This window comes from Melanotaenia boesemani, chromosome 1 (assembly GCF_017639745.1).
Source record: "Melanotaenia boesemani isolate fMelBoe1 chromosome 1, fMelBoe1.pri, whole genome shotgun sequence".
Taxonomy (NCBI): Eukaryota; Metazoa; Chordata; class Actinopteri; order Atheriniformes; family Melanotaeniidae; genus Melanotaenia; species Melanotaenia boesemani.
Genome location: NC_055682.1, coordinates 23,340,326 through 23,484,504, shown reverse-complemented (window position 1 = coordinate 23,484,504; position 144,179 = coordinate 23,340,326). Strand labels below are relative to the sequence as shown.

Genomic DNA, 144,179 nt, shown 5'->3' with positions numbered 1-144,179 from the left:
ATGGAAGTAGAATGCAACTGCTACTGCATTTATTTATTTATTTATTTTTTTAGCTATCCAAAGGGGTTTTACTGATATCAAGCTTCTTCCTGATCAATAAGTAGAACCGTAAGCAAGTGCCATTCATCACCTCCAAACCTTCACTCCTTTTGAGCGATAGATCTTCCATGCAGCCTGTATCTAAAATTACTCATAAAGACTGATTAGGACTAAATCAGAACCTCCCTCTCCCGAAACCTCTACATATCATCAAAAAATACCTTTCTGTAGTCAAGTTGCCCTATGATCGACGAGCATTTCCAACCGCAAGGCCAGGGTATTGTGTGTGCCATGAAGCTTATTTTATAGGGTCCATGATAGATGTTGTTTAGAGCGATTTAAGCGGCCCTTATGCTGGTGTCAGCATCTGACCCCTCCGCAGTGATAAAGCTATCAGAAGGAGAGAGAAGAAGCAGAAGTGAAATACGGAGGGAGGGACATGCGTGCCAGATAAACTCCTGCATACTGGGCACCCATCCAGCTCTGGGTGGGGAATGCCTTCAGTCTTATCTGCAGAAGACGTAGGGGTAACAGAAGCAGTGGTTTCACTGTTATTGCCCGTTAAGTCCACTAACGATCCAACTTCGAAAAGTTTTGTTAAATAAATTGTATTTTAGAATAGCCAGATAAAACATGGGAAGGAGAACATTAAAGGTCTCCTTCAGTCTTATTTCATGTGCTGATATCATTAAATGAATTTAATCTAGTTGCTGCTTTCACCAGTTTACACAGTAAATGAATAATTAAGTTTAAATTAGCAACAGAAAATACATGTGTATGCTAATAATGATAATTTTTTTTTTAATCTATGTTTATTTTGCAGCAGCCTTCCTGACAAGGAAAGGAAAGTGCTGGCACAAAAAGCAGTCTTCTTTATAATGGTTTCTCTTTTAGGAAGGCATTACAAACCCAATGGGACAATAACCCCACCTCGCTTCTCTCCACCAACCTTTATAATATAGATGCTGCCCCAAATGAGTAGTTGGGGCTGTCATGTGAAATTGAGACCTACTGGTTGTAATCAGGAAATGCGACAGGCCTGTCCCCTCTAAGAGCAGGTCACCTCTACTCCCCCGCCCTTTTCCTGTTCTGGTCTGTTTAGCCTTCATGAGCCCCATGTTTTATTCCCCATTTCTGTCTGCTCACATTGGCCTTGTCATTTTTCACCCTGCTGACTGATTACTGGTTACACTGTTGAGCCGATCTCCACTTATAGCTCCTTGTCCTCTCTGGCTTTATGATATTATTACATCTTTATCACCATCATCAATACTCGTGGCCCCATAGTGGGATGTTTCAACACCCAGTTCAGAACAGACACAAAGACCATAAACATAGCCCACAAATCTACAATATACACTACAGCATTTACAGTGCAGAGACCTTAAAAAAACATAACTTTAAGTTTATAATAAATTCTCTGTTATCAACACCTTATTTTATGAATCTGTTTTAGCTTGTTTATATCCATTTTATTTTATTTTTTATTTTATTTATTTAGCCAAGAAAGCCTCACTGAGATACAAGATCTCTCCTTCCAGGGAGTCCTGGTCAAGATAGCAGCATAAAGCAAAGTTTCTAATAAAAAGTTTCTCATAAAAGACAATTTCAAATGTTAGTACTAGCATCATTTGAGGAGTAACAAAATGGTTTAAAAATTGACATTGGTATCATTTATCACAATTATGTCTGTAACAATATATTATCCAACAGCAGAAGATACTGTGGTAGGCCTGTGGCCTGTACTATGAAACAGATTCAGCATTTCAGGGGTTTCTTTAGATGGTCTGGCTTGACTACTAGTAACTGTAAAGAAGTGATACAAGCACATTAATGATCAACTTGGTAAGTCAAGCCGGTTTTTCCAGCTGGGGATATTTACACATGCATGTGTAACATGTAGAGTTAGTATTATCTGACTGATAACAGTCATATATTTCTAACAGGCTTAAAGCAACATGACCTCTCCAGAAAAAAAAAACAGGCAGTAAGTCTGACAAAGTGGAAGAAAATGACTAAGAAATATGCAAATGCTTAAATTTACAGGCTAAATCATTATATAAATAGACGTTTTTATTTGAGCACAAGTTTTGTAGATCTGATCATTTATGATTGAGAAGGTGCTGCAGGTGTAGGCCATGTAGATATGTGGAAGTCTGTTTTATTGTGTCAGGTGTAACTTAATGCTATTTGCACCAAATATGAGGAAATATAAAAACAGTTTAAAGCAGAAAGTGGAATTACCTTCATTTTCTGTCATCCAGGTGATAATAGAGGGGATAGCTATAAAAAGATGCATCTACGGACATCATGTGCAGATATCAGGTGATGCAATTTGACAAGTTTATTATGAACACTCAGGCATTTGAAGTGAAAATGGTAGGAAATCTTTTATAGAGCAGTGATTTCATTAAATAAAAATGTAGATGCAATCACTGATCCTATAAATAAAAAGAAGATTCAGAGTCATCAGTCTCTGCTTTTTGTTAGATAATCATACCTTATGCTGAGACAACCCTCATACTCAGCTGAACAGCATCGTCAGACTTTGAATTTCATGAGAGTTGAGGAAAGACTCCCCTTCTATCCATGCATTGATTACTTTTTGTTTTTTGTTATTTAGTTTTGTTTTGTTTTTTGGAACTGATTGTTCCATGAGGTACTGGTTTCACAAGTGTCATGTGTCATGGACAGATTTCAATAAAATTTTCGGGAAATGTCATAAATGTCAGAAAGGAACAAGTGATTCCATTTTCAGGATGATCCGGATCACCGTCTGGATTCAGGAATTTGTTAAGGATTATTTTCTTTTGGTAGATAGGGATCATTTTGCCATTGAAACTTCTAACTCTTCAGATAATGCCCAGAATCACTGGCAAAAAAAAAAATTAAATTAAATTAAAAAAAATTACTTTTGGGGTTTTCTCTCAGGTGAGTGACCCTTAGGCTTGGCAGTGTTCTGTTCTCTCTGAGTGTATACTTATGTATGATGTGTAATAATAAACTGTATTATCATAATCATCATCCTCACTACTAACTGTAAAACCTTTTTTTTAGCTGATTGGTTACATGAAAATCTTGAAAGCTTGAATTGGAAAGTTGAAGGGAAAGTTCATCATAGAAGACATCATTTCTAGGGTTAAAAAAAGAAGATGGAAGTGGAACTATGAGAAATTAGGTTATGGTAGGATTTCTTCCAGCTTTAATTTCCACATTAATATCTTACAGTTACTATATATATATATACATATATATATATATATATATATATACATTCAGTGGACATAAATATAAAAACAGGGGGGGACAAAGGGGGACAGGGGGACAAAATTTATGCCATGTTTTTATAGAAAAATGTTTAAAGAAAATTAGTAATACCTACTGTATCTATGTTTCACAGCAATTTTCCTCTAATTTAACTGTAACTACTGCATGTGCACATATGAATGCATTAGTGTTGGTTATTTAAAGAAAGTCACACTACCTGCTTGTTGTGAATGTAAATAACCATCCTGTGCATCTATGTTTGAATGTCCAGGAGCACATGCAGCAACTTGACTGAAATGGCAAATTTTAACATAAGAGAAGCGCAATCTTATCTCACAGCAGACTGCTTTAGGGTCAGAAGAGCACTGCACTGGTAGCAATTACTATTGACATCACGCTAATTGTGGCTGAATAATTAATCCTCAGTGTACTGGAGTGCAGGGACCTGAAAAGGTGAGCAGGAAGTAGAGGAGCTGAACTTCTTATAGAATGGTGACTAATTGAAAATGGCATTCATTTTTAGACAAATTTTATTTATTTATTTATTTGTTTATTTATTTATTTATTTCCATCAGGGATTAATAATTTGTTGTTGTTTTTTTCAATTCCATTTGTCAGCTCATTGGCGTTAAGACTTGACTGAATTAAGTTAATGTTTACAAAGGTACACTAGCCATAAGTATGATGTAAAGCAGGGGTGCCCAAGTCCAGTCCTCGAGAGCTACTATCCTGAAACTTTTAGATGCAACCCTTCTCCAATACGCCTGAAACAAATGGCTTAAGTCCCTCATCCACATGACATTCAGCTCTGCAGACGCCTGGTAACGAGCCATTCATTTGATTCAGGTGTATTGGGAAGGGTTGCATCTAAAAGTTGCAGGATAGTGGATCTTGAGGACTGGACTTGGGCACTCCTGCTGTAAAGAAAACAATATTATAATATTAATAAGGACAGTTACTGTATGATTTCAAATAACTCCAATTGTAGTGAACATTAAAACTGCTAAAATATTTTGATATGATATGCAACATGTAGATCATTTCCTGAAAGCAGTATCTATACATACATATATATATATATATATATATATATATATATATATATATATATATATATGCTAATTGCTCTTCACTGGCTTCCAGTTGCAGCACGCATCAAATTCAAAGCTCTGCTTCTGGCTTACAAAACAATAACCCAAACGGCTCCGTGCTACCTTCACTCCTTAATCCAGAGCTACACTCCCTCTCGAAACTTACGCTCTACCAGCGAAAGACGCCTAGTGCTCCCACCACAACGTGGCGCAAAATCAGTAGCTAGACTCTTCTCCTCTGTTGTTCCCCGGTGGTGGAACGATCTACCAAACTCCGTCCGATCCGCAGAGTCCGTATCCACTTTTAAGACCAAGCTAAAGACTCAGTTGTTTAAGGAGCATTTCCACATTTAGCTTAACTAAATGAGTCAGAAAGATTTGTCCAGCTTTTTGGCTCAACCAAGTACTGAAGAAGCTGTGTGCACTTATGCCCAAGATGATATTGTGTGATGAAATCATGCACTTATGCCCAAGTTGATATTATGTGATGAAATCATGCACTTATGACCTACTTGATATTGTGTGATGAAATCGTGATCCTGTATTTAAATAAAATAACTAAAAAAAAAAAAAAAAAAAAAAAATTATATATGCACTGCACTAGCACTACATGACAGCACCTGGGTCCAACTGGACTCAAAAGCGGTCTGACTATCACTTAATTATGACGTCCCATCTTGTTTGAATTCATGCTTGTGTTGTTCTTCCTCTCAAATGTAAGTCGCTTTGGATAAAAGCGTCTGCTAAATGACTGTAGAATAGAATAGAATAGAATAGAATATATATATATATATATATATATATATATATATATTTAAGTACTTCATATGCACAGATAGGAATCTGTACAAGTGAGTGAGCAAAGTGAAAATTTGCAATGAGATTTGTAGCCCTTGTCTGCCCTCTGTTGGATACCAACGTGTAATGTGTCTCTTTAAGGGCAGACAGCAAACTGTATTGTTTATATTTTCATTTCAGTTACTATATATATATGTGTATATATATATACACATATATATATAAAATCTTGCTGTAGTAACTGAAATGAAAATATAAACAATGCTGTTTATATTATTTTATTTATTTTTTTATTTTTTTTATTTTTTTTTTTTTTGTATACACTCGAGGTCACTAGCCATGTTTTTTTCAGGAAAAAGAGGCTTTCATCCGAAAAAATTAGCATGCCTACTGTGTCTCAAATGTATCTAGGATTCTAGGCTTTTTGTAATTTCACTAGACATTTCAGTCTTACTTCAGGGCGAACTTGCTTGTTTCCCACTTATAGATAATCTTTCTTACTATAAAATGATGGACTCTAAGTTGTTTGGAAATGGCCTCTTGACCTTTTCTAGAATCATGATTTCCTGGATTGACTAGCTGCTTCTCTAATACTATTGTTGATACCTGTCTTCCTCTGCATTGTGTTGACACACCTGAATATTCCAGACAACCTCTGCTGTAATCACGCCTGCTAATGATCAATTAATCAAGTGTATTTAACAAGCAGCACTTGTATACTACATGTCCTCTTAATTCCTATGGCAGTATAAACTGTGTGCTTAGTTTTTCACACACGTATTCTGTGTTTTGACTTAGATTTTTATAAAAAAAAAAATAATGACAGTGTAAAATTTCATGTGTTAAGGTTATACATACACAGGTTATGTTTGAAACTTTTTTATCGTTTTTCTTTTTAAATATCCTGATAAAACCTTACAACTGAAAGACGGTATACTTTTTCAGCTGACTTTAACCTGAACTGACACATCTGACCTCTCTATTATTGATGGTGCTTTCCTACGTCTTAGAACTTTCATTATAAATGTGATTAAGATTTCATTATGAGTAATCAAACAATAGCCAAATGGCTGATTGTTTTACATTTCAGATTATTTAAAGAAATATTTTTTTTTAAACTTGAGTTTATCGACACCATTTCTTGAGTGTTGCTTTAATGCTCTTTAAGGTAGTAAAACGATGTTGCCATCTAGTGGTAGCAAAGACAATACCCACAGTTTCTTATGAAAAACAAACATCTGTTTCATTTTGGAGGAGCTGATTTTTGAGGATTTATGTTACAAACAGGTGTGTAAATTGGCTTGCAGCTAATGCTTTGCACAAAAGAGGATAACCGCAGTTTAAATGCTTTGGTGATATTTCCAGTTTTGGTTTATTTTTTTAACTTGCCAAGTAGTAATACATTGAACTGTTACCATATTTGAACACAAATAAAATGGTAAAAAAAACTAAACAGAAAAGGAAATGCTGCTCCTGAACATCTACTGATGTCAAAGACAATTTAAAACTACTTATCTCCTGATAATATTACATATTTACGTTGCTTGTGACACATTTAGACTGAGATCTGAAAACATTACAGCCATGTTTTAGTCAAATTGAGTACTGTTATGAAATCCACAGATAAGCATGGAGAGGTAATCATGGTTGGAAATAAACAAATGCAGTTAATTTTGTGAAATGATGGGTCCCATTTAACCAACCTATTTACCACAGTGGCAGGTAAACAAAGGGCACCTTTAACAAACAATTTATCCTTCCATGAAGAAATCTATCCAGTCATCAGACTACCTATACCTACCTTAATAGCATTATTCTCTTTCAGCTAAAAGAAATTGTTAAAATAATTAATTCTTCACTGCCCTTATCACCTGCAAGAAGAGAGGGCATTCAGGTCTGAAAATATGTGCTATTTTTAGCACGTTCCTTATCCCGACTTAGCTAGATTTCATCCTGTTGTCTGGTGCTAGAAATGTATTTTAGTTGCCATCAGAGGCAGCAGTTAGGTTGACCACAATGTCGAAAGCACCTTTTTTTAAATTTGACTTGATAATTCTTATTTAATAATCTTTATGTCTGCTCTTTGCAGGCCAATGATTGCTGTTTCTGCTTTTCTGGCTTTCACACATTTTTTATGTAACTTTAAATCAAATCAAATTGTAAATTTGCTGTGAATACAATCAAAATGCAGGCAAAATGAAAGGGTGTTTCTCCAAGGTCAGCACGATTAAAAGTTAAAAAGACTTAAGTTAAATTTCGTCCCAGTTAAGGTGACGTGATAAAAGTTACTCTGAGTCCATTCTCCTCATTCTGGTTGTCTGGAGCATCCCAGCCACCACTGACAAACTCAACTCCACCACCAATTTCTTATGTCTGAGGGTCCTGTTCTGTTTTATGACATTACTCTTTTATGATGTATTATCTAGGTCTAAATGACTACATTTTTTAATACTCACTCTCATACACAATAACAGTTGTCATTTCTAAATCTTTTTACCTTGTTTAATTACTTTGTATATATTATAGTTTAGATGGAAACCATGCAAACAAGAAGCAAGCCATGGCACTTATGAAAAACATAGCTGAAGTTGTGAAAACCTCCTTCAGAGCAGAGGCAGGAGCAACCAGTTTTCTGCCCCTCATGTCAGACAAGTTCAGGCAAGACAAAAGAGGAAATCTTATGTATCATTCTGTGTAAAAGAGGCAGGGTGGATGTTTTCTTTGTCGTAGCACAAGTGTTGGAGAAGGCAGGTGAAGGAATCTTGACCGTTGCAATGACTGACTTGATGACATTTATTCTTCTCTGTTAGGTGTGTTTTTTGGAGCAAATATTAATAAAATGGGAAGATTGTAGAAGAGAAACATACAGATAAACCAAGAAAGATGTCAAACTATCAGAACAGAAAACCCAAAGCAATATTCCTTGGAAATAGAAAATACACAACAGAACAAATGGAAAATGGGCAGAGAACAGTCAACATATGTGACTAAACTGTAGGAAATCAGCTGAAGAAAATGGGATTTACATCCAGAAAAAAAGTATAAATGTCCACTGGAAAAATAAAGGTGACGAAGAACTGCTTTCCACAGACACTGATGATATGACTGATCTGGTGATGTACCTATTTTTCAAAATGATAATGTATGTTGCCACGGAGTACCAACCAATGGCATGGCCAACCAACAAACAAATTTTCTTGACAAGGCTTAATCAAAGCTTTGTTAACTGCCATACAAGAAAGTTGGGAAAGGACTATGTATATGTATATATGTAGAAGGGGGGTGCTCCACAAAGCCTTGAAGCCATCAGATCTTAAATTACTTAAAAAAAAACATGGTACACAGAGAGATAATCTATAAAAGCTGCAATCCTATCAAGGTAAACACTGTGCCACAGGTCTGAGCCTAAACTGAGGCGCCCAGATGGTGCAGCACAGTTACTTCTCATCTGATGGTTGTCTTTTTGCCACAAACCCGCCTACCCACAACATTTTAGCATGAAAATTTTGTTCAGTTAGAAATCAGTATGAATCTTCTGAATAATTTTGTCACATACTTGTATTATCAATCGGCTCTGTTGTCCTGCAAATACAAGCACATTACCTTTCAATTCTGAATGAAGTTGTTTAGCAGCTGCTTGTGTCAAGTTTTTGTCTAACAATATTTTATATCAAAAAATCAAAACAATGATAAGAAGGTTCATCTGTCCCATCTCTCCCTCCATCCATTCATCCATTCATCCGTTTTCTTTACTTACTCCTACAGACCTCTTTTAAGTGACCCTTTTCATCTCTGTTTCATATGTTTCCAAGTCCAGAAAGGATATCTAATTCTTGTTCTGCATTAAGTGTTCCAAACAGTATTTTCTGGTTCTTTCTACTTCTCCTCTTTACCATTGGGGCATTCGGACAGAGAAGTTCTAAGAAAGCAGTTCTAAGAACTCTTCGCCTCAAATTTCGTTCTGTGAACTGCCCTTCCCCAGGGGAACTGTTTCATTTTGCATCCATCTGCAACAGTGATGTGTTACTTTAGCGCCACACAACAACAAAACAAAACCCACAAAAAATAAAGAGAGAATAAAACAACACCACCAAAACAGCTAATATGGAGAGCAAAGAGGCCGCCGTGTTCATGCTCTGCATGACGGGATTATTATTGGGGCAGTGTGGCTCAGTGGGTAGAGTGGTTGTCTGTCAGCCTGAGGGTTGCCGGTTCGATGCTCGGCCTGTGGAGCTCATGTCGAGGTGTCCCTGAGCAAGACACCGAACCCCGAATTGCTCCTGATGGGTCGTGGTTAGTGCCTTGCATGGCATTATCAGTGTGTAAATGTGTGTGTAAATAGGTGAATGTGATGTATAATATCATTCCAGGTACAGTTAAGCGCTATATACATACAGACCATTTACCATTTAATGATGGATGATCAAATCAGGCGTCAAAAGTCGAGGCTGGAAGAGCATACAGAGGCCATACTTCGTTTCATGGAGGAAGAAAGGCGACGACGTGTAAGTTTAACTTATTGAACATGCAGCGATTGTATGCGTGTCATATGAGTAAACATCTGAGACAGTATTCTAACGTCTGTGTTGAGCATATTACAAAGAGTGAATATTTCAGACGATAGGTTTATTGTAACTCGTGTTCTGTTTGCATTTCAGATGCTGCTGCGGCTCATTGCACAACACTCCTCATCGTCCGGCTAGGTCCGGAGCAAAGCTGGTGACTCATGGAAAAAGGTTGTTCTCAGTTTTACCGATGAGCAGTGGATAGAGAATTTCCACATGTCCAGAGAGACATTTCAATACATCTGCAGTGGAGAGAATGGACACAACCTATTGTCCAGCTGTACAGCTTGAAAAAAAGAGTTGCTGTTGCCCTATGGAAACAAACTCAGAGTACAGGAGCATAGCACATCCATTTGGAATTGATATTTCAACTGCCTTTGACTGTTTGAAGAAGTTCAGCTCCTCTGTGGAAGAAATATTGTTGCCTGAAGTCATTAGGATGCCATATGCAGAAAAAGTAAAACACAGCCCTTATTTCCAGCCAGATATTCCTATACAACCACCTGCTGCAGATACTGAAGGAGTTGGAGTATGTGCAGCCTTGATGCTTTACCTCATGCCTTCCAACAAATCACAACCCACCTTTTCATAATAGCCATCATGTTTTGGGAGTTCGATAGACTGAACAACTTATTGCATTTTCTATGGAACATGTTCTCTTTAAATGTGTATGCTCATGTATACATATATGTTCAGAGTGTATTTTTTTTTTTTGCAAAATAAAGATCTTTCAGCTTTGTGTGCATTAAGGAATTTGTTAGTAGCAAAGGTTAAGGAGTAATCCCTCACTGAAGGGGTTATTTGTGACTGACTTATGGTTATGAAGAATTATGAGGAGATACAGTCACACTAAATTAGCAAGTATATGAGGGTTAAAATGTAGAAAAGGGGTGTTTACAGGTGTGTACTTTTATAAGAGTCCAAAAGTATTTGATGCTGGACCTTCGTTAAACATGATACACTTCATGCTGTGGTGGTATAAGTTGATAAACTGTAATGTAAAACAGACCCGAGGATAAAGGCCTAAAATGCAGGGAGCAAAGTCTGATTTTTTTAATATTTTAAAGCTAACATTGGTTAATAACTACTTAATATGTTTAATAGCTAATATTTAATCGATGCGGTCAAACCACACCTAACTAACAAAAACTGAATACTTCTGACTCTTCACAAAGTCATTTACTTTTTATAGTGCATGCAGCAGTGCAAGAATAACTATTTACGTGTGCATGACATATATGATTATGCATTATCACTTTAGCTTTTCCTACCATCCTGTCCATTACACCCATGAAACCCTCTGTCACACATCTCTGCTGGCTTCTGCCAGCTCCGTCCTTATAACCGCTCGCTCTTCTGCCTCCCTTTGTGCCTGTTCCTGAAAGAACTGCAGCATGCTATTGAAGCGTGCATCACTTTTGCTCAGCATCTGACGCAAGCATGTCCTGCACAGTAGCCAGAAAAATGTCTGCCCTTTTTCCTCTTTCCTGGAAAATAACATAGGGAGGGTAGAGACAGATACTTAACACAACTATAATAAAATACTTTGAATTCTAATATGCAATAGGATGTTGTTTTTTTTTTTTTTACCAGGTCTAGGTCGGCAGAGGGTGCTGGCACCTGGCTGGTGCTGGCTGATGGTGGTTGATGCTGGCTCTGGTGTAGTTGCTGAATAGATAAACATTTTAGAATAAAAAACAAGTTATAAAAATGAAGAATAGCTTACCGTTCATATAGTTCAGTGCTTTTTTTGTCCCCATTCAAACAAGACATCAGTAGGATGCTACATGATATGTTTGTGCTTGGCTCCTGCCATTATATCAACAGCATAGATTACACATTTGCATATGCAATAGGGATGTTCTGTACCTGGTGTAGGGTGACAGAGGGTGCTGGCAGGAAGAGATGCCAGGCTGTTGCTGACTGATGCCACAGCTGGTTCTGGTGTAGTACTGAAGGGATAACACAAGTTATAAACATGAAGGATGGTTAATAAAGCTAATTTTTCATTATAATGTATAGAGTAAAATTCTAGTTCCTATCTGTCTGAAGGCACAAAGAAATGGCCTGGTTCCTGAAAAGGTTACAGGAACTTCAAAAAGTTCCTGCAGTGGGAAAGCATCTCATGATTTTACAGAGAAAAAATGTCCATTTCACGCATTCTTTAAAGGAATCCTGCTGCCATATATGGTCAATTGGAGGAGTTTCTAAATGCAAATGAGCTTGAACGTGCAAACGCATGATTATTTAGAACAGGTGGGATTTATCAAAAGAGAATACTTGTGGTGGGGGCCGAGGAAATTTCCTACCCGAAAATGATACAAGCTTAAATAAAGATAACACCACCTGGGGATTTAGAGCCCCAGGCCTCTATGACCAACAAAGTTCTTTCAGTCAGGGTAAGCAGAGTTAAAGCCGCGCTAAAAGTCAACTTTTAAAACAGTTTATTTTTTAAAAGCATTTAAAAACTTTCCTGTCACAGTCCTTAAAATGTTCCCTAGAAATGTCCTTGCAAGAGTCTACTGCCAGTGGTCTGCGCGGGTCCTTAACCGGCATACTTCGTCCTCAGCCGCACTCGTCCTGCAGATTTTACTTGTTCAGCTGCTGCACCACACTTAAGTAAAATTATTAATGGGTCATTAAAAGGCACGTGCAGAACTTGACAACAAGCTGTCATTTGGCTCAGGTGTGTTGTTGCAGGGAAACGTCTAAAACCAGCAGGACAGTTGGTGATCCTGCACGAAATGTAACATATTGGCCCTCCTCTACATTGAGGACAAATGCTATGAACTGCTGTATTAGCATTTAAAATTTCTCTGTGGGCCCAGATGGACTTTGGTTCACATTAAAAACTCTTGGATCATGTTAGGAACACATTTACTAATCTGAATAAATTTCGATGTTCACATACAAGGTTTCTGAATTCAGTAAAGCAATGAAATTGTCCAGAGGACAGGGACAGAGCATTTGTCAGTTTAAACTAAAGATCAGTACTGTTGCAAAATGCTGGTACATGAAGGATGAGCACAGATTTTAAATTCCTTCCTCATCACTGACCTTTTCAAAAAATTATTTTAAGTGATCAGACGAAGATGCTGTCGTGATCATTGAGGCAGAGGTGGTGCTGCTGCCTTCACTGGATTTTGCCTCCATGTTTCACAATTTGATGACGCATGTGCGGTGCAACTCTGTGGTGGTTGGTGTTGCCAAATTTGGTGTTTTTCATTTCTATATTAAGGCCAGTTCATGATGTGTTTTAGCTGGGATTTTGCCTAGAAGGCTCCATGGAAATCTGGCACTCTCTTGAACAAATTTCATCTGTGACAGAACGCCATTCACAAATGGCAGATTGAGCGTGTTTACAATAGCATTCATCAGGCAGAAATACAGTACGTTTAGTTCACGTTCACTCAAAATATGAACCAGTTCATGAACGATCACTCAGTTAGCTTGTTCAGGCACAACACTGCATGACAGATTACTCATTAGAGCTAAACTTGACTTGCGACTTGACTTGGACTTGAACCATAAAACTTGATACTTGACTTCGATTTGTAAAAAATTACTTGTGAACATCTCTGGTACACAGTGAGCAAAGTAAACTTAAATAAACTTAACAGTAAGTTGCCATGATACAGGGATCCTCAGTCTTGGTCCTTCAGGGTCGGTGTCCTGCAGATTTTCAAAGTCTTCCTGCTGCAACATGATGAAAAGTCTTAACAGGAAGTTTTGCACAGAAAACAACACTAGTCGTGTTTTCTGCACCTCATTTTGCCAGCTACAACCCTTTTGGTTTGTTTGGACATTTTCAATGGGTCCATGTGCAAATTAAATAAATCAAATGAATAAATTAAATATATTAAATAAATTGTCATTAAATAAATAATAACTGAAAAATTTACATTTTATCAATTTATTTTATATTTATTTTATTGGATATTTATTAATTTCAGTATTTATTTATTTAGTTATAAATAAAACAGCTCTCCACAGGGGCGCAGCAGCACATCTCTCACTACCTCAGGCCGTAGCATCACATGTGGAGCTGAACAGCAACGGTGCAATGTATGATGTGTGTGGAAAGACATAGAGTTATTGCAGCAACACCACAAACATCCTTAAATATCTAACTGTCAAACATAACACAGTATATAATTAAATTATAATGATGAAAAGGAGATGAGAGGGACAGGTGCTGCAAGGACGAGACACGAGTCCTTTGATGCTGCAGGCAGGCACTAACCACTGTTTAGAGGGAGAAAATGTGGAGCTGTGCACCACTGATGCTAAATTTTGGGAAAGTGATTTTCATCTGTCAACTAGGTTCAGGTTTTTGTGTTGATGTTCAAACAGCAGGAGTTCCCCTTGTTCTAAAGACGGTTGCATCATGTTGTATGTACAGTATGAAATGTGGTTATGAAATAGTAAAATGCTGCAATAAATATCTGTATGATTTCAGCTTGGAATGATATGTGCCCCTGAGTAAAACAAACCATTGAGAGCAGTCATGAGGAGCTTGCAGAGAAGTTCCACATATACTTTCCAACTTTAAGAGGCATCTCTTCAACATCAGGCAACAGTATGCCTACTACCGACTTCTACTATCAACTGCACAGCTGCATGGCCAATGCTGAATGCCTTATCCACACTGACTTCTCTTGAGAACATTTCTTGTAAATACAGCACAGATACAGCACCTCCTCAGTCTGTGACAGGACGTGATTAATGTCACATGCAAATTCAGGAAAAGATATAGGACAGACTGTCTGACTACAGAATGAAAGAACCATAAATAAGAAGAACAACAGCTCAAATAAGAAAAGAGACCAACCACATTCACATTCATTCATCACACTTATTAGCTCAGAGTTTAGTGAAATCTAAATGTGATGTTATTTTTAAACAATGTTGAATATTACATACCTAAGTATATGTTTCCTTCCTCTTGTTTGTTTTAATTAATTAAAGTCACTTTCATTTTAATTAAATGTGTCATTCATTCAACCCTGCTAGTTGATACATTTTCATACATTTTTTATATTATACGAATAATATAGATAAATAATATAACATATTGTTATTGTTGCATACAGAAAAAATATTTGTTGAGCTGTGTGCAAAGTTAAGAGGACAAGTAGAAAATATATGGGAGCGTAATCAAATTTATAGTAACGGATATTTTCATGATTTATGAAGACCGCTAGTACATTAAGTTCCCATACTTGTTAGTCAAATAATTATTGAGAATCAAATAAAATATACTTACAATAAATCATTTTACACTAGAGACAGGTGATTGTCAAGGCACTGAAAAAAATCAGTTTGAATATGTTTTAGAATTTTACAGGAATCAAACTGTCACATTACAGGTTGAATTTCAAACAACCCACATGAGAGCACCTGAAGAAGAGAGACCTGGGTTAAACAAGAAACTTGATAGTCACTGACGTGATGTCTGTTGTCTCTGATTGGGGTTTTAGGTTTAGTAAAGCTGCCTGCAAAGAAAACTTGAGCTCACCTCATTATCCATTTCTCAGCATTGTGTGGACTATATATATATATATATATATATATATATATAATTATATTGTTTTATCTTATTTATTTGGTATTATAGAATTTATGTAATCTTGCTAGACCTGACCGGAGGGGACAGAAAAATAGGAAAGTAGATAAAAGGAAGAGGAGACAAAGATACAGTAAATAGAAGCATTATTATTACAATAATAATGTTGCTCTGGCAGCCATTTCATCAGTTTGCTTCTCTTTCTTGAGGAAGTTTACTAATCCAGATTCAGTCATACATTACTTATATAAACTCACATGCATAATTCAGTAAAATGTCATACTTCATAAGTGCACAAAAGAATTTATACACATCAGTCAATAGACTGGTTTCCTTATAGACTATATAATGATAAAAGCCATTTACATAAATAATATATCATCTTTTGATTATATCCATTTCTAACTCATTTCAATCGAAATTAAACATTTGTAAGTGAAGCCAAACTCCTTCCACACCATCCATAGTTTCCACAAATTATTATTTTTATGATTCGTCGTATCATCATCACTATGATTAGCCTTCTGCTTCTTGTAATTATTGTTATTATTACCAATCAAGCTAATGCCACACCAGAGAAATGTATTTATGTACTTAAATAATACTGTTATTCATTGGTATTCTTGTTTATACCTTTTGTTTTGTTGTTTGTTTTTTTTTCTTATTCTTGTCATTCATACTGGTAAGTTTCATGGAGTTACATTCACACTATCACAACGTACACACATCACTGTTATTTGTATTCATGCTGTTTGTCTAGGTGTTCTGTCTTTTTTTTTTTTTTTTTTTTTCTTCAAAATTTGGTACAGTCTTTATATGGAACTTTTTTATTATTATTTATTTAATTACTTTTTTGTTCTTTTCATTTTTTAGATTTTTTGACAAATGATTTTTGTCTTTGTTGTTTCTCGTCTTGTCCTGTCAATTGTCATTTTTGTCCTGAGTTCTCTGTTTCTCTTTATTCACACTTATGTTTGCATTATTATTGACAACTGATGACTGTGAGCAGGGAAAGGAAGTAAAGCAGACAGAATACACAAGGGGAAATGATTCTACAAAAGAAAACAGGAAACGGGACAGAATTTAAAAAATGACAAAATATTCAAAAACAGACCGCAGAATAAAAACCGAAACCCACCTAAACCCACAGATAATAACAAAATTCATGCAGTTTTCTATGCCCACAGCCTTCAACCAAAGAAGTTATAATAAGTAATATATTCATGTCCGAACGGCTCTGCATTGCATACTCAGGCTAAATCACAGTACATCAATGCATTTTTATCATTTATTCTAATTATGTGATTCCTGAGTAAACCAAAGGACGTCATCATTGTTCAAAGTCCAGGTGTCTTACATTTAGAATCAATGAAGAAAACATCTTTTACATTTAGATCAATAAAGAAGTGGGATATGTACTATTGTGTCTATTTCTGTCTATGCTGGAGAGTTAATGTGTTCTCATCAATGAGCTCCTCAATTATCTACATTATAGCCTGTCCTTGAAAGATAACTGTATCATTAAAACAGTATAACAACACATGTACAATTTATTTCCATGCATCCATTTTCTATACCTGCTTAATCCAGGCGCTCTGATCTCTCATGTTGCTGGAAATGCAAAGCAAATCAACAAAATGTTGTGTATACTTTTTCGTACGATATTCTACTAACGTGATGAGAATATGTTGTTTTGTGCCCTGCTTTCTTTATTAAAATATGTAAGTAAGTGTTAAAACTTCATGTTTTTTCACATATTTTTGTGAGCTCAGGCTGAAAAATTAATATCCCCTTCAGCAATAATAAACATTTTACAAATCAAAACTTCTAGCAAATCAAAAACATTGGTTGATAAATGTCAATGTAAAAATTAGCTGTAGTCATATTGCATTTAATATGTATTAATTAATACACAGGTTAAAGCCTTAATACAGTCCTTAACCCATGAAATGATAAAAAATAAAGCCTTGGTAATGCACATTACTGAGACTTAGTTATAAATACATGCCTTTTCAACAATTCCCACTTGTTACCTTGTTTCACAATGTTACCATGCATCAACATGAATACCAGAGGCCTTATTTGTTGGTTGCACTTTACTCCCAGTTTTGTTTTCATACTACAGGTTGTTGTTAAAATGTGTTCCTTAAGATCCTCCCAACATCTGTAGAGTAGCTCATATTTGCTTTAAACTCAAACTGTCCTGACCACATTTTTTATGTGGGTCTGTTTACCCCTGTACATTCACCTCCATAAGGCTCCATAGCAGCAGGTGAGCATAAACAAGTTACAATAAGGACTGACTATTTTAAATTAAATACTGTATATTATTTCAGTTTAAATATAATTTTGTTTTTCAGTAGTATTGCTATGCATGAAGATTTATTTTAAAAATAACAATAAAATAAAATAGAATATATCTTTTTCAAGGACATCTGGCCAAGGAATAGAATAGAGCATAGGGATTATTAATTTGAGACTCAGTCCCTTCTGCAGATTATTTAATGTCCAGGGTGCACAGATGGAAAATCAACATTTTTTTCTAATTTTCTTTAAGGGGTATGCTAAAAAGCAACCACCTTGGAAGAGCATTGCTCATAACTGCTAGGGCTGAAACAAAGGGGATTCATGCTGACTTGTTTGTATAAACTTGTTTCTACTTCATAAGAAACCCAGGCTGTATGTTTATGTCGCACTGAGTTATAAATGATTTTGAACCAATTTTACTTATAATAAATGAGAAATATGTATGTATGACTTCTTTTCAGGACAGTGTGGACATATATACGGTGGACTGACCTTTTTTATAACTTAAAGACACTAAAATACAGTATAGCCATTCTTCTTTGTCGCAAGAGACAGCAACAGTATTCATCATGTTAATATCTTTGTATTTTAATGACCCAAATCTTGAAATGTCTGTACAAATATGCCAGGGGACTATTTGCTCACTGAGATACAGATTTGGAGTTTTACAGTCAAACAAAAACATTATAACATGGTTAAATAACAATTTATTGAAACTGTTGTAAAAACAATAGATTTAGTAAATAACAGTATAAGAAAGCATTATTTATAAAACATTTAATGTCCATATTTAATTGAAAAAATGCACAGACAACATATTATATTTTGAAATTGACATCATTGTTTTGAACATTTCTCTGCATGGCCTTGTTTTTCAGATGCTCAGGCTGCACTTCATTAACAGGAGGCAGCATTCTGTGGTGGAAATTACTGCACAGCCTTGGAAACAGTTCTGAAAACCATTGTCATTGAATACAATTCATTCCAGCATCCACAAACAATAATTACAATCTTGACCATGCATTGCAAAAAAGACAAGATGCAAATATGCCTCTGCTTTCTCTGTAGTAAAGTTCATTTAAGATGGAATGAGGTGAAGTGAGGAAGGCCCAGCTGCAGGACAACATGACAGATCACTTCCTGCATCTGTTCTGAAATCCAGCTTCGTTCCGGACATGGGCTGAATGCAAGGAGGAAGCCTGAATAAGAGCGTATCTGATATACTGGGAAGTAGGCCAAGGGTAAAAATGAGGGAACAGATCATATATTAAATTGGATAACCTCATTTGAATGTTTGATTAAAAGGTTACAAAATAATTAATTAGTGCAAAACAGGGAGTATCTTCTGTAAGAATGATGGAAACTGAACATAGATGTGGCAGAATTAACTTAGGTGATGAACGAAACAAAGGCAGGAAAGTAAAAATGAGCCTAAGTGTGAAAAGACAAAACGTTACAAACTAAAACAGGAAGCAAAAGAGAAACTATGTAAACAGCAGAGGGCAGATTTCATTTGTCTAATTTGTGCCTCATCTGCTTTCACAGCCATTCTCCAGCCTGTGACATGAAAATTGATCTAATAATAACATTTTCAAGGATGTCTCAGTACCTTTGAGGAGAAACGAGTGAGGAAAAAAGAGATTTGTTGAATAAGCTAGTTAGGTAAGCAAAGACACTTTAGTACTGGTATCCTCAATCCTGGTCCTCAAGGGCTGGTGTCCTACAGGTTTTCTAAGTTTACCTGATGCTGCACACCTAATCAGAATGAGACTCTTGCAGAGCTTCATTTAATTACCCACTGATTTAAGTCAGGTGTGTTGCAGCAGTCTGCTAATTGTAAATAATTTGAGTTAAATGTGTTGCAGCAAGGACACGTCTAAAACCTGCAGGACAGGGATGTGTGATGCTGCAAGAGTTGGTATTGATACAATACCAAGTAAATAATAGGCTAGTTCCTTCTATACCAATCCCAGTATTTTTTAATTGGGCTGTCAAAATTAACATGTTAACGCAAAGAGATTAAATTGTGGAATTAATGCATTATTATTATTATTATCATTATTATTATTATTATTATTATTATTATTATTATTATTATTATTATTATTATTATTATTATTATTATTATACCATAAAAGTCCAAATTTGGCATTATCTTAGCAGAAGCTGGTTTTGGGCATAAAGGTGCCTTGTCAAAGTGGTGAACCGAATCCACCAAAAACACTTTATTCTCCTTATTTATGAAGATTCCAATAGTTTTGAAGTCTTACATTGAAGTATTGATGTTTTCACATCAGTCATGTTGATACTGATACCAACATATACATTACTGACATTTGAATTAATCTCTCCACCCCTACTGAAGGACATTGACCCTCTAGGACCAGGATTGAGGATCCCTGCATTAGTAGGACCATTTTGCATCTGTGGTATTTAAGGGACATGACAGCTTAATCTTACATTAAAAATCAAATTTCACCTAATTTATGTGTTATCATAAACACCATTTATGCTACTTGAACAAAAATAAAAATCAGTGGTTAGATACAATGATTCAGTTTACTTTATATAATGTAAGTCGCTTTGGATAAAAGCGTCTGCTAAATGACTGTAGAATAGAATAGAATAGAATAGAATAGAGATTTTGTTGTAGAAAATCATGGGTTTTTGCCCCGTTAACTGGGGGCAAAAAAGAGAGGAAAAATCCACCTGGTGTCAATGCACTATTTAGGCTGAGCAGTATTTAGAGGTTTTGGAGCAAAAGATTTGAAAACTTTTTTTTTTACTATGTAGGTTTGCTTTTTTAAGCAAGACAAAATCAAACCACATTCTGCACCTTGGCTCCATAGTACAATATTAAACCTTAAACAAATCACAGAGCTGTTGCTATCTATAACTCTTGATTTGATTTATTTACCCTTTGGTATTTGACAAATTCACTTCATAATATAAAACATCGACAGCGTCTTTCTCAGCACTATTCTTTTATTCATCAGCCTGGATCTCGTGCTTTTCAGTGAATTGTCGTCTTCCACACGTGAGATTTTACTATCAGAGTAACGATGTAGGGCACCATCTAGTGGACAATGTCAATTTAATACAGCATGTTACATCTCTATTCTTAAAAAGAAAAGGCCATGGTTCCACATTCCACAAATGGGTAGCCCAACATGACTGGGGATGACCCTGAAATACATCAGATGACAGAATACAGTGCACCCATGTAATTTAAATAATACAGGAACATCTGAACCTTATGGATTAGTTCTTTGGATAAGTGTAATGGAAACTTAAGCTCAGCAAATAGCCGGAATAACAAGTATATAAAAAGAAAATAGCATGTGTAATACTACAGCCAATATAAATAGTGCAAATATAAATCACAGATATTTTACGAATATTTCCTTTTTTTTTTTTTTTTTTTTTTTTTTAGGGCAGCTATCCGCCCACATCCTTCACAATAGTTACTTGTCTCAGCTTGTAAACCTGACCTGAGTTGTGTGGCCAGGTGGTGTAATTTTCAGGTCCAGAGGCTTCACAGGTTGGGGCTGGGGAGCTGGGGTGTTGCTGAAGGTGGTTTCTGGTTGTTGGAAGATGTCTTCCTCTGCAGCATCGCCTCTGCTCTCTCTGAGGTGTCGGTGGTTACTTCTGACCTGTGCTGGTGGTGATGTGGTAGCTCCTGTCTGTGTTTGCAGAGCAGGTCACTGTTGCTGGAGCACTCCTGCTGGCAGAACTGGAAAGGCGCAATTTGTGGCTGCAGATGTTTGGTTGTTGCAGGGAGGATGGTTCAGAGTCTCTGGCTCATGATAAGCTGTGCGAGGGATTTCAGGAGTGTTTTGGCTCAGCAAGGGCGGCGTGGCTCAGCAAGGTAGAGCGGTCGTCTTGTAACCTGAGGGTTGCCGGTTCGATCCTCGGCAAAGTCGAGTTCATGTCGAGGTGTCCTTGGGCAAGACACCGAACCCCTAATTGCTCCTGATGGGTCGTGGTTGAGCGCCTTGCATGGCAGCTTCTGCCATCAGTATGTATGTGTGTGTGAATGGGTGAATGTGATGTATAATGTAAAGCGCTTTGGGTATCACCCCAGGTACAGTAAAGCGCTATATAAATACGGACCATTTACCATTTTAATATTCTTGTAGACTCAGGTAGGGGACCTTGTGTTCAGCTTTGGTTTTGTCCGTTATGGTCTTGGCTGTCTGGATATTCTTTTCTGTGAGGCCGTTTCTCTGCAAGTAGTGGGGACTCATAGTAGTATAGATGAAGCCCCATGTCTGTGCAAAACGTTGAAATGTCCCTGAGCTGTTGTACAGACCATTGTTGCTGATCACTGTCTCAGCGATGCCATGCCTGGCCATGGTGGACTTGAGTTTTGAGATTACAGCTACTGTATTACAGCTGTACAGTCTTTCCAACTTAAAGAATCTGCTGTAGTAATCTACAATGATGATGTAGCATCTGGAGTTTCAGGTGATTAGGTCGATGCCTATCACCTGCCACGGTCTTTCTGGTATGGCATGTGACAGCAGGAGCTCTCTAGGGTTTGTGCTGTGTCTCTCCTGACATGTGTTGCAGGCTTCCACAGCTGTCTCGATCTGCTTACCCAAAACAGAAGGTCTCTAGCTCTGTTCTTACTTTTTTCAACACCCATGTGACTGGAGTCCATGTTCCATATCATGTTCTTTTAGAGCTAGCAGGGAACAATGATTTTCTCCTCTTTGAACATGATGCCGCTGATATCTGAGATCTCATCTCTATGATTCCAGAACTCTTGGATAATAGGCAAGCATTGAGACCTCGTGTGGGGCTAGCCATCTAGTGTAGCTTTTCTCAGGGCCATGAATTGAGGATCCTGGCTCGTTGTGACTGTAATCTCTGCCAGTCTCTGGTCGCTAACAGGCACATTGCTAATGATTTTATCCCTTCGCATAGAGCTTTGTTGTGGTATTCTATAGACTTGCGTGATAGCCTATCAGCCACTGGGAGATCTTTCTCGGGCTGCTGGATGATTCTGATATTGTACCTCTGTAGCTGTAGTATCATCCTCTGCCACCATGGTGGTGCTGCTGCAGTGGTTTTCTGAGAATAGTTTCTAATAACTTGTGGTCTGATTCCACAATCACTCATCGGCTATACATGTAGTCATGGAAACTCTTAAAACTAAAGAGTACAGCATACAGCTACTTCTGTATTTGAGCAAAGTTCTTTTTGGTGCTGGTGAGTGACACATAAGCATCTGGCTTCTTGTCATGTGGCACAATTGCACTAAGACCACTTTTAGAAGCATCTGCTTGGAGCCGCAGCTCTTTCTTTGGGTTGAAGTAAGAAAGAACCGGGCCTGGCTGCTGGCTTATCAGTTCTTTCATCTGCTGGTATGATCTGTTGGGGTTAGCATTCCACACAAACTCACTGTCATGTTTTAGTAATTCTCACAGTGGTGTCCTGATATCTAACAGGTAGGGAGCAAATCTTTCTAAGTAGTTGATCATTCCTGACACGACTTCTAACTCGGCCTTGTTCTGTGGTGGTTGCATCTCTTGGACTGCCTTCACTTTGTTTGGGTCTGGTTTTAACCCTTCATATGACTGTATGTGACCAAAATAACTGGCCGCTGTCATTCAGATGCACATTTATCAGGTTTTAGCCTCAGTCCTGCTTGGTTTTCCCAAGTCGATGATGACTGCCACATTGCTGAGGCCTATGTACGTCTCGTCCACACATTGCTGGAACTCACCCTGGGATGATTTTGCCGAATAGCAGTCTGAGGAATTGCTACTTGCCAAACACTGTGTTGAAAGTTGTTACCATTGATGACTTATGGCTCAGATTAATAGTCCAATAGCCTGACCTGGTATCTTGCTCCAGCAAGCTTTGTGGTGACATCCTCTAAAGTGTGTAGCTGGTAGTGGGGTCTTTTTATGGCCTTGTTGAGAGGTTTGGGGGTCTAAACACACTCTCAGTCTGCCTGTCTTTGACTTCTCTACAGTGACGAGTGCATTCACCCAATTTGTCAGTTCTGTAACTTCACAAATGATGTTGTTCTTATCCATGCTGTTGAGCTCATTTTTGAGTCAGTTTTGCACAGCAATAGGGATTATGCATGGTGAGCAGACTGTAAGTGCTTTGTCTGAGTTAACAATTCTCCCATGCCCTGAAACACATCATCTACAGAAACAATCTCTATTTTGCCCTTTTCCTCAGTCATAGTCATCACAGTCTTTACTAGGTTTAGGTCACGGTAAGTCTTTATTGCTACAACTAGTGGGCACTGGTGTCAATAATGTGATAATCTAACATTAATGTGCTGTTTTTGTGTTTGTATTTTAAATGTAATTTTTCCATCAACACTGAGCGCATGTCCTATAGTCTGTGAGCTTGTGTGTTGCTGAAAGAAAGAAGAACAAAAGATAACATAAGACCTGGTGTCATGGTTCACAGTTTCATTTCATGTGTTTGATTTTTGGTTTGTTCATGGTTTATGTTCTCGGTTTCTTGTTTAGGGTCATGTTTAGTTCTGTGTTTTCTGGTTTCTGTTCATTAGTTCACCTGGGTTAGTGCATTCACCTCACCTGTACCTTGTTCATCCTTCAGTGTATTTAAGCCACTGGTTTCAGCTCCTCCCTTGCCAGTTCATTGCTTCCTGTTTGCTCTTGCTTTTTGTTAAGCCAGGTACACAAGTAAAGATTTTTGGGCTGTTTTTGTTCCGATTTTGCCTATTCCCGATCTCGGACGGCAAACGGCCAATCATCATGAGATTTCCCTGTACAATTATCATTTGGTCTTAGGTGTGTTACGAGCAGATTTGTCCCAATAGCCGACTGTGTGGATGGTGACGTGAGCCGGAATGTAGCCAATTATGACCTCCACCGTGGCGGAGGTAATAAACAACCCAAACCCAAAGGAACTTTTCATCTTTATACATGGATTCGGCATATCCATTCTAACCAATGGGGCCATAAGTAACAAAACTGATAAAAGTGTACAGTCCTAACCAGCCAATAGAACAGCAGGTAAGCTAAATAAATAAATAAATAATTAAAGATTAAAAGAAATGCAATTAATGAAATAAAAGCAGAAGTAATATGCTAAAATAAAATAGATAAAATGCAAGAAATAAAGTTAAAGACAATATTAAAACATGATTCCAGCTTAAAAGAACCAGATGTAGATTTTTGACTTCTAAATAAAAACTATTGAAATGCAGCAGAGAACAGGTATGTCTTCAACCTTGATTTAAATAAACTGAGTGTTTCAGCTGATCTGAGGCTTTCTAGGAGTTTGTTCCAGACATGTGGAGCATAGAAGCTGAATGCAGCTTCTCCATGTCTGGTTCTGACTCTGGGAACAGATAAGAAACTGGAACCAGATGACCTGAGGGTTCTGGCAGGTTCATACTGGGTCAAGAGGTTACTGATGTATTTTGGTCCTAAACCATTCAGAGCTTTATAGACCAGCAGCAGAACTTTAAAATCTATTCTCTGACGAACAGGCAGCCAATGTAAAGACCTCAGAGCTGGACTGATTTGATCCACTTTCTTGGTCTTGGTGAGGACTCGAGCAGCTGAGTTCTGAATCAGCTGCAGGTGTCTAATTGATTTTTAGGTAGACCTGTAAAAATACTGTTACAATAATCAATCCGACTAAAGATAAATGCATGGACTAGTTTTTCCAGGTTCTGCTGCGACATCAGATCTTTTACCCATGATATATTCTTAAGGTGATAGTAGGCTGATTTTGTAATTCCCTTAATGTGTTTTTCAAAGTTTAGGTCTGAATCCATCAGTACACCCAGATTTCTGGCTTGGTTGGTGTTTTTTAGGTGTATAGACTGAAGTTCTGTGGTGACCTTTAATCGTTTCTCTTTCGCGCCAAAGACAATCACCTCAGTTTTGTTTTTGTTTAACTGAAGAAAGTTCAGACACACCCAGTCATTAATCTCCTCAATGCATTTCCTGGTGACATTGTAATATATATTTGTGTGCCATCTGCGTAGCTATGGTAACTAATTTTATTTTTCCTCATGACCTGTGCCAGTGGGAGCATGTAGATGTTAAAGAGAAGAGGCCCCAGGATGGAACCCTGGGGAACTCCACATGTAATTTTTGTCTGCTCAGATGTAAAGTTACCTATTGACACAAAGTATATTCTATTCTCTAAATAGGATTTAAACCAGTGTAGTGCAACGCCAGAGAGGCCCATCCAGTTCTCCAGTCGTTTAAGCAATATAATGTGGTCGAAGGTATCAAATGCAGCACCGAGGTCCAGTAAGACTAAGACTGACATTTTTCCGTCATCTGTATTCAAACATATGTCATTAATGACTTTGGTCAGAGCAGTCTCAGTGCTGTGGTGCTGTCTAAAACCTGACTGGAAGACATCATAGCAGTTGTTTTGTGTTAAGAAGTCGTTTAGCTGATGAAAAACGGGTTTTTCAATTATCTTACTTAGAAAAGGAAGATTTGAGATTGGCCTGTAGTTGCTCATTTGTGTCTTGTCTAGGTTGTCCCTTTTTAGCAGGGGTTTGATTACAGCTGTTTTTAAAAGTTCTGGGAAGACAAAATTAAAGATAAGTTCATAATCTGGCTCCAGAGACTTTGAGACCTTTTTGAAGAAACCCGTGGGCAGGATGTCCAAGCAGCAAGAGGAGAAGTTCAGCTGACATAAGATGTCGCCCAGATCTTTGCTTTTAATGGGATTAAACTGTGTCATGGTGCTTAAACTGGTTTTCAATGGACACAGTATGTCTGTTGAACCTGCTGTTGATAAACCAACTACTTGTCTGATATTTTGGATTTTTCCATGAAAAATTTGGCAAACTCATTGCAGGCCTTGATGGAATAAAGTTCAGGTGCTATTAACACAGGAGGGTTTGTTAACCTGTCGACAATAGCAAATAAGACCCGAGCATTATGATAGTTTTTGCTAATAATGTCAAAGAAATAGGACTTTTTTGCATTCTTTAGTTGTAGATTATAAGAGTGAAGTTTCTCTTTATACATGTCATGTTTTTCTCCATCTGCGCTCGGCTTTCCGACACTCTTTTTCCATGCTTTACCAGTGTGGAATTTCACCTTGGAGACTTTTTCTTTCTAGAGACAACTTTCACCTTAATAGGAGCAATGACATCCATAATACTTAACATTTTAGCATTAAAACTAGTGACAAGCTCATTGGCTGAACCGCCTGACAGGGCAGGTGTTGAAGAGAAGACCTGGTTAAACATCCCAGTGGTGTTTTTAGTTATACAGCGTTTTGTGATCATCTCTATTGAGACATTTGTGTGAACAGGAACTGTACACTCAAAGAAAACACAGTAGTGACCAAACAGGCCCACATCACATACAGTAACCTTGGAAACATCCAAACCCTTCGAAATCACCAAGTCTAGAGTGTGTCCTTGAATGTGTGTGGGCTCTGTTATATGCTTAGTCAGCCCAAAGTTCTCCAGACCGTCACCCAGATCTTTAGTCGCTTTGTCCTGAGGATTGTCTACATGGATGTTAAAATCACCAACAATAATTTAGCAGTTCGCTAAACTCAGTAGTAAACTAACACCCCCCCCCCCCCCCCCCCCCCCAACCACCACCACCCCCTCTCCTGTTCAGTCTGACCTCAATGATAAAACTAAAGTTAGGAGGGGTTGACTCTATCAGAGCGGCTGCGTTGTTACCTTGGTTTAACCAAGTTTCTGTTAAAAACATAAAATCAAGGTTGTGCTCAGTTATAAAATCATTAATTAAAAATGTTTTCCCTGCTAATGACCTAACATTTAATAATGCTTAATGGGTTTGGAATTGTTTACCCTATGTTTGGGGGCACGCTGTGGCTCACAGGGTATGGTAACTCTACTTAGAAACCTTTCAGGAAGCAGCTCTCTGTGTTCTGACCGAGCTACTTTTCTCCTTCTGTTGCCAAACAGTGCAGATATTTTCTAACCTTCTAATAAACAGGGGTCCAGCTGGAACTGGGAAACATCATGACTGCCGTTATCTACGCAGCCTCCACACATCATACATTCGAAACATGAAGCTGGCATGGTGGTACAGGAGGGGCTGGGTGCCCCCCCTTTAGCCACCCCGGTGGGGGGTTTATGGAGGACAGAAACATACTGTGGCATGGGGTTAGTTTGGTCGCAATAGTGACCAGCTCTTTCATTTGGGAGGTAAGTCCAGGAGAGGTGGGGAGGATGGGGAGAGGGAGGGTGACTTGGATGGAGTATGATGAGATGAAGGGGGTGGGTCTTCGTTGAGAGCTTTGGGGGTTTTCTTCGGGAGGGGGCTGAGGGGGTTTTTGCTTAAGGTTTCCTCTAGGCGCTGTCTTATCATGTTGTTTTGGTCTCTCTTGTCTGTTGTCCTTGGCCAAGGGAACAGAGTGTCTGTTCAGAAAATAAAACAGGTTGGAGGCGAATAGCTTCACTCCTGATCTGTTCAGGCAGAATCCATCCATCTTTAAAAAAAGTGCCTGCGGTCCCAGAAGAAGCTGAAGTTGTCTATGAAATGAACTGGAAATGTGTGGTACATACAGCCAACACCCATGCATTCAGACTAAACAACCTACTGAATCTCTCCACTCCTCCTCTGATAAGTTGCCACTGATGAATATCTGGGCATCCAGACAGCTGATCTTATTTAGCAGTTCAGTAAAATCCTGCTTCAGCACCTCAGATTGTTGTTTCACAACATCATTCGACCCTACATTCAGGATGAGGTTTTTCACAGTTGGGTGTGCAGCCACAATTTGCGTAATTTTGCCTCTCACATCTGATATCCTTGGGAAAGCACAGTACTTTTGTACGTTTTCCACTCACATTTCTCACGTCTTTCACACCGAAGTCACCAACAATCAGAGTCTGAGGCCCAGCCATTGGCTTTTCTTGTCGCCTTTGACTTTCTGACTTGTTCTTTAGTCTTACCCTGATGCGTAGGGAGATTTAATTTTGGTCATCAGATGTAGATCCAGAATCCTGCAGCAGTGGAGCAAACCTGTTCTGTAGTTGCATGTCCGGTTGTTGTGGAGAGGATTTATTAGCTTTCCTTCTGATAACTGGCCACGACTGTGTCTTGCTAATGAGAGGGGTTGAGGATGTGCTTGGTCTGGATGGCAGAGCAGGCCAGCCAGTCGCATCTCTAATCTCAGCAAACTGGGCTCTGCCTGTTACTCGTCCTCCCATTTCCCTGTGAGATGATTTACTCTTTGGCTTTGCACCAAGAGCATTCCCGGGAGGACTATCAGTGAAAGAGTTATTACCTTGTACATTGTCCTCCTTTTTCTTTCCAGCTAAGTTTGTGCTAATTAGCTGTGTGTTAGCACAATCTTGTCTGCTGTTTTTTTTTATTAAAGGCAAGGTTGTTTCATTTCCACACAATCCATTCACTTCCATATTCACCTCGAGCTGTTGAATCTTTGTTTCCAGCATGTTGATCCTCTGTAGAAGTGTGTGATAGTCATCTGTAGAGAAGGACGGCATCTTGCAGCTAGTTAGCTTTAGCTCCTGAGTAACTGTAGATAAGGCTTCTGGTATTTGTAGGCCACGCTGATGTGACACTGACAAGATTGTAAGAGTCTTTAAAAAAAATAGCAGTATCCAACCAAATCTACCACAAAATACAATCCCAGTGATTAATGAGTATCCAGGAGCTGTTGTTCATGAGTTTCTTGAGTAGAAAAATAAGAATATTGGCAGAAAAATGCAGGCAGAGGGGAGAGCGAAGCAGCAAGGGTCAGTAGGGGACAGAAGCATGCAGCATTGTTAAATGAGAAGGAAGTTAACTGATGTCATGAACAGGTGACAACGAATAACTTAATCCAAACCTCAGAGCCGGTAAAGAGGTAATCACTACTTTACCTCTAATGATATCCAGTCTGTGATCCAGAAGAGTAACAGGGTTCCACATGTCATGCCAGAGTTTTGCCACTGGAGTCTTTTTGTTTCTTGAAGTTAAGTTTTTGTTATTAAAGCCTTTTACCTGCACCAGACTGCCACCCACCCCTTCAAGCCTGCACTTGGGTCCTCACATCCATGGCTTTCTGACACCTGGGGGGTGTTCCACCAACATAGCAAAAGAAAGCTAGGCTGAAAGTCTCACTTGAAGTAACACCATCTCCGAATTAAGGCTCAAGTCGTTCCACTAACACATTTCAGACACATTCATTTGAGGCTAATTCAAGCGAGGCTTACATAGGCTTGCTTTGTGGGAGGTCCTGAGGAACGTAGGAAGCCCTGATGAGTAGATGGTGGAAAAGAGAAGCTGGTGGAAAGAGAGAAAGCTGAGAGCTGTCATTTTCTCTGCAGCTGAACAAAGAATGCTGATGGAGATCAGTGACGTATGGTGAAGTTCATGGCTGGTGAAGCACTGACTCCTTTGGAGTCAGATTTACAATTGTAAGAATGGAAAAGAGCATCTTGTTTCATTATTCTTCGAACAGCATGCAACCATGTCCCCTTAAGGCAGTGGTTCCCAAACTTTTTTTGCTGGGCCCCCCTTTGGTTTACAAGAAAATTTCCATGCCCCCCAGTATACTCACACACACACATACACATACACCCTCCAAACAGACACTCACATATTTAATTTTTAAACTCCATTGCAGTTTATTTCACACATCAACCTTTTTTGAACAAAAACAGGAATGCGTTAAATGACAGGTTGCAATAATACACCAAAATACAACCTCTTTTAACAACAAAACAACAAACCACCTTTAAAATGTAATCGTTTAAAGTCTAAAAGTTTTTTTTTTTTCTTACCTGTAACAGTATTGTTTGCTGTCAGTGTAATTTCAAGCACCATAACAGTGCAGTTATGTTAAGTGTAACTGGTTTCTGTTATTTTTTTAATATTCAACATTCTTATCAATACATTTGTCAAAATGCCTCTCTTTGCTAAATGGGTATCAAGATATGAAACCTCCTTGAAAAATAAAAAATAAAAATAAAGATTTGTTGTGCAAAAATGACAACTTCAATCCTCCCATTATCTCAGTGACTGGTGTGAGCCTGCTTGTTGCTGCAGATCTTCTCAAATCTGGGTTGCAGTTGTGAGATGGCCACTCTGAGTTCATTTTCAATGTCCAGCTTTGATCTGTATTTTGTCTTGATTGAGGCCACAGCAGAAAGGCCTATCTCACATAGGTAGGATGTGGCAAAAGGCAGAAGTATGGCCAGGGCTCTCCTACCCACCAGTGGGTAATCTTTCTCCACTCCAATCCAAAATGCAGACAGAGTCTTCGACCTAAACTGCAGCCTCATTGTTGAATCAGGGGTGACTTCGATTAACAGTTCCTCCTCTGATGTGCTGAAGTCGGTAGGTGGTGGTGCACTGAAGGGGTCACAGATCCAGTCATATTCTTTGGAATCCTGCACCAAAAAATATTTCTGGAAATGTTTCTGAAGGGCAGAGATGTGTGTTTTCATGCATAAAATCACTGTATTCTGCAGCTTGTCTTCAATGAACGACTTCAGGTTCTTAAATGAGTCCACGTTTCCATCTTTTGCTCGCTGCTGCCACATCTCAAGTTTTCTGATGAATGATGTAACTTTATCTGCCAGATGTGGAAGGTGTGTGTTTGTGCCCTGCATCTGCAAATTTAGTTAATTTAGTTTCAGAAACATGTCACTGAGGTATGCAAGTTTCATGAGGAAGTTATTACAGTAAAACTTGCGGGCAAGATCACTTCCCTCTTCATTCAAAAAGATGTGGATCTCATCTTGCAGTTCAAAGACCCTGGAGAGCACCTTCCCACGTGACAGCCACCGGGACTCGCTGTGAAACAGAACAGCGGTGTGGTCAGTGCCCATTTCCTCGCACAGTGCTGAAAAAATCCGGGCTTTGACAGGTCGTGTTTTTATGTAGTTGACTGTGGCAATGACATCAGTCATTACATCATTCAGCTCGGGACTCAGCTGTTTAGATGCCAGTGCTTTCGCAGTGTATCATGCAGTACGTCCACTGCACATTGGGGGAGACGCGCTTGATAAGCGCTTGCAGCCCTCCTCGTTTCCCAGCCATTGCTTGCGCCCCGTCTGTGCAGATCCCCACACAGTCCTCCCATTTCAGACTGACATCTTTCAAATAAGAGTCAATGATTTTAAACATTTCTTCTGCAGTGGCTCTGCCAGGAATTTGTTTACAGAAAAGTAATTCCTCCCTCATCTCATCTCCATCTATGAATCTAATATAAGTTACCAGTAAGCAATCCTTGTTACTGTCGGTAGCTTCATCCATCTGCATAGAAAAGCGGCTGTCAAGCACTTTATCATTAAGCTGCTGCTCTATGTCTTTTGACATGTCATAAATGCACCTGCCGATTGTATTATTGGACAGAGGAATTGCTTGTAGTTTGCTGGCTGCTGTGTCATCAGTCATGGTCGAAACCATGTCCATAGCACAAGGAAGTATTAATTCCTCCGCAATAATGTGTGGTTTTTTACACTGTGCCACTCGGTAGGCAACTTTGTAGGAGGCTAGTTGAGCATTTGCTGGCAAGGATGCAGCTTTAGTAAAAAGACACTGTTGAGCATGGCAGTTTATGAGTTTTTGTCTAAAAAAGTCAACTGACTTTTCTTTGTGCTCTGGATGTTGTGTCTCCAAGTGGCGTCTTAGCTTGTTAGGCTTCAAACTGTCACAACTAGCACTTTAAGACAGACAACACACTGCGGTCTCTCCTCATTACCAACAGTTGTGCAGGTGAAGCCAAAGGCGAGATATGCTTTGTCATATTTTCTAGTCTTTGGCTTGGAAGTAGGTTGATTTGGAAGCATATTTGGCGATGTTTCATCTTCTGTTTTGCGTTTACGCGGAAGCCCCTTCAAAAACCTGTCCATTATGCTAGCAGTACCAAAGCATTCAATTTTTCATTCATTCATACAGCGCCCCCCTTGCAATGGCTCCGTGCCCCCCACTTTGGGAACCACTGCCTTAAGGTGAGGCAGAGTACTGCCTGCCTCACCTGCTGACTTTTCTCGGCACTTTATTTTACAATCAGCAGGAATAATTCTCTCATACATACATTAAAGACATTACACAGACCGTAGAGAGTCATGGTGTATTACAAATATTTCTCTAAAGTTCATATTGGCAATGTATTGAGGAACAGAAATGGGCGCGTCATGCAACCCAGTTTGTATTGGATCACGCAGTCAGGCGTGAGGCACAGCTCGCCACTGCCTCACCCTAGATTTCTGCCCTGTGTTTTTTTTCTAGAAATACTGTTTTGACTTATCTTGACTTATCAAGATAAGCCCGGCTTTCCCTTAATCCAGCTTTGTGGAATACCCCTCTGCAGACTGAATTAGTCACAAGTCCCTCAATCAAAACATTTATATGATCTTCAATACAAACCAGAGCAGCATACTGTAATGTATTGTTTTTACCTAAACCTAAAACCCCATTTATTTATGTCCCTATGCAGATGCATAAACGGAGTAATCGCAAATCTTCACTTGGATCGGAGGTTTTGAAAAGTATAGTTTTTAATGACGTAAATTTTCTGCATTTTTTTGCAGGAGCACTGCTGAGCACAATAGCTGACATGCAACCATGAAAAGAAACAAACCAGAGAAGAAGAAGATTAACAGGGAGGGGGGTAAACTACTTTATACTGGTGCATTACCACTGCCAAACGATGTCTGAAACTGGCATCGGCTTGCAGGAGGGAACTCTGAACTTACTAGTGCAGGAACTGACTTAACAATCATGACAACGTAAATCAAGCATCCAAGTATGACGCCACTGATGTATGAAAACATTTTAAACGGATTTCACTATTAAGGGAACATAAATGGGCCTTAAGACAAGGTTCATGTATAGACTGATGGTTTTGATAACTTGGGGAAGAAACTATTCAGGAGTTTTAGATCTGAGTGTCCGGTATCTAGTAAAGCTAAAAAATGTAGAAACATAAATGAAAAGTCACGAATGAACTGCAGGGAAAAAAAAATCCCATTTTCATTTTGGGGGTGATGAATGGGAAGCCTTTTGCATGACATGTAAAGCAGGGAGCCGGAAGCTCACATCAGTTCTGCCCAAAGACAGGTTTCTCTTTTTCTTTTTTTGTGTTTTTGTGTGTTTATATATATATATGTATTGCATTATTGCCTTATAAAAGGACAAACACCAACCAGAAAAACACACATTTAGCCCTGCACTTTATTTATTCATTGGCCAAAATTAATTAATTAATAAAAGTTGTTTTGGGTAGACAATATAAATTCAGTAAAAATGTCAAAAGATCAGTGCAAAGTTGGCCTCTTTATCATACTAAATTATAGTTGTCTTAAAGACAACTATAATTTATAGGCCAGTTTCATGGACAGGATATGCTTGTTATAACTGATTTAATTCAAAGTCACATGCAGAGACTTGGATTAAATAATTCCTAGTTTTAGATAGATTGGTGAATGACCAATTTCCACCTAAATGCTTTTTTTCTTTTGCTCAGTAGCAGTTGCATGGTTTTTGCTTTTAATAATTGGCTGGTTTGACAAACTTTGCGTGATCAACATCTTTTTATTGTTTTAATTGTTCGGATCCACATTAGTGTAGGATGTTGGAGCTCAGCTGAAGTCATGATTGGATAAAAGACTGAACATTCTTCATCTTCTTTTCACTGTTGAACGGACATTTGCACATTGTTCAATTTATTGTAGCTCAAGGCTGTCTCATCCTTCTGTTTTTGTTTGGTCAGCTTAACCTTAGTTTGAATGTTGCTGCCACCTTATGTTCAGGAGTAGCTATAGAGTAAACAAACTTATATGAACTTATATTACTACTCTAATAAATTTTACTCTGTTTATCTAAATTAAAACAAATACATTTATTACTATATATATATATCCTTAAAGATATAACATTGGGTGGTTTTTACTCCATTTCAGACCTGTAAGTTATCAAATGAAAACTCTTTTGTGTTTGAAAACTAATTACAATACAACAGTCTTTAAAAGCCTCATAAATAAGACCACTGAAAAGTCATCGTCTAATCACAGTAAGATACACTGACCTTAATTATCGTGTTATAATTTTTTTATAAACCTCAGGAAAGACATCTAGATATATTACATTATATTACGTAGTTTTAACTGACATGGTCATGGCAGTCAAAATAAAGAGAATGTACAACATAATCAAACTGTCATTTGTTTTAGCGCTGAGCATATAATCAAATCAGCTTTCAAACATAAGTGTATCACAGAATGCTTTACGTAGAGCATAAAACAAAACAAAGTAATACCTAAATAAACTTCTAAATATAAATATTTGGCCACATTCATAAATCTCTCTCTAAGTTTATTCTTAAATTGTACTTTAGAAGTTTTACAAAAACTGTTTGTCAGATTGACAAACATGTTCATAGACCACAAAATTGTTTGTATCTTTCTTCTTAGCAGGGCCGGTTCTAGGAATGCATACATGAGGGGGCAGGCATAAATTTGAAGGGGGCATTATGAGTACATACTTCAGCATTTTCTTGTTGTTGTTTTTTAAGTGTTTCTTTAACGGAACTGTGCTGTTAGTGGAGTCCAACTTCAAAGAAATGGATTGCACTTTGTCAGGCCTCTACTCTAAGACCTGTCCAGCTTGGGTGTCCCACCTGAAACCAAAGCTCCTGCTGGTATAGCTCTTAGAGTCACTGAGGCACGCAAACCCCCTGACCACAATAAGGTGGCAATCCCTCAGGGGGGGAACAGAAAATATCAATAACAAAATGAAGTAAGAAAAAAGAAAAGAATGATCCATTATCAAAGCTTTAACAACCAACAAAATAACAATTGCCCTATTGGACAGCCATTAGATGTCTAAGCATTTTGAATAAATTTGAAACTAATAACAATAAACTCAACTATCTGTGTGTTTGTTTCTGTCTGTATATAGACCATAATGATTAAAGAATCATAACTATCAAGCACAACAATAACAGAGCAAAAAATTAAACCCCCTACCAAAATAAGGCAGTGAACCTTCAGGGGGAAATAATGATAATAATAAATGAAAATGAGTAAAAACTAAATGATCCTTCATCAAAATTTTAAGAACCAACAAGGCATACATGAAGCTCTGAGCTGAACTGCTGAAAGCAGCGGGAATGTAGAGTGAAACTTTCTGTTATTTTTTTCTTCAAACTAGCATGCTGAACTAAAGGCTGGGCGGAGCTTGAGGGGTCTCATATGCGCAGCTCGTTTTCCCTCAGTCTAGTACCGAGGAGGCAGTCACATCTATGGCCCGTGCGTGATTGATCACTGCTCCTACTAACAGGCGTAGACACGTTTAAATAGAACAGAAACAAACCCCAGTTGACAGAATAGATGCAATAAATACGTCTGTTATTATAAGTATTTATTCAGTATCGCTACAACACATTTAACAGAGCTTTACTCTATAAGTTTTACCGCTGGAGCTCAGCAGCCGCTCTCTCTACGAGGGGGAGAAATATGACACCGCAAGATCAGGCTGTATGTCAACTCATTTGCATACTAAACACTGATTGGTTGTTTTCTGTGGTGGTGGGAAGGACTTGTTGAAGACAGTACAATGGATCCTGTGAAGCTCCGACACACAGCGTTCAGTACAGAGGGGAGAGAGCGTTTGGAGAGATTTGCCCATTTCGGCGCATTTGATTGAGGGGGCAGAATGTTTGTTTGAGGGGGCACTGCCCCCTCTTGCCCCTGCGTAAAGCCGGCCTTGCTTCTTAGATTGATGAATGCCACTCTCTCATAAGTTGAAAGGATAGACTGGCAGGTCCTACTTTGCATAAATAAACACCCAAAAATAAATTACCATAAAAGGTCAAGACTTAAGGCCGTGTGCAGACAAACACAGATAGAGGTGAGAGAAATTAGAAAAAAAAACAGAATACCACAAGAAAGGACGAAAACAGAAAAAATAAAGATGTGCACTAAACCTGATTAACCTTATTTTTAAATTGATATACATGGTTATAATCACACAGTGAGATTCAAATCATATAAACACAGCTTTATGTACAAACAAGTTTATTTAAACACAACATTTATTTATGTGTTTGCAGCACATAAACATTAAAAATTATGTGCTTTTAATATCTTTTAATATCTTTATTGTAATTTCACTAAATTAACGACAGTAAGGATCCTTTCATAAATGGTTCTTATGATTTCTTACTCAAAATAATGAATAGATATTTGCACATCCTACAAAATCATGAGCTCATTAGTGCAATGATAAATCAATAGAGGCACTCTGTCATGTTTTGTGCAGGACTTTTCTGGTTCTAAAGCAACAACAAAAAAGACAGGAAATTTTATTAAAATATCTCCATCATAATTTAACTATGGAACGTTATGAAAATGTTGCTCTCTAATAATGTTATAAACTTGTTTTTTACTTCATCAGGTCAAGATCACACCCAAAATTGAATCACTTGTTCCTTATTCCATTGCTGAGATTTCCTGAAAATTTTAATTAAAATCCATCCATAACTTTGAATTATGTTGGTACAAGAGAGAGACAAAAAAAATGTAGCTGAATACATGACCTCCACCTCCACCAAATAATAACCAAATCAAAAAGACATACCACAAACGTATAACAACAACAAACAGATACAAAAAAAAAAAAAAATCTCTTAGCGTATAACCCCACTGGACAACTCAGTGACTGTCAGCATGCAGAGGATGAGGAGGATGGAGTGATCAGTGATGAGGAGTGGTGAGTGAGATCATGCAAATGCGACCACTTCTCTACGGAGACTAGAGGCAGACCAGAGCAGCCCAAAGAGCCAGGCGATCAGCAGGAACCCCAGAACATGAAACCAAGCTACCCCACCCCGAAGATGACCCTAGCCATACCCGGAGGGTGGCAGAGGAGAGCCCCAGCCAGAAGCCATGCGGTCTTGGGGCACAGACCCCAGTGGGCCAAGACCGGCAGCTGCTGGCCCTGTCTGAGGGCCTGCGCCATGCCTAGGAGAACCCCAGCAACTGCCCCTACCAATCCCCCAAACCCCACTCAGTCCCCTTTCAAACCCCTACACCCCGCCTGCCCCCGGGCCAAAACCTGGGTCCCAGGGTTTGAACCAGACACCAGGGCATGCACCAACCGACGCTGTGGCAGCACATCCGGGCAGGTCCAGACCCCCGGCACATAAGGACCCCACCGCCTCGAAGGGGGCCAGAGCCCAGGCACCAGAGCCCAGAACCCCCACCCAGCCCGCCCGAGAATAGCCCGGCCACCCGGTCGAGGGCCAACACCCACCAACCCAAGCGCCACCAGTGGCCTCATCCCCCACCACGAGGCAACCCCAACAGCTGGCCCCCACAGCCCCCAACAGGGCCGGACCCAGGGCCACCCCCACCGCAGAGCAGCCTGGTCCTGCACCACAGGAAACCACCAAGAACCCGCCACCACTAGCCACTCCCCGCCATTTTCCAACCCCCAAAGCAACAAGGTCACAGTCTTCCACCTACACTAAGTGACGGAGCTAATCACAGGGGACCAGAGTGAAATTTAGCTAACTGGTTCTTTGAGGAGGCAGACATTGTCTCACAACTGATGTGGTCTACTAAGAGATTCCTAAACTGCTGAAAACACAGATTATTTTTGGTTTTCCAGTTCACAAGGATAGTTTCCTTTGCGATGCATAATGCAGTGCGTATCATGTGTGCAGAGTTAATTGCCATATTAATGTTGCCCAAGTCACCTGGTAGACACGGTGTGGGGTTTGCAGGAATATTATATTTAAACCATGTTGACATGTCTTCACAAACCTGGAGCTAGAATCTATGAACAGGTGTGCAGGACCACAAGGCATGGAAATAGTTGTCAATTGTGTTATCAGTGCAGCGTAAGCAGATGTTTGATTGTGACAGACCAACAGACCTGAACATCCATTGTCCTTTATAATGAGTTCTATGCAGAATTTTGAAATGTATTAGCTGCATATTTGAATGCTTAGTCATTTTGTTTAAACATATTTGTGACCATTCATTTTGATAGAACTTTTGGAATTTATGATAACCAAACTTGTCGGGAAAATGTTCCTCTCCCACACAAACCCTGACTCAGGCGTATGCACATAATCTAGAAAATCGGGAAACGGCGACACCAGCGGTACAGAATAAAATCAAGGAAATGATGTGAACTATGAGACATTTGTGCACAATCCACTATTACCTTTCACACCACATGTTATATATTAAAGCTGTTTGCAGAAATGAATAAATAGGCACATTTGATATTATTTCTCCTAAGAGCGCATACTTGGGGGGGAGGAAAAAAAAACAAAACAAAACAGGATTTTTCAGGAAAAAGGGAGATGATATAAATAAGAACCTCAACCACTAAAATATGTCATTGTGAAATAAAACTTTCATCATGTTATAAAAATATATCCAGCTAAATAAGGTGGACAGTCAGTCTTTGGTCAGGCATGGCTGGAAGTCTAGAAGTGATGCAACGCTAATGAAACACACAAGAGGTGGATTTCCTGTTATTTAATTATTCTTACACAATGCTTTTTTTATTGTTGTCCTAACTTCTGTCCAGACGGTTTTTATTTCCCACAACTCCTTGGCCACCTCGTTAATAGCAGTGTTTGTGTCCTTCTCCACCGCCCACCCAGCTGGAGCACCCAGCAACTAGGAAGAAATATTATTTAACACTAAATAAACTGCTACCAATCTCAGATGTATCTATACATATTTATTTTATAAAATAAAACAAATGACTAAATTACCGGCATCAGTGCTGCCATTTAGCAGAGGCTTTTCTCCAAAGCAATTCGCTATTGTGGGATTTGAATTTTGAACTCCCACACGGCAGATGGATGAGCTGGTGACTGAGATATCCACCCGCATGTTCCGATACCTCTGGCGTGTCTTGCTTCGACACTGCAATGAAAGCATTTGCCACCTGCTGCTACTATTCTGCCTTTCTGACACTAGCATTGCCCACACCGTGCCCTCCAATTTAACGTTTTTATGTTTTTCAATGTGGTCCATCAGAATCTCTGCCTCACACCCTGAAAAAATCTGCTTCTTCCCCTCCTCCCGAGCCATCATGGAAATGATGTGATGAATATTCATTACAGGGAAACAGGGATGTGAATGCACACGCTTTGATAAATCTGAAAGTTTAAGTGCGCCGCCTTTCCTTTTTGCGCCTCAGATACCACCTGTAGTTTGTTTTGTTATGTGCAGTTTGATAAATGAGACCTCAGATCATATATGAAAGAAACCAGGGTAATATTAATAGTAAATTATATATAAACTTTTTCAAAGAGGTAAGTTTTAACATTTTCTTAAAAATAGAGAGGGTGTCTGCATTTCAGACCCAAGGTAGCAGCTGGTTCCAAGAAAAGTTCTGTTCTTATGAATCCTTGGTATCACTAGCAGGCCAGCATTCTGAAAGTGAAGAGTTTCATTGGGATTTTATTGAACGAGTTAATTTAAATAAAATAGTGCCAGAGCATTAAAGACACACTACAGATCTTTGACATATTTTCTCAGTAAAGCGCCCCCTGTCGATGGCTAACTCAGCATCCATCTTGCATCCAACTTCTACTGTGAACTCTCTCCATCCAGCAAAAGCCTGATCTTGACTGTCTTTCTTTCTCTTTCTCTCTTTCTTTTTTTCTCTGATAATGTCCTCCTGCATTTTTTTGCTGAACCTCAGTTTGCATTCAAAACAGCTGGTGTGTTGATATTTGCTAGCCAAAGTGTGATGCGGTGAGTAAAGCAGATCTGAGGTGCAGCATCACGTCTTGCCCTCTCACCCTCTGAACACTTTTGGACACCGACAGCTCCAGAAGTGTACATAAATGTCACTGTGCTGTCAAACGAGTCAGGAATGCTGTGTTTAAAGGTTGGAAAGTTACATAGTGCATCTTTAAGGGCTTTGGAAGTTATTAAAGAATTTTAAATTCTAGTCCAAATTTGACAGGAAGCCAATTAAGGGTAGCTAAAACAGGAGATGTGTGGTTTCCCTTGATGGTACTTGTCAACACTCTGGGAGCAAAAACCAAAAGCAATCTGTTTTATTAGAATTCGGCAATGAATAATTGCAAGACAGACAGGTTTTAATGTTTGTAACACATCACAACCTGGTTCATGGGTTCTGGTAAAACCAGAAATGGATGCCAAAAGCTAACTAAAAGTAATTTATTCAAGCAAAAAGCAATAAACAAAACAAATTGTATGAACCCAAACAAATTGTAGAGTGTGTATGGTCAGTAAAACCAGTAATACATGAACAGGGTGAGTACAGATGTTCCCAACCAAAAAGAAACCAAGCCCTGGTGGAGGAGAGTAGCAAGAGAACCGCCTGGAGCTTTTATGCCGTAAGGCTCCAGGTGCTCCAAATCTGGATGAATGTTCACAATTAGCCAATCACAGAAGTCAGTTCCTGCCACAGCTCAAATAAAAAGACACCATTAACACACCACACAAATAAGGCAGTCACACCATAAAAGACCTTTTATGGAGCAGCACAAACTTGTCCTCAGCCACCGCAGCATCTTCAGTAGTAGTGAACTTTTTCTCATTTGTAAATGCTGCCTGTTAGCTAGGGAGCGTGTTGTTAAACTGCTCCAAAACCACCAAATTACACAAGTCATCAAACGTTTCAATATGGGGCACCGTTACCACCATGGTGACCCAGTGTTGCAATTAAATAGTCCAAATCAGAGAAGGGTGAAAACCTGGGGCCTCATTTATCAACCATACGTAATAACAGAAGTGTGAATTATGTGTGAGTGCAAACATTCCCACGCAAAGTATGGGATTTATCAACTTGTGCTTGTGCATTAGAAAATGTGTATATTTAAGAACAATTCTTAACATGCATAAGCACAAAGCCTAGTGGTTGAAAGCAAAACTAAAAATAAAACACGAGGAGTCGCAGTGTTCAGCAATCTCAAATCTCATGTTCTCTCTAATTAAATAAAGTTACCATCATGTTTATTGTAATCTTCACTATTTTAACTGTCCAGGTAAATGTTTAGACACCTTAGCCCAGCCTTTTTTTTATACATACCTTCAGTGTGACTAGTTGATAGTAGAGCTGTTTCTGTTTGGAGAGCTAGTGTGTCTCCATCAAGAATAATCCCAAGTAGTGCTGTCCCCAATGATGCTGACAGTACGGATATCTATGGCTGAGAGATGGGTTTGAGCTCATCCTCCAGTTGCAGATATTTCACGTCTGTGGGCCATAACGGTTTTTTGGCACTGACTTTGATGTGAAACCATTTTTTTCTATTTATTTATTTTTATTTTCTGAGACAGCTCTTTCCTCTGATCCAACAGAGTTCACTACAGCCGTTACCTTCTCCCAAGCTGTATTTTTTCTTTTGTTAGTCACACCTTCATTAAATGTTCCAAACAGTATTTTCTGGTTCATTTCTACTTTGCTTAAATGTATATCAATTTCAGTAAAAGGGAGATTCTTCCTTTTCATCCTCTTTGCCCTGATTTCAGGAGGAAAAAAGGACATTCATGCATTCTTAAAGGGATTGCTGCTACCATATATAGTCATGCGTTTTAAATGGAGGCATTTCTGAATGCAAATAAGTGTGAACATGCACAAGCATGGTTATTTAGAACAGGTGGGATTTATCGACAGAGAGTACTTACCAGTGTGCATACACACTTTTGATGAATCAGAATTTTTCTGTACTTAGAAAGTGTCTAAATTTCAATCTTACAAAAGAATTTTGAGATTTTTCTACTCACGGTTGATAAATGAGGTCTGGTGTGGTGGTTGTAGACAGTTTACTTTGTGATTTTTGCAGCTTCTCCTGTGCCATCATGCCTACTACAAACAAATGAACCCATTAGCAAAGATGTGGTTCTGTATCAGCCCATGAATGAATAATTGATTCACTGTACTTTGAGCTTTGGGTGCCGTGAAAAGTTCTATATAAATCTAATCCATTATTATTATTATTATTATTATTATTATTATTATAAAACTGAATGTTAAAAGAAAATCATCAGATAAAGGAGGTTTCTCAGCAAATATTACTAGTACTAGTTACTAGTACTAGTTAAAATATGATCAAGGGTGTGACAATGACTGGGCTCAGTAGCAAATTGACAGAAACCTTCTGTTTTCTAAAGGCTAAAAACTGAGACCGACACTGACAACATTAACATGAATATTATAATTACCAACTAAAATGTCTGTGATTAAAACTAAACCTGACAAAATGTCAGAAAAATCAGATAAAAACTGTGTTGGGAGAAAATTATTATGGAGTTGAAAGTTCACTGTGATGATATTATGAGAAGATGTACCAAACTGTTTGCGGGGACGCTTCATGGAATGTCTAGCAATCATAATAACAGATAAAGAAAGTTCGATGAGAGCATCTTCACTGGACTGTGAATGATAATAAGCCAATGGAAAGGAAAGTGAACTACAGAGATGGCAGAATGATGATGTAATAGTTGTTAGGGAGTTGATTTATTAATGGAAAATGAAAAAATCTGCCAAAAATGCAAGCTGTGAATGTGACTCTTGTTGTCCAGAAACCTGGAAAAAGAGGAAGATTTTAACATGATAATGATGCAAAGCATATGCCTACATCACACAAGAAACACACAAGAAAGAAGAAAATTTGTTTAAACTTGCATGGGCAATAAAACACCTTTGGAGTTTTTCAGTTGTAGCAGCAAAGAGCAGCTGGAAAGACAAACCTCTTCAAAAATGGCAGAACAACTCTTTAAAATTGTGTGACATGGGTTTTCAGCATTGTGGAGTGGATTGAATCTGTCATCAAAAACATACAAAATCTGCAAATATTCAAATGTCACAAATAAAAGCTGACCTAAGATGACATCCGTGCATGATATCTGGAGTGTTTTCTTTTCCTTGATATTTTTTCCTTTCCATGTATTTCCTGTTGGTTGTTTCTTTTTTGTGCATTGGTGTCTTTGGGTGTGGCACTTCTCTGCTCATAATTACATCAGCCCACACACCTGCCTCTCATCTAGTATCTCCTCTCTTTTTTCCCTCCTCTGCTCTCTGATCCAGATTGTTTGGTTTGCCAGTGTTTCACTGATGTGGCCCCCGCCTTGTGTGCTCTTGTGTTTTTTTGTCTACTGGATCAATCCAGCTTTCATTCACCTTCCACAGTCCATCTCCAGGCTGTTCTGCACCTCTGTAAGCTTGACTTCCCTTCTTCTTAGTTTAACACCATACCTTTTCCCCTTGCTTGAATTCTGACACTAAAACTACTCTCAGCCATGGATCCACACTTCTCTTCCATTTTAAATACATAAAACGCTTTGCTTTTGCGTTTACAGTTTAACATTATTCATCTTAAATAATGAAATGCATGATAATGGCTAAGAATAAAATATATGGACCCTTATAACCCACTTCCATTTAGAAAGGGATTTGTTGTTTAGGTGTCAACATGTATGTAGACATTTTGATGTTTTTTTTTTTTCCCCCAAAACTCAAATTACACTGCACTTCCTCTCAGTCTGGTTTAATTTTCTTCTTAAAGACAAACTCTGGGAAGTCCGCATTAATTTTAAACTTTGCTCTTTTGCTAAAAGCTGTCATATAATTCTAAAACTGCTTGAGATGATCTTACAATATATGTTTAGCTTTTGTTTCCCTCATTTTTTAAAATCCCCTCAGTCAACTCTCTTTTTAATGTTGTGCACTCAGTCATATCTGGAGACTGGGTGGCTGCTGGCTGCTGATTCAAGGCACCTTGCTTAAAATATCACTGCAGACTACTTGTTTATCAAGTCCTTAAGAACATGAGTGAGGTTTAAAAGAAGAATTAAGCTCTTTTCACATTTTTCTTTTCCCATATGATGTTTTTCTCACTTTTTTTGTTTCATGGCAACCTACAGGCATGACAGATGACAAAATAGTGTTTAAATTTCATTGTATTTTATGCTCTATTGGATTTGAATTGCTTAAATGCAGCAATGCACATCAACATTGAGGTTGTATTTTTGTTTTTAGTCACTTTTAAATGATTTTTTAGCACTTTTAGATGGATTATGTATGTATATTTTGTACTGTGTGTCTATAACAACATAAATGTTAGTTTGTGGACAGTTTACTCTTAAAAATGTGATTAATAAGAAATGAAGGTTTCCTCCAATGTTTCCTTGTTTCTGTTTTTCTGTCTCAAATTATCTCCTGTGGTTCTCTTTGTGTCCCTCTGTGTTTTGTGTCCTTTTATTTCTAGATTTGACACTGGCCGTGGCCCCTCTCTTCTTCATGTCTATCTCATTAATGGCAGCAGTGTTATTAACCTCAGATTTCAGGCCTTCGACAGGCTGTTCTGTCACCCAGTTCAGCTACGGTTGCAGTCAGTTCCTCATGATTTCTCACTGTCAATCATGAGTCTTCCTGTTCTGTACCATAGATGTTCCCTTATGTGCCTGCCAGTCTGTCTCATCTTTAGGCACACTCCTCCGAGTCTGCCACTATGTTCCTCAATGCCTTCACCTCTAAGAACCTGCTTGCCCACTCGCTGCTGTCGTTCCAAGCTCTTCTTCCTGCAAGCACAGCCACTGCTTCGCTGACTCCCTGCTGCTCACCATGCTCAGCTTGCATCCAGCCTCCACTTCTCGCTTGCTCATCACTCACTCTCCCATGCTGCATTCACCTTCAAATATGTTTTTTTTTTTTTTTTTTTTCAGTAAACCATGTCCTCATGCTGTTGTGCTAAATTTAATTTGTTATGAGACTGTTAACAGAACAACTGCCCAGAGGCACCAAAACACCACAAAATCTTGATGCTTTCTCTGTTATTAACTCCTATTTTCAATGATGTTTTAATGCTGGTATGCTGCAACATACAGTGATATGTTCTTGATAAATATTTCAGCATTGGTTTCATTTGTCTAGAATATATTTCCCCAGTATCATATGGTCTTTGGCAACAATGGCCGTTGTGGTTCATGCAGATCATTTCTAGGGAGAAAATTTTTTAGTGGATGTTTTCTGAGAGCTGAAGGAAACTAGTTAAAATATATCCTATTATGTTTAGAGCTGAAGGGTAAAAACAAATCTTGTCAAAATTATAAAGAAATAACTGAACACGCTTACTTATACTTTTTTGTGGTGTATTGTGAAACAAGAAACCTTTTTTTTTACAATAAATAACATACATTTCCAGAAATGAACTGAAATATATCCAGACAACAGTTCCTGTTTTATTTCCTTATCCTTCCCACATATCTAAACTTTTTTTTTTTTAATTCACAAAACAGAATGAAACCCACTTGCTACAATTTAATCTAATTGTTGCATATTTTTCCATTTGAGCATAACGGTTATTTTCCACTCAATTCAAGAACAATTACATCCTAATTTTATTAGTACACATGAACACTTATGAGTAGCTTTAGGATTCACACGAAGTACAGTGTAACAGATGATTCAGTGGACACAATAATGCTGTTACAGGATCCAAGGAAACCCGATTCGATCATTTTTGGACTTCTATACCTGTGAGGACATCAGTGGACAATGCATCCACAGCCTCTGACCTATATCTTAACACCTGAGGTTAAGGTTTGTGAACAACCGAATATCTCACCCCAACCTTTACATAATACTAAGTGTCAACCTGCATTTAGTCAGAGAACAAACCTCTCAGACACCTCTGTGTAGACTTTTTATTAAACAAATACATGGCATTCCAGCTCACATTGTGTGGTTTCCAAAAGTGTTTGAGTAAGTGTGTGATTTTGATAATACTCTCTTATTTTAAGCTTTATTTAAATGTTTTTATCTAGCTGATTTTTTTCCAGAAGCTCCTATTAATAACGTCTCTATAATCAGAGTTATATCTTATGGTCAGCAACCCCAACAGCCTATAGACCCATACGATCACCTTTATTTTTACTTTTTTTTTTTATTTATTCATTCATTTAAATGTTTTAGAAAGAAAATAACAATAATAAATAACAATAATATTATCTTTCCAATTTTTCTTCAGCATTTATATATTTTGACTTTGTAGCACTAGCTTAGAAACATTTACCTGGATAAAAATGCACATAATTTGCAGTGAACTGCTTTCCCCAGATCTACAGGGTGTGTTAAGTAGCTCCTAGTGGGGACACCCTGTTGGTTGTGGTTTTAAATGTAAGTTTTAAACTACGTCTCAGTTAAAGTTTAAAATTGTGGTAGTGACTTTTTTTCTTGGCATTAGAATTTGTAGATTGACTCAGCAAAATTTCTATTTGATTACCTTTTTTAATGAATAAGCAGATAAATAAAAAGTGGAAAATAGATGGTTGGATAGATAAACACACACCTGTGAGGATCAAATACAGGAAGACAGCTTACCATAACACACTGATGTTGAGGAACTTCTCAACATTGAGCCATACTAATTTAAAGTCACGGATAAGTAAAGTAAAGCAATTTCGTTTCGATAATGATATCTTCTACAATAATATTAAAGTACTGCTGTAATAAGCAGACCAGCTGTGATTTTTGTAGGTTGAGATCTTTTAGTGTAGTCAAGGCAAATAAGCATTATAGCCTAGCCTGTTTTATAGCTACTTGTCTTTTTTTTATCTTGAAAGATTTGTTTGTTAAAGGTTTAGCATGAATAAATATATGTCCATTCCATGATGCTACAAAGATCATTACACTCACATTATTAGTTTTGCGCCTTCTTTATTGATTATTGTTCCACTTCCCCCTCTATTGAATCTGAATCAAGGTTAGGTCAGGACTCTCGCAATAAAGTGGACAGGTAGAGTGAATCTTAGGGATCTGACTCAGCTGGTATGAATAAATACGGAACATCTAACGTATCATCTCCCGTTGAGTAGTTGGATTGCAACAGAGCTCAGAGGAGCAGGACGCATGGAGATAATCAGGCCATGCATTCTTTAACCGGGGACTAATTTTCAGTCCTCCACTTGGGTCTGGGTAAACAGCACCGCCCCGATGGTTGTTTGTTTTAAGCGTGGAACGATCCATCGCACAGCGCCGGGCTCGATTGACACTGTCTGCTGATCTGCTACTGCGGATTGCTCAGAATAACAAGCTGCTCGCTAATTCCCGTCTATCGGGGCTTTCGCCGAAACACCAAGAGAGTAGGGTCCAAAAAAATCCAACAGGGCAGGCAAGAACGCCGCGCCGCCGTGGTCCGCACCCCAGAATGGCTTCAGGAGACCTTTACGAGGTAGGATAAAAACACGTCCACGGAAAATGCTCTGTAATATTGACGAATAATGGAATTAGGAAGTAAAGGGAAGGGCGTCACGTATGTAAAAAGCGGTGTCCTAAGCCCTTTAACAGGCGAAACTAACCGCTCTCAAGCTTTGCGAGGACTAGGTTGATTAATTTGTGTTTGTACTTTAAGTCGCTTCTGATATACTTTGACATAATTCTTCACCACAGTGGTAAATAGGATGTAATTGAGGGGCTGAACTCCTCAGTCTGTCGCCGAGTTGAAAGTCGTGGTAAAGTGACAGCAGCGCTGAGCGGACGGGCATGGTGAATAGCTACAGACGGAGTGATGGGCTCTGAAGGTGCGCATACATGCCACAAGATATTTAGTCATCGCAGCCTTTACAGCGGTGTTAAGTGTTTCGTAGGCTGTTCGGCAAATAAGACGAGAAAGCAGTTTTTTTTAAATCGAGTGGTAGAAACAAGTCCGCGTGTGCGTCTTCCATCGGCTGATGCGTGAATTTGTGAAATTGTGACTCCCACAGTGTTTGGTGTAAAAGTTGTCTAAACGGGTGGCAGGAAGGTCACGCTGCCCTCGTGCGCAACATCACTCTGGAACTGATAGCAGAAAATACACGAAGCCTCGTCCCCTCATCAGCTTTATTGAATCAGTCGCTTAGTGTCATTAGCTTTTTGTTGTGCTGCCATGGTGTCATATGTTTCACAGAGATGGAAGGAGATTTGAGTGTCTGTTTTCCAAAGACAACTTAGGACGACCATTTTTTTCCTCTGCGTTTGAGTTTTATGACAGTTTAAATATTGCTTCTTTTTTTTCAGCTGAGAAGAAACTTGGGGTTCCTCTGAGTGTTTAAGTAGATAACATTATCTACTCACAGCACTGACAAAAAATGCCTGAGTCAAGTAGAGCATCAGTTAGAGGACAATATAGTAAATAAGTTCAATAGGATGGAAGCAGTTAGTAATATTTATTTCTATAAAGTTGATCCCCCAGATTGTATTGTCATTTTTTATTCATTTTTAATTCTTTTCCTTTTTTTTCCAGGTGACTGATTTTGTTTGGAATACTATAACTTGTTGTGTTGTTACAATTAATTTAATTGTATTAATTAAATTAATTAATTGTATTAATTATTTGATTAAATTGGCAACACTTTAACCCCACACCAACCTCCCTAAAGCATGTGTTTTTAGATATTGTCAGTTGTATTTACTTAACCTGTTCATATCATTACTTATGTTTTAATTTCCATTATATTGCATCATTTGTGTCTTTCTCAGGTTGCCTTCATGCATTCATTCACTATTACTGAGCAGTGAAAGCTGTTTGTTACATGACACATTTAAGTCATTGTTTGGTCATTACTGTTGCTGTGGGGAAAATACCATTCACCTGTAATTCCTTTAGTGAATTTTGTTTTACGTCAGTGGTATAGTGCTGAGCAATAGTGTACTTTTGTTTTTAGGTGTAAATCCCACATTGTGGATGCTTCTTGTTCCAAGCAGGCTGTAGGTTTTAGATGAAATAGGCTTTGTGTGACAGCCTTTTTTATAAAACCGTGGCGGCTAATTGTTGTGTGGACCTGAGTGACTTACCATTGGTGAATTGGTGTCGTGTTGTGGTTTTTAATTAATAAAAATGACTCCATACTCTGAGCTATCTCTCAGTTTTGACTTATTACCAACAAGAAGTGCATGCTGGTGTTTTCAGTTTACAATACTCTTGTTTCTTCTTATTTTGCTATGTTTGGGATATTTATTTGCTGCAAGCTCTGTTTTCACAAGACATTTTTTTGGAGACTGCAGTCAGTGGGACATGGTGCACGAGTGAACATTTCTCTGTGGATCCTCTGTGACATTTTTGGTCAATTAAACTTAGATCTCAGAATTTTTTAAGTGGTGTACCAAACACTGGAAACCACCTCACTGCTGATTACTTTTATAGTGGAATACTAAAGTACCTTAGAACAGTGGTTCCCAACCTGGGGTCCCCGAAAGAGCACAGTAGGGCCCTGAGGCTATGAACATTAAGAGCTATTGTGATTAATGTCCACATTTCGTCCCTATTTTAAAAAGAAAAAGTGAGTCTATATGTTAATTTAATTAACTTAATTTAACTTTGGCTTTATTGAATGACAGGACTAAGCCAGAATACACTATTTATAGTGAGAATCTCACTTTTGAAAGCACAAAACCAAGCATGTTTTTAGCTACTGCCTTAGAAGACCCTAAAATTTAACTTCAAAGGGAGTCCATGGTTTGTACATCTTTACAGCCCCAGGGACTTTGTGTCCTAAATTCTTTTAATTAAACCTAGCTAATTACGTTTACATGGACAAATATTGCCAATTAAAATCAGTCTGTTCAGAGATTCCAACTGAACCTGTGTACATAGATGCTAGATAAAGTGATACAATCAATTGTGTATTTACATGTTTGAAAGATTTTAATACAATCGTACCACTTTTGAAATGTGTAATTTAATGCTGGACTATCAAGAGGCTCAATAATCCTTAACTCTTTTAGAGTTTCCAACAAAACAACTTTTGTCTGCCACTATTTTTCAAGTCTTTCGTGCACTGAAAGAACATACACCCCAGAACTGATCAGAATGAGTATACATGGTTATTTTTTCCTATAATCAGATCATGAAAATCTCTTGAAAATTCTTTTATGATGAAGACTGATCGGATAAGCTGAGGTGTTTACATGATGCATCTTTTTTTTTTTTTTTTTTTTTTTGTTTTGATTGGATGTTCAAATTGTATCACAAGTGCTCCATGTGAACGTAGCCATTGTCAGCAGTCTGTGAAGGCCCAGTGGGTGTTTTAGAGGCTGATTGCATTCAAACCAAATATTCATAACACGTGTGGACCTATTTTGCTGCCATAAAAGCATCTAGAGCAGTCTCCATTTACAAAACAAATAAATAAATAAAATAAACATCTTCCATCAGAGAAAATGAGGAACAGAAAAACATCGATATATTTTTAAAGGAGAGATTTTAAAGAGAATCATCATCATCCATACCCCTACAATTTATTAAATTGATGACCTGCTCATGTGTGGATCCAAAAAGTGTTATGAGTGAATGGCATGAGTATCAGAGACTTGATTGGTATTCACATGCTGACATGGAAACTATGAACTCCTTTTAAGAACCACTATTGTTCTTGGTTCCTGCAATGTGGACACGAAAAGGGAGCACTTCCTTCATCATAAGAATGATAAAAAAGTTCTTCAACTCAAACTAGGGCCATCCTAATATCAGATTTCCTTTGCATGTTTATCAGGTTTTCATGATGAGGATATTATGATACCTATAAAATGAAAAAGAAATTTTAGTCAAATGCATCTTTAATTTTTATTTCATGTTTGTCCGTTCTTTGGCAAAGTATTTACTCTTGGATGTTCATTGCGGTGTAGATAGTTCTTAACCATAAATCTACAAAGGGTGCAAAAAGGTGAAAAAAAAAATCACATTTTGGTGAGTAAAAAGTAAAAAGAACTGCTAAAGAGAAGATCCACAGGGCTCGTTCATCAAAAGAATATCAACTGAAACAAAATCACTTATGTGGAACGACTCTTCTTAGCAGAGCTTTAAACCCTGGCTTCTCTAAAAATGTAATGGACATTACATCTTTTGCTATGAAATAAGCCAATAATTAATGTTGGCTTCACCCAGATGTCCTGGATGTCCTTTAGTGTTCTTCTCTTACTCGTTACAGACTGTGTTAACTGACCTGATACTCTGGCCCCGCCCTTGCTTCTTTGATGCTCCCTAATAGGTAACCAGAGGGGAGAAAATAATGTTCAGTTCTAGCAGCATAATTTCTTAGCTTTAAACAATATGACCAGAAATTTAAGGTAACTCTTTTCCCATTTGTCAAGTTTATCTATAAAGCACATTAAAAATAACCACAGTTGGCCAAAACACTGTACAAAACATGACACACAATATAACATAATAATAATTTTATCTCCTGCAGCAAAATCTGCAGGATGATGGATGTAAAAGTAGGTGACATGTGGGTTAAGGTGGGTATTCCTCTTCTTTGGTTGCTAACTGTTGATCAGCACTCACCTCAGAATATATAAAAAAAAAGAACTGTCCATGTAACTTTGACACCACTTCTTTTGTGTCTGGGTGGATAGTCCTTTGCTTGTTTGGCACCTCCTCCAACTTTTCAAGGAGGTATTAGCAACACTCTGAATGTATTGGTTAGCAAAGACAGTTTGGCAGGTTATTTACTGTTTTGTCCAAACAATTCAGTGCTATTTTTTTTTCTATACCACACTAATCCTTTAGTTAAGAAAATCTCCAGAGCCATAGAGCAAAGTATAAAACTTGTATCTGCTATGGATAGACTGACAGATCTTTCATCTATTAGAAATAAACAGCAGGCAGGACACAGCAAAATTGTAAAGTAAAAAAGAAAAACAAGGATAAAATAGTATGAAATATGAAACACATGCGTAAATATTTAATCTTACATTGCAGCTGGATTCTTGTAAGATTTGCAAGCAGATTACCACCAGAGAATCCAGGTTCCAAAATATAGTTTGTGGCCATAACATGAATGTTCTATCCGAGGCATCAACAACTCTGGGTCTCCTGGGTCAGTGTCTTGCAGAATGTAGATGTTTTCCTGCTGCAATACACCTGATTTAAAATTAAATGATTCTCCAACAGCTTGTTATCAAGTTCTGCACAAGCTTCTTAATGAGCCATTTAAGACAGGCTTTTTGCAGCAGGAAAACATCTGAAACCTGCAGGACACTGGCTCAAGAGGTCCAGAGTTGGTGATCCCTATTCAGTCCAATCAGCATCCTACATTAGTAGCTACATATGGGTTTGAGGTAAGAAAATAGTAGATGAGGGGGTTTCCTATTTACTAACTAGTGGTGCAGTTTAGTTGACATGAATGGTTGAAGTTTACTTTTTCATAAATAAGACGGATGCTTCTTTCTTTCTGAAAATGCATGCCAAATTTTAAAATGAGTTATCTCTCAGGTGGCTCGGTGAAACAAAACATCTGGCATGTTAAGTTATTGTAAAACATAAAAGGACATAAGTCTTCTTTACAAGTGCTGTCAGGATTAAAGGAAAGGAACCAAGAAATATGTTATACTCTTTAAATTAATCAGGCTTTTTCATGTTTATAATTATTTATTCTTTAAGAAAAATAGAATGAGGAGACTTTATACATTATTTCCACTTAATATAAGACGGCAGACAGGGACGATTAAAGGCCCATTTATACGCCCTTACGTATGTAAATAGCGATGTTCGTTTTAATCGTTGTCATACATCGTTGTCCTCATGTTTCTTTTGCGTTGCCATGATTGTTGAGTCAATTCTTTCACTAGTGGGCAGTGGTGGTATTTCCGGTGGTATTGCTCTATCTTCTGCGTCAAACGTCAAATGGCTAACCTCCATTAAGATGAACCAAATTATGTGCGTAACCAATGCAGAAAAGCGACGAAACTTTCCGTCCGTCTGCGTAGCCGTCTTCTACATTGAGCATAAATGGACCTTAAGCCTTTTGAGTTTTTGTGGAGCCTGGTTTGAGGGACATTTAAAAGCCCAAGTAGGAACTTCCTGGACTACGTGAGAATCAGCTGATACCTAGGCTGGATATTAAAATTCAGTACTTTGCCATCATTTTTTGAGAGTGAGAAAGTGTTGAATATCTGACTAGTAACAACGTATCAAAATGTAATCTCTTTCTAAGGGGGCTCCTCGTCATCAAGTGTGAAAGAGGATGAAGAGTCCCTACGTCATAGTTTCATATTTTCACTAAGGTTCCCCCTTGTGATAAAGTGGCATAAAATTCAAAAGTCTGATTTTGGATATTAGTTTATATACCTCAGCCACATTAGGTTTTCCTTGGCTAAATATCCATCACGTTAAAACAGATTAAAAGATTAATCACAGAAGTTCAGTTGTTTATCAGTGACAAAAGGAAAACATCTAAAATTGACTAAATATCCTGTCTTCTAAGACATCCAAATATGATATGCAGTCTGTTTAAAAAAATGTTTGAAATATGTGGGAAGTGAAAAGGAAGGGAAAATGTGTTTTACAAAAAAGTTAAAATGGTGGAAAATTTGATGGAAATTATTGTGGCCAAATTTTACTGTCTTTAGCATCATCAACTCAATGTGGAGACATCCAGCTTGTTCTTCTATGCTACATATCTACAGTCTTAGATAAGAGCCAGAACCATTTGCAACTGTTATTACACAATGTGAATCTCTGCTTGATGTGAGGGGTTGAACAGTTTACAGCACTTAAGAGCTGCCATCTTCAGTTCACTGGATCATACTGTAGAAGCATAAAGACGACTCTGTCTCCATCTGAGATCACAATAACCCACATGTTTTATGAAGTACACAATAAGTTGGTCTGCTCTTATTTTTGAGAACATTCAGGAATGCATGTAATTTCAGGTAGTGCCACCAATATTGTTAGCTCATAGCTTCACCACATGTTGGTGCTATGGGAAGTATTTGTGATCATGTCAGACAATGCAGTATAGAGAAACACTTCTGTAAATATTGGCTTTCTAGCCTTAACAGTAAAATATTGATTGTTTCCTTAGAATTATGAAAATGCAGTTGAGATTTTTTTTAATTTCTCTAACAAGTATGAAAACATTGAGCAACAATTCTTGCTGACATGGATCCATTAGTTTTAATGGATCATTTTAATGGAGGCGTTTTACTAACCTACAGTTTAAAGAAGTTGTTTGTCCACCATGACTGCTGCATTTTCTATGAAAGGATTAAGTAAACAGACCAGCAACAGTTTAGAGTACATTTGCAGTTCTTCAGCATATTTCTGACATTACCACCAAGTAACAATGGGTGGCTACAACAAGTCTACAAAGCTCTGTTAAACACCAATACAATACATGTTACTCACTTTGTTGTCAACTCTAACATGCGTTGAACAACTTCCCAATACTTGACCAACACAGAATGCGCACCAATGTCATCAACACACAAAATCTTGTGTGACAAAAATTGCCACCTTGGTGTACCCACCATCTGTTTACATCAGTTAAGCAGTGGCTCTCGTCTTTTTAATCTCTGTCTTATTCAGAATTTCCGACAAGTATTTTATCTTTTTTTCTTTTTCCTGGGTCATGTAATCAGCTGCAGCAGCAGCTTCGTAATGGGCTCACAAAAAGGAAATTAACCAGCAGATTTTCATCCACTGTTTTTGTCTTGGTGCAGTGCAGTAATATGTTGTATAATAACATCCCAGAGAACAGTGGACTTCTGCAAAATCTTTTCCAGGTGATCCTGGCTGACCGTGGTTCGGATAGAAAGGACAGTTTGTCTTTATGTGCACAGAAGTAAAGATGGCAGCATATACATGTCGGCTAGATGAACGGATGATCAAAGAACAAGTGAAGGGGTAGCCTACACCCAAGAATTCATGTAGATAGCACTTATTGCTTCTGTAGCCATTAAGCCTGATGCAGCGGTATTGATCTGGATGCAAGTGAGAACGTCACTTTCTTCCTTCAGATTGTGATCATTTGTTCTCTGATTGAGTCCCAGTGTTGTTCTGGCAGACTTTCAGTCACCATATTCAGGACTGTTTTACTCTTTTTAGATGTTTCAGAATAGATCTGCCATCAAATCTAGTAAAGTTTGTTTTTTCATTGTTCTTTTAATGAATAAATATACTTCCTCATATTTTTGACTGCTTTCATATTTTCCTGCTTCTTTTGCAAGATTTATTAAATTAAATAAGCCTGTATATTTAGACATGTCTTTTTCTTTTAAAATGCCCAGAATATATTAATTTATCTGAAATGAATCCACAGAGATGAACAGATAATTTAATTCATTTCAAAAACAAAATATTAGAACAATACATTTTTAATTAACATATAAATGATCAGGATGATTGTGTCTTTGCAGCTGACAGTTTGTAGACTTGCAGGTTTTCATACATCTGTTTGTAAAATGGCTCCATGAACATTTAAAGATTGGTAGTTTTTAAATTAATGGCAGGTGTAGGAGCGTACACCAAACGCAAGTTAATCTCCAACTTCTGAGCGGGTGGCAATGCATCGAAACCTGAACTTCATTCATTGTTCTGCAGATTGTAATGGTCTAAGTTCTTAGTAATTAGTCTTTCTGCATCGTAACGACTCCTCACCTCGCTTGTATTGTGTAAAAGGATGTTTCTTTTTTAGTGTGTTTTATATATGTTATTAAGACATTTTACAATTGAGAAACCTGAAGGCGTTGATGGAAACAGTAGCCGGGTGTCCTCAAAATGGCGATGAGAGCCTTGATGATGTCACATGCAGATTCTCTATACCAGATCTTTTCCACCAGTTCTCTGCTCAGATTTTTCATCGATGCCATTTTGACAAAGCTGTGGTGTCTCGTGTACGTAAGGTGTCCTTTTGCTGAGGGTAGATGCTAAGAACAATGCTCAGTCCATATTAACGAATATAATTCATGTTGCAAGGTCGACTAGTGACAAAATATCATGCAAAAAGAGTTCAAGATTACTCTGGGAGAGGTATACTGTCACTGTTTTCTACCAAGTTTTTATCTTTTCCCTTCATGATCCGTTGTTTGTTTAGGCATTGCATGTATTTGTTTAGATTCTGAAACTATGGTTTTGGGGTTGACAAAGAAAATGGTGTGAATCAAACATGTGCTGTGGATTTCATTGAATTTTTAGCATTGGTCTCTATGCATTTTAGCACCAAATAGCTGATGACTCTTTACACCTAACTTGTTGGGTTGAGGGTTTTTTTTTTTGTTTGTTTGTTTGTTTGTTTGTTTTTTCAGTTTAATCAGGACTAAAATATTTGATTAGAACAAAATAAGATGATGTCAAACCATTTCTATTATGAAAAAGTTTTCAGGATGATTCACAGTTTTGGGGAGGGCCCAGGTTTCAACTTGACCCTGCCATTGGCTTCTCGGATTGTGTTTACAAAGTTCACAGCACAACCTGTGGAACAATAAGTTAGAGGAAAGAGAGCTTATTTTGTTATTTATTCATTCTAATATTCAAAAGACCACATCCACATCTCTGTACACCTCTACTAAATCCTTTTTCTGTTAATGTCTTTACTTAGCATAGTGACAGCAAAGTAATTTCTTCAATCAGGCCTCAGAAACCTACAGTCTGATAGCTGAGTAGTGGGTGGATGGAAAGGTAGACATGAAAAATACAGTGTTTTAACAGAATGGCCATTGGTAATGTCTTCAACAATGTGTAGACTTTACAGAAGTATACCATAACTTGAATAAAAGATTTAAGGCATTTTTTCCTCATTCTTGCATAAAGCTAGCTGCTGGACTCGTGTTCAGAAGCAAGTTGGCTCAAAACATTGGTCATTCAAGGACATTAGATTTAATCACAACATAAAATTACAACATAGCTAGATGACACACTAACAAGGCCAATTCCTACAAATAAAATGAACTAATGAAACTAAAACAGACTGCAGTATGTATTTTATCTTTATGGCTATTCTGCGTTTTCGATTATTACTTAAAAATGGTTTACTCTGTTATTTACGCAAATAACATTTTAGGAGTTATTTCCTTTTCATTTTTTAAAGTTCAAAGCAACATAGATATTAGTAAAGCAAAGAGAAGGAAACTAACAGATGTCTTTCAACTTGTATTGGGCATGTACTGAAGCTGTTTGTCTTTCGTAATATTTTGACTTTTCAAGAGCATTTCTGAGATTATGAGGTGGTGACTGATGTTTTATGGGATTCTGAGAACGACTACTCTTGGAATTAGAAAAGGTGCATTTTGTAATACTAAAAGATATAAATCAGTTCCAGTTTAACTTAACCATTAAATTCTTATTCTTCTTACTTTTTTAATCAGTTTTTTAAGCTTTTCTTTCAGTGCCAAAAACACTATATGTATAGTTGATACTGTACAGAAACCAGTTCAGTTAAAATACATCTTAGTTAGTATTTAGTTAGTATTTTTACAAGCTTTGTACACTGCCAACAGTATCTAAAATGATTGAAGAAAGGATCAGAGGAATGTGTCACCTTGATGTATTTCTAGTTTGTGAAATGATCCCAGTCAGATTTGGTAAGTAGCGCACACTTAGGTAGCGCACATTTTACAACACTACAAATACAACCCACATCACAAATCCAAATTTGACCTCCAGCCATCACAAAAGCTGTAGGAAGTTAAAATGAGCTGCAGTGTAACTTTAGGAGAAGAATACATTAGGTCTTATTCATATTATGGAGTATGACTCACTTAATCTGACTCTTCCAAAACACAGTTGCAAAAGCCCCCTGAATGACTTGAAGTCTCCTCTTTTTAATGACTGACAGTTTTCACACAATCAAGACTTTCCTTTGGAAAATTTTAACTTAACTTTTAAGTTTTTGCTCAACAATTAATGCCATAAAAATATTATTACAGTGGCAATAAAATCAACCTGCTTCTGCTCTGAAGCTGAAGGAAGGAATTGAGCAGGGGGATTTCTTCAACTGAATGCTTAAATGCTAGAATATCCAGCTTTACTTCAGTTCGTTTCTAAACTGCTTTTCCTCTTTTTTAAGTATGTCATAAGTATTTTCTTATATCAGGTATCTGTTGCTCTCTGATGTTTCCATGTACTAGATTCTACTTCCTTCTGTTATGGGATTTTAGTGATTGTTCAGTAGTGGAAATGCTGTATGACTAATGCTTGTGGTTTTAAAAAAAGTACTCTGCTTCACACATAACCACACTCAAAAACTGTCAGCTCTGTAAATCGGCACCTGTGTTAGGCACATATATCAGCCAAACATCCCTGACAGACCTTTGTATGTTCTCACAGTGATTTAGGGAGGAGGATGCTGACAAGGAATTTGGCTGCTGTGAGACAATATACACAACTCCACTCCATGTATTTAAATACTAAATGCTACCAACCTTTTGGTCCATGTTTGCTACTTGGACCTTCCTCCTCCACACGTATTGGCTCACCTGCTTTGACTCTCGTATGAACTTAACAGACATCCCATTCTTAATCAAATGATTTTATAATGATGTTGGTCCACCCTTTGCAGCTATAACAACTTCAGCTCTATGAGTGTGTTTAGAAGTTCATTTGTGTGGTCAGACACTGGTGTTGGATGAGAAGGCCTGGATCTCAGCCTCTGCTCTGATTCAATGTCTTTGTGGACCTTGCTTTGTGCACTGGTTCACAGTCATGTTGGAACAGGAAAGGGCCATTCCCAGACTGTTCCCATAAAGTTGGGAACATGGAATTGTCCAAAATCTCTTGTTATGCTGATGGATGCTGTTCCTTTCACTAAGGGACCAGGCCCAACTCCTGAAAAATGGGTTTCTGTTGTTCCCAATTGATTCCACTTTGTTATGATACCATGATATTTAAGAGTGTGGAAATTTCATAACTAAACTTGTCGCACAAGTGGCATCCTATCACAGGAGCATGTTGGAATTCACTGAGCTCCTGACAAATGTCTGTAGAAACAGTCTGCATGCCTCGGTGCTTGATTTTTATATACCTGTGGCCATGAAACTGATTGGAACACCTGATATCAATTATTTGGATGGGCGAGTGAATACTTTTGGCAATATATTGTAGCTACCAGTTGTTCAAATGAATATAGACTATAGGTGTGTGCTATATATAAGCATTATCATTATATTATTTATGCAGCTTTCTGATGCCCTTTAATGTTAAATCACATTTTCTCTGCTCCATTATTTTCTTTGACATAAAGTCATGACTCATGTGAACCAAAATAAAAACCAGAGATGCTTTTCTCAGATGTAAAAACATCTTTGACAGAGTTGTATATTAAACAAATACTGGTCACCAGTAGTCTGGCACTCATGTTACTCCACATGAGTAACAACAAGTTACTGTTAGAGTCTGAGTCACACTATAACATTTTTGACAAAGTAAAACTAAGGGTGACATGACATCATGAAAGTTTCTGAAGACATATTCATCGTTTTACCTCCTACCTCCAACTTTTTCCCTCCTCTCTGTGTTCACATCGCTCCTCCTCAAATGCATCTCAGCACGCAGCTGATGGACTGATAAATGTTCGTTATGTATTCTTAAATATTTTGTACACTTATGTTATTTCTGCAGTTACTGGCTTCTAAGCTATGCTAGGTTGGGATAAGCACAGTAACATTATTGCTAACATAAATGGACAGGGAGTAACTGAATAAGCTAGGTTAGCACAACTTTAGCAATACAACGGACGCAACAAAGCACAAGTCAATATCATGACACATGTAAAATGAAACTGGTGATATGTTGAGTCATTCTTAATTTAACAACATCGTTATAAACGTACCTGTTGTTGTACTGTAGTGTAATCCTGCCTGGCTGTGGCTATTGACAGTGGTGAGGGCTGATGATTGAATGGAGTCAGAACTCCATCTAGTAAAAAAAAATGGCACAATGGCATCATTCTGCATGACTCCGACACTTAACACCATTTACTGTTTTATGAGAAATTAAGAATATAATGGTGTTTTAAAACCCTAGGTCGATTATGATTATTTTAAAAGGGCTATAATTGGCCAATTCAGTTAGTCGGGCTCTACATTTAAGTGTGACATTATTTAGAACTTAAGCATTTAAGTCTTCTCTGTATTTCAGTGACACCTTACACATACTCTACTGTATCAAAATCAAGAAGTCAAAGTATATTTATTGGTTTCCCTTGCAAAGGTGATTTGCTGGAACCAATGATTTTACCAGCTGTTTTTTTTTTTTTAATCAGGTTCAGTATCTGGGCTTTTGATGTAACTGTTAAATCATCAGCTGGTGATGGTGTACCATAAAACAGACTCAATGCTAGCTCTATAAAAAATCAACATAATATTTTTACATACACCAAAGACTCTGAGTCTACAGAAAATATACTGCTGCTGATGGATTCAGGCACAGACCTTTTCCACCTGTGTGTGCCAGCTGAAGTTGCTATCAATGTAAATGACCAGATATTTGTATGAGCTGACCTGGGGACCACTAGCATCTCCACGGTCTCCTTTGTGTTTATTTGAAGCTGGTGGGCATCACACCAGTCCACAAATGCATCCATGTCAGATCTATGGCAGCTTAAGTTGCCACTACTTTTTAGCAGAATTACTGTGTCATCTATACTATGTACCATATACTATTCCATATATTGGCATGACGGGGCGATTATACAGTCATTTGTGTACAACGTAAATAAAAACAGTGAGCTGATGCAGCCCTGAAGGGCTCCAGTACTACTTAGTGCAATTTTGGATAAAATAGAGTTAAATTTCACCCGCTGTGGCCTGTTGGACAAGAAATAGTGGCATCACCTAGTTAAAAAATGGATTGGCATCCAGCTAAGTAATTTTTTTAAGAAGGGTGTGTGGCTGCATAGGCTTAAAAGCTGAGCTAAAATCAATAAAAAACAATCTTGCATATGCATAAGGACATAGCTAAAATGGCATCCCTTGTACTTGTTTTTCCTTTTGTATGCAAACTGATACTGATCCAGGTGTGGTTCCACCTCACTACAAAGCTCCTGAATTAACAGCTTGGATGTGAGAGACACTGGCCTGTAATCATTGTTCACTTGGGGGCATACTTTCTTAGGGGCTGGGGTAATAACTGATCCTTTCCCCAGCTCTGGTACTGACTGTCACTAGAGAGCAAATATTCTTTGAAGCAAAGTAGACATGTTGTCTGGCCCTGCTGCTTTATTAGCCTGCATTGATTTAAAAACCTGAGTAACTGAATGCAGGTCAATCAAAGTTCTGCCCTCTAGCCCATTACAATTAACCTCTTCTAGAATTTTCCTACATTCTTCCCCATTATCATTTTCAAAACACAGATAAAATTAATTCAACCGCTTTTCTGATCTCATCATTGGCAAATGGATATTTTCTTTTTGTGTCCATGTTAGGCATGCTGGGGATAGAGTCCCACAGTGTCTTAATATTAGACCTGGAGAAATCTTGTTCCGACCGTTCCCTGTATTTCCGCTGAGCTGCTCTTAACTTCTGGTTGAGGTCCTTTTGTTCAGCCCTGATCCCCACACTGTCTTCTGATTTGAAGTCCTTTTTCTTCCTGTTAATATGGTCTTTTATGTCCCGGGTGATGTAAAGTTCATTTTTCTGATATTTCTTAATGTTTTCAAAGGAATGAGTGAATCAGTGCAAAAAGAGATGTATCCAGTGATTGCTTTTGCCAAAGTATTGATATCTGCAATCAAAGATAGATTATTCCTGTTTATCTGCTCAGTGTTTGAGAACGCAATGGTCAGCCATTACAACAGCTTATTCCCTTGCCACAGAAATTAATATAGAGGATGTACAAAAATATATTTACATTGCTTTGCATTTAAGAAACTTTATTTTTCTCATACTTTTAATTTCTGAAGCTCCTCTTATCACACTTCTTCCAAATGACTTTGTTTTAACTCAAATTTTGGAATTCCCCTCTCCTACTCTGATTTGCTAACCACACCAGCATCTGTTCAGTGAGTATACGTGTTGCTGCTGCAGGAAGATTTAGCTGTTGCATGAGCTGTGGTTCACTTTGACCCAGTTCAGACCAAGTCCTAACATTTTTCCTATATGATCCAATCTCAAGTGTAAATGTGTTCACACCTGGCTTTAGTTGCTCCCCACATGTCCAAGTGGCCTCTTGTAATTGTATCTGTATGCAAAGAAACACATACCCTACATCATAAAATCAGCTATTTAACACTAAGAGAACATCAACAGGTCTACTGATGTCCCTTGAAATCACAAATGTAACTTAACTATGTAATTCCTCACACAGTAACACATCTCAGATTCACTTGAGTGACATTTATTGCAGAATTATTTATAGACATGGAGCTTGGCCCCTACTACAGAGATGTGAAGCTTTGATCATTGATAGAAATGACAGAGATCATTTGAGAGAGAGAAAGATGGGAAAAAGTGCTTTTGAAAAAAGCTGTACTGTCTCAGCCTAACTCAAAACATACAAACAAAAATAGCTAAATTTATTTAACCTCCCATTTAACATCTCCCTCTCTGCTCATTTGGTCTTCCATTTGGTGCTTTACAGGTGGCAAATGTTCAGTCTATTAGAGTTCATGTGCTGAAAGCAGCTGGTTGCTGTGGCCCAAAGCACAGAGACTTAACCAGAGCAGTTAAGGTAATGGGCATAAAACAAACATGCTAACTGAAGAACTGGTGTATTTGTTACTATGAGCCACCCACATTCCCTAACCAAACAGGTTTGAATGAAGCCAGTGCCATTTAACTCAGTTATCAAACAGGTTTATTTGAAAGCAAAACTAAAGATGACCTACTATTCTTACAAAGAAGATCAAACCATAGCACTGAAAGACTGAATGGAATTTATCATTGAGAAGTTTGGGTAATTTACTCATAAGCCTTGTTTCCACTACATGATACAACCTGAGTTGACACCACTTTTGATATTAGGGTCTTTACTCCACCTGGTTTATCACTGCCACAGAAAATCTCTGAGACAAAGCTGTAGAGCAGGCATGTCAAACTGGTCCAGCAAAGGGCCGTGTGGCTGCAGGTTTTTGTTCCAGCCAGCCAAGAGCACACAGTTTGACCAATCAGCTGTCTGAAGACTGAGATCAGTTGATTGAATCAGTCAAATCTGGTGTGCTGCTGCTTGGTTGGAACAAAAACCTGCAGCCACACGGCCCTTTGCTGGACCAGTTTGACATATGTGCTGTAGAGGCTTGCTGCCAGAATCTATTATGAAGCAAGACTTTCTCTTTGTTATCTGGCTTGATAAAAATCCAAAACCAAGGGATGGCGGCTGTACCTTCTTTGTTAACTCATGGTTTCTTCTTCAGGCTCTGTAACCTCTCATATAAAAAACATCATTTGACACTTCTTCCAGATGATCACCGTGCACTTTATTCATAAAGAGGAGTAGATCATTTGAATGGAAAGGTGTGAAGAATATAGCTGGACTTGTTGGTCCCTTCTGGCTTAGTGGATTGGTTATTAGGCATCTTCAAACAAAGTTAATTAGATTTGAAAAAGCACATTTTCTCATTGATTGTCATGTCACATCTAATGATATGTAAAGTATTTTTAGATGCAGAAATCGTAAAATTCTGGGTTTATGTCAGGGGTAATCAATGTTTAGTGAAATAATGGTGTGCGCTTCCTGTTGGGGTTATTTTTAACTGCAAATATTTGTACAAAGTGGAGATTTAATTATTTTTGTATTTGTGCCCATTTTGTCAGGCAGTGTTGCCACCTTAAAGGTGAAATATTATGCACTTTATTGCCAATCTGAAACAATTTTCTGATCTCTCAATAAAATTTGTGAGCCATGCTTTGGTCAAATCGGCCCTGAGTTTCAATCCTTTAGTACAGCAGATTCTCTCTGTTCCTGCTGAACAGTCCAGAGCGCGGTCCGTTTAAGTAGGTGGAGATGGAGAGAGGGGGGAGGGGAAGCTGAGCAGCTGCTGTCTCCACTCGTCACTCCGCTCCATCTTCCTGGAAGACAGGACACTCAGAAAATGCACAAACCTCACAGCTGATGCCATAACCAAACTACCACATTTTGTTGCAAAATCTACATATTTCCAATATAGAAGAACAAGACTACAGCGATGACGGCAGCATAAAAATAACAGTATGCAGGAAACCAATACACACCAATCAATATTTACTCTGGTCATCCGTTCACCCCACAGCACACAAATTCTAAGAAGTCAGAACACTTTATGAACTGGACAGTTTCATAACAGAGGAAGAAGACAGACAGACGGAGGACCAACATATCCAACACACACGCTGGCAATACCCTACATGGGCTACAAACAAAAGAAAAATGCAAATCATAAACAAGAAAAACAGACCAAAAACAAAATCCAAACTGCAACCTGAAACCAAAATTAAGGACATAGTGAGCATGCCAGATATCAGAGATATAACAGAACCATTACAGCAGGTGATAAAAAGAAAATACACAAACACTGTAATAAAACCACACATAAAATTAAGACGGTTACTGGTCCATCCCAAGGACAAAAATGAACAGAAGAAAAAATGTAACATCATATATGAGATATCATGCAGGAAAACATACATGGGAGAAACAGGGAGGCCATTTAACTTAAAAAGGAAAGCACATCAAAAAGAAGGTGAGAACGAAACAGCAGGACAGTTCACAAGAACTCAGAAAGATAAAGCACAATTATCTATGGAAACATAATGACATAATAATCCAACATGAACATTGTGTCACCAGTGCTGTTACCTGACCAGAGCTCTCTTCCTCTGTTGCTGTTAACTTTTTAAAAAATATTTTAACAGGTTAATCTGAAATTTCCACCAGTGAGTAATACATTACAATGCATAGATGAATAGCCTATATTTTTAAAGCTAACCAGTGTCAGTTTCATCATCCTACAGCAACGTTAGGACCAATTACATTATGTTACATAGCATCGTGTTTGCTGTTCATCAGTACCTTTGTTGGAATGTCTATTTAACTAGTAAAATCTAAAGTAACTCATCAACAGCTACCTTTCCTCTTTCAAGGCTCCACATGTAATAAGCTTGTCGGATGCTCTCGGAAGTTTACCCTATGGGCTTAACTAATGAAGTTTAATAAGGCCCCACCTCTCTCCCCGTCACTGCACTCTCCACGTGTTCACGTGCAGAGCAGATGTCTGAGAGCAGAGTAGCCTACCGCTGCTGTGTTTCTGGAGGCGGCAATGCACATTCACACATTAATTTTGAAGGCGTGGCATTGACAATATTACCGTGGCAGCCCACATCGACTGAGTCAATGTAGGGGAAATGCTGGAACAGACTGCTAAATACTTAGACCGAAGTTTTATTTGAAATGAACACAATTAGAAACAAACTGTGTAATTTACAACAGATGCAGCAATGCTGTTTTAATTCCCATAAATCTAACTTTTAATCTTTCATCTGCTGTGTTAAAGGAGATGGTAGTGATTGGATTGTGTATCATCATTTACTATTAAACATGATCTGATTTGTTGAGTCGTTCCAGGCCCTTAAAGGGGGCTATATAAGTACAAGTCCATTCACCTTTTAGCTGCTGTTGGAGCTTTCTGGTCCGAAGTGGTTCTGTCGTCCTCCATCCTGCACCGTGGTGGCAGTTTCCTGATGCAGGAAGTGGATCCACCAGGTTCAGACTAGTCCAAGATTAAACCTGGACTCGTAATCACGTCCAGCTTGTCCACCTGAGCAGGCTGTGCTGAGAGATCATCTGGGATCAGACTCTTTAGCAGCTCCTCCACATCTTGGTATTGGATCATAGAAGATAAAATAAAGAAAAAATCTGATCTAATTCATCCGCAGATTTTATCATACAGAAAATAACATCGCATACACACTACTCACATATATTCGGAAGAATTTGCTGTTGCCAAGACACAGAAACGGGTCTGGCAATCAATTGCTGCAGGCAGGCCCCATTTATCAAGTGAAATCCTAGATTAATAATTCAATATTTGACCCATATCAAAGCAGATTCAAAAATCAGCCTCAAATTGGATCCAGCTGATAACAGCTGTGACCAACAGATATAACAGCAAATGTGTAAATGCGAAGAAGTGTTTTCATAACACTTTCAATATATTTCAATATCAACACATGTGAAAACCCCTCTTGAGAGCGCAAAAACTTTTTAGCGATATTTAAGAGGTTTTTCGATGTGTTTTTTATAGGTGTTTCCATTACCAGTTTTTTTTATTGCAATACTTATGTTTTGTGCAATTCTAGGGGTAATGGAAACACACCTACTGATGAATAGCAAAGTCAGTCTAATAATCTCAACCAATAATCAGACTATAATTAAATGACAGACTGAGGCCGAGATCAGCTGAAGAACCTAAGATACGGTATGAGAGATGCCTTCAGCACCATGGATCACATTTCAGAAAAAAACAACACAGATCAGCGCAGATGTTTTCACCATGCTCTTATCATTCAACAAACTTCTAGATCCAGTCAACAAGGAACTGTGGAGGAACGCTCAGTAACAAACCTGCAGAGGTACTCCAAGTTCATTTTAGAGAAAGGCTTGAGTTCAACCAAACTGATCCTGTTTAATATTGTGTAACTTACTTCAGAAAACATCAGAGAAACACCTGGAGAAGAAAAAAACCTAACATACCAAAATACTGTCCATTAAAATGTAATTACAACTTACTGCACTTGAGTCGGACCGAGTTTAGTCCAGCTGCAGACACACACCTGTGGTTGTGGCAGCATTTTGCTATCTTGCTAGATGGAGGGAGTTTGATGAAATTTACAGGAAATCTCAGAAATGGAATAAAGAAGAAGTGATTAGATTTTGAGGGTGATCCGGATCACTGTCTAGTTCCAGAAATGTTTTAAAGGATTCTTTACTATGAGGAGATGGGGATCATTTTGCCTGCTTCTAACTCAAAAACAATGCCCACAATAAGTGGTAAAAAAAATAAAAAATAAAAGAAACAATGGCATCGCGGAGGTCTGCGCTCTCTGAGTTCTTCTAGAGTTTCAATAGCTTAGGTTCATGCTACTTATATCATAAATGTAGGGTGTTTCAGTAGAATCATGTAATAGTTATTCCCTCATCTCAGACTACTGAAACAAAATCTAACTAGAAGCACTCAGAGAGTGCAGACCTCTGCCAAGCCATATCAAGAGCGCATCACAAGCTTTTGAACCCCTGTGGTGTGACTACACATATTACCATGCTCAGTCTTTCACTCCTCTCTTTTTTTCCCAGTTTCTTTCCCCCTCTCTCTGAATTGTTAAGTGTGACATTATTTAGAACCATAAGCCGTCTAATCATCTGGGTTATTTTCCTCTGACACTCCTGTAGCTCACCCATTAAAAGCTGTTGGCTCTTGTTAATATGTGCAGCACATCTGAGAACATGATGAGAAGTAATTACCACAACTATAGTGACACCTCTGATGAAACCTTCAAACATTTTCCATGAGTGGCATAGCCAAATCCATTCTGTCTAAATCTGACACAAGCATCTGCCTTCAGTCTTACTTCAACTTTCTCTTTTTTATGTGAAGATTGGAGTAAAGGGTATTCGTGTCTACCATCAACAAAAACTGCTACACCACAGAAATCAGTCAGCATCCATACTGCATAACAAATTTATAAGACAGCAATGCAGTTTGGGTTTGCATCTGGGTCAGGCCTGTAGTTCTCTGTTGCCACATGACATTGGTATTGATAACAACTGATAAGTGATGTAATTGGAACAATAGATTGTATGAAAAAATTCTGATTTCTGAAAGTACCATTGGTTCTTTAAATTTCATGAAGCAGACTGGATGCAAAATTGAGCATTCCTCCAGCATTAGCACAACACACTTTATTGACACATTTCACATTTTTCACCACTATTTATAGCTTTTCTTTTAATAAATAGTTTGAATTATAACTTTTGCATTTTTCTTAAATGCCAAATATTCACAATATATCAGTGTTGCGTGAACTTACATTTTTTATAAATTTCCCTCAAAAGTGAAATATCCAAACCAGCGAAACTTTAGTCACAGCTTTTCACAGTTTTGCTGCAAAATCAGGCATTTTTGGTCACAACAATAATAAGAAAAATGTTAAAAATTCTTGATATGGTAGCACAAGATAATAGGCTACGTTTTGTTCTGACTAGTGCATTAGCTCCTTTTCTGTTGATGTCATAGGTGCATGGCCCAAAACAAAACATAAACTTAACATCTAATGGCAGATCTTTGTCTTTTGCAGGTTGGTGTTTTGGATACAAATTTTTATTCTCTCAGCACAGAGAGACAGGTTATGCCTTTTTTCACTGATATCAAGTAGTTTTATCTTACGGTTTAGAAAATTTTCTTTGTTCAGAAAAATATTTCCATGAGTCTCCTGGTTGTTAAGATTTGCAATGAAAAGAGAGAAAAAAGTCTTTTATGCTGACTCAGAAAAACTCCCTGCAATAGGCTGTGATCACTGTCAGGAGGTGAGAAAGACATAACCTTGACAAGTTGGGATATGCTTTAAAATATTCACCAACACTATATTGATCCACAATTGGGCGGCTGGAGCTCAGGAGAAAAAGCAGGAGTCTATCCACCCAGAAAGTTGGTGGATCTATTCCAGGCTTCCCCTGACTACATGCTGAAGTGTCTTTGGACAAGACACTGAACCCCACATTTCATCCCGATGTGTCTATCGGAATGCTAATGATAGAAAAAAAAGCATTTAGTATATAACAATAGAAGTGCTGTATGAGAATGAGTGGAAGTGGCATGTAGTGTAGAAGCTCTTTAAGTGGTCAGCATGACTAGAAATGTATAATAAGTGTAGTGTATTTACCATTTATCCAGTGTTAGATTTTTAAAACAAACAAAAATAGCTTAATTTCAGTGTTTTCTTTTGTTTTTTTCACTTTGCAAAAAAGTAAGTGAAAACCACATTTTGCCCTGACATCATGTTTGAATAGGTTTTGATAAAGTTTAACCTGGATTAGAGTTTGACAGATTTATATGTTTTGATGGGTGGATTTTGTTTCCAGTTGTGATTGATGGCTGTGCAACCACCTCCAGTCATGCTTAAAACATATCCCCATTTTGAACAGAACATTTTGTCATATTGAGTGGTGTATCAAGAACTCTCAAGTTACTTAATATCTGAATAATCTTTAAAAAATAATAATTTTACCAGTTTAGTTTGCAGCCAGGCAGAGATAGCTATGTGGAGGCATTATATAGACAATTAGTTAACACCAATCACTTGGTTAATAAACACATAACAAATGCACCTTGCTAGAGCTAATTAAAAATGGCTATGTAAACTTATTTCTACAACTATACTAATTTCACCAATTAATGATTTAGAAAAGAAATGACTGAACAGGCACTAAGCTAAACGGAGCATTCGTCCACAAAGCATGGGTATATTTTGTGATCACGTTTTCTGTTTGTCTTCACTGTAGCATGACTTTCCTCTGGTGTCTCTTTTTCTTATTAATGAACTGAATTATTACACCTCAAATCATTGTTTTTCTTCCAAAAGCTATTTTATAATTAAGTCAGATTGTTAATTTGTAAAGTCCTTTGAAGAAACCTAAGCAAAGGTTTAAAAATTGCTATCAAAGTACAAGTGCAAAGGGTCCCTTTATTATTAAAGGGTGCCCTTTTTTTATCAAGTTATGAAATATGTATATCTTGTCACCTTGAGTCTAATCATCGCCTTTGCAAATCAAGTTGAAAGCAATCAACTTGAATTGCGAAGCGATGATATATAGCCTCATTTGGTAAAGACTTCTATCAGTGATTTTTCTCTCACAAAGTTAGTAGTAGGGCTGCAACTAATGACTATTCTGATGGTCGATTAGTCACCGACTATTAAAACAACTAGTCGATGATTATTATATATGGATCTTATTTCACTTTCAGCTTTGAAATCTTGCATGAGGTTGTTAAGTAAGTCCGACGTGCCTCCTCTTATGTTCGAGCATTGCAGACGTACTTCCGTGGTACACAAGGTCCGCTTTACAAATCTCACATGTATTTAATTTATTTTGTAAGTTTAACGTGAAGTTATCCCAGACTTTTAACGTTCTCCGCCGTGGTTTTCCTCCCTGGTCTATGGGATGAGAACACTGCCATAATCTGAAACTGAAAGAAAACGTTTTGAAACTTTGAAAGTCAGTGTTTGAAAATTTAAGACCTGAAATAAAGTTTTGCAAGTCTGAAAATAAGTTTTGAAACCTTGAAAAGTATTTTGAAAGTCTGAAAAAAAAGTTTGAATCTCTGCAAGCATAATTTTGTACTTGAATTTTTATTTTTCATAAGTGCAACATGCATATTACAGAGTTTCAGCCTCACATTTTCAGAGATTCAAACCTCTTGTTGCAACCTTACAGATTTCAAGTCTACATTTTCAGAGTTTCAAATATGGCATTGTTCTCCCACCACATTAGTTTGCAAAAAACTTTTGAAACCTTGTAATATGAGATCTGAAAACTGCTGTGTGCATCTTCGCAAAAAAGTTTTGAAACCTTGAAACCTGAGTTTTGAAATGTTAAAATCTTCTCCAAACATCATTTTGTAAGGATTAAATTTTACTTTGAAATCTGGGCGGATGAACTTTTCGGAGTTTCGTCTGCACCGCTGCGAGTTGCGATGAGGTGATTTATGGCAGTGTTCTCTCGCTGCTTTGATTTGAAACTCTGAAACCCACACTCTGAAAAACTAGAAAAAAAAAAAAAGAAAAAAAAAACGGCTCCGGGGGAGGGACACTCGCCTCTTCTAACTAATCGTTTCCCTTGTAATGTATTAGTCCAATCACATGTAAGAACGCACAGTTCTTGTCACCGTTGCCGGGCGCTGAGACGAAGCTCAAATCGTGGCACGGCAACTACCGGTTGTGGCCGCGACTTGTCACGGACTGCCAGGGCCTGCCGAAGCGGATGGCCCGACTCTCCATAGCCTAACGTTTATAACCGTAAACAAATGTCTTTAGGCACAGAAATGTTGGTGGATGTAAGCTGCTTCAACCGTGCTGCGGCAGCTCTTTGGAGCACCAGGGAACGGGGGACGTGCCTGCAACCTGCATAATGAGAGGATTAATGTGATTTTATGTACAGAATACGAGAATAAAACCCCACTAATAAAGACACCATGCTGTATGTCAGTGGTCACTTACAAACAGTTTGAGGAGCCTTATTTTCGTGAGAGCACCATGACTTCCAAGTCACGTGTACGCGCACCTCACGAACATCAAACTTGTGCCAATATAACATCATATTCGGAGTATTACTGAAAGAAACGGAATGGATCAAGTACAGTATTTGGAGAATTTGACAAAGTGAGTTAATAAACACGCAGTGTTGACAAATTAATTGCATTCTTTTAATCTAAGAAGAATCGGAAACTTCATGGAAAATAATATAAAATATAATCTGAATCAGCTGCCATTGTTGCCATGAGCTGCACAGCCAGCATACAGCTGGTTTTGTTTGTGGAAACTGGTGTTGATAAGATTAAATAAAGAATATTTTTTATCATCCAATTATTGCTAGTGTAATAATTAATCACTTAACCTTTAATTAGTCCTCTCATTTTTTCTTTTGTTTTGGGTTTTCTTGCTCCCAATCATATAAACTATGCTGTAGTTTTAGCTACTCAAATCTCTTCTGTACTACGCTGAATAAAATTAACATTTTTATTCCCCCAGCCCATCACAGTTTGCCAACCAGTTGCCGCTGCCTACAACGACCCCACAAAAGTGCTGCTTGGCACCAGGTCTGCCTGTTTACAGCTGCTGCAACAGATACTGCACCCACAAGCAAGTCCTTGTATCGGTACAGCTGAAATCATAACACATTGTTTTGGGGTGTCCAAACCCTTTCTGATAGTTTGTTCTATGTGGTTGTAATTGTCCCAGCTAAAGTAAAAAAATGTAACCTGTAGTTAATTCATAACAAACATTTTATTTAAAGAAAACACTTAACCTGTTAGTTTTTTTTATTAGTTTTAACACTTGTACTTTACAAACTAAAACGTTTAATGTTTTGTGTCTTTGTAGGTGTTGCTGTTTAACTAAAAGTTGATTTGTTGACTGTGGCCTCCTTTATGGTAATTCTGGACAAATAAAAGAAAGATGATACAGCATTTTGAAAGAGTGCTGTCTTTAATAATATTTTTATAAAGAAAAAGGACAGAGTCTGTAGGTAATCTCCACTGGAGTTGGCCAGTTTGCCAGATGCTGTGTTTTATTATGATCATTGAACAATCTTAATCATCTTCACATCTGGCAAAAACTTTGTAGTTTTTTTGGCAATGATTTCAACGCAGAACATCTCATAGTCCTGCTTTCTTTCAAAAATAAAAGTTCAGAGATCTGCTGGAGAACTCTCATCAAGTTCCTCATCCCAACTTTGCAAAGCCTTCGTGTCTCATTTTGTTCATCTTTGCTCATTAAGACAGCTGGAAACACAACTTCCACTGAAGCTTAAAGTTCGGCACCGATCAGCTGCAGCCATGATGTCACGTAGTAAAATCCTTTCCTGCGAAAGGGCACACATTTTTAAGTTAGTTTTCATATTAATTAAGATGGACAAAGATGGATTTTTCAACATTTCATATTTAATATCTTTGTGGCCTTTAATATACAGTAGGTAGGTAGGTAGAGAGGTAGGTAGGCAGGTAGGTAGAGAGGAAGGTTGGTCAGTGTGAGAGGTGACGTACAACAAGGTGTCCTAGAAGGGATTTGAACCTTGGCCACATTAGCACCTTTACAAGGTGCAGCTGCTCAACCAGGTGACCTAAATGACATTCCTACATATCTTGTGTTTTTTTTTTCTATATGAAACACCAGAAAGTAGTTTACCTATAAAATTGAGTTTGGGCATCAGTTAAAATATTTAGTGAGCAGCATCCGTCAAGGTATGGAGGTTAAAAATGTCTCACCTGTTCAGTTTCTGTGTCTTCAACTGGAGTCTTATCTGCAGGGCTGCAAAAAATCAATGAATAAAAAGATTAATACTCACATTGAGCAACATATTGGTGTGAAGGAGACCATAGCTACAACAAAATCACTGTCCTGTACCTTTCACTATGCTTGGATGCACTTTCCAGGAGCACACATTCTGCTTCACACCTGAAATGTGGCCTTTTTTTCAACCACAGAATCATAACCTAAAATCACATAAAGAACAATAGCCATAATAAAACAACTGTTAATATTTTAAAATGCTCATATTTACAGTCAGCTGGATTCTATATATTAATGTTGGTGCATATCTTCAGTAGCTCACCTCAGGCAGAACGACCTCTGTGATGAATTGCTGCTTCTCAGCAACAGAAGCCGGCGATGACGGCGTTTTGTCCAGTCGCTGGATGCTGCTAAGTCAAGCAAAGACAAATAAAATCAGTATATGTTGATAGAGGAGATTGGTAATATAACAGCAATCTCACTGACATATATGTACCTGAAAGAGCATGTTTTTCCATCTACCTCTTTTTCCCCTCTTAGTCCTCTATATATTTGTAATATGTCAATAGGGTATGTCATTATGTCACTTCTTTCTGCCCAAAACAACAATGCATACTACAAACATCACTAAATAATGCAAAAATAAAAAATAAAAATATATAATTTTCTCTGTAATGTTTCCGAAGGGTCAGATCCAATCCTGCATGTTTCCACAGATAAAGTCTGTTGGAAAGAACGCAGCCTTTCTCCAGATTTCTTTGCAAATCCTGTATTTGACTAATGTTTAGTTGTGTATAAAGTTTTATATTGTCTGAACAACTGTAAGCACCGTCGTGGCTAGTGTTAATTTTATCAGACATTTTAAAATTTTGTCTCAGTTTTAGTCCAGTTTCAATAGCGCTTATTAGTTTTTATCACATTTAATCAACCTCATCTAATTTTTATTTAGTCAAGTTTTAGTTGACTATAAGTTGAGCATTTTAGTCTTTTAGTAAAAGAAAACATAACTTTATTTGTCTAGTCTTAGTCAACAAATGTCAATTTTAGTCTAGTTTGTCAGGACAAACATTTTACCCTTTTAATTTTGTCAGCAGATAATACTGAACATTGTTAGTAGTTAGTAGAACATTGTTAAATGTAGTTTAACATTGTTAAACTACATTTAACATTTAAAACTCATACTTAAAATATAACAATCCTATTTTATGTAGAAATTATTACAGGCATTTTTATGTTTATATGCATTTATTTATATTAATATTGATGCCAATTCAAATCAAACGTCCTTGTGATAGTAACCTGAAGACAAACAGAACAGCATTTTGTTTTTTTTTTTAGCTTGGAACCCCATTTTCATATCAGAAAACTAGCGACCCCAGACATTCAAAACACAATTTAACTTTTTTTTATACCACATTTAGACAATTTCATGTATGAAAATACAGGTTAAAGATGTTTTGAAGTGTGGCATATTATTTTATTTAGATGATTTGTTTTAGTACGTTTTAGTTTGCATCCATGTGTAGCTCTGAAGTGTTTTGTGTTCACTATAGTTCGCTTGCAGCTCCTAGATTAGCTCATACTTCTAATCTAGTCTGCTTTAATTAAACTTGCAGTCCAACTGAAAACATAGTTACCTGACCAGTATAACGAGTCTAAGTTAGCAAAAATTCAACTTAACACATAATTCTACCAACAAGTGGCTACTATCGCTACAGGCTACAAAGCTAGTAAGTTAGCCAGCGGTTTGTGGTCGGTTTAATGTTCTTGTTGGAAAATGACAGCCGTTGGTTTAATGTTACATTAAACAACCACCACCAAACGTTTTGTTAACTTACCACGATGTCTTTGTGCTGAACTGCGATGTGTCGCTTCATGTTTGTGTTTTTCCTGCTACCTTGTGCCTTTTTTTCCTTCTTCTTTTTTTCCCTTCAATCTAGCGAGAATTGGTGCATATATCACGTCTTCTCTTTCTCTGTAGCTCCGTGCAAAGCAATTAATGTTTTATTTTTAACTTTTCACCGTGACTCCACCTCCTGACTGACCCATGTGTGTAAACGTGCCTGCTGCATGTTTGACGAGGGGCGTGTGTGAGTGGCCAAAGACCCGAGGAGGAGGCGGAGGAGACAGGATTTGACAAAGTCATATGATATAATAATATAATTTTCGTCTCGTCTTTGTTCGTTAACTAAAATTTCCATACATTTTATTCCAGTTTTTATTTAGTGAACTACATTTTCGTCTCGTTTTTATTAGTTCACGAAAATGCATTCTGATTTAGTCCCAGTTATTGTTCATTAATGGGTGTTTTATACAAGTCTAGTCTAGTTTTCGTCCGGTGAAAAATGTGAGTTGACGAAAATATTTTTGTTTAGTTTTTGTTAGTGTCGTTCGAACAACTGACATACAGCACGGTCTAACAGTAGGGTATTAGTAACTTTTATGCAACAAGGACTATATACGTTTACAATCCAAATACAAGTCGTGGCTGTACATAAAATCACATTAATCCTCTCATTATACTTACCATCTGGATCATGCCTGGTGCAGGTTGCAGGCACTTCCCCCGTTCCCTGGTGCTCCAAAGAGCTGCCGCAGCACGGTTGAAGCAGCTTACATCCACCAACATTTCTGTGCCTAAAGACATTTGTTTACGGTTATAAACGTTAGGCTATGGAGAGTCGGGCCATCCGCTTCGGCAGGCCCTGGCAGTCCGTGACAAGTCGCGGCCACAACCGGTAGTTGCCGTGCCACGATTTGAGCTTCGTCTCAGCGCCCGGCAACGGTGACAAGAACTGTGCGTTCTTACATGTGATTGGACTAATACATTACAAGGGAAACGATTAGTTAGAAGAGGCGAGTGTCCCTCCCCCGGAGCCGTTTTTTTTTTTCTTTTTTTTTTTTTCTAGTTTTTCAGAGTGTGGGTTTCAGAGTTTCAAATCAAAGCAGCGAGAGAACACTGCCATAAATCACCTCATCGCAACTCGCAGCGGTGCAGACGAAACTCCGAAAAGTTCATCCGCCCAGATTTCAAAGTAAAATTTAATCCTTACAAAATGATGTTTGGAGAAGATTTTAACATTTCAAAACTCAGGTTTCAAGGTTTCAAAACTTTTTTGCGAAGATGCACACAGCAGTTTTCAGATCTCATATTACAAGGTTTCAAAAGTTTTTTGCAAACTAATGTGGTGGGAGAACAATGCCATATTTGAAACTCTGAAAATGTAGACTTGAAATCTGTAAGGTTGCAACAAGAGGTTTGAATCTCTGAAAATGTGAGGCTGAAACTCTGTAATATGCATGTTGCACTTATGAAAAATAAAAATTCAAGTACAAAATTATGCTTGCAGAGATTCAAACTTTTTTTTCAGACTTTCAAAATACTTTTCAAGGTTTCAAAACTTATTTTCAGACTTGCAAAACTTTATTTCAGGTCTTAAATTTTCAAACACTGACTTTCAAAGTTTCAAAACGTTTTCTTTCAGTTTCAGATTATGGCAGTGTTCTCATCCCATACTGGTCCGCCACCATATTTTTCCCCTGGCGGACTTTGTTGCGCATGTGCAACTCTCAGCAGAGATAAAAAAAAAGAAGACGATGTCTCACTCTATATTTTTCCCCCTCTTTGCGCATGTGCATTGTGCAACTCTCAGCAGATATAGGATTAGAAGACGATGTCTCTCACTCTGTAGTTTTTGTTTTTTTTGTTTGTTTTTTTTTTTGTTTTTTTGCATCTACAATGTCACAGGATTTATTTCCATCCAGTGTTGCATTATTTTCTACCAAGATCTTGTATTGATGATGGGAGAGTCCGACCATTGTGCAAAGCCTTTTCCAGCACATCCCAAAGATTCTCAATGGGGTTCAGGTCGGACTCTGTGATGCCCAATCCATGTATGGAAATGATGTCTCATGCTCCCTGAACCAATCTTACACAATTTGAGTCCAATAAATCCTGGCATCGTTCTCTTGGAATGTGCCCATTCCATCTAAAGAAAAAACTCCATTGATGGAATAACCTGATCATTTAGTATATTCATGTATCAACTGACCTCATTCTTTGGGTACATAATGTTGCTGAACCTGGACCTGACAAACTGGAGCAACCCCAGATCATGGTATTGCCCCCACAGGCTTGTACAGGAGGCACTAGGCATGATAGTGCATCACTTCATCTGGCTCTCTTCTTACCCTGATGCTCCTATTACTCTGGAACAGGGTAAATCTGAACTCATTAGACCACATGAACATCTTCAATTGCTCCAGAGTCTAATCTTTATGCTCCCTAGTAAATTGAAATCTTTTTCTCCAGTTAGTGTCACTGATTAGTGATTTTCTTATGGCTACACATCTGTTCAATCTATATTCATTCAGTTCCCTTCGCATTGTGAGTGTGGAAACACTCTTATTTTCACTATTAAACATAGCCCTGAGTTCTACTGTTGTTTTTCTTCAATTTGATTTCATTTAAGTAATGTTATAGTATAGTTTAATAATATGTTGGACAGTTCTTTAACCAGTTTTAGTAGTTTCTGCATTTCTTTAGATGTTTTCTCTGTTTTCTCTGCACTTTTCCCGCAATTTATTTTTTTTTTTTTTTTTTTTTTTACTTATCCTGCGTTTTGTACCAACGTGTCTGCTCTTGAGGATCTCTGGTCATCTTCGCATTTGTGCAGCAGCTGCTTCCACCCTCTCCTCTCACGTTACTCTGTGAATTACTGCGGCTGTCGGTGATCAGCTGATCACCTTTTCTCTTTTGTTGCGTTTGTTCATTGTTCAGCTGAGAAGGAGGAAACTAGCGGTTCATGGTTCACGCCCTCACATATTCACCTCAAAGTATCCTTTTTGGCAGGACCATCTCTAACACAGAAGCTGACTAAAGCATGTTGCCGACAACAGAAAGTAGCTGTGGAAAGGAGTTCAGCTATGCAGGGGCGTGTCTAAAAAAGATTTGATGGGGGACCATACAGGAGCACTGACAAGAGGGGCCAAATTATCAGTTTTTATCAGAGCTTCTTCATCAGTGTTGGCTGTTAAACTTCAGTCATCACATCTGCTGTTTTTTTTTTTTTAATTTTATATAATTAATAATAGAAAAGTTTTAATTCAGAATTATGATCTCGAACATGGTAGAGATGTTTTAGAACAGCATATAGAAGTACATTACATGCTGCATTCTTTGACCATTGGACATCTGTGTTTACCCAAGAGAAGGTCAGTTAAGTAAGGGATAATGCCCGACGAGGTGTCCATTATTATAAATTAATGGCTGACGCGGAGGCGTGACCCGTCAGACGCAAAGCAGAGGAAGCTTTATTAATATAGCACTTTTTAAACAGGTCAGGATTCCCACACAATGTTAATACTTAAGCGAGGTTGGCAACCCACTCAATTTTCTTTTTACTATGCAAATTATTTAAATAGTCTCCCAGGCACACTTTATATGTGCATGTACACTGCGCACACACCAGCTAGACTATTAATGGGAGAAAATCGAGTTCAGTCAAAACTGTTGCTAACTAGGTTTTTGCCAGTTTTCAGACCCTTTCTTTTTCTTTCCGTAGAAAAAAAACAGCAAAAAATATAGAAATGTTTTGAACAAACCTTAATCACTTTCAGTTTGAGACTGCCCCTCGTGCTGCTCCTCTTGGGTTTAAGCACAAACAGTTGAATATCCTGTTTGTTTGAGAGGTAAACATCATATCTTTGCATTACACTGATGATCATAACATGGAAATGTTTCAAATTTAGCAACTGCTAATTTGAACAATTAATTGTGATGGCTGAGGACTCAACTCCAGTATATTAAGTGTGTGACAGAATGAACAAGGAGCAGCATGAAGGCTGAGAATATGAGAGGTATAAAATTAAGGCAACCTGTTGTAGGGCAGGGTGATGTAACCAAAAGTCCATATTACAGTCTTTCTAGCCTGAAAGGTGATAAATGATACTCATCTGTATTTTAAACCAGCAGGACCTAGCCGTTTAAGTTACATTATTATATTTAATCATATGAGTTATTTCCTTAAAGCATGTAGTCAAATTAAAACCCTTCTAGGTTTTCCTCAGTATTTTGCTTTCTTTAGCATTCGTTCCAAATCTGGTTCAAAACAGATGCAAGAATTGGTCTGGTTTTCCACAGCTAGAGAGCCACCACAGAGCCACGCCGCTACATCATTATAAACGTCTGTTCTAACACATTCGGTCCTCCATTTTATTCTGGATGCAGAATCACAGACAACATAGACATAGACATAGACAACCATAGACCAAAGCTTTTATTCTGTTTTCTCTGTAAATTGATGTCTTGCTATCTCAATTTTAGCTTTAATTTAGTGTTTTAAGCAACAGTTGGTGTTAAACACTTACCAAAACGCTAGCCAGGGGTTCCAAACGCTTTTCATCTTTATCTTTCCTCTACAGTGAAGTAATTCTTATCTTGAAATTGACGATGTACACATTTCAAGATATGACAACCCCTGCAATGTGTCAAAAAAGATTTTTTTTTTTTTCTTTTAACTCCATGCATGGGCAAAAACATTGAATGCCATATTGTGAATGTGTCTATGATAGGAAAACAAATATTGTATTGTAATATTATGATGTTGCATATATATATATAGATATATATATATATATATATATATATATATCCTATGCAGCAGGTATCAACCTTGTGTGGGAATTCAGACCACTAAGCGTTTATACACTACTATGTCTTGTTATAAGAATCCAAAAGAGGGGGGTGTTTCACCACAATGTAAAGTCTGCATAAACAGTACACTTTAGAACATTTCATAAAATTGTACCAGGTTAGCCAGTATGGCCAGACTGAGAATGAATTTAATCATCCCAGCTTATGATGGACCCTGATGTAGACTGTCTTGTTCTGTGTGTACAATACAGTTTATTTGTCTGATAGATGTTTGTGATTAAAAAATCTAGAAAATCTGTAAATTAAAAAACATAGGTCTTTTAAAAATATTTCTGAATTGCTTTACTTTTTATGTGTGGCCCTCAGGTGGAGCGGATCGTGGATAAGAGGCGGAACAAGAAGGGTAAGTGGGAGTACCTGATAAGGTGGAAAGGTTATGGAAGTAAGGAGGATACCTGGGAACCAGAACACCACCTACTGCACTGCGAGGACTTTATCGATCAGTTCAACAGCTTAAGACGGCACTCTCACAAACGATCCAAGGTACCAAAAATTCGTGGGGAGCCACTCATCACCGGCCACCCCTCCACAACAGAAAACTCTAGAGCTCGGTCTGAGGCTCGGAAGAAGAAAAGAACTTTTGGCCCATCTATCGGGATGAGAGTAGGATCTGTTCTGGGGATTGGAAGTGGAGCGCCAGAGTCCACTCAGAAACAGACAAAAGTGGGTGTTGGAGCTGGGAAACATGCTTTAGGTGACAGAATGAGCAAAGCCATGACATTAAAGGTTCCTTCATCAGGTGGGCCTCATTTTATTCCCCCACCAAGGGTTCCTTACAATGGACTCCCAAATGGAGAGATGGAGCCTCTCGTGTACAGGACAGCAGCAAGGTCACACAGACTGCCTTCAGAGAGAGCGGATGGAGAGCTAGGACACAAGGATATCACTGGACCACAGTTCACTACTGAGCTAGGTAAGATGTTGGGAAAGGAAATGACAAATGGGGATCAGCTGATTCTGTATTTAAGAGGCAGATATTGATGTTGTGACATGATACAACAGAGACCTAATGGAAACTTAAAATGCTCAAAACTAACATAATAGAAGAATGTGTATTTTTTCTCTGTTGGTATATCAGCATATGCAGTATGTATTAATGAAATACTGAACAAATTTTAAATGCATTCCTAATACTAATAAGATGAAATCAACACTCCCATTCTTATGTTGAAGAAGTTGGAAAGTCTTATTCATTATCTTAATGATGCTAATGCAGATTACTATTAAGCTAATGTAACTTTACATATAGCTTGAGGTTAACTGTTAATTTGAATTAATGATAATTATAAAGAAAAGAATGTAATACAGTTTTTTTTTAAACAGGCATGCTTCATAAATGACTATTTTATAAGAATACTCTTTTGAGTATTTGTTCATAGCTGGAAGACATATCTTTTGAACTTAGTAACTATTACTTACTTCCAGTAATAATTACTAGGGGTGGGGAAAACAACTTTATCAAAGCTATATATACTGTTTTGATAGATGGACAACAATGGGTTTTCTGTGCTACGCATATGCATTAACCAAAGGTTTGCTATTCTGACAACGTATGCCAAACTTACAGAACACTCTGTTGTTGTTCCTGTTGTTAATACATTTTCCCCATAGATTCCATGGAAAAATATGAACATAATATGAAAAATGTGTTTGATATGTGTTGGATTTATTTATGGTTTCACATAAAAGCGAGTGGAGATAAGTTTGTTTGGTTACTTGCATGGATTTAAAAGTATGAAGTAGACATGGAGTGAGAAAAAAAAACAATCCCTCAACAGGTAAAAAAAGATGAATTGAAAATCGTTTTAACTGTTTAATGATCTAACCAAAGCACCCTGAGTTGTAATCTAATCATGAGGTACCTGAGATGGCACACCCCTACCCTACAATCATAGTTCTCTGTTAGCTTCAAGTGAATCAAATACAGGAAGTGAACTACAACTCAGAGGTCATTGTGGGTTCAATGCAAGGCATTTTGGGTAAACACAACCAAAACATGTGCATGTGTCAGATGGCTTGCAGTCAAAAGTGGAAGAACGCAGTAAAAGTTCTGATGGAAAAATGATCAACCCAAGGCTACTAGGATCTGATTCAGCTCCATGTGTTGCTCTTATGTGGTGGAAACAGACATTGCCCTGTGTTTACTAATAGATGAAGGAGTTTTCTTCTTTGTTGTTTGTCACAACAAACATGAGAAACCATGTTAAACGTTTCCACTTGGAAAGCAGTTGTGGTCATGTTGACACACAGGAGCAAAGATGCATTGAGAATCGTAATCTTATCGAATTGCGATGTGCCTAAAGATTCCCACCCCCAGTAATTACCTTCATAATTGCATCTTGGGAAACTTGAAACATACTGAATAGAAAAATTAAAATTATTCCTCTCACACAACAGTCTTATCCAGATCAGCATCTCAGTTTAGTTAATGTCAAGGCTCTGTTTTAACTTTCCATTCGTTTTCTAAATTCTTCTTCATCAGGTTTTTCTGTTTCAGGTTAGCAGCTACTGCCCTGACGTTCAGCTGTAAAATGTCCTGATATGATTTAAATTGAATCCTCCCTCTATAATTTAAAGGTATCCTGGCTTCAGTGTATGGAAGTAGCCTCAAATCATGATTCTACTATGAAAGTCAGCAACAGCCAAGAGACCAACAGAAACACCAAAGTTGTTCAAGAAATTTAGAAACTCTACCCTAAGTGGTTCTAGAAAAAACTGAAAAAGCTGCCACATTTTTGGTGACGCCTTACAAAAGAGAAGCTTTGTCGGGGAAAAGAATTTTAGTCAAATGTTCACAAAACTATTTTAGGAGAGACTGCAGGATATTAAAAATAATCCCCCACCCCCAACCCACCCCACACACACACAATTAAGGGGGAAAAACACATTGTTGTGAAAAAATAAATAGGAATCTGGAAAACAATACAAATGGATGTTATAGGGCCCTATAAACCTGCAGGATGGTGGCCTTCAAGGACTAGAGTTGCCCATCCCTGTCTTGAGTTAAGCTTCTGCACTAATTTGGAGACAGCTCTTTACCCACACTTTAAAATTAATTTCCTTAGTTGTAACGTTTACCTTCATATAGCTTTTGGAAAATTTGTCAGCACAATGGTTTACATACATAGTTTTCCTGAGCTGACTCTGAATGAGGTGAAAATCCAGCTACAGTGTATAAATTATACTTGTATAGATGTGCAGAAATCCAATGAATCTGCAGCACCCATTACACAATATTTTTAATTGGAACTATTCCACAACCATTCCACAGTGGAATACGTTGACATGGCAGAGCAATATGGTTTGATATATCTTGTAAAAGCTCCTATTAAGGTTCTTTACTGCAGGAGAACTGATAACACCATTGAATATGACTCTTGGGTCACAGTCCAGGGTCTGAACCACTAGAGTTAATCATTACTTATGTTTTGAACATGTCATCTTGACTTGTTAAATATAAAATCCTAATTAGAATAGAAGCTTTGTTTTTTTTAGTATTTTAATAACAGCCTTTACTGTATAGTGTCAGTAGTGGAATTATGGACTTCTTTTTTTTTCCTAATCTTTATTTTTCTTTTAAAGAAGACAATTCATACAATACATACAGTTCATACAATGTGATCATACAATTAACCAAACCTTACCTAATAATTCCCTTAACTAAAAATCCTAATAATATTCTTTTTTCAAATTTATAAAAAAAAAAAAAAAAAAAAAAAAAAAAAATTTAAGGGTAGTTATAATTTATCCATCTCTTTGAGTACAGGTGCCCATATCTCTTGAAATTTCTTAACTCTAAACCGTAGCTTTGCTGTTACATTTTCCATTCCCACTACATCTTTAACCCTTTCCCACCAAAGGTCCCTGTTAGGAGGTTGTGGCTTTAGCCAGGAGACTGTTATAGCTTTTTTTGCTATTGTGATAAGAATTTGAACGATTTTCTTATTTTTACTAGACACCGTTTTTGGTATTATACCCAGCAAAAATGTTTGCAACTCTAAATTTATTTTTTCCTTACAAATCCTTTCGATTTCTCTCTTTATATTCTCCCAATATTCTTTAAGTCTGGGACAATCCCAGAATATATGTATATAGTCTCCTGTCTGGCCACAGCCCCTCCAGCACTTGTCGGACCTTTTACTATATTTAGATTTATTTAATGGTACAATAAAGTATTGCATTTTAGATTTCCATTCAAATTCTTGCCATGAAATACTATTCAATATCTTATATCCATCTTTAAAGGATTTCTCCCATCTTTCTTCCTTTATTGTTATATTTCTTTCCTTCTCCCATTTATTCCTTATATCCCAGTTGTTGTCTGTTTCCATCTGCAGGGCTTTATACAATTTTGAAATTACCTTTTTGTTAGTACCTAAATTTTTCATTAACAATTCTTCTAATTCATTTGGTTTCTTATGGATATTTTCCCATTCCTTGTGTTTATTAAGGTAATTTCTAATTTGTAAAAATTTGTAGAAATCTTGTGCAGTTAAATTAAATTCATTTTTCAATTGCTCAAAGGATTTCATCTGTTCATTTTCAAAAAGTTGTCCAATGTATAATAGTCCTTTCTCTTCCCATTTCCCATATACCCCCTCCATTGAGGGTATAAAATCTGGATTTAAAACTATTTTAGTAGCCCTGCTGATTGAACCAGACATATTTAATTTTCTTTTCACTGTCCTCCATATTTTCAATGTTATTTTAACCCATTCATTTGTAATTTTTATTTTATTTTGAATTTCTTTTGTTATAAATGGCAAAGATTCTAAAGATATCTTTGGGCATGAATTTTGCTCAATTTCCCTCCATCCTGTCTCCTCATTGCTCTCCATCCAAATTTTCACTACCTTTAGATGTGACGCCCAATAGTATTTTTTAATATTAGGTAAGTTTAAACCTCCCTTTTCTTTAGGGCTCTGAAGTAATGTATACCTTATTCTTGGTTTTTTGTTTCTCCATATAAATTTGGATATAATTTTGTCTATTTTGATAAAAGTTTCTTTGGAAAGCAGGATAGGGAGGGACTGGAACATGAACAATAACCTTGGCAAAACATTCATCCTTATTACCTCTATTCGTCCCATTAATGTCAAGGGGAGTATCTCCCATTTTATCATATCATTTCTAATTTCATCTATAACCTTTATATAATTAGCTTCAAATAAACATGATGGTTCTGGTGTAATAAAAATGCCCAAATATCTAAATCCCTCTTCTGTCCATCTAAATTTCACCTTTTCTTTTATATCAGATGGACAATTACCTGAAATAACCATAGCTACTGATTTAGATTCATTGTTCACATAACCCGAAATATTCCCATATTCTTTCAAAATAATATTTAGTGTTGGCAGCGTTGAGGCTGGATCTCTTAAAAACAAGAGAATATCATCAGCAAACAGCGAGATTTTTGTTTCTATTCCCCCTTCATCTAAGATTCCCTTGATATTTGTGTCTTGCCTTATGTATTCCGCTAGAGGTTCTATACTTAAAGCAAATAATAATGGGCTTAAACAATCACCTTGTCTTACACCTCTTTTTAAAGAAAAGAAGTCAGAACAGCATCCATTTACTCTTATTCTTGATTGCGGTTCTTTATATACAAGTTTGATCCAGTTTATAAAATTTGGATGAAAACCAAACACAGACAATACATGATACAAATATTTCCATTTCACGCAGTCAAATGCCTTTTGAGCATCTAAACTCAAAAGTACATTTGTACTTGCGCTTGTTTTGGCACATGATATAAGATTTAAAGCTTTTCTAATGTTATTAGTACCCTGCCTTCCCGGTATAAATCCTGTTTGGTCCGGTTTAATTAATTTTGATACATGTTTCTTCATTCTATTCGCCATTATGTTTGTTAATATCTTTAGGTCATTACAGAGTAAGCTTACCGGACGATAACTTTCACATTGGACAGGATCTTTGCCCTCCTTATGTAACACAGAAATAAGAGCTTCTGACCATGATTTTGGTACACTACCCGACTCCCAAACATAGTTAAATACTCTTTCTAATATGGGTGCAATGTCTTCAATAAAACATTTATAAAATTCCCCAGGGAACCCATCAGTTCCTGGACTTTTATTATTTCCTAAATTTCTGATTGTGTCTAATATTTCTGTTAAGGTAATTGGTCTTGTCATTTCCAATGCTTGCTCCGTAGTCAGTGTCGGTAAATTAATATTCTTCATAAATGTTTTCATTTCTCTCTCTAAATAATCCTTGTCTTTATCATCATATAAAATTTTATAATACTCCGCAAATGATTCTGCAATCTCTTTAGGTCTCATCTTGATTTCCTTAGTAACAGGATGTCTGATTTTTATTATTGACCGCTCTGACTGTTTCCTTTTTATTTGAAATGCTAATAATTTATTTGCTCTATTACCTTTTTCATAATACATTTGATTCATCGATCTTAGAGCATATTCTGCTTTACATGATAACAACTGATCTAATTCATATCGTTTATCTTTCAATTCTAACAAACTAGATTTTTTAAAAGTTTTAGCATGTTCTATTTCCAGTTTTTTTATTTCATTCTCTAACTGTCTCTGACGACGCTCTCTTGATTTTTTAATTCGAGATGTTATTTCAATAATTTTCCCTCTAATTACTGCTTTGCCACATTCCCACAATGTTGTTAAGTTGACTTCTCCATTATCATTATTTTCAATATATTGCTTAATGCATTGTTTAATTTCTTGAACCACTACATTATCGGTTAGAATTGACACATTAAGTCTCCAGTATTTGAGAGAACAGAAATCTCCCTCTAATTCCATTGTAAAGTGGGTAGGTGCATGGTCACTTATTGTAATGGTTTCTATCCCGCAACTTTTCACTTTATATGCATCTTGCTGAGATATAAAAAGAAAATCTATTCTTGAATAGCTGTCATGGGGATTGGAATAAAATGGACTTCTTTTTATCTCTGTTTAAAAGGCTTAAACAAATGTTTTCTCTACTGTGTATCAGAAAGTTTTCTAGTTATTGGATCTCAGAACTGATAGAATCTATGTGTAGGGACATTTTCAGATGGATACAAATTAAAGGAAATAATCCGACAGTAAAGTGTTATTATATGCCACCAGAGCAACCTCAGTGATGTTTGGTGTTTTCATGATGACTAACAGCTCTGTCTAACAAAATGGTTTAACTGGGTTGTAGTCTGTTCAGAGCAAAGGATTCACATCATTTCATGTTAATCAAATTACTTGGTATTCTTTTGTTTCCTCTGGATGAAAGCATTTTCATCCTGAAAGAGACTACATCCATTAGAATATAAATGTTTCACCAGAGGATAAAACTTGGATCACTAACAACTTTCCATTGATTTTCTCTAACCCTTGATTCCCAAGCCAAAGCTGCAAAATCCCATCCATAGCATAACAGGGGCACCAGATCCCTTCAGTGAGGGGGTAAAAGGTTCAGGTTTCTCTTGAATTTCTCACCTGTCTGTATATTATGTGCTTGCTCATGTCCGGTTGACTATTGGCTTTCACATCCCACCATCATGGTACGTGTCAGGCATGACGTACTATGGTAATATGATTCCTTGGGCACATTCTTTTTAGCACAGTAACTCAGCACTGAAGTGGCAGAAACTACATACTTAGCCCCAGATGGAGTAGATAATCTGGTTAGATTATGGTGTGCATTGCTTTACATGTATACAGGATTAATGTGTTTATACAGTTAAAAGGAAATTTTAATTGAAAGGTAGTTGTTCACCTTTTTGATGACTTCTACAATCAATAGAATTTGGACAATATGTTGCCCTCTTTTTTTTTATTTATACTCTTTTATTTTATATTATTTTATACACTGATCCATTTATTTATTTAGAACCAGAATTCAAAGGTAATCCATATTCATATTGTTGCCTTTTTCCTGTAAACACACATTGCAGATCAGTAGTACATAACAGACTATTCCAAACTGTAATTATTCTGTCACCTGTCATAGGCTGGATCAACAGTATGTGAAGTTAAAAACATCCCTGTTAAAGTTCCACACTGAAACTCCCAATTCATTTATAATATCACACTATAACTTAATTGGACCTCACATGTCTGCTTATGCAAGAGCTTTAGGGCAGTATTGAGCCACCCTAACAGCTATTACTCTGACAGTTATTATGGATTCTAATCTGCTAATCCTCACTGACCCCACCACACCACTCACCTTATTCATTTTCACTCCAGAAGGTGACGCATGGTGGCAGCAAACTGTAGTACGTCCGACCATACTGTTTTCATTTTTAGATACAGTTGACTTTTTTTGATGAAGCTCTCCAAAATCAAGATAATCAGCAAAATCAATTTTCAGCACTAGCTTGAGTAAAAAAAAAAAAGAGTTCCTGTACTGTGAAAAACATCCTGCCTTGTCCCAGTACCTACCAAATCCCAACCATCTGAACCAGATGACTACAGACCAGTTGCCCTAACATCTCACATCATGAAAGTCCTTAAGAACCTGTTACTGGCTCACCTCACTAAACAAGTGAACACCTTTCAGGATCCATTACAGCTAGCATATCGTAGTGGCCTTGGGGATGAAGGCGCCATCTACCTACTTAAAAGAGCCCACTCTCATCTCAGCACATCAGGCAGCACTTTGAGGATTGTGTACTTTGATTTCTCAAGTGTTTTTAATACAATTCAGCTTGCAGGGTTATGTGAGAAGATCCATAAACTGTCCAGGAAAGAATTCTGCACAAGCTTCTGAAAATAATGGACTAATGGAAATATTGTTCAGTGTGAAGCTTCGTCAAGTCCAATGCAAGACAGAAAGATACTGGCTATCATTCCTGCCACCAGCCATCACCCTCCAGAACTAAGTAATATCTTCTAGGCGGCATACGTCTGTCTGCCTGTTAGCAACATAACTCGTAAAGTGATGGACAAATTTTGATGAAATTTTGGGGGGGATCCAGGAATTTTTTTGAACACTAGAACTAGTAACATTCCAATACTCCTTAGAAAAGCCAAAGGGGGTCATTTTGAGACCCTCACGATGCAGCATTTTTTTTTTTAAATGCTAAAAGTGACATTTACAGAAGCAATTTTTTTTTTACTTTAAATTTAAATTTTTATTTTTTTTTTTTATCATTTAGATGTAGACAAAGCTTCAATAAATAAAAACATTATTTGTTAGCATGTGGGATTACTTCAGACTTGTATTTCAAATAGAAAACGTCAAATACTAGCATATAACATTCAATTATCAGCTAACATATAATAATGTGTTAAATTTGTTTATATTTTTTGTCAATTACGAAAAAAATATTAAACAGACATCATATAATGCTGCAGTAACAAATCAGAGCGCTGGATGTCAGCTGATATTAATTTATTGTATTGCACGTGGACTCATTGATTAGCGCACACCGGGTCATTCTGGCATTGATGCAGCTCCGGTGGAGGACCTATGCATTCAGTGCAGCAATGTCCAAAACAGAATAAAACACCTCAGCTGGTCATCTTCTAGTTGCAGCTCAAGATGAATACTGCCTCTGCATCTTGTCAAGGATGTCTAAACTTGGTCCTGTTTTAGTAAGAAGAGCTGCTCATTTCTCCCTCATCTGAGTCCTCATTTTTTTTGTTAGCGCATAGCCAAGCCTTATTCTGCATTCATTCATTCTGCTTCTGTTCATGTTTTTATTATGTTTTGTTATGTGCCGTTGGTCGGTCTGTCTGTTTGTTACCAATATAATTCAAAAAGTTATGAATGGATTTTGATTAAACTTTCAGGAATAAGTGATTACATTTTGGAAGTTGATCTAGATCACTGTCTGGATCCAGGAATTTTTTTAAGGATTCTTTACTTTACTTTTATGGGAAGATAGGGATATTTTACTATTAAAGCTTTTAACTCTTCAGATAATGCCCAGAATCATTGGAAAAACAAAACAAAACAAAAAAGAAATACAAGATGAAATCACGATAGATGCTATGATCTGACATGGTTTGACCCAGACCATGTTGACATTCTGGATCTGGTGGGTTCAGAATTTTCTCAGTGACCCTTTGGCAAAGGTCTGCACTCTCTGAGTACTTCTAGTTATTTTAATTTAAAAAAATAATAAAAATACTACAACTGCAATTTCCCTCTGAAATTAAGTATTTTATTTATACTGCATCCCCACCTCCACCTAACTCACTACAGGAAGTAAAAAGTGTTACAGGTCTTGTTTTTGTTGTACTTCATATACATCAGCTATAGAGAACCACCAATACTTGCTGGCTGTAACAAACGTTATAAACATGATATAATGTGTTATAGCCTCGTCCGTAAAGATTTATTTTTCTTCTTTTTTTTTACTTGGAACTTGAATGCAATTTTGTATGGTGTTGTACATGGATACTGTAAAAAGAACATGTTTATGTCTAAATTGATAGAAAATCCATATATTTTTATCCAAATTATGCTGAAACAATGTAGCCAATTCTCAGTCAGAATGTGTTAGAGTTACTATGATCAACAGTGCCGAAGGGACTACATAATAACTACAATTTCCACATTTCATACCCATAAGATCTAAAAAAAAAATGTGCAATATACCTCCATTTTTTTATCATGTCAAACTGACACAGAGCTCATTTTAGACAATCGTAGCATCCACAAAACACCTAGAGGAAGTAGAAGTTTTAGTTTAGTTTTAGGTACAAATTTACATGTTTAAGTCTAAAAATTAAATCAATCAAATCAATCAAATAAATCAATAAATAATATATATATATATATATATATATATATATATATATATATATATATATATATATATAGATATATATATATATATATATATATATATATATCTATATATATATATCATACAACTATGGCAAATATCATACATATAGGCAACAAAATTTTGCCATCTTGCAATTGTTGAACCTTTATTGTAACACTACTGAGTTTATGTGCTGTCAATAATCATACAGTAGCTGTTACATGTATTGGAGTGAGTCTGTGTTGGCTGATCAGATCTAGGACAAAATTTATCATCCCCCATATTTCCTACCATTAACAAACAACACCGCAAGTGGAAGCATGCAGTCAGCTTTAGGACAATTGTGCTAATTAAAGGGAGAGACTGTGAGCAGGTAAGGTTCCAAGCTACATTACATTTGAAAACTCATTAGGTGTCATTTGTGTTACCCGGTTTTACATAATTTCTTACCTATCTGTTTTTTATTTATTACTGGATTATTAAGGTTTTAAAAGTAGTCTCTATTTGTGGCTAACATGGAAGTTACATTACATTGATGCTGGACATTTTATCAGTAATGTTGCACCTTTAAATTTTCCAGGATTTTGAATGAAGTTGTCACATGCATTAGACCCTGTCACTGTACATTTTCTGGCTGTCCAATATCACATCACATGTTAACTTTTCTTCATCATAAAACACTAATACCATAAAAAAAAGTCCCATTAACCTAGATCTACCTTTGGTGTTAGGTCCTTCATCTCTGGACAGCTAAGGCACAGTCATTTTTATCTGTCTTTTAAGATGTTGTATGCAGGATCAAGTTTGGATGCTATAGAGCAGTGCTTTTCAATCCAGGCCCTTCATGTTTTAGATGTTTTCCTACTCCAACACACTTGATTCTGATTAATGAACTTCCTCATCAAGTTCTTTGCAAGCCTGTGAACAAGTCAGCCATTTTATTCATGTGTATTAAAGTAGGGTTGCCTATAAAACATGCAGGGCAGTGGATCCTGAGGAGCAGGGGCCTCATGTACAAAGACTTGCGTGGATTTTCTACTGAAACATGGCATACACTCAAATCTAGAAAATGTTGCACCCACAAAAAATCCATATGTATGAAACCAAGCACATTTCCTTTGTACATCCCAATCAACATGCAACTGAGCGCATGTGGTGGGAGTACCCGACTCCTCCCTGTCCACGTCCCCATATAAATATGCAAATCATATTCAGATGAGCCCACACCTGAGATTCCCTTCTCTTCACAATCAGAAAATTACAAGAAAATGATTGTGATGGGGAAAAACAGTTATTTCATTGAAAGCGAAGTGGAGGTGCTACTCGTTGAAGTAGACACGCAAAAATGTGCTATTTGGCACACTATTCTCCCGCATCAGCAGCAAATGGAGGAGGAGTGAGTGGGAGAGTGTGAGTGAGGCTGACAATGTTGTGGGGTTAGAGAAGCCCACGCAAGCAGAAGTTTAAAAAGAAATGGTCCAACGTCAAGGTGGATGTAAAGCAGAAGATGGCTGCCCATTGCTAAAGTGGGTCCAAAAGAGGCAGAGGGACAGGAGAAGAGAGGCTCACGCGTTTTGAACATAGAGTCGCCGCAACTGTGGATGACAGCACTCTGTCAGGGGTGGTGGGAGCTCATGTGGGTGACTCTGATTACCTCCAAAATAAATACTTATGCATTTGTAACTCACAACAAATGTGTTCATACCGTTGCATGCTTACAGCTTTGTAAAATAGAGGTTCATGTGTAAATGCTGTATGAAGGGTAAATTTAAACATGCCAGCATATCAGCAGGATATAAAAGACTTGGACTCATGTTTGATTACTCAATTTATTATTGTAAAAACACGAGAGGACACACAGTCGCAGCCACATGCCACAGACTCAGGAGATTCCTCCAGCATCTCCAGCACCAGTACGCCACAACCACCATCTCCTGTGCTGCTGCTGCTGTCCGCCCGACTGGTCCTGCTGTGCTGGAGTCAGAAGAGCAATAGGCCTAAATCAACTGATAGGCGTCCTCACAAATATTGGTGAATCAAAAAATGCATGGGTCCTGGTTCTAATTTCTCTGGTGGCGGGATATGCTGCTCTGGCAACGGTATGGCGTGCTGTTGTGCCATATTGTGGAGGATGCCGCACACCATCACAGCGCGGCACACCTTCTCAGGACTGTACAGCAGCATACCATCATTCCTGTCCAGGCAGCACCACCGACCCTTCAGCAGACCGACTGTCCTCTCAATAACTCACCAAGTGCACTTGGACAGTCTGAGGGTGGGTGAGAGAAGTCGTCAGCCAGATCTTAAGTGGGTAGCCATGGTTGCCTGGGGTCAGTTTCAAGTAATTTGCAGTTTCCATTCGTTAATTGCATGGTGCAAATTAGTGCAGAATTGCAAATTAGGTTAGCAAAGGTGAGGCTGCTTAAGACATTTGACACTTTATGCACAGGGTTATTAACAAGAGTACTTTGCACATAGAGACAATCAGTGTGTTGTTAGAAAGATCTTAAGCTGTAGTTTAACCAGCAAAAATAAGCAGCAATGATGCTGTGAAGACAGGATAGAATTTTGGGGCACACCCTAAATGCACATCACAGAGATTAATTTAGGACAATTACACAAATATATTTGCTCATTAAGAAGCCACCCATCGTGCACAGTGCCAGCTTGTAGTCTGTTCCCAACCATGCTGTTGCTCAGAATGTACAAGTCATGCGTTGAACAAGGTCACCACCTCACCACAGTGTTGTTTGACTGTATTTGTGCATCACTTATGATATGTATATAGATTGAATGAAAATGTTATCTGTAGACATACAAAGTCATCATGTGGTCGCGCTTTTATAGCAGTGTGTGTGCAGTCGATAGCTCCAGTTGCATGAGGAAAACCGGCTGTCGCTACAAACAAAAATAATTCTGTCCCTCACGGCTGGCGTGGCTTGGCTCAGGGTTGACTGACACAGTGCCACTCGGTGTGCCGGCTCCCTCTGGAATGCCTCCGTTGCTAGGAACCCCAGTGTGGGCACAGGCAGCGCATGGCTCCTTGCTGTGTTGCACTCCAAGGCCGGCCACAGCTCTGCACACAGTTCCAGGAGGATTGCCCTTGGGAACCTAAAGCGGCTGATGAGTCAGTTGTCATCACGTGCCAGTAAATCCTCTCTGTCTCTGAGCACACACTCTCTTTGTATCGCACCTTTTACAATGTCTTTTAATACTGCTAAAGCAGCCATTGGTTTTAATGGTATTTCTTGCACCACTTTGTGCTTGCATTTTTAGCCTCTCATGTAATTGCAGTCATGTGGGTGTGTTAATTCCTCTTCAGTGTTAATTGTTCGTGTCTCCAATGTGCACATTATTCAGTCTGAGGACTGTTTTCACATTTCTTTATTATAACAGTTTCCCAGCTTCACCCCTTAAGTGTCGCCAAAGCATCAACAGCTGAAGAAACGTGTGTAAGCCAGCCATGAAGTTGGCGTGTAGCACCACACGTTTCCACAGTCCTTTCACTCTTGATACATCTGAACTTTGTCGTGACAAAGCGCATATGCCACATTTTTGTACGTACGCACTCTTTGTACATGAGGCCCCTGGATTGAGAAGTACTGCTATAAAAGTTACATAGACAGATTTAAGAGTGCAAACTAATTTCCCAGCTTTGGAATCAATAAAAGTATCTAAGTATTCTTTTTATCTTTTTTTTTTTTTTACCTGTGCTGCACCAGGAGACCGAGTGCAGCATTAGGTTGACCAATCGTCCTCTTTTACCCAGACATGTCCTACTTTCAAGTGCTAAAAAAATGCGTTTGGCCGGATGTTCAAAATCGTCCTGGATTTTCCTCTATCTCAGCCTCAAATATATATACATCGGATATGTGTTGTATTTTCACCCCCCACACTTATTTTATCCAGTCTTTAAGACATCAGCAGGAGAGCAAGACGGAGGAGGGAGCTGCAGCAAAGACAAGACATTCAGACTTTTCCTAGTGAGAGGTTTCAACTCCCTCACTTTCTCCACAGTTTTGACGCATACCTTTACGATGCATTCAAGTTATTATTTTATTATTTTGTTAGGGTTTTTATATTGCAAATAGTAAACATTTACAAATGAAGACTTTTGAGTAATACAGAAGTCCCCTCGCTTTTTTTTTTTTTTTAAGGCATAGTTTGAAGAAGATTAAAAAACAAGGGTTTGAGGTATCAGATGTATATGGAACAGTGAACAAAAAAAATGTATAAACATCATATACAAAGTAAAAAACATGGTAATCTATACTGACCGAATTTGAGCTTTGCATCTTGTCATATGCTGTAGTGACTTGAAATACATTTTCATGTAATTTATCCCACCATAGATCTGGGGCTTAACTTTGGTTCATCTGCATTTGTGTATGTGATGCTCAGCTAAAATAATCAAGTTATTAATCAGAAATGCCAAATTACTGTCTTTAAGAAACATTCCATCTTTCACAAAAGACCAGTTCATTGGTTGTATTTAAATATCTTTTTGCTGAAGCCAACTCAGAAAATTGAGCCAGAAAACTTGAAGCCTTTTCACACTAAAGGTGTGTTCTGTTGCTTCTATGTCATTTAAGCAGAATGTACATGAATTGTTTTCCCAGCTGAATTTTTGATGGAGGAAGTAGTTAGATGGATATATTCTATTTAAAAATTTAAAGTTCACTTCTTTTGCCTTAGGTAGAATTGGGTAGGAAAAGATGCATGCAAAGCAGGGAGCTGGAAGCTCACATCAGTTCTGCCTAAAGACAGGTTTTTCTTGTTCTTTTTTTGTGTCCGTGTGTGATGATATATATTTGATTATGTTATTGCTTTTTAGAGGAACAAACACTGAACAGAAAGACACACATTTAGCCCTACACTTTATTTATTCATTGGGTAAAAATAAATGAACAAATAAAAGTTGTTTGATGTTGACAATATAAATTCAGTAAAAATGTCAAAAGATCAGTGCAAAGGCCTCTTTATCTGCAGGCACATTTGTATCTATCTATGGTATAATAAGGCCATAAACACTTCCAGTTAGAATGTTGCACTCAGTTATAAATTATTTATTTATTATGATTTATAAAAGATAAGTTAAATTAGAATTTGTCTGCAGTTTGCGATGCAGTACTAAGAAGAAAGGGAAATCACAATATCCTTTGTATCAAGCTCTATTTGCCCCTGATTAATATATAATGACCAACAATCAGTCAAAAGGGTGACCATGTGTACACTTAAGGATGTCCGGATGTCCAACTACAAGTCAGAAAAGTTTGGGGATGTATCAGCTTGGCATATTAAAAAAAGATCAATCCCCCTGCTCAAAGACAAACCCATGTAAAGCTGCAAGAACCAAAGAAACTATCATCACTCTAAAGTCTTAAAACTAAGTGGAAAGTCTCATTCTAGAGGTTAAAAAGCCTCAGCATGTGGCTTTTTAAAAGTGAGAAGCACATGATTCATGTGGAGAAGAACAACTACAAGATTACCTGCTTTTCATGTGAGACTTGTCGGGGTGAGGCCACAGTTTAAGTCATCTGTGCCTTTGAGTAGCAACTAAGCTAGCTGTTCAGTTTTCCATGCTGGTAAATGCAAAACATTTATTAAAATTAAAATTACCTCAAATATTTAGGTTGACTCTGCTGGGCTTTCTTTCCTTTCACTGTAGACAAAAGGTAGAGTTTAGCTAATGTGTAGCTAATGTGTGTATTATTTTAGTTAACACTCTAATTAGGACTATAAGAACATTTTTATTTTTTAAAAGCAAGGTGTATAAAAAAATTTAGAAAGTCATACACCAGAAATCTTTTACCTATTCTCTTTCTTTCATTCATCCATTTATTATTTGAGTTAATTGTTAGTCCTTGTTATGGTAATATGTAAATGGAATAGCACTTTTCTAGACACATGTTGACCACTCGAAGAACTTTTACGTCACGTCACATTCACCCATTCACACACACTGTCATACAGCACTTTATGTTGTGTGTTGAGGATGAAACCAGGATCCAAGTGCGGCCACAGAGTGGCGTATAAGCGAAAAGGTTTATTGTTATCAGCTGGTGGAGGGAAGAGATTGGAGATGAGCAGTGGAATGAGGAGGGTGTGGCAGGATTATAAACAGGCTGAAGGAAATGACCGACATACAGAATGCCGAAATGGTCAAGTGCTGTTACTACTGGGTAAACCAACAATCTGTCGATGACTGGAAAGCCAGGCTGGTCTAAATACTGCTGCTGATTACTGATGAGGAGCAGGTGACGATCCTTATTGCCGGGGAAACAGACACACCCACCGCAGCCACACACCAGAGCAGGGACATGGCCCACAACATTTTATTGTTATATACTAAGTCCTTTCTACTATCACACACATTGATATGCCAGTAGATACATCGGGAGGCAACATGAAGTTCAGTGTCTCATCCATGGACACTTTGGCATGGAGTCAGGAGAAGCCTGGAATCGATCCACCAACTTTCTGGTTGGTAGACGACTAAATACTGTATATTCAGAGCACCTCGTGGGCCTGCCTCATTGCTGTATTATTCATCTAGATTTTACTTAGGTTTTAAAAATAGACTGAGGCTTTTTTTCTGATACTTCAAATTTAACTTTTTATATACTATCAGTCATATTAACATATGTAAAATCTAAACAGCACAGGTTCTGGTGAAAAAACTGAGGTTCTCCTGAATTATGCATCTTATTTAGTCCCGCTGCAGGTCTAGATGTTCCTTGATAAGAGACTGGTTTATTGCATAACTTCTTGGTTCCAGCGTTATCATCACACCTGTTGAAAGTCCACAGCCGAGGTGCTGTATTGACTGTCAGTTGCTGGTGATCATGTCTTGTTTAGTACACTAACAAATTATTTCCTCTACCCTTTTTTTATGTGGTAAAGATGAAGCATTTTCCTGTATAGAAAAGTTGTCATTAATTAAAACTATATATGTAAAAGGGGGAATGACCAAGTATTGAAGACCTTTATTGAGTACTCAGTTGATTCGCCTCGGGTAAGATGTGGCAGGCTTTCGCGTCTAGATTTTAGGGTTTATTTTATCATCCTACCTCACAGATGCTCTTAGGCTCTATCAGGTTGGATGTTTTCTTTTTTCAAGAGGTGTTCAATTTGGATTCTGTCCAAACCTCTGAAGGACAACTACAGAGTTGTCTTGACTATTTTCTTAGGGAAGTTTCTTCAGAAGTTTTTTCTATCCCCTGACATATTTGGAACTTATCCAGAGTGAACACAGGGTTCTTTCTGGGTCACAAAGGCCCTTCTACAACAGTGCAATGAGCACACTCATGGTTGATGTATGCATCACAAAGCTGCTTCGAGCATTAAGTTTGATGTGAAGTCACATTTTGTTTACATTGAAACAACCAGCCATGTCAGACAACTAGAAGTAATTTAGAAAATCTAGTTATTGTAGTTGTTTGATCATCAGATTCAATGAAGTGTTTAAAACAGTTATTATACATGATTTGCACAAAACAAACTTTTTAATCAAACTATTTGTATCTCACAAACAGGTTTTATAGTTTGATCACTGTCAGTATTATTACAGAATTATGTCCTGGAAACAAATTGACCTGGTTTGTCTTCCCTCACATGTGCCAGGCTCCCCATTTGCCAATGGAAAGATGCATCTGCACAGCTCAGTAAAGCGGAAGCTGGCTGAGGAGAAAGGCTACGTGTTTGACAAGAGGCTCAGGTACAACGTGCGACAGAATGAGAGCAACTGCCGATTCCGGGACATTGTGGTCAGGAAAGAGGAGGGCTTCACGCATGTCCTGCTTTCCAGCCAAACAACAGACAACAACGCTCTTACCCCAGAGGTGAGGACAGGAATGTACACAAACCTTTTTCCTTTTCATTAGCTTATGTCTGTTTGGCCCTTTTGTGTTTCACTGGTATGTAAGAATGCATCAAGACCACCTGTTAAATTAGATTGGATATTATCCTAGTCTTGTTCACATGGAGCTTTGTTAGAGAAGAACAAATTATATTTCCCCAGTAACTGCTGTAGAGATGCCTTCGAGCTATCCACTAACTACTGTTTCAAAAATAAAGTGGTTTTATGGGACAGCTGCCAGGTTTGACAGTGTCAGCTGTTTAAATCTAACATCACCACTTCTGAAAAAGTAATAGTTTCCACTAAAATGCCTGCTGAAAAACAGGGCTTCACAAGTTTAGTAATTTGGAGCAAAGTGCATTCAATTTAGTGTTTAATGACATCTGTTGCTACACAGAAAAGATATTCTGTTGCAAGTTCATAGAAAAGAGCCTTATAGACTTATTCTTCAAGCAAGCTGCAGATAATTCTGGATGCTTTCAAATTCTTGCTCCATAAGCATTATATGTTATATTTCTTATGACTATTTAATTCTTTAATGTGTGTGACAGTGAATGAGTAAAAGAAATTATGTGCAGTTTACATTTATAGATTTATGAAATGTGGAAAAGGTACAGTACGAAAGAAGCTCTTAAAACTTGTTTTCTGAGACTGCAATCCTACATAACAAAAAGTTCTTGTTAAATAAATAATGCACTGCACACACTGAGCTGGGTTTCACTATTTTTAGAAGTATTTCTGTTTGGATCTGATGTTCCAACTGTGTCTAGTCTACAGGCATTTAGGAGGCATAATCTGCACCACGCTATGCTCACTGGCTTTTGCAGCGTATTCTCATTGGCTCCTTAGCGATTTGCTGATCACCTGCTAACTTCTTGTCAGTTAAATTTGTTCTGAAAAATCAACATTAAGAAGCAGATCTCATGGTTTGTTCTGATTGCAGAAGTTGCTGTCAGACCTGACATCTGTCATAATGACAATTTGTCACAGTTTCCCAAATTTAAGGATAAGCATTAAGTTTTGTGTATTTAAAATGTAAATGTTTTCCATTAAAAAACAATAATAATAGGAGCATGGAGTTTTCTATTAGCTATTTTCAGTGAAAAAAAACATCACATAAACAAAATTATCACAAGGTGGCACAACTTTATCAGATGAGATATGTTGGCATTTCTATTCTAGATTAATAAATTAATTTATCATTTATTAAGCTGTATCTTTTTTTTCAGCCTTCTGGGTAAAGTGTTGGTGATTGCTTGAAACTACAAAAGTTGGTGGGAAATCTAGAAGAAACTGCATATTTTTCAATGCAAGATTGTTTTGTGCTTCATTTTAATGTTAAAATATCAATGTTTTATTGTTATGCAAGGTTGGGTGAGAGTGACCTGACGTGACACATACAAGAAAAACTTACTTGTATTAGTATTGTTGCAGGTCAGTGCGAGGCATTGAGGTATTTCATCGCTTTAGTAGCTACCAGCATCCATCTGCGCTGATACTTACCAATTAACATGAAACAAGTTGATCTGCAACACTAGTGATGTGAACAGTTTACAGTTTATTCAGTTTGCTCAGTTTTAGGAAAAACATGGCAGCAAATGTTAATGTAGCCCTTAACATATGGGTTATCCCTTATCAGTGTGAGTATAGACATTCTTCTTAGCTCACCTCAGTTCTTCTGTGGTAATTTACACATCCCAAACAGAGTTGACTCCACACTTCATACACAAAGCAATTCAGCATAAAGTTATCAGCTGAGACAAGTTATAAGCTAAATCCAAAAAGAAGTAAATAGGTCATGTACACTACATTGGTAAAATAAATAGGCCATCATGCATCATGCCAAGGAGCAGGGCGTTATTGAAGTGTTCCAACGTACGCTACTTCTAGTGAGTGAATGCATGGGCATTTGAAGCAAAGCATTTGTTTGTTCGCTAGGTTTTGCTGTTGTAAATTTCCCCTCATAGTTTTTCTTCTGTTGGCTTCTGGGCAGAATAGACACTATGGTGGCTGATGTCCCATCTATTGGTACGAAGTAGTAATAACAGGAAAATACAGACCACCTGTGTGTGTAACTGCATTTCCAGATGTCATATAGAGGCTCTCTGCTCTGAATTGTCCCAAACTGTGATGATTTACTTATTGAACTAGTTCCTTCTTCAGAAATGCACCAGCCTGTGTTTCGATGCTCATGTCCACACTGTAGTTGGCAACAAGCTGGTTAAGATAGTTAAACTTTCCATAGATATACTGAATAACCAACAGCTTTCTACTGTTGTACACTAGCCATATTTTTACAAAAGTATTTATGCAAACACAACATATATAATGGAACACGCCATATGACTTATACAAACTATATCATTTGATTATACTATGGATGCATTAGTCATGCAGGGAATTATAGTTTTGGAGAAAAAGTCTCATTTTTCCTGCTTTAACAGATTTCTTAGAGGTTGGTTAACATAACTGGGTTGACTGGAGATAATCTCATGCCACCCCCCCCCCCCCCCAAGCAGGATTTTCTTCTACTCAAAAGGTAGGCTGTGTCTCAGATCTTCTGTACAGGGATGTTCTGGCTTTGACACATTGTTATGGGCAAGGAAGTCTGTACCTCACAGGCACTCAAGTGGCCTAAACTGTGTGTGCGTGTGTGTACTTTCATGTGTGACAGTAAGCCCGTAAGCTGTGGGCTTATCAAACAGCTCGGATAGCTCCTTACTTGTATCTCAGTCTTTGATGCTGCAGGAACAAGAGAGTCTGTGAATGTGCTTGCTAAATGGCTGAGGCTGAAAAAATCCTAAGAAATATCCCAGTACATTTTATTCCAACCATGTCTTTAAGTGTAAATGTCCTCAAAGCTTTCCACTGGCCTTTCTGTCACCCTCCTGTCCCCAACTCACTGTAGCGTTCTCCTATTATATAACCAAATGTGTTTAATCATTCTTGCATTATTTTTTTATGCATCAGTATTCTGACAGATACTAGTGAACATTTTTTATTTTATAAAGAATTATCTAAATGTATTTGAAAAAAGCCTAAACCAAAGTGCCGTTTTTTGTTTTAAAAGAAAAAACAAAAAAAACAGCAATCTCTCATACCAACATTTGAAGGTGGAGGGGTGATTTTAAAACCTGTGGTCAAGCCTTAACAGAGCTGTGCATAAATAAATATCCAGAAACTTTAACTGAAACAACAATGCAAACAAGAGCAGACCAAAATTCTTCCACAAAAATAATATCATGCAAAAACTGTAGCTTCACTGTTGCTTAAGATGGATTTACAAGCTACTAAATCATTGGGTGTACTTAGTTTTTCCACACACTTTACTAAATGAATAATAACAGTGTAATATGCCATGTTGCTGTTCTTCATGTGAGTTTGTTTTTGCCTCTTTTCAAGACCTGGTATGGACCAAATGATTAGTATTTTTTGTTACGTCTTCAAAGGTAAGACCTGAAAATTGAAAGCAGGTGACTTTCCTCTTACCATGACTGTTGACCAGGATTTCTTTGCAATATATAGTACAGTTTTAGACCACATTTGAAAAAAACTGTTAAAATGCTTTAACAGGGCTTAAAGTAGCCTATTCCGGCACCGTGCCGGATCTCCGGCTTTTCACTATGATTCAGGAAAAAAAAACTATGGATATAGTGGTTGAGACTCCGAATTGGCTCTGAATTGTAGAAAATTAATTAAACAATGAACAATGTTAAAGTTGGAAATTACACATATTCATCTTCGAAAATAAGCAGAAATTGCTGCTGCATATGTTTTCAGTGTTCAGCAAATAGTGGCATATGCCACACTTCGTTTTTCTACGCCGAGTTGACCTGTAGCGTGAACGTTATCTCCGAGTGGTCTTGAACGCAGCATCCAAGCCGATGATTGTTTCGCTGAAATCAGAAAAAAGGAGAGTAAATTCATGAAGCCAGGGAAAGACGTCCTAATTGACAACGGCCTTAGAACCAAATGGCGCTGGGCATGGATAGAAGAAGGGGTGGAGACGACAAGCTTTTTGGGAGCTGGTGCCAGAAACTAAGAAGGCCAGGTAGGCCTACTTGTTTCTGTGTTGTGCTCGAAGAAGCTGGTGTATGCAACTAGTGGCAAAAAAAAAAGTTCTATGACGCCACGAAGGAGACCCCGGCAGCAGTTCGCGCTCTCCCAACATATAAGTCGTTTGCAGGGAGCAACAGCCACAGCTGACGTAGCGGCCCCGGTGACTGATCCATGTTAAAAAGGAGAGGAGTCAAAGCCCAAGCAAAAAAGAAAGATTAAATAGAACAGGAAAGAAAAACGTGTCAGTGAGCTGTGGTGATTGCACTGGAGGCTTCAGTTTAGCAGTTCTCAGTTTCTGAAGTAAACTGTTTTTATTTTCTATCCATTTCTTATGCAGTTTAATCAGGTCTTGGAGCACTTTAACCTTTTTGTTGCTGTTGTTAATTGAACTGACTTGTAGTTTAGTGTATTAAATTGCATTTGTTTATTTTGTATTTTCTATAACCTAATTTGATATTGTTTTGAACAAAACGATGGAAATGTTGCAATTTAAAATTACAATGTTACCTAAAGTTCACTGTTTTTTTATGAGTTCCCCTTTACGAAATTAAATGATTGCTAAATTAATTATTTAAATTAATTAGCCTGACTAAGTTTCACATGTCCTTATAACATTACTACCTTTACTTTCTAAAATTCACATTTGAAATGTAGGTTATATTATGCCCTGCCAAGCACAAAGCCAAACGTTGTTTGCCTATAGTGTGTATGCATCAGATCCACTGCTCCTCCGCTCACTGGAAAAAAGTTCAGGCTCAGGATTTTTTTTTTTTTTATTTTAAGCCCTGGCTTTAATAACCTGTAAAAATTTAACAAAATTACCACATAACACCTTGTTTTGAATATACTACTTTGAACAGCATTGCCTTATAGCGCTTTAGATAAAATGTAGCTGCTACCAAGCTCTTACTTTTCAACATAATATCTAAATTAAGCATCTAAATGCAAATAGACACATAATAATGCTATATTTGCCATCATATAAGCATGAACCTGCAATGGTTTTCATCTTTTTGAGTATTTTTACATAAGTGTGGAAATGGTTTTGCTCAAAATTGAGCCTTTTCAACATGTGTATGGTGTCAAAATTAATTAGATACAGAGCAGATCAAATATAATCATCTTCAATATTTTGTAGGAAATCCTCTGTAGTAAACAGCAGGCACTTCTTATGAAACTCTGATGCTCTTTTAAGTTTTCACAGACTCCCTCTGCTTCAGAAGTATGATGTGCAGAGATCCAGCAAACTGCAAACAACTCTGTCTGCACATTGTGGAGCACATCATTGTCTACACATGATCCTGAAGCTCCTCCATCTTCTCTGAGCTAAAGCTAATTTAAAATAAACTGAGGCAAAGTGGAAAACTGTTTGGTGTTCAGACAAATCCAAATTTGAAAACCATTTTGGAAATCATGGACATCCCAACCTCCAGATTAAAGATAGGAACTTATCAGTGTTCAGTTTAAACCTTCATGAATGATGGTATGGGGTTAAATTAGTGCCTGTGGAATCTGGGAAGACACTATCAATGCAGAAAAGGTATATACATGTTTTAAAGCAGCATTTGCCTCTATCTAGAAGCATCTACGCTTCTATCTCCTTCAGAGCAGGTCTTGCATATTTCAGAAAGGCAATGCTGAAAATGTGGTAGCGAAGTCCCAAAACTGTTGAGCAGCTCGATTCCCATATCTGGCAAGAATGGGACAACCTTCATCACCTAAAGCAGTTCAGAAGAAGTTCATTATTTTGAATCAGGTGTGTTGGAGTAGGAACATATCTAAAACATGCAGGGCTGTGGGTCCTGAGGACCTGGATTGAGAAACACTGAGCTAAAAGTTCAGCAGCTGCTCTTCTCGGTTCCCAGGTGTTAACAGATTATTATGTGATAAAAGAAGAGAGGATTCTAGAGGTAAACATTGCCTGTCTCAACTAGATATGCGGCTACCATTCAAGATAAACCATTGTAAAGCTAATTTATCATGAAAGAATAAAATGTTGCATTGTAAACATTTGATTTTACATGTATTCTATTGTGAATATTTTATTTATTTACAGTGTATGATGTGCAAATCACTGCATTCTGCTTTTATTTAGAAATTACACAGGATGTCAACTTTTTTGGAACTGGAGGAGTAGTTGATAACACATTTATTTATTTTCACAACATCCTCAAGATTGCTGCTGACTGCACACAAATGTCACATTGACTGCTCTTTTTTTTTTTCTTGCATCTGTCCAAATTTGCTTAACATATGTGAGCAGGATTTCAATACGTCTTCCTGAAACAGCATCATTGGCTCTCACACACAGATTTCATCACTCCTGAGGATATTACACAGTCAGATTAATCTCCTAGAGATGTATCCTATCTCTAAATATTACCCTTACATCTGTAAGATAGATTGATCAGTTTGTTAAATTAGTGTTTGGATTACCTGCTTCTGGTACTTCTAGAGAGAGACGAGTCACTATAACGGTACTGTTTGAAAAGATTTATGTCCCCACAAAATGGGTAAAACAAGTGCACACACAAAATGCACATCCATTTAAAACTGGGGACAGATTATGTGCTTGATCAGACATAGAGAATTAAGTTCACTTTGAGGTTGAATGATTAATATGGGTCAAGGGTGATAATCTGATTAAAATGCTGAAACAGTGTGTGCTGATTGACTGTAGACAGTGGTGTGGCGGTGTGGGTGGGGGCTGGGCCTTTCAGAGAATTTCTTATCAGATCTGACTGGGTCGGCTACCTCTTCCATCCTGAGTGCACAAGACACAGGCCAAACACTCGCCTTTTTATGTCTAATGTTGCATATTTGGCTTTAACTGGCAGGAAACTTCTCTCTCTTTACAGACATATTGATTCCATTTGTTGAAATGTTTTACTCCAGTGTACTCAACTGAGGCCTGTTTGTTTTTTTTTACATTCATTTTTGTTTTCATTTTTTCTTGTAAATTGAGCAATAAATTTGGAACATTTTATTTTATTTAGAGATTTAAAGTGTGTGGGCGAGCTGGTGCTGTCAGCATAGTTAAGTCAGATGGTGCTGGCTAGCAGGCTGTCAAAGAAACGAGCTGCTCAGCAAATTGACATGTAAATATCTACTCACACTCTCACCCCACTCAGACAGACATCAAAAAGCTAGAAGTAAAGTCTTTGCTTTCTAGTTTAATTCACATCCTGAAGTGGAGATGTCATGGGTGAAACCATTTATGATTTAATGGTAAGACAGAGAAATTATAACTAAATATAACAATGTCAATTCCCACACTAAGGATACAAAATCTAAGATTAAACTTTTTCTTCCCTGCATTTCCTTGTCTTTTAGGTAAGATAAGAATGTGAGTCTCACCTGGGCCCAAACTTTCTAGTCCATCAACAATTTATTTGGCATTGTGACATAACAGTGATTTCCAGTTTGAAAAAGCAATCGACCGAAGAGCACCGCAGGAGGATTAACAGCTAATGTGCTGCAGGGGGAAGGACTGCTGTCAATCTGTTCTCAAGTGTTGTCAAGTTGTGCACTGGGTCAAGTGGAGGCAGTGGATGAATTCCACTTGATGTGGTGCTGCAAAGAGCTGACTTGATGTGATAAGTAATGGTCTTGAAGCAACACATACTGGTTGGAATTGGTTGACTTATCACTTGAGCTGCATCATCGAGTCACATTATTAAAAAAAAAAAAAAAAAAAACCTTGTGGGAACTTCAGCTGGGCTAGGTCATTGGCTGCAGTCGCTGTCTTCTGGATGCACCAGCTGCTTACCACTTCTGTCATAGTACATCAATTTCCTGAGTGGCTGAAGGCTTCACTAATGATGTTTTATACTAGGAACTTTAGCTGTAGTTATTTCCAATGTTGGCCTCTCCCAAAGAGGAGGGAATTTATTTGTTCTCCTTTTTTTTTTGCAGCTCATTTTCCATTAAGCTGTAAAAAAATGGCTCAGTTCAACTTACTGTAATGTCACTGTTAAAGAAGTAATACCCTTGAGGGGCGAAATTGTATTTATTGCTTTGTCTTTTTTGTGGTTCTGCAGAAAACAAAGAAACCATGCAGTCTCTAAGAGTAAGTGTTGCTTGAGCAGATAATGAGATGAGATCCCTCACTGCCACAGGTTGACTCAGCTACAGCCTTCAGTACCACCTTTGAAGTCGCTGGCAGTTTTTGCTCACAGCAAATCAGCCACTGTCAAAGTCATAAACTAGTGTTACCAATTTGTAACTGAACATGGAAAGTTAAGTCACGAGTTGACCATTCTCTCTGAAATCAGGCAAGTAATACACATTTGCCTTGTTCTCCACAGATCATGAAAGAAGTTTGTCGCGCTTTGGGCAATGCAGCTGCAGATGATAGTAAGTTATTGCTGCTCAGTTCTGTGGGGACTGTCTTCTGCAGCGGCCTGGAGCCATCTTACCTAATAGGGCGTCTGTCTACTGACCGCAGAAAAGAGAGCAGCCGCATCGCAGATGCTGTACGGTAAGAGGAAATCTATCCACTATAGAACCTGACAATTTTTATCACATGCTATTAGAGTCTAGACGGAGTCTGCACTGATCTTTCTGTGACCCCTTTAGAGACTTTGTTTTGGCATTCATCCACTTCAAGAAGCCCATTGTGGTGGCAATAAATGGACCTGCCCTGGGCTTGGGGGCATCCATCCTGCCACTGTGTGATGTGGTGTGGGCCAGTGAGAGGGCCTGGTTCCAAACACCATGTGCAGGCCTCCACCTCACCCCGTCTGGATGTTCCTCATACACATTCCCACAAATCCTGGGTGTTGCTCTGGTAGGTCCCTGGGAAAAAAAGGCTTTTCCAGACTTTTTGAAAAGTCCACTTGATTTATTTGACACTTTTTTCTAACCACCTGGACACTGGTTGTCACCCAAAACAAACATTAGAATTGCATGACATACTATGTATTTCCCTTCAATGCAGGCTAATGAAATGCTGTTCTGTGGAAGAAAATTAACAGCACAAGAAGCGTGCAGTCGAGGTCTGGTGTCACAAGTGTTCTGGCCAACCACATTTAACCAAGAAGTGATGCTGCGCGTGAAGGAAATGGCATCATGCAATGCAGTGGTAGGTCCTGATCTAAACAATCCAAAGGGCAAATCTATCAGCTGAATATAACCAAATGAGTCTTTCATCTATGTGTCTGTGTTTTCGAAAGGTTTTAGAAGAATCCAAGTGCTTGGTGAGGAGCATCCTCATGCCTGTCCTGGAAGAAGTAAATGAGAAAGAGTGTCAGATGCTGAAGCAGCTGTGGTGTTCAACCAAAGGACTGGAGGCACTCTTCAGTTACCTTCAGAATAAAACACATGAAAAGTAACCATCCACACCCAGGAGGTTAGAGGTGACTGGTGTGTGTCAGAGGCTGCCTGAAGGGGGACATCCAGGGCAACAGCACCATGATGTCAAACTGCACTGAGGGCCCTTTTTTCCATTCATCAGATAGGAGGATTTTCTGGAGCTCTGTTTGCTTACATCTCTAAGAACCGGGAAAATTCCTTCATGATCATCTTTTGTAAAACGTCTTTTTGTGAGACTTGCTGTCCAGATATGCATTGTCTGTACTTACAGTCAAACATTGAAGGGACGAATGTGCATTGCTTCAGAGCAGGGAGTCTTTCTGTACTGTCATAAGGATGTATGCAATTAATTTATGTCTGACTGCACATGATAAAATCATAATATATCAATATATATTTAAGTGTGTAAATTAATTTCTTCATGTACATAAGAATATTTTTCAAAACTTTCTTTTAGTTGCTTATTGTCTGCAGCTGAAGTGTAAACCAAAGTTTTGCATGAAGCCACTGTTGTTGCTCATGCACATTCGCTCCCCTCTGTATGGCCTGAAGAAAACCTTCCTCAGAGGCTTATACATGATTGTGAATCAGATTCAATGACTACTTTTGTGTTATTGTCATTGTAAGACCATAGAACACTGATATTTTGAAGAAAATAGAACTTTGTTTTTCATTGCATAGCTCATTCCTCTCACCATAATGTCGTTAATACATGGAAGAGACGTTTTCTTTTTCACTGAATTTATTAATCAAGATTAAAGCTGTCTTAGGATTTTGCTGAAAGACAAGCAATGGAATAATTATATCGTTAACATCCCTCTGCCTTAATTTTTTTCATCTGCAGCAAAACAGACAAAGGTACAAATTCTCTTTTATGTATGCTAATGGGCTATCTTTGAGGGTTTTTTTTTTTATTATTATTTGTTATTTTATTTTATATTTCCAGGGCAGACTTGTAAGATGCAAGAAGAATTCTTTTAAATGTGGGGACATGACATTAAATACAAAACAAAAGAAAGAAAAATAAGTAAATAAAACTGTCAGCACATAGCAAGAAAAAGTATAGCACAGTATTGTCCCACTTTATTGGAGAGACACATACAGTTGTAGCATCACATGTAATGCTCTGATGGTCTATACATGTAACACAACTTGCATTTAGCAGCACAGATATTTATTCAGTGAAATGTGAATGTTAGGTTGAGGGGAAAAAAGTCAACTTGATTATTTTACTGCTGATACCTGACACATAAGAAGAAGAAGATGATAGCTTGGTCCTCAAAGGTCAGTGAAAATCATGGAAATTAAAAATGAATGTTTCTCGAGTCAAACTTGTCCTTTATCTGCATGTGATCATTCTAGGTTTCATGAAAGTTTATATTTTGCAGTGTGTACTATATTTAGGGATCTATTTTGTTTTACCAAAATGTAAATGTGTGTCGGTCTGTGTAAACTGTTTTGTAGGACTCGTCCATTTTACAGTGAAGAATTCTGTATAAATATATGTACAATGTTGACTGCTCTCTGTAACTAACTGCATGTAAATATATTGTATAAATGTGTTGCCTGTGTGAAACCCTTGTGCTTCAGGGTAGGTTTTCTACCAGCATTGTAAGTATTGTCAGAAATGTTGCAGTTTATTTTTGTATTTATTTGAGATAACCATTTGATTTTGTAGTGCCACGTGGTTTCCTTTGCTTCACAGGCACCGCAACACTTCACCAGTCTTTATAAATTGTCCTTTTAAAAATTTCTGATGGGTAATTGAGTTCGTAAAGAAAAAAGCATAATTATAGTGACTTTTTCTATTTGAATGTTTGCCCTTTTAATATTATCAAATGCAAATGATCAAAGGCATGTTATTTTAATGTATACTAATTTCACTGTTCTTTATAGGTATGACTGGATTGATTAAAAGAAAAAAAATGTATCTGGAACATAGGAGACTGTTATTGCACCATATTGCTGCTTACAAATCATCAGTTTCATATGTGGTTATACATTACTGAAAGGATTAATGGTATAATGAAGCCTTTTTCTTTTTGAATTTTCAGCTATTAGTTAGTGGACTAAATTACAAAACAAACTGATATAATTTTATCCAAATTTTAAAATTGCCACACTGTGGAAATTATACTGACAAAATCTGAACTGCCATGTTGTGAAGTGTGTGAAGAAACTTTTTGACATGTCTTGATGAAAGCCAGATGCTTTTTGTTTTGTTTTCTGTGATATCCCAGCATTCACTCTGTTTGATTGCTCCACTGGCTGTAAACAACAGTTAATTTTCTCAGTTCCTGCTTTGCTAGAGAGCCCAGAGATGAAGTGAGAAGGAAGTGTGTGATGTGACTACTGTGCTGCATCAGTGAATGCAAATCACTCAGGCCTGTTGGGTGTAGTCACACTGATCCTCCGAGACAGGGGGCTTTATGTATTTATTCATTTATTTATTTTTGTTGTGTAAAATATGTCACCTCAAATAGAAAAAGCCTCTATTGAATTGTTGTTGCTCTTTTAAACTTTGGATCCAAATTCCCATCACAGCATGTATGAAGTGATGGATGATACAAATTCAAGTGTATCAGTAATGACTGTGAGAGAATCTTATTCCTTTTTTTTTTTTTTTGTGGTTGTGTTTATTTTCCTTCACCATGTCATGTGTTTCATCATTCAGTCTTTTTTCCCTCTACCTGTCTCAAAGCACACAGAGGTGCATCAAAATTTAAATATCTGTTAAAGATTAATTCATACCTTGTGATTGGTAGAATGAGTGAGCTGCTCAAATAAACCGTTCTTCCACCATGTTTTTTTATTTATATTTCTCACAGCCCAAGCATGCCTTTGCTTTAAGTTGTTTTTGCTTATTGGTGCATTACTGCCACCTTCTGCTCTGGAGTGTGGATGAGTCCTCACACACAACAACTTACTTGAAACTCACCTTTAACTTTGCTAAAAAAAAACTAAGTGCACTACTTTGGGACACTTCTGATGTTCATTTCTGTATTCTTAAAACTTAATATTTCTGTCTGTCATACCTCTTGCAACCCAACACTGCATGCTCCATTACCTCACACAAAAGTGTTGTTTTCTGATTACTTTGTTTTTAAATGCACCATATCCCAGCACAATACTTCTCTATTATTTAAAGGAAAATTAAGATTGCTGTCTCTGTCTCGCTTCCACCATTTGAACCAAATTTGACTAATTATTCCCCCAAATTTCACTATGCTTTGTTGATACCAATTTGTATCTTTTATCTTTGTATCCATCATCTCACCCCCTTGAAGCTGTTACACAGACATTTTACCTGACCCTTTTTTGGTAATTCTTGTATATTCATGTAATTAACAGCAGGACCTAATGTTGTATATCCTGACTGTGTTTGATTATAAAGACATTTCAGCTTCTAGGGCATATATTAACTTCAGTATGTTAATAGCATGCATCTTGTGTAGGTTTTTCCCCACTTTTTATTGTTCCCTTTGATACAACAGCCACATCCATTCTTGTCATGTTTTTAAAGCAATTCCTCATAAATGAAGGATTCCTGGTATCCCTGCTTAATGACCAAATGGATTTGATTGTTTTCTCCCTTTTTATGCTGACTCTGAGTAATTTTCCCTGTTTTCATAGCCAGTTTTGAAGTGCCAGAATATTCCTGAGTGGTTCGGCCACCAGACACAGTGTCGGTGACAGGCTTCTGCCTACAGCTACAACAATCCATTTGATGGAAAGGTGACATTCTGCAAACAGAATGGGAAAATAGTTGTTAATGGTCAACGGCTACCTTAAATCCAAAAATCTAACTGTTGTTTTTTGTGACAACGGTAATGTCTTTTTAACACTACAAGTTGTGACCCAGACAATCTGAAAGCATGCTTCATCAATCCTGCCATTGCTAGGATGTGGTCTCAACATTTAAGAAACTTTACCTCAAGTTTTTTTTTCCCCCAGCCATCAAATGAACAGTAAATACAAGGTAATGTGAGAGAGAGAGAGAGAGAAAAGACCTATAATCTATTTATCAAACCGGAAACCAATTAAAAATATCTGAAAATTGTAACAAGCTAGATCCACTTCTAAAAAAACAGGTTCTTCTTTTGCCAGTGCTCCACCATTCAACTGAGTGTTCAATCCATTAGGCAGTTTTGGGGTTTGCTTTTAGACAGAGAAACCAATAAACTAATGAAAACATGAACTCAACTCAACAAGTCTTGTGCAACGTTATGTACACACATTCATGATGTTTAGACTTTAAAATGCTAAAATAAACCACACTACTACTTTACAAAGACAATAAGTTCCAACTCCTCTGTCTTCAGAGAAAAGCAGATGTGAAAGCTTTTTTAAACAGTCTCATGCTTAATTCAGTGTCCCAATATCTGAATGGGATTAACTCGCAGAGCCAGTGGCAAAGTTGGAGAAACATGCTCTTCAGAAATGCTCCTTGGGCCCGTCTTTCAGTCTCTTTTTCATATCTAGTGCATGCTGCTTGCTACGCTCCCGCTTCTCCAGCCTCTATTTAAAAAGGTAAGGACAAAGAGAAAACATTGATCAAAAGGTTAAACAACAAGGATATGAGCAGTCTTTTTTTTTTCCATTTAGCAAAAAAATTACCTCTTTCTTCAGGCACCGACGCATGGCACGGTCCACATCATTACACGTGCCAAAGAACTTCAGGAAATTGTGCTGATGAAGACATGAAAGAGGATTATATTGTTCAACTTGTTTGTGCAAACGGGACACTGAGACAAAGGATTGTGGAGAGTAACATACCTCTTTGTGGCACTGCTTCAACAGGGTTATTAGTTCATTACACTCATCAGTGTGCAGGTGAGGTGACAAATCCGGGTGCATTATGAGTTAAGGGCTTACTGAACCACTTCAACTGTATTGAAAAGCAACAAACAGAAGCACAGAGAGTATTAATATACGTGTAAAATACCTGCACAACCTCAACATTAAATCTTTCTGATTACTGTGAAAACTGAATAAATCACAACTCGTTTACGAACTACTTTGTGTACAGTTTGTCAACATTGTTGGAGGTTCCTAAAGGATACTAACGCCTCCCCACCCCTCTCCTTCCTGATCTGTCATTGTGATGATGGCGTTTCCAGTGGGCACTTACCTGAAGACACAGAAAAGAGAAACACTGTAACAAAATGTATCACCGTGGCATTACCCATCTACATTTAACGTGAATCCTCAAAATTCATGTGAACCTGAAGGGACCTGATTAGGTTGTGTACCCTCCAACTCAGACTGCTGTTTTACATCCATTAAGTTATTATAAACTATTCTGATGCACCTGAATGTATTTACTTACTGTGTCATCTGAAAGGTTTTCCAACAAACAGCGGTGAAATGTCACGTTAGCTAACTGTGAGGCTTCGGCTAACGTAACGAAGTATTAGTAAATTTCCGTAACCACACAGGAACTACTGAGGTGGGAACTACAACTATACACGTTACTATAAAGCCCTTTTGATTTTTACATAATCCACTGGTCTATTTACAACACCGATTTAAGCTACATGGAGACCAAAAACTTAGAGGACATGCTACCTGTGATTGCGAATGCTTTCGTAACTTTTGAAGGTGGCAATTTGAGTGACAACAAAACCATCCAATCAACGTCCGCGCTTTTATTTAATTCGCCAATAATGTGTTTGATTTGTGGAAGAGGCGGGACTTATAAATACGGACGTATACAGGAAATACGAGATTGTTTACCGCCAGTTATATCCGTCTTTGTTTTCTGGTTCTGTTACGTTGTTTGTACCCCGCCCCTCTTCCTTTAAGGCTTATATACTGTTCATAATTTCTACCTTCACACAAAAATTCTCTCACAGTAAGTGTCTACACCTAATTTAAAACTATATGTCTATTTAGAATGTCCAAATAGTCCATGTCATATGAATAAATACATGGTTAACATAGCCTCATATGTGTCCATCACAGAATGATTTGTGATAAAGTACTTAGTATATACTCTAAAGTGCTGTTTAAATTTGTATGTCATTAGGTAAATGTTGGATGAAGTGTGAAAGAGTTTTGGATGGTCAAATATTACAGTAAAAGTAAGGCAAGGCAGTTTATTTGTATAGCACATATCATGTACAGAACAATTCAAAGTGCTTTACATAGCATTACAGATATTTAGAAATAGTAAAAGGCATCAACACATAATCACAATAAAATAATAAATTACTTTAAAATGATTAAAAGCAAGATAAATAAAAAAAAAAAAAAAGATTTCATGTATAGGCGCATGAGAAAAGAAATGTTTTTACATTTGGTGAAAGTTTCATCTCCACTGGTAGTTTGTTCCACTTGTTTGCAGCAAAACAGCTAAATGCTGTTTCTCCATGTTTAGTCTGGACTCTGGTTTGGACTAGTTGACCAGAGTCTTTGGATCTAAGAGCTCTGCTAGGTTTATAATCTCTGAACATATCACAGACGTATTCTGGACCTAAACCATTCTGGGATTTGTAAACAAGCAGAAGGATTTTAAAATCTATTCTGTGACTGACTGGAAGCCAGTGTAAAGATTTCAAAACTTGTGTGATGTGTTCAGATCTCTTAGTCCTGGTTAAAACTCCAGCAGCAGCGTTTTGGATGAGCTGCAGATGTTTAATGCTCTTTTTAGGAAGCCCTGTTAAAAGACCATTACAGTAATCCAGCCTACTGGAGATGAATGCATGGATGAGTTTCTCTTGGTCTTTCTGGGAAACTAAACTTTTAATTCTGTTGATGTTTCTGAGCTGGTAAAAAGCTTCTTAGTGACAGCTTTGATGTGGCTGCTGAAAGTCAGGTCTGAGTCTATCAACACTCCCAGGTTACGAACTTGGTCGGTGATTTTAAGAGCCTGAGTCTCCAGGTGTTTACCAATGCTGACCCTCTTCTCTTTGCTACCAAACAGAATAATCTCAGTTTTGTCTTCATTTAATTGTAGAAAATTCTCCCTCATCTAGGTGTTTTGTTTATTAATATACAAATGAAGCTCATTACCATCCATTTGGAAGGAACTGGCATGTGTTTTCCATTAATTGCAGCAGTGTCCCTGTTTTACAGATTTTTACATCATCCTCTAAATCACTATCAGCTTCCTCATCGTGAAAGATCACATCAAATGCCTAATGCACACAATGTGTTGCTTCCATGATGTCAGTCACTGAAATGGCTGTTAAGGTACCTTTGTAATATTATGAACGCCCTACCATTAGAGCAATGGATTGTTGTTTTTTATTGCAGGTGTCTGTGTTTGCAGGTGCAAATCTTGTGTCTGTATCATAGGACCCCCTGATTTCTTGATGACTTTTGCTCCCCTTTGGGCCCCACATGTGACCACTCCTTTGCTGTTTTAGTATTTCACAGATCCCCAACATGCTCCTTCAAAGACCAGTGGGGGAAAGGGGGCTAAAGTGTGTCTCTGGAGGAACCAGGCAAATGTGGTGGGAATGCAGACAGTTCTTGTGACAATGTTGAGGACCTTTTGAACTCTGTCACTGTCCTGTAAACAATACACACAAACATGGCCTGTAGGTTTTACAGTTTAAAAATCCTCTAAAACCACTTTTTATTTATTTATTTATGACCCACACTACACACTAGTAGGTCTAAAATCTATCATCATCATCATCTTTATTTATGGTCACAAAGGTCACTTTATTTTATGGTCAATTATTTTTAGGAGATTGTTCTGGACTTCAGAAGAGGCCATACCGAACACCCCCCACTGACCATCAATGGTGCTGCTGTGAAGAGAGTGTGCAGCAACAAGTTCTTGGCGGTGTATATCTGCGAGGACCTGTCCTAGACAGCCATCTGCACATCACTGGTAAAGAAAGCGCAGCGGCGCCTCTACCCCCGCCACAGTATGAAGAGAGTGAGAGCTCCCCTGCCTGTGGTGAGCACCTTTTATCAAGGCACCATTGAGAACATCCTGACCAGTTGTGTCACTGTGTGGTTTGGGAGCTGCACAGAACAGAAAAGAAAAACATTGCAGCACATAGTGAACACAGCAGGGAAGATCATTGGTGTCTCACTTCCCCCTCTCCTGGACATTTATAACACCCACTTCATACACAAAGCAATCAGTATTGTGAGGGACTCCAGCCACCCCTTGCACAGCCTGTTTAGCCTCCTGCCCTCTGGAAGAAGGTACCGGAGCCTCCGGTAAAAGATTAATCACCTGGTTCTGTATTTTGCACTGTAGATTTGCATGCGTATGTGTAGGGTGCATGTGTGTGTGTATATATATATATATATATATATATATATATGTATTAGTTCATTTTTGTTGTTGTTGTTGTTGTTGTTGTTTGCTTTTTTACAGACATACTCTTTTAGATTGCATTTTTTCCTAGTTCACTGTATTTTTCATACCCCGTCTTTTTTTTTCTTCAAATTATTCTTTATATTTTGGCACTGTGGGATGTAGAGAAACAACCTTTTCAATTCCTGTGTGTGTGCTGAGATACTGCATAAAATGACAGTAAAAAAGCTTGAAACTTATGGTAGAACTAAAGTCATACAATTGAAAGTTGTTCACTTTAAAAACTGTATTTAACAGCAGTAAAACTATAGAAATTGTTATGTACAGCTTGCTTAATTTTCTGTTCATATTTTGGGAAGTGTACACTTAATTGTACTACCACTTTTCTCAAGCAGGGCTTGGATGTAAGATGAACTTAAACAGCAGCTTCTCCGCCTGTAGTACTAGAAGTAATAAAGTAATATGACGCCAGAACAGCAGAGGGCGCTAAAGAAAGCGCGGAAAGCTTTTTGTAAATATCTGATTGGTTGATTCATCCTGTCTTGTAGGCGGTTTATTTCAGAATTTGTGGGTTGGGATTCTGTTTCCATGCAAGTAAGAAGAAGTTTAAAGTTTACCTTCAGTCAAAAATCTGTATGATATTCAACAACTAGATTTCAATTATTAAGCGAGGAAGAATGGATGACTCTACAAAAGTCTTACTGCAACGACTCATGCGACGTATACCGACTCAAATGCTAAAAGCAACTCTCGACAAGTGGGGCCGTCTGACGGCAGCACAACGAAAATGCTTGGATTTTACTCAGTCAAAATGGACCTTAACACAAAAACTACTCGCCGATTGCGAGGTATGTGGCGCTTTTTCGTAAGACGCTGTGCCTATACATACAAATATGTACCTTTTAACAGCACTTTTCTTCACAGGAAAATAAATTGACAATGAAGCACATCACAGAACTCGAGATGATATGTGAGTAAAGTAATTGTTCCATTAAGTTATTCATAGTTTCTTACAGTTTAAATTCCAAACTTCTGTATTGCTATAAAGACATTCTAATCAGATGCAAACAATAGTTGATACCATATTATTCTAGTAAATTTGATCAAATTCAAGGGGCGAACGCAACGTTCAGACTTTAGGAAAGTATTTCCTGTCCAGTCATCAACCAATCCATCAGCATCAGTTGCCATAGGAACAACCTAAACGTTAGCAGCTACCTAGTTGTTTTGTGACATGGCTTTTCATGGGCTAGCTGCTTTAAGTTTTGTTTTTACAGATTCTTCCCATCAAAAGACAAGCAGATTATTTTGGCATCTGTCCACAGACAGCTACTCTCAAAGCTGACTTTCACAGTTGTTTGTCAGTAGCAGCTTTGATTTTGCTCGGTGTTTGTTTGTGATGGTAACCCGAAGCTCAAGATTCCAGGGCAGGTGGGCTTGGGTCATTTTGTTGATGGCCAGTATGAGCTGGTAGCTGGCAAGGTCTTAGTGGAGACTTTTAGCTTGGATTGTGATTGCACAAAAAGCAGAAAAAGGATATAAGACCATATCAAAGTCTTTGAAAATATTGAAAAGAATATTAATGTAAGGCCAAGATTAAGGTTCACAATCATGGTAATTTTGGCTGATCTGTTGTAACATTAGGCCAGTGTAGCTAGACACTCCAGCGGACATTACACACGGCTGGTTTTCTTTGGTGCAAACCACTTCACTTAAATAGGTGAGTACCTTGTCACTTAGCTTTTCCTTTCGCTGACCTAAGAGGGAGGTTCTGGCCATTAATTCTGTTATGTTGTGAGATAAAAATTGAGTTGTTGGGTTTCCTTCTTCTTTTTTTATTATTTATTTAATTATACAGGTCAGTGGACCATAAAACTTGTGTCACTGTGTCAAAAGTAGACTAGATTAAGATTAAATAGGACAACAAAAACTTGCTGATGCCTCTATTGTATCTTCTAGCATTCCAGTGATGCAAAAAATACAGCAGTGGTCAAGAAATGCCACCAGAAAATATTGTCAGTCTTTTTGATGTCATACTTCTCATGTTGTGTCGGTTTCATTGTCTCAGATGTCATTGAAAATCCAAACCAGGGGTTGTGGTGCACTTTCAAGCTCATGGACCCTGAGGGTATGTCAAATAATGAATAAACTTATTGTACTATTAAGTGCAGAAAGCGTACAGCATTTTTATTTAAATCAAAAACCCCAGCTGCTGCTGGAATCATTTTCATTGATGTGTCAAGTAACCTGCTGGAGTCTGGATCGTCATATTTACAGTAATAAAGCAACGTGTTAAACCTATGTTGTCGCTTTAATAGCTTATTTTACACTATTGCACTGAATTTCCGGTATTTTTATATGATTTTTAAAATAACAACAATAATAATAATAATAGCCCTTAATTATCTTATTTTATTGTATTCCAGTGTCCAAGGCTGGATTATGCAATAGTCATCTATGGTTTTACCTGGGAAACGGTGACCAAAAATGTCTGCAGTTTTTAGCTAAGATTAAACATAAGCTAAACTTTTTCTGTTTCCTAGATGATGCTCACTGCTTAGAGCTGACACAGTTCAAGGAACAGTTTAAATCCCATCTCAGTGAACTCATAAGACATGTAAGTCTGACATTTTTCATCCCTGATATCTTTAAAAGGAATTTCAGGAACCTCTGTGTGTGTGATATAAATACATACATTTTTCTTCTCATGTTGCATTAAAGGTGTCGATCAAAATAAAGAAGCACACAGATGAAGCTGTGTGGATTAGAATCGCGTGGGGAGAGAGTTTCTCTCGGCCCAACCACCTGAAACCAACCTATGTTGTTCACTATCTTCAGACCCCTTATGTTTTTGTGAGTGGTTTAAAATCGAAGCTAAAGCCTCTGCTATCCCAGGTGAGAATTGAGTCCTGTATATAATTGTTTGTGCCATTCACACAGTTGCCTGGTCGCTGTTTTTTTTTTTTTTTTTTTTTTTTTTTTTTTTTTTTTGTGCGCATCTTTCCATATTCTAAGAGGTTAGCATTTGTTGCAGGCTTTGACCCTTTCCACCAGACATCAAGCAATTAAGGACGCTAACCTCAGTGGGCGGAAGCTAACTGCCATCAGAGACCTGCTGATGAAGCAATATCAGCAAGTAAGCCTCATCTGATGATGTTACAGAACAGTCTGATGGTTTAAGTTAGGTGTCTTTACGTTAGAACAAGTATTTTTGACACTGAAATTTAAGGTTATTGTCACCCAAAAGATTATTGCCAATTTTGTTTTTCCTTGTTTTTAGGTGTTTCCAACAAAGTATCCCCGTCCTCTTTCAGAGAAGAATCAAACTGTCTCGAGTATGTTCTGTAAATGTTTTGATCTTTTATTACGTTATGATTACTATTGTGTATTTACTAGTTTTTTTACAGTTATATTTGGAGTTATTGTGTATTTCTACAAGAATTCTGTGTTTTGATTTTGTGTTCTTGGCTTTATTCATATGGACAGACATGCACATAGAAAAAGAACAAGCTGAAGCTGCAGCAAACCGACATCAGATGGCCGGTGAGGCATTTGGTGAAGGGGTGTTACCTCAACTACAGTCTGCAGTTTATCAGGTACCCTGACTGGATAAAAACATACAAAAAAAAGTTCAATACTGAATTCAAAGTTGATGTCTCACTGTTTTAAAGATGTTGCTGATAGTTATTCCCTCTGTCTAGTAGCCAACTGAACATTCATGTTAATCTTTCCACAGCTGGAAACAAAGTTCAGAGACCCCACTAATAAGACCATGACAGCACGAGAAGAGCCATTCAAATGTGTTGTTAAATTTTCAAGCACCAACCTCCTGGAGTCATTCAGAAACTGTGCATCCTCAGGTAATACTAAGAACTTGCTAACCACATCCAGGAAGGAAACTGATTATACCTTAAAAGATGATAATGTTAATGTTATATTGTAGCATACAGTATTGTATGTTTCTTTATACTGGCAGCTCCACAAATGCCCACATGGGGGCACACACTCTCCTTCAAGTGAAAAATATTACACCTTGAATGCATAATTCCTTTTATGCCATTCATGACAGAGGGTATATTCATGTTTTCTTTTTATTATTTATTTAACATTGTGCTACTCAACATTTCTGAGTTTTCAACTAAATCAGTCCAAAGAATTGCTTTTAATTTATTTTGTTTTTTTTTTTTTTTTCTTTTTTTTTTTGTAAGACAGAGATTATTTCTGCCTCATATTCTTTTATCCTGGCTGATTTCTGAAAATATGTTATTTGTGTTCTGAAATTGAGATTTTTGATTGTTACCATACTATCAACAGTTCAACTAATATTGATTATTTCCCTTTAACTGTTGTTTCAAACCCATTTATGTATTTTTCTTTTTGACAGGAATTGCTTCTACGCCTGTCACACCCCTCCTGTCATCTATTCCCTCAAAAGGAAGGAATTATTTTGTCATCAAAGACAATGCTCCTGCTCCCTCATCACAGATGCACCAAACACATAACTGATTGAGGCTGTCCTATGACTTCAGAGACTCACAATGGTGCCAGTTTTTTCATCCTATGCTCAGTCCATCAGTTGTTTGCTCCTACCTTTCTGTTACTGGTCACTTTATTGTTGCAGCTCTTGAAGATTCATAAATTTCAGAAGCCATAGAGGATTTCCTCTGCTTAATAAAGTGAATTGTGTTGGAGGTAAACTGGCTTTACACAGTAGACATATGTAGTTTGAAAAAAATCACTTTGTTTCAATTGTATTTTAACTGTGTACTACACATTTGAAGGAATAAGTTAAAATATGTGACATATGTCACAATGATGTTCATAGCATATACATACACACAAACAAAAGCAAAGCAAAGAGAGAGAGTGAAACTATACTTTAATGATCAGTCAGACCTGTTTTATGGCTGCAGCATTCTGAGTAAGACAAATATAAGGCTTCAGTTTTGAAAAACCCTCATTTTCGTACTTCATCTTTTTTATCAATATCTATAAACCAAAATTGACTTAAACTTGCTTTGCTGTAATCTACATGAGATCTGTTTCAGTCTATTCTTTAAATAAAGATTTAATAAAAAATATTTCCAAGTTTGATGTGACTATTTGCAGTGAGATAATGCATTAAATGTAATTAATATTTATGTTTCAACAATATTTAGCATAACTGTTACTTCTGTTTAGGGTAAACCAAATACATATTTACCTAATTTGTGTTTGTTTGTTTTTAACGATCGACTATTATACCTTATTTAGTAGTATCCAACTGTGGTTGTACAAAAAAATGCTCAAATTTACCAACCCGTGAAAGAAAAGTGAGTTTATTCTGCTAAACGGAAGTGTGAAATTTATTCAGGATGTGACGTAGCTCTGCCGCTTTGTCGACCGTGCCTGGGGTGAATGGTGGCGAAGCAGCCTGTCAGTCAAAACGGAGGGATGTAATCCCCCTTTTCATTCAACGCTGCTGCTGGGGTTTTCTGCCAAACACAGAAAGGACTGTCAACACAAAAACATGGCTGCCTCTGCGACGGGCAGGGCGCATAACAGGGACAAAACGACGACAGACAGTTTGAAATGCCACGAGGAGTTTCTTTCGCAGTGTCGGGAAATAATAAAACCCACCATCACGGAGTTGACCAAAGAAGTGAGGACGAACATCCTTTGCACCGTGGAAGGATGTGGCAAGATTCTTCCCAACACACCTGCATTGAACATGCATCTTGTGAAGTCACACAGAATAAAGGTAATCGGTTGCTAAATTCGGTCATTTAAGTTATTGGGGTTTGTAGGTAATTGGCGTGCTAACTTGGCTATATGTCAAGAACACGATAAAACTGGGGGAAAAAACGCAAGTCATCCAACTTCGTATGAGCTAACACGCAGGGTAGTAGTAATTTTGGGAAAAAATACATTGTAGTTTATGTTTGATAAAACTTCACTCAGCTCTGATTTGTATAACCTTAAGTTACTAACAATTAGCCACTAGCCAATTAGCTACACGAAAACTAGCTATATGTGCTATCAATTGCTTTGACCACGTGACGTTAATTGCAAGTGCGTTTTTTGTTCAGACGTTACAAGGATTTTGTTTAATGCAAAGTTAGTTTACTGTGGGATTTGGGGGTAGACTGACCATTCTCTTTTAAAGCTTGAATTTATATATTATTGTTTGTGTGTGTGTTTGTCAATCCATTAATAATAATAATAATAATAATAATATATTGTTAAAAAAACGCAAACATTTTAATTACCGTTATGTAACACAAGATGAAAGTAAAATTAATTCAGTGTGTCAGTGACCAGCTTCGTCCACAAATGAACCTCATAATTATTTTACTACTTGACAACCACACTATAACTGTCTCAAACATAGTAATGCAAAATAGTAGTTAAGCTACTACTGTATGTATTAATCAGACACAAAATAAAATTAAAAAAATGAGACACAATTGGTACAGTGTTGTGTTGCTACATTTTTTATTTACTGTTCTAGCGGCATAGTGTCTCTTTAAGATAAGTTGATACCTTTTTTTAAAGTTAAGGTGATTACACTGCAAAGTATGTGATTGATAAAATTTTAGCAAAGTTACTCAGGTAATCAAAACAATATAGTCTTGTACCAACATTGACAATGGTGCTTTCCCACAGCTTTTCTTGCTGTTGTATTTAGTTCACCTGCCTAAAATATCATTGGATGATACCAAGAACAACAAAATACAATAGCCTTGTATAATCTTTCTGCCAATTAACCAGTTTATTAGTATTACAAAAACAGCATTAACACATGTACTTCATGAGGCAACACTATATAACAGAGCAGAAACAACATAAAAGATCATTAGCTTGATACCTTTACATCAGGAGGATCTAAATGTGACTACTGAAGGTCTCTTAGATCCAAAAAATATAGGTTGGTACATTAGTTAAGTGTAGAGGCAGTTATAGTTTTTGGTGTACTTCCAATCCTGGCCTCTCTGTTATCACTGGGCTGTTTTTTCATGGGCAGCTGTAATTCACTGTCTTCACACCATGAATGAAGTCCTGAATGAAGTGGGAAAGGCTGTGTTTTGTCCCGTAACATACTAACAAGCTCTTTGTTTGAAAAAAGGTGAATGTGTGCATTTGAATGAGCTTTTAGTAGTCAGTGTTTATGTGGGCAGTATACAGAAGGCTTTAAAATCCCGATAGAACCAGTAAGTTTTTATCACATAAATCTGAGCTACTTTCAGCTTTATTTTCAATAAAATATTCTCAGTCTAACCCATCTATGTTTAACATTGATTTTATAGTGTAAGCAAAACTTTATTAATTTAATTAATCTATTACAGTCCATGTTCCATGTTTTGGATTGTCATTATGCAGCCACACTTTAATTACTTTTTGTGACTTTAAGGGATGCAAAGAGAGCAAAGGGAGCAAGCAGCATGCAATATTGTTTGAGTAAAAATACACAGATTAATCCACGTCAGTGTGAAGCTGCTGTTGGTAGAGGTAATCACATTCTGGCGGCGATAAAGGTCTTACATACTATTCTCATTCTGTTCTAATAAGTTATTTAGATGGATCAGAAAGCAAGAGTGAGGCATGATTAGGATAGTACATCTGTTTGTACTTTCTTTTTAACACCACCATAGTTTTACTTAATCCCTGCACATCGATAGCTTATTTTCTGTTCATTCAGTCACTGTTCATGCTTCGTATTAAGTAGCAGTTTTCCCCTGAGGACTTGACTTCATTTGAATTGTGCTCTCAGCTAAGTCTAGACTCTTTCATAAGGCTAATGTGACTGTTTTGGCTTGGCTCTTAGCCGTCTCTCAATCCCCCTCCTTCCATCCCAAGGAGAAGCAGAGGTTAGAGGCTGTTACTTTCTCTTACTGCTGCATTATACTGTTTTTCAGACAGGAGAATGATCTCACAAGTCATTACTTAATGCCATTAACTAACCCTGCTGTGGCAACGGCAGTAAATCGCGACTTTCTTTCTCAGCTACAGGCTGATGACCAATAATGTCTTGACATGACTCAGGCTTCAGCCTACGACCATGTGATGTAACTGAGACAATGTGCTGCAAAATAAATTATTTCCAAAAAGTGTCCTTTATTTGCTAACATCTTTTGATAAATTAAGAGGGTGTTTTTCTTTTTACAGCTTTAGCTGGCCTCCATCCAGCATTGGAGACGTAGGTGACCTTGACTACAGGAAAGGGGACAGTGTTACAGTCTTTTGTGTGTAATGGTGTTGTTCAGTTTCAGATGTGGGATCCACTTCTCTTATGAAAGGAAAAAAAACATGTTTTGACATAGTTGTAATAGTAATTAGTTATATAATACACTTAATATCAATTACAATAAAAGAAAATAAAAGCATAAAATAGTAAATTAGAAAGATTCTTTCACTGTTTATCCACTGCACTGATGAATTATTGCTGGGTTAGTGCACATGTGGGGTTACTTGTTTGTGGGGGAAAGTCCCAGTTTCAGCTTGTTAAATGAATGAGTATCAAAGGGAGGATTTGTACAATCTGATAGCCACACAGACTGTTTCATATGACAAGCAGTTGTATATCGTGGTGAATTGATTCTTACTAAGTGTAATCCTGTGACTGATCAGCACATCACAAGGTGAGTGTGACGTATTGTCCAATACTGTCCTCAACTTGAACAGTTTCCTCCTCTGACAAGACAGAGACCTCCAACACCACAAGCTTACTGTCCTTAGAGATCTGTTTATTTATTCTGTTTACATCTATTGCCCTCAGTCTTCTGACCCAGCATACAACAGTTTGGAAGATTGTACTCCTGAAACATCCTGAGCACTGCCCCAACAAATGCTGGAAGTAAACCTCAACGTAGAAACAGCTCTGACTTTTTTGACTGACATGTTGCATACTTAATATGATCTTACCACAGTCTAAACACCAAAAATGCAAATGACTGATTTGTCCTCTTTCTTTTTTTGCCTCCATTGCTGTCATTGTTATTTTCAGGATGGTATTGTCAACCCCACCGTCAGAAAGGACTTGAAGGGCTCTCAGAAACTTTACTGCTGTCCTGTTGAGGGTTGTCCAAGGGGGCCCAACAGACCATTCTCACAATTTTCCCTGGTTAAGCAAGTAGGTGTTTTCTCTATTATGCAGTATTGTGTTTTCTTATTTGTGCTTTATAAAGGATATTTTGAATATTTAACCCTTTGTGCAAAACTGGGGCACCATAAAACACTTGCAGAAACAAGACTCTTCTTCATATATCGGTATCATATCAAGGGTTGCAAAACAGTGGGGAAATGTACAATTTTAGAGGACACAGTCATAAGCACAAATAAAGATAAATGTACTTATTACATCGACCAATTGTAGTGGGTCCTGGGCCTTTAGCCTTAGATTTTGGAGTTTTGTAGCACCCACCTAAAATTGTGCAGGTTTTCCTCACTTCCCAGTATTGACTGGGACAAAGATTCTGGTGCATTTGGATGTCTGATACTAGGGTGTTTGCAGTGGGTTCTGTGGCTGCAAGTTGGAGTCTTTGTGTATTATGCTTGTTACTGCCAGCCAAGTTTAATCAAAAACTTGTGAGATGACAATTTGATAGTCAGTTATTCTGTAAAAGGCAGCATTGGATCACTTGACACAAAGCACATTACATTTAACTCTAACTCCAACCCTAACCATTAGTAGGTAGTTGTGAAGTAGATATTTAGGTAATTGCAAAAAGTAGAATAGTACGGTAGTAAAGTGAAAATACTGTGGAAAAGATTGTGCAGTACATGGTTTGAACTGATGATCTCTCACTTGAAGGGAAGTTCTGATGGATTAATGTTTATTCTTTTTATTTCCCCAATACAGCTTTGTGTCCTTGTCAAGAGGGGCAACATTATTAGGTTGCAAGCACCAGCATTGTTAGGTCAGAACAGGAGTGGAAATGCCATCAGCAGTGTGATGAAAGTTTTATAGCCCTAGAGAAATGAGGAAGGAAAATGTAGCAATTGTACAATAGCAGTGTTAATGGAACTGTTGTTAACAGCTGTTTCCATATTTTCTGGTGGGCCAACATATGAATTTTATGAGTTTCGTGAGATAGTGTTGTTGCTGCACATCCTACACGTGTCATTAAATCGGAATCTGGATGGTCTAAACAGGGTTGTTGCCTGGAGTTGTTTATGTTGTTCGAGCAGGATTTCTGAGCAGTTTTGGCAGCGTGGCACAGCACATCCCCCACTAGGTGGAGGCTGCTGTTGGTAGGACTGTGGTTGCCTGTGGGGAGTGTCCTTTATCTGCACCAGTATGTCGGTGGGTGGTATCCAAATGGATGCCAGGACTCGAGGCTTTCCTACAGAACATTGCTTTGTAATTCAATGATTATTGTTTTTCCACCTTGCCTGTCAATACTTGTGTTTTGGCTGAGCCATAGATATTTGCCTTTTGATTTGTCATTGTAGCACTACATGAAGATGCATGCAGAGAAGAAACACAAGTGCTCCAAATGCAACAATGGATACAGCACAGAATGGGACCTGAAGAGACACATAGAAGACTGTGGGAAGACCTACCAGTGTACATGTGGTTGCCCCTATGCTAGCAGGGCTGCTTTGTTGTCACATATCTACAGGACAGGTCATGAAATTCCTACCGAACACAGGTATGTAAAAACATAGACTAAACAGATTTCTTGATATGTTGCATTTCGCTAATGATGAAAAATACTTTAGTATTTTTCTGCTTTTTCTCTTCAGAGTTCCTCCAGTAAAAAAGCGAAAGATGGAGAAACAAAGTGATTCTGAAAAGGTTAAGAGTAATGATTCAACTATTCAGATCATTCCTGCTACTAAAGAGCTGACAGAGACTGCTCTGCCTTCTGATTCAACTACATACACCCCAGACCTGGTGAACCAGAACTCCAACCCTCATAGGAACCTTCAGAAGTTGCTCCTACCAAAGCCAAAGATGGCTTTGGTCAGTGTTCCTGTGATGCACCTGGCCCATTTACCTGTTCTCCTCCCATCCGCAGAAAGTGGGACTCTGAGGTCTGTTGTTCTTGCAGTTGACAGCCAAGGCTCTGTCAGCACTCTTCAGCTCCTACCACAAACCACCGGAGCAGTAGTACCCCAACTTGATGCAAAAAATTTGGCTTTCAAGGACTGCATGCCCATGTCCCGCTCTAGCCAGGGGCCAGTTAGCACAGGGGTGCAGGTCAGTCTGGATTCCATGAGTCCAGAAGACTCAGCCAATAATGTGGCAGGACAACGAGGAAGGAGCACTTCTACCAACATTCAGACTGACAAGTCATTCTTGTCAAAAATGCCCTCAGGGGTGGGGACTGGGGAGGGAATAGGTTTGTGTTCTATGGGTGAGTCCTCAATTTCATCCTGCTCCCAAACAGACATCAGCGTTAGTGCCGAAGTCCTCCTGCCAGTCAGCGTTGAAACACAGACATTCTTCTCTCGAGCCAAATCCACATCTTCTATCGGAGCTCAGACAGACAGCCAGTGCGTGAGCCAAATTCCTTGCTCATCCTCATCCCTGCTCCCATACAAAACCAGTCAAACACAGACATACTTTGCCATGCCTCAATTAGAGGAGAAAGCACAGGACCAGGCCATCATGTGTTCAGACCTATTTGATAATGAGTCCCTCAGTGTGTCTACCCAAACAGCCCTGGACATAAAGACCCTTAGTGCTGCAGGAAGCAATATATATGAAGACTCAAAGTCAGCAGGTGTTATGTGTTTTGGGGTGCAGACACCTGAGATTAGTTCAAATAACATGGCAGATAACCAGACTCAAACAATGACTCTGTTAAATGATCTAGAAAACATTCTGTCTGGCAGCATGTCAGGCCACCAGGTGCTCACAGAGGCTTCTGCTGGCTGTGGGTCAGGTCTCAGCTCGGTCCAGGAGCAACACAGTGGAATAGACTTTGACTTTGAGGAGTTCCTCAGTGCTGTGCACATTCAGACACAGACTGAGGAGAGTGAGCTCGGTGTACTGTGTGGTGACACGCCGCTGGAATCTCTGGACATTCAGACGCAGACAGACTTCCTCCTCATGGATGAACTGGATCACAACGAAGGACCAAGTCGAACCCAAGCTAATGACCTGGAGCTATTTGATACTCAAACTCAGACTGACCTCAATTTCCTACTAAATGCTGGAAGCAACATGCACCTGAGCAGCATCCTGCGACATTCAAGCTTTTCTATTAGCACCGAGTCCTCAGACACTGAAACACAGACCGATCTCCCTTCATTAGCCACAACTCCTTCCTCACAGACCCATGTAGGTCAGGGTGAGCATGCAAGGTTGCTGAACAGCACTGAGACTCAGACTGTGTCCAGCCAGGCAGAAGGCCTGGGGCACCTTTTCCTGACCAGCAATGAAACACAGACTGTCATGGATGACTTCCTGTCAGCAGACCTGGCATGGAACATGGAGTCCCATTTCAGCTCTGTGGAAACCCAAACATGTGAGGAGCTTTGTGCTCTCTTTCAGCACTCTGAGAAACCCAACAGCTGAAACCCTTTTAGTGAAGCTTTTTAAGCTTTTGCAGTACGGGTTTCTAAAAGTTTGCCTCTTCCTTTAAGAGGAAAAGGTCCCTGTTATCCACTGACAGACGAGTCTTAACAGTAAGAAGTCTGCACAAATGTTTTTGACCATTCCTCTGGGGCTTCATGACAGCTCTGCAGCACTTTATTAGGTCAATGGGCATGATTTATCAGCTCTTGTGACAGTTTACATATTTATTTGCACATAAATTAAGATATTGTATGTGTCTTGTCTGAAATGCCACCTAACATGCATACTTCACTGTGTCTGGTTTGTGCTGTTTGGTCTTTGTGGCAATTCAAAACTGACTTTCAATTTCACAAATGTTAGATCTGCACTTAAGTAGCTGTATAGGAAAGGCTTCTAAAGTCTTTTTAGATAGCTTTTATAAAACAGTTTTGTCTCAACTGTGCAGAATGCAATACTGTACATTCAGTTTCCATAAAAAAGTTGCATGTAGCCTTAGTGGGATCAGCAGCACAAAAACATACAGTGTCTGAGCTTGTGCATCAGGTGGCAGCCTCTTCAATGATACTTTGTCAGCTTCAGCAAAACTGTAAATTCAGAATTAAATTTTGCAATGGAAAATATGACCAGTGATAGTCAGCTTTGTTTTGTAAAGGTAATTGTTTTAACACTTAACAGGCCACTGCTGGAAACTGTTAAGATGCATCTCTGACATGGTAACATGTTGAGATGTGGCACAAATAAAATGAAACGTTGATGTCTTGTTAGCAGATGCACACATTGAATTGAAATGTAATTGCGTAGTTTGATATTGTGACATGTTTCTTGTAAGTGGGCCTCTAGCTAAGCAGCTCTAATCTGAAGCAGGCTAGACTGTCGTTGTCTTTGACTTATTCATTAGCTGGGTGTAAATGTATACAGCAGCAATGTTACTCTGCAGCATCACAGTGGATTAGCACAGTTACTGTATGTATTCACCACCTGATACTGACTGAAGGAAGTCCTGTTAAATATCAGATTTTGCTCATGTAACATTTGTTCACAGTATTTTAATTTGATTTATTATGTTTCTTCTCTTAGTGGCTAAATTGACTACATTGTGTTTTTCTTTTTGATGTTGAAGTCGGTTACCTTGCAGGCACCACATACAGACTTGTTCTACAGGGAAACAGCCTCCGGCCTTGTTTATTTGCTCATTTTGTTTTGTTGGTGCCTTAATCCAAGTATTAACCTTAGCTTCGCTACCGATCGTTTGCTGCTTTAAAATAAAAATCCTATTTATTCAAGATGGATAGATGGATGTTTTTGAAATGGATAAATGTCAGAATCCTTTCGGTTTTTACACTGCATGTTTAATCCATTCTTTACTAGTGTTTTCATCATTATTGCATGAAATAACAAATTCCAAACTTTTCTATCTTCTGTGGAGATATTTATGTTCTGTCACAGAAAAAATGTGCTATGCAGCATTGTATTAGATTTTTTTTTTCTTTTTGGTTCAGTTGAATTATTTTTACGAAGATTTGGTTTACATTGTTCAGATTTATAAATGTAGAAACTAAAGAATGTACAGAAATGACACTGTGCTCGAGTATAACATGCTCTGTTTTTTTTTTGTTTTGTTTAGGAACAGAGCTGTACTTGTAGTTTGTGATTCTTAAATTCAGATGTGGCATTGCTGCTTCCCACAGGTTTAGTGGAGCAGAGGAATGCCTTGCTTCTAACACAACTCTGTTGGTCTTAAGTGTCAGTAACCAGTGCTTTACTTTTTCCTGATGATGGAGTGCATGCATGTCATTTTCCAGAGCTAAATATCTGAGCAGAATTTGAGTTTCTGTTGCCTCTATGTGTAGTTAATGGCTGCCTTGATTACAGTAGTGTGGAAAAGTGTTTGCCCCCTTCCTGATTTCTTGTTCTTTAAATGAACGTTTTTATTGTAAAGGGTGAAAAATAAAGAAAATCCAAACCCTGAATGCCCCCCCCCCTTAAAACATTAATGTGTTTTTGTCACACATGTTCAATTTCTCCAGCCACACCCAGAGAAGCCCTCACAACATTGCTTAGCAAAAAAATTAAGGCTCATCTCACTGTTGCCAGAAAATATCATGATGATCCCCAAGATTTGGGAAAATACTCCATGGACTGATGAGACAAAAGTTGAACTTTTTGGAAGGTGTGTTTCCCATTACATCTGGTGTAAGAAACACCAACAGTAAAATGTGGTAGTGTGATGGTCTGGGGCTGTTTTGCTGCTTCAGAACCTGAAAGAAGTGCCGTGATAAATGGAATTCTGCTGTCTACCAAACAGTCCTGAAGGAAAATGTCCAGCCATCTGTTATGACCTCAAGCTGAAACAAACTTGGGTTCTGTAGCTGGACAATGATCCAAAACACACCAGCAAGTCCACTTCTGAGTGGCTGAAGAAAAACAAAATTAAGAGTTTAAATTGCCTTAGTCCAACTCCTGACCTGAATCCTATTGAGATGCTGTGGCATGACCTTAAACAGGCAGTTCATGCTTAAAAAAAAAAAAGACTAAAATTCCTCCACAGTGCCGTAAAAGACTCTTTGCAAGTTATCGCAACCGCATGATTGCAGTTGTTGCTAAGGGTAGCCCACCCAGTTGTAAGGTTTAGGATGTAGGGCCATTTAGGTTTGGTTTAAAAACCTTCATTTTGTGTTTACCTGTCTTTGACTAATCTTTAAATTTGTTTGATGATCTGAACCATTTGTGAAGTGAAGTGTGACAAACATGCAAAATAAATCAGGAAAGGGGCAAACACCTTTGAACACCACTATTTGTTACATTACAGATGTTAATAAATTGTAATGTGGATATTATGTTGTTGGTTACTAATTAAAGAAAAACCATGTCTGGAAGGAAAAAGAAGACTTTAATCAGTTTATTTTAGGATATGAGTTTAGCATAGGGGAGAAATCAGATGTACACACATGATGCCTTCATTTCTTTTTTAACACTTTTGTGCTAAAAGCAGAAAAAAGTAATAGCACAATTAAATTAATAAGTTTGATGGATATTGCTCATTTTAACTCTTTACGATTCAGATAATCAGATCAGATCAATACTGTTGCTCTTGGAACAATTCTCAGAAAATTTAAGAAAGATCCTCCCAGTTCAAATAATATTGCACTAACTGGTTGCTTTGGATAACAAAACATGGTAAGTTTACAGATTTTTGTCAAGTACTATAATGACAATAGTTGATCCCTGCGTGACCAGAGCAGATAAGTGGCCACCATTCCTAATAAGAAGTGTGGCCATTTATCTGCATAATATGTTAAGAGCATTGTTGCTAGGTAACGAGAAAAACTGTATAGGCACTTTTAAAAATAGGCTGAAATAAACTGAAGGTCTGTCCAAAGAATCAATAGTGTAACATTTTAATAATCTGTCCACTTGTCTGTTGAAAATGTTAGTGTGATCTGTAATGCTCCACAAGTAAACACTGTAGTTTCTTACGTTTATGGAGATCCCTCACAGATGCAATTTATTCTTCCAAGTAACTCTAAACCAGTAAAATGCTCCCTTAACAACTGCACCACAGTTTTCCATAGTAGATCCATCACTGTGCTCTCTGCTTTTTGTATAACATACCTTTACTCATTTAGGCCATAAATTGCCACAAAACCTCTTTACATGTTCATTATTAAGCTTATAATGGTAAGGTTTGTTTTCAGGTAACTCTTCAGTGAGGATTGTATTTGTCCCGGTGTTACTGCAGTAACAATACACAAGTAGTCTAGTCTATAAAATCTTCCTGAAGATGTAATCAAACACAGTTACTAATATTTCTCTCTAGCAATGCTACAGGCAGTTCCCTCTATTCTTAGTCCAGCAGACCTCAGTTTAACCTCTGAGGCTGTCATTTCTTTACAGTACAAACTGAAGAACCAGCTAGATGAAAACACTTTCATCTAGCTGTGATGGACTTTAACGTAACACTGAACCTTTTTGACAATTTGAGACATGAATTTATTTAGCATTTTCATCTGGTTAAGCATGTTTCATAGGCCTCACAGAGCTAAACAGCACATACAGTCTTGTTCCTTAGGAGAATAAGAAACTGGGTTGCATATGGGGTTGTGGCATTGCTTGTGAGAAGCTCTTGCCCATTGTAGGGTACACTCCATCGGGTTTGGAAGACACAGGTACGTGATACCTCTTGGGGACAGAAGCATGTAGAGCAGAAATAAAATGCAGGTTTTGTGGATATTTTTGGTACGCAGATTTCAGGAAGGCAGAGTTAGAGTGAAAATCTGAGTTAACCACAGCTTCCACACGTGTTCTTCTTGATCCACTCCTTTTATCAAAAAGAAAAAGGTTTTCCTCAAAGGTTTCTGCATCTGGAGCCTTTTTGCCTTTGCAGACATGACCACTTACTTTAGGATTCAGCTGCAGTGACTTGATAGGTGGTAAAAACGTGAAGTTTGTAATGGGAACCACTATATTATTGGGCTTATGGCTGTGCTTCTGAGGCTTGGTGAGCCTGCTCTCCAGTACAAAGTACTTTTGGGACAGATGGCAAGACTGCAAAAGGTTCTCTCCGAGCAATCCATCCTCATCTGTCTTGTTTTGAAAGAAGGAAAGTGTCATGTTTTTCTGCGTGGCGTTCGGAACAGCAAATTCTGTTTGACCCCAAGATCCTGTCTGCTGGTTCAGTGATTTTTTATGCAGGCCTGCGTGAGACTTACAGTGCTGCTCAGCAATCCTGGCTGAGCTTCCTGCGTTGGAAGGTGTTGGGTTAACAGACAAAGGGGTCAGATTGTTGGCCTCTTTTCGCTTTGGCTTCCTGTGGATGTTCTGACTCATTAGTATGCAGCTCAGTGGAGCAACTTTGGCCCAACCCCAAACCTGTTGCAAAAACAAATTTAAAGTTCATCATAACAGTTTTATTAGATTAAAGTTTAAATGCATAAAGTACATAAAACTTAGAATGCAAAGTTAGAAGTTAAACTTAAAAGTTTGTAAATGCTTCATAATTTTCTGTTTCTGCATTAATCTAACCTAAAATATCAGCACATTTTCACATAAATCCTAAAAGTAGTCAAAGATACTGACATGCCTGACATGATACCAGCAATTACATAAGTAAAAAAAAATACTGCTCTTTACTATTTATTCATTGAGGAAAATGAGTCGATATTCTATGAGACAAATAGCATATAAGCTACAGCAAATAGTAATTAATTTCAATGTGAGTTTCAGAATCAGATATTTACTTGATGAGAGTCTTCACCCCGTTCAATTTAAAGCTCAAGGTCTCAACATCAAGAATCTGAATGCTACCCAGCCTCAGTCATACAGTGTGAGCAGGGGAAAGAAATTCAAGACCAACGTTTCCCTCCCCAGAGTGGCCGACCTAGAAAGATCTCTCTGAGAGCAAGGTGTTTTATAGTCTGCAAGTTCACAAAGCAACTCAAAGTAACCTGTAAGTAACTTGAGGGCTCCCTCAGCTAAATTTAGAGTTCAATCCCACCAGGAGAACAATGAGTGACTGTAGAAAGTTGTTTTTCTTGATTACTTGAACAAAAACAGAAGTGTAGTAATATGATATATTTTGATATGTTTCAAGTTTTTACAGTAAAACTTATCAGTTAGATAATGTGATAATGCCTTTTTTTCTTTTTCTTAATTTGGGTGACAGCTCTACACTTTTAGAGAAAAGCCAGAGGTCAGCTGGAAGTTGTGGAGAAGGTAGACAATGCATCATAACAATAACCCTGAACAGGATCTTTCAAAGAATGGTTACAAAAAAGTAACATTTTACATTTTGAAAAGGCCATACCACACAAAATACTACAAAAAATGTTTCCAAATGTTTGTCACTGATATAATGAATCAGTTTAGTGAGTAAGGACTTTGAGTATGTTTGTTTGATTTGTTGAAATGTGTTATTTTCATCTGTTTCTGAGAGAGTGAGGCAGAAATGGAGAGAAAGAGAAAGCAGAGAAGTAACAAGCTGTTTTGTTGACATTTCTGGAAGGAAGGAGATAGTCTGAAGTTCTGAGTTATTATCAGTGTCAACTCTTACCATTCTTACCCATGCGTAAGCCAGGATTTGTCATTATATTTACTTTTCCCTGGAATTAACCAATGCTACCAACCAAAGGAAAGTGGGAAAAGACCTTGAAATTAGAAGATTTACTTACAGCATCTTCCCATTGAGAGTAACAATGATACTCATATGGCTCCAGTTCTTTCACAAAGGTCTCCTCACTGACATCCAGCAGGTCATCAACATGTCTCCTCTCTGGTGTCTTGTAAAGCTGCGCCCCGAATGCTTCCTCCTGTGCTGAAAGTTCCCAGTCCTCTCTCTTTACAGGTGTCTGATCATCTTTCTGCTGCTGCATCACGTTGTGTGTGTGAACTTTAGGACATGACACACACACACACACACACACACACACAAATATATATATATATATATATATATACATACATATATGTTTTTCAGGTGAAGTTTTTTCAGGTCAAGCCACCCACCCACACACCTTGCTTTAAAATCGAGAAAGGTAAAAAGAAATCTTAAATCTTCACTTGACTTACCAGGACAAGGCCAGTTAAATCCCTGCTGAATTTTTGAGTTTCTGTAAGCTTATTTTTTCTACCGAAAACGACATAAAAATCTGTCGTTATAAGTTTCTTTCCGTTGAGTGTTTATGATCTGAACACAGACGGACGAAGTTGTGAATGCCTTCACAGACCAACTGCAACGCCGTCGTCATGGTAACTAAAGTGTTCCACAGGGAAGATGTGACGTAGATAACAGTGGGAGGACTGCACGAGCTTCTGCGGCTGCAGGCACGAGACTGCACGAGAATATGACATTTTCTTGCACTGAATATGAAATTGCACGGTTTCCCTCGATGACACGTGAATGACGCAGAGACTGCATGATGTAAACTTTACAGAGGGAGAGGAGAGGGTTATGCATAGACTGCATCTGCTATTGAAAAGCGGAGGCGAAAGACTTTTATTTTGATTATGTTTTTATGCATTTAAATATATCCTGAGAGAATTCGGGGGGTCTTGTATAATCTTACACTGGGGAAGGGGAAGTTAACCGGTTTATCATATGTGAATGAGGAAACCATTTTGGTTAGTTGCAACGTTAACTTCTGCACGTAGGCTGCTCGCAGCCACAGTATCAAGCGTCAGAGGAGACGCTGTGCGATTTCAGTTCTAAAAATCGAACATGTAGGTAATCTTTTCTCTCTTTTTTCTCTTTTTAATTTAGTTTTGAACAGAGCAGACAACGTGTTTTCGTGGCTCCTCTGCAGGAACAAAGTTATTCTGTGTTGTCGAATAACATCTTGGTTTATTGGTCCGGAGCTCCAGAGAGTCAGCTTCTGACGCAGCAGGAGCACCTATCCGCGAGAGGGACACTACCACCTGACGGCTTCATCTTTTGTCACACCGGGTCTTTTCCATCACGACCACTTGAGCTCTGCAGTGCAGGCACTGTGGCATTTTATGGAAACCGACGCTGTGCATCCTGTCGCGGTCATGCTGCCCCCGAAGAACTGCCTGCCGAGGAACTACAGCTGCATAGCCGGACTGTTCGGGAGTCTGGCCGCGGCAAACCCGAGGCTGGAAGATGCTGAAGATTTTGACATGGTGAACGGAACATGTGAGCCCATTGAGTGTCCAGTGGTGGACGAAAGGCCGCGGGGTAGAGAAATCTTCCTGAAGCAACCACAGAGCCCCAATCTTCGTCGGAGGTGCAAATCGCTGCCTACACCCACAGAAAGAGGAAAATTAGAGATCGCCCGCAGCATAAGTCCAAGCAGTCAGAAAAAAGTCAGGTTCGCCGACTCCTTAGGGCTGGAGCTGATTTCTGTGAAGCATTTCGATGATGCAGATGACCCAGAGGTGCCGGAGCGCATACTGGCGAAATTACCCAAAGGAACCCTTCATCAGCTGGACACAAAATTCCCACGGGCTCCTTCACAGTCTGTCTTCATGGAGCTGCAGTTCACAAACCCAGGCACACTACCCGGCTTCGAGCAGAAAGTCAGGGAGGTCAAAGTCCTGTTGGAGAGCGTAGAAGCAGATGAATTTAACCTCTCCGGGTTTGTGCGTGTTCTAAATCTGGAATTTGAAAAGAACGTCTCTTTGAGGTATTCTCTGAACAACTGGATAACATTCATGGACAGTTTGGCCACCTATGTTCCCAACTCAAGCGACGGAGTCACCGATAAATTCTCCTTCAAGATTGTCATGCCTACATACCTGGACAACGGGGGTACATTTCAATTTGCTATTAAATACTGTGTTGGTGGGCATGAGTTCTGGGATAACAACAATGGGAACAACTACAAAGTGCGACGTCATCGGTTGAAGATGTCTCCACCTCGTGAATGGGAAAATGGTTGGATTCACTTTATCTGAGCGCTGGTGTCTGCAGTGGCCCATTCCGTGCGTAATTTGCGCGCAGTCCTGGGTTACTTATGACTGTAGCCTGTTAAATATTCGGATTATTTCTGCCATTGTCAGATGCACACATGCTGTGACAAAAATATTGTCCCATCATATTTTAAAAAGGTTGTAATAATACACTGTCTGTGTGAGCCTCGTAGGGTCCCAAAAGATGGGATGTTTGATATCTTGCCTTGACATTAGGGCTCGGTGCAGCGTCGTGCCCTGTGGGAGGGCTTCCTCAAATTACGTAATGTGCCACGGAAAACATGCGGGCAATGCCAGCTTCAGGTTCGCTACTTATTTTCAGGAAAGGCTGTACAATTTATTTAATGGCATGCTATTTCTAAAACAGTCACTTTATTTTGCATGTGCGTAAACATACTGAGTTAATGAGGAATAAAATGCATACTGTTTCAGTCTGGGAGAAACACACACTCACTGAGATTGAAGACATAAATATGCAGATTTATTTTATATACCAAGTCAGTGTTTCTCACTGTCATACCATTAAAAATGCCTTATTCTAATCCATGATGTAGGAAGTAATACATAAAGTGCTGTGCAATATTATCAGATAGAATAGAGCAAACACATGAGATGGTTATAATCAAGCTTACATTTATTTTTAATAATCCAGGGACAGCATACTTAGTCAAAAACCCGCCTTTATGCGATAAATTTGTAGCCATTCCACAACCATTGCACATTTTCTGCTGCATAAATATAGAAACAATTAAATATTTTCATATGAATATTTAAAATTAGCACAGTGTGACCAAAGGCAACAAAAGATTTATTAATATCTCCAGAGATCTCTTTAAATATGAAAAGCATAATAGTATGATTCATATATCCCTAAATCAAAGGGGCTGTTCCTCTAAAGAAGGGGATTTATTACTCCCAATCTGCATTGGGTCTTGTTGTTTCCACTGAATGAGCTTCTTTTGTTCCCATGAGGAAAACCAGGCTCTTTAAAAGTTAAGTTTACCTCACAGTGTGGTCTTCAGGTTTATAACAGATGTTATTTACACAGTAATTATTTTTACATTTAAACAAGCATTTTATTTTACTTGCACATATTTGAAGCAATGCTTATTAGATATTTAAGGTTCTCTATTGCACTGTGTTACTCTGTGTTTTCTTCAGAGCACTTCCCTCAGTAAACAAAGTAGCTATTACAGATTACTGTGTTCAACCAGCTTTCGCTGCTGCAAAGGTACTTGATAGTCCTCACTGTGCAAGTATAGTGCTGCTTCTTATACTCCATACAAATGACCAAAAACATTTGAGCCACCACATTGGCTTTGTTTTTTTATTTATTTTAAAAAATGTCTCATTGTTCCATTTTCATATTGTAGTCACTGATTGATGTTACACACTCAACACATTTCTGGTGAAAAGTTTGTGTTAAATTTGTGTTGTGGTCTTCCAAATTTAACTTGACGGCAAAAAATAGCTTCTTCGTTTAGTTAAATGCAGACGTTTATTAGCTTTTTCAGCTCACTTGATAATATCAGTGTTCATGCACAAGACAAAAGTTGAGACTGGAAGACCAACAGACAATAAGGTGAACATTACCTTGGCCTTTGTGTACATCCCCATGGCCTCTGAGGGAAGATTCTCATTTGCTGAGGCGGGCATGTGGATGGAGACCAGTTTTTAGAGCAGTTCCACTGTGAATCCGTCAGTGCTGTTTGTCTTCAAACATGATGTGTCAGGACCACAAAACTAAAGCTGACTAGTTGTGATAAGCTGGGAGATGATCAGAAGATATTTGCTACAACACCACATAGCTTTACCACGTACAGGACTGTATTTGTCTCACCAGCTTATTTAAAAATTGTCACTAGAAAAGGTCAGGTCATGACAGAGCTCAGAGTATGTTGTTATATAAGTGGGTGTTCACATATTGTCCACTTCTGTGTAAACTTTAGTTAAGCCTCCATGCTGACCATACAGCATTATTATTATAAAAGATGAGGTGAATAATGTTGTATAGGAGGATACATTAATACCAGCTCATCCCTGCCCATAAAAACTTGGATTTTTAGTTTGAACATTTGGCTACCAAGTGGTCAGATTCCTTGTCTTGGACTACAATGGTGTTGGTTTCTGGACACTAATGACTTTTGAGGCTCTATTTGTCTCCTAAGTGATTCATTTTTTAGTGTTTAAAAAGTGTGAGCATTTTTTTAATGACTACAGCCTCATCACATTTGTCACCACACTGTGACTTAGAAATGATAAATGTATTTTCTAGGAGTGGAGGTTTGATACTATAGCTCAGTCTTAGCCTGGTGTTTCCGACAGTGCTGTTGTTATTGTTGCATCCCAACCATAAAGACAAAGGGCCTGTGCTCCCATTAAATTTTCACCTCAGTGTATACGTAACAGCTAGCATCAGAACTTCCTGATTAATAGATATGTATCTAAATGTGTCAGTGTTTCATATTGAATGTCTTCCTATTACTGTCCTGTGTTGTGTATTTTGAAGCATTAAAGAGGTACTGAAAAATGCAGCTGGTTAATTTGTCATGTAATGATCCTACCAAGTTATTAAACGTCTTCAGAAAAATTTATCATGAGACTAATGTTAGGACTAGAAATATTACAAGTTAAATAATTAGTCTTAAAGAGTTTTCTTTAATAAAAATATGTTACAGTTTATCTTTTAATTCCTTGAGATGTGCTAGTATAACAGTGTATCTTAAAGCCTACATGGACATTTGTTGGTGTACACTGCCTTACTGAACTGTGTGTTAACCGGGGGACATGTAAGAGAAGTAGGAGGTGGCAAGTGTTTATTGAGGAATAACATGATTGTAGAACATGTGAACTCTGGATAATGTTGAGGGACGTATCAGGGACGAGATAAACTTTGGGGTTTGATAACTTTTTGCATGAGTGACTCATGATTGTAGCTGATACTGAGCAGACTCAGAAGGAGAGGAAGGGAAGATGTGCGATCTAGCTTCTAAACAAAATGTTTTCTAGTCTTTGGCTTATTGTTCTGCTCATGTGTCTCAGTATGGAAAGCTCATTTGTCTGTGTTATAATCATTCAGTGGCATGGATGTTTTTTTTTAATAATTTTTTTTTATTGCTTTCTTGTTAGAAATGTTTTGAAATTCCTATGCAACTCTTTTTTGTTCTTATAACATCTGCACTGTGAGATGCCTATTATGTGTTTTTGCTGTGAATTTCAACCACATTTGCCCGTACACTTGAAACATACCTTTATGTTTAGCTTTTAATGTAACCTGTATTTTATTAAAACAATGCTTAATAAAAAGCTTTTGTGATGGAAAACAATCATTCTTTTTTCTATGATCACAATCACCAAAGGGAATTTCCAAACTAAACCTTTATTTAATGTTACTGGGACATTTGCACTGTGTATGGCCGCAGCTCTATGCATGTGCGCATTCCCAAGGTGTTATATATGTGGTCGGTCAAGCCTCTGTCGGCCCACATGAAGCAGCTCACTGCAATGTGCTATAGCCAGCGCCACTGTAGGCCTGCCTCATGACATGCCCTTGAATTGATTGCTGCCTGAAACCATTCCTGCTCTGTTTACAAAGAGGGGGTTGGAGCTTGAAGCAGGAAAAGGTGCCACACTCCCTCAGTAAAGGCAAAATAGGAAGTCAGTGAAAACATATAAAAGCTAATGAAATATGAAGTGCAAATAGGTTGCATGCTCCTCTTTATCCTTAGAACGATTTAATGATGATGCATGCTGCTTTTTCTTTAATTAGCCGGGGCTTCTTCTTTTTTTTTCTTTTTACTTTTATACGCATGACTAGACAGCACACAACAGTAATAAATATCCAGACTGGTTTTTTTTTAAATCCCATTCCAGTGGTTATTAATCAACCTAAAGCTCATCTCTGTTTTTAAATTGTTACCATGAAACAGAAGTTCTATGGTCATAAAACGCGCCAGGAATGATTCTCCATGTCATGCCCCAAGAAGTTATGAATATGCTAATATGGTCCAGCCCACATATCGACTCACCAAAAAATTTAATCCGACTTTGCAAAAGTAGTTCTGCAATAAAATAAAGATCAGAGCTGCTAATTCTTACTCACTGACCATGAGACTATGGGATTTACAGTCATGGTCTGTGGATTCGGGGTTGGGGTTCTTTTTAGTCTTGTCATTTTGAGTTCCCTTTCCTGCTTTATTTGGTACTTCCTTCCCCTTGTGTGTTATTTTCTATTTTATTTCCTGTTCATTAGCTCACCTGGTTTTTATTGGCTCATTCGTTTCACTTCTTTCCTATTAGTTCCTGAATGTAGTCATACCCCTTGGTTTCAGTGATCCTTTGTAAGAACATCTGACGTGTCTCCTCTGTTTTAGCCTTGTAAGTTTCTCTAGTGATTCTTAATTGAAACCTTTATTCGTGCCCCCGCTTCCTTCCTCTCTGTCCTGTATTTGGGTCCTCGCATCCTATCACCAATGACATTTTCATGGTGACATTTGCTTGTATTTGCTTAATTTTTGAGTGAGGCAGAGTTAAGGAGACCAGGGAGTCTGATGGACTTTTTCGGCATGGCGGACTAATGCTGTTTCAACCAAATATCTGCTAGTGCAGGCATGTTAGTCAACTGGTAAGTTTATTTTTGTAATGTGTTATCTCTGTCCTGCTCTCATTACAAAATTCCTGCACTCAAGCCACCAGGGCAGACACCCTCTGCCCTGGGCAGAAATGAAATAATAAGCAATCAGCAAGTTAGCATCTAATGAGTGATTAGTCCAGCAGCTCGGGTCTCTCAAACGGGCATCTCTGCAGGAATCTGCTTGACTCTGGTCTTGTGAGGGGGTAAAGCTAAGTGGACTGATGTGGTCTGCTTGTACTCACTGGTGAGTTTTGGGTAAATGGTTGGAACAGCATCAGTCTCCATGAATAGTTTAGAGACAAAACTCTCTTTTTCTGCCTAATCTACGTAGCTCATGTCCATCCTCAAAATGCAGACTAGTGACTGTGATTTATTTTATTAATTTTTTATGTTTCCAGAAAATTTGAATGAACTTCTCTGGAAGTTGAACATCTTTTGGTAAGTGACGAAGGCTTACAGCATCTGATTTTAATCTATCACAGACTTAAACAGAACATCTTTGCAACAAGTACAAATCTCACCACAAAGCTTTTCCGCTTAGCTTTTGCTAACCTTTCTTAATAGCTTGCTAGCTTCTCATTTTGGAAATTATTTGACCAGCAAGAAGTTGGGATTGCTTCTTCCAGTGTTCTGCATGTAACATTGAGTCTGTCTAATCTCATCTTTCTGAGACCATGTGGGGTGTTTGCAGTTGCTAAGTAGAAATTCTTGTTGGTATTGATTGCTTTGATGGCGATGCTTTCTAAGATGGTTTCACTGGAAATAAAGTTAAAGCTTACTAAAAACATAATGTGAATTCTCCTGCCATGTTGTTGGATGGGGCAAGGTAAAAGAAATATAATGTGAAATGTTCTAAAACATCTGCACATCTCAGTCTCACAAAAGATCATGCAAGCAACTTATTTCATCAATCACCTGTTTCACGCTTATTGAATTACAAAATAAAATGGCCCCCTTTTTTTTTTTACATCTAAGATCAACACCAGCCTTGTCTCTACACCCTATTTTTTTCAGGAAGATGCACATATGTATATTATGTGTAATGTTCATCATGTTTAAAATATTTACTGTTGTGTGTTGGGATTGTTGTAAGATTTAAAACACAATCCTGCTAATCCGCATGTTAACCCTCAGAGTTTGGTTACTGAGCCGTGCTGGCCCACATTCAGATAAAGCTGAGTCAAACTTTGTTTACCTTATAGTTGTGTTGAAGGCTTCCTGACAGTCTGTAATGGTGCTGTGTAACAGCTTAATACTTTCAGTAAACAGTCAATGTAATTCCATATGCTCAGCCAGTGATAACCTGCTGTCAGGCTCTAATTTAGTTCTATAATTAATTCTATAACAATTTGCAGAATAGATAGAAATAGATTGATTTGGTGTCAGTGAGAAGTCAAGCAAGAAATTAAGGCATGCCCAGCTTGATTTGATTGTGTTGTGGCTCGTTGGTCTCTCTCTTGTCTGATTTGACTGTCTGGATGATGCATTAGATACATTTAACATCAGCCAATCATTGAGCTGCAAAGATCACTTTCGGCACGTTGGATGTGTTTGGAATCACATGTAGGAAAAAAGAAAAAAAAAAGGCTCAGTTTGTGTAACAGCAAAGTGCACAGTTGCCTGTGCAGTTGTCAGGCTGAGGTAATCAACCAACATTGTCTGTGTAACAACAGCTGCTTACATAACACTGTGTTCTTGTGATGATGCTGTTTTGATTGTTCTCTCCCTCAGGCCTTTGGCATTATTAGACCTCGACCACAGACCAATAGCCATTTTTATCTCGCCTGTGTGGCTTCTCTTCATTCGAAGTGTCCTTCAGTTCCATGAACATGTCAATGTGACAAATTAGTTTCATGGTTTCCGTTTAAATAATTTATGTTGGTTATTCAGACAAATGCTGTACCATGAGATGCTGATTCAGCAGCAGTTGCAGCAGCCAGGGCTGCAGCTTATGATCAAGCTGCAACTTAGTTTCTGTGAGCTCTGATCTGAATAATTGATTTGGTAAATGATCTTTGACAACTATGGAAAATTCATTATGTTGTTTTGAAGCTAGCATGCTGGTTTCCACTAGACCTTTTTAAAAATTGCTCAAATGTCACGACACACAGATCCACTTAGATTATTTGGTTACAAGGAGATAAAAAACAGGTGTGACAGAAGTCTGTTCCAATCTTAATCAGACTGACTGCTTACCTATCACCTCCTCCTCCTCTAAACTTTTTTTTTTCTCTCTGGTTAAAAAATAAAAAGTTTGTTCATGAGAAAGAAAGTAGTCCTGTTTCACTGTGACATATTTAGACTTAGTAAAGGAACTCAGATAGAGAGATTTTAAAGGAAATACTCTTTTGGTAGAACAATGGCC

General features: G+C 37.9%; 6 protein-coding genes and 1 long non-coding RNA gene across 15 annotated transcripts; 4 read left to right on the top strand and 3 right to left on the bottom strand.

The window, feature by feature from the left end:
* The first annotated feature begins 47,452 nt into the window (after window positions 1-47,452).
* Window positions 47,453-109,901, top strand: LOC121638749 (chromodomain Y-like protein 2). Its single transcript, XM_041983708.1, has 7 exons — window positions 47,453-47,777; window positions 80,295-80,901; window positions 98,365-98,582; window positions 106,966-107,138; window positions 107,237-107,447; window positions 107,598-107,741; window positions 107,833-109,901. The coding sequence occupies exons 1-7, from the start codon at window positions 47,754-47,756 to the stop codon at window positions 107,989-107,991; spliced, it is 1,536 nt and encodes a 511-aa protein (XP_041839642.1). The 5' UTR covers window positions 47,453-47,753; the 3' UTR covers window positions 107,992-109,901.
* LOC121638785 lies at window positions 72,505-79,676 on the bottom strand. Of its 4 annotated transcripts, none has more exons than XR_006010076.1 (7): window positions 79,643-79,676; window positions 78,878-78,949; window positions 75,801-75,910; window positions 73,596-73,683; window positions 73,388-73,476; window positions 73,249-73,291; window positions 72,505-72,845 (listed from the first exon to the last, which is right to left on the bottom strand). It is a non-coding gene; the product is annotated as an uncharacterized LOC121638785 (long non-coding RNA). The 4 variants fall into 4 exon arrangements; XR_006010077.1 differs by having other exon boundaries at window positions 73,596-73,680; XR_006010074.1 differs by lacking the exons at window positions 78,878-78,949; window positions 79,643-79,676 and having other exon boundaries at window positions 75,801-76,698.
* Window positions 109,902-111,919: 2,018 nt separating the features above from the next.
* Window positions 111,920-113,598, bottom strand: cmc2 (C-x(9)-C motif containing 2). 6 transcript variants are annotated; one of them, XM_041983721.1, is made up of 5 exons: window positions 113,301-113,579; window positions 113,035-113,102; window positions 112,748-112,818; window positions 112,589-112,660; window positions 111,920-112,489 (listed from the first exon to the last, which is right to left on the bottom strand). In XM_041983721.1, exons 2-5 carry the CDS (start codon window positions 113,069-113,071, stop codon window positions 112,406-112,408), a joined length of 264 nt encoding a protein of 87 aa, XP_041839655.1. In that variant the 5' UTR covers window positions 113,072-113,102; window positions 113,301-113,579; the 3' UTR covers window positions 111,920-112,405. The 6 variants fall into 6 exon arrangements, with proteins under 6 accessions (XP_041839655.1, XP_041839664.1, XP_041839696.1 ...); XM_041983730.1 differs by having other exon boundaries at window positions 113,517-113,535; XM_041983762.1 differs by lacking the exon at window positions 113,035-113,102 and having other exon boundaries at window positions 112,748-112,859; window positions 113,517-113,598.
* A 3,194-nt stretch (window positions 113,599-116,792) lies between these two features.
* cenpn (centromere protein N) lies at window positions 116,793-121,321 on the top strand. The gene is made up of 10 exons (XM_041983342.1): window positions 116,793-117,100; window positions 117,177-117,222; window positions 118,321-118,380; window positions 118,796-118,869; window positions 118,974-119,147; window positions 119,287-119,388; window positions 119,533-119,587; window positions 119,739-119,848; window positions 119,989-120,112; window positions 120,637-121,321. The coding sequence occupies exons 1-10, from the start codon at window positions 116,930-116,932 to the stop codon at window positions 120,756-120,758; spliced, it is 1,038 nt and encodes a 345-aa protein (XP_041839276.1). The 5' UTR covers window positions 116,793-116,929; the 3' UTR covers window positions 120,759-121,321.
* Window positions 121,322-121,625: 304 nt separating this feature from the next.
* atmin (ATM interactor) lies at window positions 121,626-131,429 on the top strand. Its single transcript, XM_041984393.1, has 4 exons — window positions 121,626-121,992; window positions 125,236-125,361; window positions 126,684-126,883; window positions 126,978-131,429. Exons 1-4 carry the CDS (start codon window positions 121,762-121,764, stop codon window positions 128,755-128,757), a joined length of 2,337 nt encoding a protein of 778 aa, XP_041840327.1. The 5' UTR covers window positions 121,626-121,761; the 3' UTR covers window positions 128,758-131,429.
* A 210-nt stretch (window positions 131,430-131,639) lies between these two features.
* Window positions 131,640-135,794, bottom strand: LOC121639239. The gene is made up of 3 exons (XM_041984405.1): window positions 135,322-135,794; window positions 134,925-135,142; window positions 131,640-133,626 (listed from the first exon to the last, which is right to left on the bottom strand). Exons 2-3 carry the CDS (start codon window positions 135,123-135,125, stop codon window positions 132,823-132,825), a joined length of 1,005 nt encoding a protein of 334 aa, XP_041840339.1. The 5' UTR covers window positions 135,126-135,142; window positions 135,322-135,794; the 3' UTR covers window positions 131,640-132,822.
* Window positions 135,795-135,804: 10 nt separating this feature from the next.
* Window positions 135,805-139,266, top strand: LOC121639247 (protein phosphatase 1 regulatory subunit 3E). Its single transcript, XM_041984411.1, has one exon. It carries the CDS (start codon window positions 136,249-136,251, stop codon window positions 137,164-137,166), a length of 918 nt encoding a protein of 305 aa, XP_041840345.1. The 5' UTR covers window positions 135,805-136,248; the 3' UTR covers window positions 137,167-139,266.
* Window positions 139,267-144,179: the final 4,913 nt, after the last annotated feature.

Excerpts from the sequence above, each read along its gene's own strand:
- LOC121639247 (XM_041984411.1), top strand. The coding sequence starts at position 136,249 with ATGGAAACCGACGCTGTGCATCCTGTCGCGGTCATGCTGCCCCCGAAG.
- LOC121639239 (XM_041984405.1), bottom strand. The coding sequence starts at position 135,125 with ATGCAGCAGCAGAAAGATGATCAGACACCTGTAAAGAGAGAGGACTGG. Across the intron at positions 133,627-134,924 it reads ACTCTCAATGGGAAGATGCT|GTTTGGGGTTGGGCCAAAGT; the intron begins GTAAGTAAATCT and ends TTTTTGCAACAG.
- atmin (XM_041984393.1), top strand. The coding sequence starts at position 121,762 with ATGGCTGCCTCTGCGACGGGCAGGGCGCATAACAGGGACAAAACGACG. Across the intron at positions 121,993-125,235 it reads TGAAGTCACACAGAATAAAG|GATGGTATTGTCAACCCCAC; the intron begins GTAATCGGTTGC and ends TGTTATTTTCAG. Across the intron at positions 125,362-126,683 it reads AATTTTCCCTGGTTAAGCAA|CACTACATGAAGATGCATGC; the intron begins GTAGGTGTTTTC and ends TTGTCATTGTAG.
- LOC121638749 (XM_041983708.1), top strand. The coding sequence starts at position 47,754 with ATGGCTTCAGGAGACCTTTACGAG. Across the intron at positions 80,902-98,364 it reads ACAGTTCACTACTGAGCTAG|GCTCCCCATTTGCCAATGGA; the intron begins GTAAGATGTTGG and ends CACATGTGCCAG. Across the intron at positions 107,448-107,597 it reads AAATCCTGGGTGTTGCTCTG|GCTAATGAAATGCTGTTCTG; the intron begins GTAGGTCCCTGG and ends CCTTCAATGCAG.
- cmc2 (XM_041983721.1), bottom strand. The coding sequence starts at position 113,071 with ATGACAGATCAGGAAGGAGAGGGGTGGGGAGGCGTTA. Across the intron at positions 112,661-112,747 it reads TGAAGCAGTGCCACAAAGAG|CACAATTTCCTGAAGTTCTT; the intron begins GTATGTTACTCT and ends TGTCTTCATCAG. Across the intron at positions 112,490-112,588 it reads GTCGGTGCCTGAAGAAAGAG|AGGCTGGAGAAGCGGGAGCG; the intron begins GTAATTTTTTTG and ends CTTTTTAAATAG.
- cenpn (XM_041983342.1), top strand. The coding sequence starts at position 116,930 with ATGGATGACTCTACAAAAGTCTTACTGCAACGACTCATGCGACGTATA. Across the intron at positions 118,381-118,795 it reads CAAGCTCATGGACCCTGAGG|ATGATGCTCACTGCTTAGAG; the intron begins GTATGTCAAATA and ends TCTGTTTCCTAG. Across the intron at positions 119,389-119,532 it reads TGATGAAGCAATATCAGCAA|GTGTTTCCAACAAAGTATCC; the intron begins GTAAGCCTCATC and ends CCTTGTTTTTAG.